Source organism: Falco peregrinus, chromosome 4, assembly GCF_023634155.1.
Source record: "Falco peregrinus isolate bFalPer1 chromosome 4, bFalPer1.pri, whole genome shotgun sequence".
NCBI classification, from domain to species: domain Eukaryota; kingdom Metazoa; phylum Chordata; class Aves; order Falconiformes; family Falconidae; genus Falco; species Falco peregrinus.
The window spans coordinates 61,641,064-61,785,242 of NC_073724.1; positions in this window are offsets into that span (position 1 = coordinate 61,641,064).

Genomic DNA, 144,179 nt, shown 5'->3' on the forward strand with positions numbered 1-144,179 from the left:
AATTCAGGGTGTGGGGGGATGAATCCAGGTGACAATCCTAGTACAACAATCACCTACTTGTACAAAAATGGAAAAGTGAAGTTCACTACTGAGTTTTTGTAGTTTATACCAGAAAATGTAAAATCAGTTGCAAGTATCAGATTTTGAAACTTCTTTTAATAATATATTTTTGGTCATACATTAAAAAGCTGAAAGTCTTGTAATATTGAGGGTTAAAACAATGCATAATAGTCATGCAGTCTAGATAATCAGTGGTCTGCTGTTCTGTTGACAGATTCAGTAAAGATTCATATAGGTAGAACTAATCCTGAAAGTCTTGCCACTATTAATATATATTATTTCTTATTCATTATTTCCCCCTGCTTCCTGTACTTTAAAAATAATAATTGTGTGCCTTCAGCTGGGAATAGAAAATGGAGAAGTTAGTTGACCAGCTATGTAACGTAAGTAACTGGTGTCTGGAATTGAATAACAAATGAATGATTGAATAAAATTGTTTGAATAAAATTAAGTATTTATTATAATTATATCATGAATGTTGGAGAACAGGAAAGACTTTTACAGAAAGAAGGACTGGCTCACAAATGAAATGCTGTGGTAAACTTGAAAAAATTATAACAGTAGGATCAAATAGCTCTGTAAGTAATGGTAGTAAATATAGGTAAGTGAAAGCAGTAAATAGCTGCACAATGAGTAACCTCCTATATCCCAAATATACACAACAAAACTAGCTTCCCAGCTGTATCTGATGTGAGTAAAGTATACATTTGCAAGCCTGGTTGAGGCAAGAACAAACGTAGCTTAAAGGTTGCCAATGTTTAAATTAACTCTTTGGGAAAAGGAATATATTTCCTTTGGATGTGTACAATGTCTAGGTAAATGGCACCCTAATCCCTAACGAGGGCTTATCTACACTGCCAGGACACAAAATGTGAGAGGAGGAATAAAAAGCCCCCAACCCACAGCATAAAACTTCTTTACTCTGTATTTTCTGTGTTCACAGCTGCAAAGCTTGCAGCCAGTAGGAGCAGCTCTCCAGATCCTGTAATTTACAGCAGTGCCAAGTGAAGAGTGTTGTAACAAATCTATTCTCCTCCTCAAGCATGTCCTGGCCCACATCCCTTTCCCTATTGCGCAAACAACACAGACGGTGATAGTCTACTCATACAACAAATACAGCTCTAAGAAGTGTGACTATTTGAACTTTATGCTTTCATTCCCCCGTTGATTTGCAGTTCTTAATCCCTGAATACAGAGGAAGTCCTCTGAGAATGTATAAATAAATCTGGTAATTATTATGTGTTAAAATTAATTTAAATTATTTTAAAAGAAATTTAACACTTAGTATCAGACACTGACATTTCTGTCCCAAGTGGTCTTATCAACACACTAGTGCTGCAATTTCCTATTTACTTAAAACTGACTGAATTGTTATGCAAATTACCACTTCAGATTTTTTAAGGATGCAAGGAAGTTTCTCGTTGTGTGGAGATTGGAGAGAAAAAAGCAAAACCAGAAGAACAATGCTTGGGAAAATGTCAATGAGTTGCCATATTTCACAATGAGTGCTGTCTAAATGCTCTAAATAGTATTGAAGTTTACAATGTCACCAGCAAGGATATTTTCTTGCAACTCATTCCATTTTTCGTTTAGCAACATAAGGTTTCTGCCATTTTCATTTAGAATAAGAGAATGGATTGCTATTTTTCCTGATTTTCTCAGTAAGAGGCAGTAGAGCTAACCCCTAGACATTTTGAGTCTCTTGGTGTTGTGTCTAAGTTTGAAGGCTAGTTTCTTCCTTTACGTTTAAATGAAACATCTTTGTTTTCTCTATGCATTTTTATCAGTAATATCCTAAATCGTCTAAATATATCTGGTTTACCCACTTCTAATTGTGTCAAACCATTTCTCAGAGTTTTCTTTATAAGAGTTCAGACAATTTTTTTATCCCTGTATTTTAGTACAGGCTCCCCCAGACACTGATTCAAGGCACTTGATATCTTGCTCTAAACTGTCCTCAACAGAGGCCCTTTACTTCTGTTATTTGTATACAGAGCCTAAACGACTACCTTCCTGAGGATGAACTCACAATTAGGCACCATAAACCTCCACCTTTGTTCATCAGAACAATTAAAGACAGGAAAAAAGAAAAAAAGACATTTATCATGATTTTTTTTTATTCCAAATGTACTAAGACCTCCAGCACAGAAACCTAGAAACAAGAAAAGCAGGCAAAGAGTGAAGAACTGTAGCACATGCACTAGTTATTTGCAGAATATACCCACTTTGAATGCGAGTACTTTACTGCGGCAAAATGATAGATAATGGGGCATATGCCACACAAATTTTATTTACAAAGAACCAAGGGATGGAAGAAGGTGAGGAAGGAGGCAGACAGGGAACATAATAAAGTCTAACTATAATAAGATAACATTATCTCTGGAATTTTGGGTTAGTTTGGCATTGTAAAATTGTAACAGACTACAAATGAAGAAACATATCCAGTAAAAAAAATTAGTTTGGAGGATTAAAGTAGTAATTTTGAAAGTAATATATAACTGAGATAAACATAAATAGTTTACTCTGGGACCAGGTTTTAAAATTTATCACCTTATGCCCATGACATCCATTTTAAGTTGGCTTGGTGATTTAGGATACAATAATGACACATAATAATATTGGTTTGGGTAGGAAGTTTTGTAGAGTCTTCCTTATGGACTCTTACATATTGTAACACATAACAATAGTATGTGTATGTTAGGTGATCTATTGAAAATATCTGTATCAGAAACAGCACCCCAAGACATTCCAGAGGTATTGTTTAAAGAGGTATTGTCACAATGAAAATTATATGTTAGGCACTGTTATTTTTAAAGTTGTCTGAGAGTTGTACCACTTATTAAGTTAAATTAAACATTTTGTATTTTACTGAAAGGAGATTGAGGTAGGTCTTCATCACCTTCACACATTTATAACTAATGTAAGAAGTGAACACTAATACCTTTTACTAAGATTATCAGTGTGGTTCCTCTGTTCTCATCTTCTTTGCATTTAAGTGCGTCCATTTCAGCTGGGGTAGAGTTAATTTGCTTCTTAGCAGCTGGTGCAGTGCTGTGTTTTGGATTTGGAGTGAGAGCAATGCTGATAGCACACTGATGGTTTTGGTTGTTGCTGGGTGATATTTATACCAAGTCAAGGACTTTTTGGTTTCTCAAGCCCTGCCAGCAAGAGGGCTGGAGGGGCACGGGACATTGGGAGGGGACACAGCCAGGGCAGCTGACCTGAACCAGCCCAAGGGACATTTCATACCATATGACATCATGCTGAGTATACAAACTGGGGGAAGAAGAAGGAAGCGGGGGACATTCAGTGATGACGTTTGTCTTAGCAAGTAACCATTACATGTGATGGAGCCCAGCTTTCCTGGGGATGGCTGAATAGCTGCCTGCCAGTGGGAAGTAGTGAATAAATTCCTTGCTTTGCTTTTGCTTGCATGTGTGGCTTTTGCTTTACCTATGAATTATTTTTTATCTCAACACACCAGTTTTCTAACTTTTACCCTTCCGATTCTGTCCCCCATCCAACTGTGGAGTGAACAAACTACCTTGTGGTGCTTAGTCACCAACTGGGTTAAATTTTGACAGTGGCTGCTTTCTCTCTTCGTGTTTTATTGGGTGATGTCCTTACTGGTATAGGGCTGGCTAGCCAGTGACTGAAAGTATCTAACAGGCTGTGACATTTTACTTCTTATGGGAACTGTATGTAACAAAATTGCTTTATAGAATTCTCAAATCATAAGAGCAATTTTCAGGCACTAGTAGCATCTATTAGCCTAAACAGCCTGCTAACACATTATTTCAAACTTGGTTGTTTACACTTCTGAGTGGTAAAAAAAATAAATGAAGAGGGGTTTGTTGCATAATGCTGCAAGATCAGTTTCCCTTTTTTTTTTTTTTTTTTTTAGTAATTTAATCCTCCTTTCATTTGTATTAGCCAGTCAGCACTAGAGATGCATGACTCCTGTTAACAAGCGGATCAATATCAAGCATCTGGACAATAAGAGAGAAGGGGCATATACTCTGTCGATTCAGACCATCAAATAACATATTGTAATGGCAGTCATCACTGAAAAATCGGTTGAGAGTACATAAGATGTTTTGATATTTTGATAAGCTATAATATGTGTCCTTTTTCTTAATCTGAAATACAGGTTGGAAAATACATTTTCTGCAATGTATGGGGGGAAAATAAAGAAAACAGGCAATAACTCTTCAATTGTAGATCAAAATGCTCAAGGAAAATGAAAAAGCAATGAAGTTTTACAGTTATAAAAATAGAAAATGAAAACAGAAAAATTGTTTTTTCTGGAAATATGGAAAAGTTCAAGTTACATTAATGGGTAGAGGAGTTGAAGCCTATGTTCAGAGGTTGAAACATAATATTCTTATGCAAATAATTATGACAAATCAGAAAAGTGAAATCTACAATCTCAATACAAGAAATTAAAAGGACTAGAGTATAAACCTGCATGTCTGCGCATAGTGTAGTACATAACCAAATGGGATTTCACTGACTAAAGTTATGCTCAGGACAAAGAATTAATTTGGTGTGGTGAATAATACATATCTCTAGCTATCTTCAATAGCAAAAAATAACTTTTCAACAGCATTATTTGAGAAACTCTTAGGAATTATACAACGAATAAGAAACTTCCTAGACCTGAAAGGCTGCTTAATCAATGTTATAGATAATGATCCTGGAGGAAACTATTGACCAACACCTATAGTTCAGGTCTTCAAACAACAAAATACTTAGGTTTTGTGAAAAGCTTCAGCACAAAAGTAGAAAACTGTAATTTCAAAGCTAAAGGTACTAACACGGCTCATCAATCTCCAGGGAATTTTTACCAGCCTCATGAATGTATTTGAACTCCTTTTGACTGGAAACATATCTCCTTGATGAGCACTGAGCAGAGGCTTTCCAAAGAAGGAAAATTTTCACCTACTCTGTCACATGCTTTGAAGACAAATGCAAAACCAAATCTACTTCTTTGAAAAACCAATCCAACACAACCCAAACCCCAAAGCCTCACTTCTTTTAGAAAGTGTTTTTCTGATCACTTTATATGTTTATTACCCCACTCGGTCTCAATATATGTCTAATTTGAATATATATTAAAAAAAGATATGAAAGCGTACCATGACAGGAAAAAGATAATGATATACCTGAAGTCCTAGCAAAGGTCTTTACAACAGTAAAGAATGCAACTTTATATGGAATTGCTTTCAAATGTGCAAGTGATGTAGAAATATATAATTAACAGTCTGTCCAAATTATTGATTTTCAAACTCATTTCCAAAGGGTTATTGCTTTACAGTGATGAGCAGAAACAGACAAATTGTAAATGGCTGGAAGTACCAGAGACCATGGTTCGTACTTCATAAGATAATTAACAATATAGTGTATATTTAATATGCAGGAAAAGGTAGAATGATAAAAATTAAAAAAGGTATAGGTATATATACATGTGTGTATGTATAAATTATATAATATAAATATATACTATACTCGTAAACCTTGTTCCAGGACTTCACTGGCAGCAGCATAAGCAAGTTTAAGGGTTTCTTTAAATAAAAAAAAGCTTGCCAGAAGCCTCAAAATTTATACTCAGCTTTTTGCTGTTCAGTGAGATACTTTACCCTATTCATAAATATAAATCAAATGTCTAACAAATTACATTTGTGTTAAAGACAGAAAATGAAAATTCTAGGATGTTAGATCAATGAGGGAACAGTAACTCATTCTTATAGTATTAGAATAAGAATTTATGATCTTTTTCTCTGAATAGGAAATTCTTGGGCAAAGTGGTTTGCACCTTGAAACAACATAGAGTCTCTCTTCTGCAATAACTCCCAGTCAGAGGTTCCTCTGGGTAGTGAGGCCCAGTATAAGTTGATCTGATCCATCAATTTACCTTTTTTCATTAGCCAAGTCTGCTAATAGTCACATGTTGCTCCCTTGAGCTGCACCTGTAGGCAATGGCTGACCCTGCTGGCAGCTCCTGCAAGTCACACCACATCGTAGGAGGAGTCCCTTGCACATGCTGTGCCGCATGACACAGCTGTTCCCTAGTGCCTGGCTTTGTGTCACCAGCTATTCCTGATTAGTTAGCCTTGTGCCTGTTAGCTAGATCTCACTCTACACCTCACGTTGTCCTTCACTACCCTTAGCCTCATTGCATACATCTTCTACCAGCTGCACCTCATGCCTGCCTTTGCTCCTGTTAGCTGTGCAATCCCACAGCAGCAGCTCGTGCTGTTCCTCATTCCTCTGTGCTCTAGTAAATGGCAGCAGATTGGTTAGTCCTGCTAACCTGTTTAATGATTAGATGTTTAAGGATTAGAATTAAATGCAAGAAAATGTTAAAGCAGTTAGAAAGTTAGAAAATGTTAAAGCAGCTCTTGCTCTCATACATTGTTAGGAAAACCATAAGCATATTCTTAAGGTGGTTTTTTTATAAGTTCCACTCTTCATACCCACACAATGGAAACTATTGCCAAAGCTTAATGTTCCTAAACACCCCATGAACTTGTAGAACGTTAGCCAAGACTTTTGTTCAATTACAAACTTCTCTCTTTTAAACAGAAATAGCCCTCAAACCTAACAACCAATGCAAGAAAAACTTTTTTTTTTTTTTTTTAAATCCATGCCCATTTTTTTCCCTCCATTTATCTCCTTTTAGTTCCATTAGATAACTACAAAGTACAATCCAGAAAAGTCTGGATTGCCTTTGCCTCTGATTTTCTGAAATGTATTAGGGAAATGATGGGGTTTTGCTTCCATTTTGGATCTTAGCCATCAGGCTTACATACACACTCATGTAAACTCACGCATCCATACACAGACACTTGTAGATGTATAAACATACATAGAGGCATGAATATATTATTTAAATATTATCTGCAATTATTAGGCAAAGCAACATTAAACCTGTCAAGGAAGCTTGAATTATTATCCTGGTATAAAAATGTAGAGTTCCTTGATTTTGGTCAGTTTAAATCTTCAGTTAAAGACCAAATAATCTTTTGTCATCTAAAACTGTTCTATATTAGTTTTCATGCTTAAGTATTCAGTACTGAGAGCCAAGTGTCTGGTATTTAGCTGTGCACATCCTTTTATTTTACAGAACATGGTCATGTGATAGTGAGCTCCAGAGGTCTATCTATACTTGTGGTAACTTTTACATCAATAGGATTACTCAAAATTCATAATGCTGGCACCTGAGAATCTCATTTGACCTTTTTGCTCAAAAAAACGCATGGAGAAAACTCACATCAAGGTTCAACTGAGAATACTGTAAAAAACCAGCACCAACATCACATGAAAAATAAGTTGTAAAATAAAGCTGGCATTAATGCCACAGATTATATCCCACAGAGGACATTTGTGATTTAATGTACTACCTGTAGTCTAACAAAAGCATTAATATTTTGACTGTTTTAAACTCTCACCTCATTTTTGGCTTAGAATAAGTGGTATCCTGGTTTCATCTGCGATAGTTAATTTTCTCTTCAGTAGCTGGTAAAATGCTGTGTTTTGTATTTAGTATGAGAATAATGTTGATAATGCACTGATGCTGCTGAGTAATGTTTATACTAAGTCAAGGACTTTTCAGCTTCTCAGGTCCTGCCAGTGACTCCAGAAGGCTGGAGAGCATAAGAAATTGGAAGGGGACACAGTTAGGATAGCTGACCCGAGCTGACCAAAAGGATACTCCATACCATCGAACATCATGTTGAGTATATAAAGTGAGGACAGTTAGCCAGAAAGGAGGGATCGCTGCTCTGGAACTGGCTGGGCATCATTCAGCGAGTGGTGAGCAACTGTATTGTGCATCACTTGTGGATTTATTTGGGGTTTTTTTCCCCTTGATTTTATTTCTCTTTTTCCTTTTGTTATCTCTCATTTCATTACAGTTATTAGTATTAGTATTAGATTTTACTTTATTTCAATTATTAAATTATTCTCATCTCAACCTACCTTTTTCTACCTGTTCTACCTTTTTCTTTTCTTTTCCTGATTCTCCTCCCCATCCCACCAGGGTGTGTGAGAGTGAGCAAGTGGCTGCATGGTACTTAGCTCCTGGCTGGGGTTAAACTGCAACAGTGGTCAAATATTTTTCTTGATATCCACAACAGTTTAATTTCAAATAGATAGGTGATTTCTGTATTATCAATTCATTGAAAGATTTAGGATAATTCATAAAGACAAGTTTGCATTTTTTCTTCCAAGCTTTTTTATGCACAATGCATCTTTCAGTTAGTTTCTAGCAAAAATTAATAAATATAATAAATTAAAAATAGCAACTGTCTTATCACTCTCCTTTTGCTGAGAAGTTGAAATAATGCACTTCTCAACCCTGATATAACTCTAAGAAAATACGCTATTGAACAGAAAGGTTTTTGTTAGTATTTTCAATATGTTAAAGGTAGTGTTAGTAATGTTGACTTCACAGTACCCCAGAGAAACCAAGATACAAAATAAGTATAAGGAAATACAATGTAGACAATATGGGCAGGGAAAATTAATAACAAACTAGAAGTATAATCTGTCTGATTAATAATGCTTTGGCTTTACCTTAAGCGGGACTTTGGTAGCAGTTAAATGAAAGAATGGAGAAAGGAACACAGCTTGCTTTAAATTCCAGCAGGTTTCTTTTCCTGCATATTTATTTATGTTTTTAATTAAATGCCAATAAACTTCTAACCGAAACATTATTTGAAATGTGAATTTGGAGTTCAGTACTTTGTTCTAAATCACTGGAAAATTCATCTGTTTTAATTTTTTACTAAACAAAAAAATCTAGGTAGGTTGTTTGGTTTTTTTTAGTTAGAGAAATTTTCTTAATATTTTCTTAATATTTTTCTTAAAAAAGGAAAATCTGCTTCTATTTAATTATTTGTGTCATCTCTTTAGGAAAAGTGGTAATAGTGAATTCATTCACATTTTCAAAGTTAGGTATCCTGTTTAACCCCTAATAAATGCAACCAATACACAATACAGAAAGTTCACTTAAGCGATTTGGTTCTTATTTAAGATCTTTGGATAGGCAAGACAAGAAATGGCAAATGACACTGTAGCTGGATGCCTTTTAAACTCTCCAAGCTGCTTGCTCCAGCTCATCATGTTTATGAATGTTAGATCATGGCAGAACTTTTCCTGAAAGAAGCTAACAGGTGTCTCAATCATTAGGTTTGCTTCTTCATTCCCCTTAGTGCATAAGGTTATCCATTAGATGTTAAGGTCTGTTAGAACATTTGTAACACTTTTAGAGGAGTTCTGATCATTGGTCTCCTCTGAATGTGAACTCTGGTAATTATTCAATGCATTGTTGTATACAATATTTGCTGAACTTGAATAAAAGATAGGAGAATAACACATTCAGAATTCTTTCCTGCAATTTTTGTTTACCGGTATGTAAATTAGACTGTGAATAGTCATGCTTCTAAGAAAACAAAACTGGTCTTACTCATGAGGCTCAAAGTAAAATCAGTTGTAGAGATGGCTGGAAGGAATAAGTAGTTTGGTTAACGGTTTTGAATATAAACGACTTAAGTTTTTCAAACTATCAAGGAATTCCTATACAGCCTTTTTCTAAAGAAAGTGAAAAATCCAGGTGGTAATCTTGTTACTTTACTGGGTCCTTTGTAAGAGATTTCTCATTCAAAACCACAAAAGATAATAGAAAACAAGGAACAGGTACAAGAAAAAACTGTTTGAGAAGTGAATCAAGATCTCTAAAAAAAATTAAAAAATATCCTTGCAACAAACGAGATAAAAAGAGTAAATGAAAACTGCTGTAAACCAAGCACTCCAACATTCATATTTCCACTAATTTAGTTCTTAAAGGGCTAAGTGAAAGAATCATACATAGCTGCAAAACTTTGAATCTTTAACATATTTGAGGGGTAATTTATGGAATGGAAGCTTGGAGTTTGAAATATATTTAATTTTTTTGGATGCAAAGTGTTTTAATATTTTGTCTTATAAAAATTGTACATGTAAATTACATTAATAAAAAGTATGAAAGTCATCTTAGTTTTTCTTATTAAGTTAATGTTATAATAAATAAATTAACACCAGGATATAGGATTAATCTTTTGTAAAACCTCTCAAGCAACAATTTCTGCTGATCATAGTCATGCCAAATAGCCCTACGCTCCATGCTTATATTCAGTGAATCTGAAATTTATAAAGTAATACTTAGTATATATAAGGATGACAGAAAATAATAGTTGCTTAGTTTGTGGTTTAACAATTGTTATTTTGCCAATTGCAGTTTGTTTCTCAAAGAGCATTTTCTTGCTTTCCTTTTTCCTCCAGCCTTTTCTTTTATCTCTAGTTTCCATAAGCCATAAAAAAAGGAAGAAAAAAACCCCCAAACCCACCACAACCAAACACCTGCACGTTCTAAAGTTAAAAGAAAGCAGTGGTTTTGCACAGTGCAAGTCATGTAGAAATTGCAGTATCTGTCATATATGACAAATGAGTGAAGTAGCAACACCCCGAGAATCTGCTCAGAGGACAAATCTCATCATCACGAAACTGTGAAGAGTGTTTGAGGCATATATGGCATTTAAGAGTTATTCATGGGGGTGATTTCATCCAGACCTCATTTAGACATTTTGAACATGGATTTCTCAGTTTTGCCTTTCCTGTAACCTATAGTTCTTACTGACTACTAGAGCTGCACTTGATGAGTTAAGTCTATGAACTGCAAATACTATTTTGCTTTGATGAGCAAGAAGCCCTACTTAAAAAGGCCAAACTTCCAAAAGCGTATAAATGCCAATCAATGTCTTTCATACTATTAATATTTCATGGCAAACGACCAGACTGAAAATGCCCTACTTCCATTGTATAGTACTAAATCATGACTAATTTTATTGAAACAAGGGAGAATTTTCCTGTGAGTAATCCTTTGCCCACAAGGGCAAGGGAATAAACAAGGGGTTCAAACAGTTGTCCAGAAGTTTTTCTGCCAATTAAATTGCATATGATATTGCATAAGGTTTCAAGGTAATTAAGTGAAAATGAAGATGAATTTCCTTGGTTTAGCTGCTGGACCAATTCTCAAATGCTGTGTCTGTCATTCAAGAGGGAAAACCACTTTCCAGTTGTCTCTCTTCCATTATGAGTTGATGACTTCTAGTTTTAATGTCCTTGTAAATTAACTCTTTGGCATAGTATTTAATAGGAGTACAAAGCTCTCCACTTTCCATTTAGAATGTGACAGGATTCACAGAAAAAGGCAAACAGGTCTAGTTTCCGCTAAAGTGACACAGGTACAGGTTTACTATTTTGACCATGGGCAACTCTGGTGTTACAATGGAGTAATCAGGACACAGGACTGGGTTCTGTGTTTTAATGCAACGTGGTATGGCATGTCTTCTGAAGGCAAAGAGTAACTGTTATTCCATAACATTTTACAGTAGGTTTTCAATCTGACTGCTTTCTTGTGTTTCTTTCTATGCTGTGATTTCCAGAGGACTATAGCTAAAAGATCAAAGCCATCGTACTTTAGAAGTTAGCTGAAAAAACTTGTACTCACTCATTACACAGTGTTTAAAAGTAGGTGTTTTCTTTTATAAGTGTAATGGAGTTTCAGAGCCTGAAGAATCAATTCTACATCAAAGAATCAATGTTTTGATAAAAATATCACATTTTTTGTCTTTTCAAATAAAAATTCATAGAAAAATTTGCAACATATTAAAACATTCATTCATGACAAATGTTTTATTCTGAACTCTCAAAATATTAGACTCGTATCTCACAATATAGTTTTTTATATTTGATACTCATAAAGGGATGAGTCAAGTGAAAACCACATTGTGGCCATCAGCTGGCACCACTTTATCTGATTAACAAAGGAATACAAAACTGCCGAGCGCTACCTTACATAGTTTACAATAATGGAGATTCATCTTAAATATAAATTTTTCTTTAAGAGTGTCAAAATAATCAGCCTTATAAACTCACGACTCAGGTACATAAATGATTCACCACGGTTTGACAAATTAATACACTTCACCCCTGTGATGGTATACTTTGTGTACCTAGGCAAAGCAGTCTAACACAGGAAAACTTTTGCTGCAATCCCCCTGTTCAATTTAATCCACACTTTAGGTCCCATGTAACCTTGCATAAATGTGTATGGCTTTTAGACTCCTGAAGGTAAATTTTCACCAAAGGCATTTTCACTAATATATATCAAATAAGAACACTTATGTATTCTGGTGAGCCAGTTATGTACATAGCATAGTAAAATTCAGGATTTGTTCTATTCACAAAAGCATTATTTATTAGAAACATGTATATCATCTATCTGGGGAAAAATCCAAGTCAACAAAGAGAGTATTTCCTAATTCCTCAGCATAGAATCATAGAACATAGAAGGTTTGGGTTGGAAGAGACCTTAAAGATCCTCTACCAATGTCTCTGCCATGGGCAGGCACACCTTCTACTAGACCAGGTTGCTCAAAGGCCTGTCCAGCCTGGCCTTGAACGCTGCCAAGGATGGGGCATCCACAGCTTCTCTGGGCAACCTGTGCCAGTGCCTCACCACCCTCACAGTGAAGAATTTCTTCCTTGTATCTAATCTAAATCTATCCTCTTTCATCTTAAAACCATTACCCCTTGTCCTATCACTACCTGCCCTTGAAAGAATTCCTCTCCAGCTTTCCTGTAGGCCCCCTTTAGGTACTGGAAGGCTGTTGTAGGGTCTCCCCAGAGCCTCCTCTTCCCCAGGCTGAACAACCCCAACTGTCTCAGCCTGCCTTAACATGAGAGGTGCTCCAGCCCTCTGATCATCTGTCTAGCCCTCCTTTGGACTCACTCCAAAGGTTGATGTCCTTCTTCTGTTGGGGGTCCCAGAGCTGAACTCATTGGTCCAGGTAGGGTCTTATGAGAGCAGAGTAGAGGGGGAGAATCACCTCCTTTGACCTGCTGGCCATGTTTCTTTTGATGTAGCCCAGGATTCCATTGGCTTTCTGGGCTGCAACTGCACATTGCTAGGTCACACTGAGCTTCTCATCCACCAACACCCAACCACAATGCTTGAGATTGTCCCAACTTATGTGCAGGACTCTCAACTTGGCCTTGTTGAACTTCATCAGGTTAGCATTGGCCCACCTCTGAAGCCTGTCAAGGTCCCTCTTGATGGCATCTCTTCCCTCCAGTATGTTGATGATACATTTCAAAGTCTACCTATGCAGACAGTCAGAAAAGTTTCTGTCACAGACTATGAAGAACAATTTTTATGAAAGAATATGATTATTTCTCTTCCTACTCATGTGGGTTTTATGCACATTATTAAACACTAGACCTGAATTACTGAAGGAAATAAAAAATATTGACATTTAGCATATATTGTTTCAGACATCGCACACATTCTGGAAAACATGCAAACTATCAACTGGGATTTGCAATGTGATCCTTACAGTCTTACAACTAGAAAATTATTTCTTTAGAAAAAGAAGGGTATGTTTTTTCCCTTCCCCCTCCCCGCACCTCCTGTGGAAATAAACAGTTTTCAAAGAAAAATACCTGCTGTTTATTCTCTTCTAAATTGGCCCAGTTTGACTCTAAATCTCCTCCTGTGCTGTTCTCAAATGTGTCTGTTCTATCAGTGTCTGATGCTGATTCAAAAATTTATTAGATAAAATACTTACAAGTTCTTTCAGTAAGAAAATTTAAACAGATTTTTGTAACCCTTACTCAGTTTCAGGATGTCACTAGATGAAGGTTACTACCTGGTGAGAGAGCTCTCAATCACTCAGCAGTTGCTTTAATAATTTTTGACAAAAATAGTAGAGTGAAGATGCCATGGAGTATCTGATCAGTGAGAGAGTGTGGGAAAAGACACTAACCACAGGTAAAATCACAAAAATACATCATGATGTGGCATTGTTACTATTTAACTTTGCTGAAAGAAAGTAGTTTAGGGTACAGGAATCAGTGTGAGTGGTATAGTAACTTTCAGACAGTTTACTGCTATCCTCAGCCACCAAAACTGAAGAAACAGCACTCCCTCTTTCCTTAGCCTGCTGAGATCAGAAAAATATTTGCTGTTATTACTATGAATCACAACCAAGTTACTGTCCTAGAAACAGTTTATTTAACCCCTTTTTTCATATCCTTGCTGCCATCTGCATGGGTATATTAGTAACCACTTACATCATGGATACAGAAAATACCTCTTTCCTGTTTTGATTTATATCACAATCTATAATTTGCTATTGCTGATTTATCTTTTTTTATTCTGAAAAAAATAGTTAAAATTTTAAAAGTCTTGAAATTTGTGGTTTGGTTCAAATCTGTGATTTAAAACGCCAATGACTAAAATCTTTTATTTTCCTATAAGGTATGATATAAATAACAATATTTATGTTGACACTGATTATTAATTTCCTCTACAGTTACTATACAAATGCACACATAAGCACACATTTAGACACATGTATACAAGTTATTTGTGTAGTATAAAGTATATACTATATAAGTGTATAGCGTTGTTTATTTTAACATGATAAATTCAGAAGCCATACTGAACTCCGTGGAATGTTCCTAGATTCTGACATGCTTTTTTGTCTCTTTAGCTCCAGAAAATGATATAATTGCTTATTAGCAGTAGCCTAAATTAGTATGGTAGCAGAAGTACAATTGAAATGCTCTTTATATTTCCTGTCACATACTGTAGAAACAGAAGCTTGGTTTTATTACTAAAGTTTTGCATAGGCAAAGGCTTGTGTCCTTGCTTATCCCCATTGACCTCACCGGGGCTCCCCTATACACACAGATCCATCTACTTTTGGTTCAGTAAAGCTTTAAGTAATTTTTAATTGTAAAGTTACAACAAATGCTTACTGGACTTAGTGAAATCCATAGGGTGTGTAGAATAAAGTACTAGTCACCTCATGCCATGTCAGGATGACATAAACTAGCTATATATGCAGCAAGCAGTACAGAAGTTACATGAAGCAGTGGAAAGCTTTAAAAACACTCCCTCACCCCCCAAAAAAACCCCCACAGAATAAACAGACTTTTAAATATATATAAACATATATATAATACTTCTATCTATAAACAGATACTTATATATAAACAGAGATTTAATTATTGATTTAATTTCTTGAATGTTATTTTTTGCTTTTGAGTGAAAAAGAAAAAAAGTCTGACGTTTCTGAAGCATCTTCTTAATTCTTTTTACATTTGATCCTGTACTGTTGACTGACAGATTAATAACTTTTCAATAGTTTAAAATATTGATCTTAATACTTTCTGAACTAACTAGAGAACTTTCTGGCATATTTTAAATGTTAAGGTTACTTTGGTTTAGATTTAAGTAGCACTAACAATAAATATAATAACCTGAAACATTGATTTTTTTGTTTTCTCCATGAAATAGTTGAATTGAATTTCTCAAGCATGATTCTAATAAGGTATTTTCTTACTATCCTGACACAACTATAGATAGCTTAGTTAATGCATTATCTGACAATAATGCTGACACCTTACAAATGCCTCTTTCACAGAACTGGTTTGTTTAGAGATGTCTATGCTCTTAGAAACCTTATCATGTATGAACAGCTAGCCTTTTAGATGGTGAAACTCCCGTTAGCAAGGCTTTAGCAAGTGTGGGATGCAGACTATTTTGTAACAAAAACACTTGATTAATCTGCCTTAACCACGGGTGAGTACTCCATCATCACAAAAAACTGCCATTTTGATGGTAGTCTCTAGATGCTTGTTAAGGTTAAATAGTGATAGAAGGGTGCTAAATGAAGGCTTATCAGGTTACCATACATCAGAACTGTGATAAAGCTCCCTCAGGAAAGTACCAAACGGAACAAGGGTCTATTCAGAAATGTTTGACAGAAGACACACCATTACAGTGGGACCCATCTAATTGATAGCATAGCTTAAGTGTGGAATTTCTGCCACACAGGACCTGGTGACTGCCTTGACTCCTGCAATATGTGTTGAGTTCAGGCTATTTCAGGGTCACTTTTGTGAGTTAACCAAACATAGGGATCTGTATAAGCAGGCAGGACAACAAAAAAACTTCCTTGTCTTTTTTTTCCTAGTTATCAGTCTGCATCAGAAAAAAAATGTGAGGTTCATAAGTGATGAAAATAATGTATTTCTGAACCTCGTAATGTTTTTGTTTGGATGTTATTCACACTAGACTGACTTATCATCACTCTTCCTAAGTTTGAAAAGAGACCTCAGCTCTCTCACAAATCGTCCAGATCACTTAATCTTCAAAGCAATTTGTGGAAGAAGACCCAGTCAGCTGGTCACAGGCAAGAGCCATCTGTTTGAATGAGTTTCGATTTTGGTGCTTTCTGCTTAGCAAGCCCATTTCTGACTGTATATGCCCGTACAGAGCTCTCTTGCCATTGACCAGAATCTTGGGTTTATCAGAAGCTGACAGAGAGGTAATTGGAACAAATTTTAAAATAAATTATATCATTCATTTTGGCTTAGAAGACTTGAGTAAAAGAAGGGTCATTAATATGGAGAATGTCTTATTTCTGCTCTGACACATCCCACTGAAATTCCCATGTAAGGGTAGGCAAGGGGTTACAATGGGCTGGGAAGAGATGCCACAGCACTGCTGCCATCCCAGGGACATTGAGACTGTATCATTTATAGAGAGGACATATTCCCATAAACTGTCCCATAATAATCTTGTATAGGAAAACAACTATTTGAGAATTGCACAGAGCAGGAAAAAAAATACCCTGGAAATAAATAAATGCAGTACTGAAAAATTAAGGCTTTGAGATGTTCAGCTACAAACAAAAAAATGCTGGTCCACTGGTTAATTATTGGGTTTGGATATCCTGACTTCCCATGTGACTTTGTGACCTTCCTTGAAAGATAAATATCAGATGTTTTAGGCATCTAAATATGCAAAGAGTTTGAATGAATCAGAACAGAATATTGCTTATTTTCCTTCCAGGCATGTGTTTACTATTGCAGTAAAAAATTCTATAAAGAGTGTTCAGTAGAGCCTATAACATGCTAGTGCCCCTCTTGAAAACATTTACGAAAAAACCAGCAAAACCTGTTCCATTTAATTAGGTAGTTAACATTAAATCAAGACATTATTTGCTTCAGAGAGTGCAAACTTGCAGTTGAGGAAGATGAACTGAAAGAAAGCATAAGTCACAAAAAAACAATGGGACTTTTTACATGAGGGAAAAAATTGGAGACTGGCAAAAGAATTCCACTTAAGCAATGGTGCTACCTCAAGAGGCAAGCAAGACCTAATAAAAGGAAAAGAATTCTTTCTTACAACAAAATAAAAATCTTTGAAATCTTCTGTACAGGAGAAGATGAACTGAGTAGTTGAAAGGGTGCAGATAATGGGAATGACAAGGTCATTTGTAATGTGATGCATTCTGGAATGGTGACAGCTACCCAGTAAATTGCAAATTGTGAAACAGCTGCAAGAGGAAAATGGAGATGAGGATTTCTGAACTGAGCTAAAAAGTCTCTTAAAAACTTCATCTGGGAAAAGACTGAAAAGATGAGAAGTACACATGTACTACTGCAGAAGTATAGGTGTACAGATAATTTGGCTCAGTATTTGTGCTTAGAATCTTCTTTCCATTACATCATCTGAGATAAGATAAAAACAGATACAGCTATGAAATGGACCTGGTTAGAAACATTTTTACCACAGAAAGGGAAAAAAGGTTTCAAACACCAATCATTTTGTGGGTTTTCTTGAATGTTTTCTCTGTGTTGTAAATATCTTAGTCATGCCAGCTTTCACATACTACTACTTTCTGCTTTACAGTTACTCTTTTAAACATCATTAGAATTAGATATACCTTGACAGAATACCAATGAGAAATTTATTGTTTTGTATTACATATTCTGTGTTTGTTTAAATGCTAATGTTGCTATCAGTACTTTAATTGCATGAAGAAGTAAGAATGATAAGTATATAGTTCATTAGTTACCATAGATAACTCCACTTTCTTCGATATGTAGTTTTATAAAAGGATAAAATGGGATAGTGTTTCATTTTTCATTTAAAAAGTTTTTTCTACATGTGAAGTGGAGTAAATTGCATCTGTTCTTAGGTAAGTGTTGGGAATGTTATGACTCCACTCAAAATTCTGAGTGAGTTTATTTCAGTTTTTGTCTTGAAATACATGCATGTTACAATAGAGTAGCAACTTAAACAAAGGTCAGAAGTTATGTTCAGGTTTTGCTTCAGACAGTGTTCATAACTCTCTTACCTTTATATTCAATCAAAGTGAAACAGACTGGAAAGGCAAAGTACTAAATTGTTGCACAGCCTTGTATGTGTGTTAATGTGTAGCTGTCTTCTTTTATTTAACTGATTATAGTTGCTTACTTGAAATACTGAATTAGCTAATGCTTTATGCTGGTAAAAGAGTAATAGAATATAGCATGAATATGGAATAGAAGTTTTGTATTAAGCAGCAAGATTTGGAAAAATTCTATACTAACATTAGAGTTTACAGTCAGATAATTCTAATTTTTTTCTGATGTTGAGACCCAGGTATTTTTAAAAGCATTGAAATTTTGCTGACCAGTATCTTAAATTGGCTCAATTGATACCAATATCTGTTATGTACAAAGAAAGAAAAATAGGAAGACAATCTAGGATTATTCTGCTAAATTTTCACCCTGAATTTGAGCACTGGGGACATTTTCTGAAAGAAATACAGCTATGTATATTAATGATTTACATTATCCATGTATTAAAAAGAAACAAAAAGATTCTCTTTAATCTGGCATATTAGGCATCAGCACCATTAAAGTAGGAATATCACCTTCAGCAGAGCCCTAGGGGTAAAAAAAGAAGGAAAAATGACACTAGTCTATAAAGCAAATTTGGTTAACACAGAATATTAAAAAAAAATGATGCAAAGATAACTGCAGGAATCTTTAGCAGTTTTGTGATAAACTTAGATTATTTTTGAAAGTTATTATGTTAGGATAACACTGTTATTAATAATAGGAAAGCTTTGCCATTCTAATTTTTTTGTCATACTACCCAAGAAATCTGTGCAACTTCAAGAGAGTTCAAAAAAATTATTGACTCAACTGCTTCAGAGGATTATCTGTTCCCCACTGATGTCAGCTTTTGACACGTGTATATTCTGGAGTCAGAATTGGGTACTTATTAGTTTAAAATCTCAACAGCAAGGGGAGACAGATATCTAGGGATCATTTCAGTGACTGCCAAAGTGCACCCACCTCTTGGGGAAAAGTTAGTCCAACATAAACAATTTTGATGTTGCCAGCTTGCACAATATTTGATAATTTTTCAATGGCCCAGCTGTTCTCTAAGTTTCATATATGCAGATACAGCTTTTATTTGGAAAAGAAAAAGGTTTTTACTGTTGGGGAGGTGGGGTGGGGTGGTGTAAGATGATGCTTGAAGCACTGAAGACTTTTAGTCACAAAACCCACAACCAATAGAAAAAAGACATGTTTTAATTTTTGCACTAATTAGACTTCTAATCTGGTGGAGAGAATGAATCTGTGCAGGGAACTTTGGAAAGCTGTTATATGACTTTTAAGTCCTTATTGCAATTCTAGTTTAACAAAAACATGCAGGGTTTGGGGTTTTTTTTCCTACCAATTTCTAGAGAGCAAGGCCATCTTTCTTTCAAAAATAAGCAGTGGAAATCTCCATTCCACAGCAATAATTCCAAGTTAGATATTTTCTATACTGAAAGAACTTTACTTAACAATTGGCATATAAAGGAGGAATCACCAAAGTTATGTTATGCTGGAATTCTTAACAGATAAGACATCACCCTCAGAACAGCATTACAAAATTTACAGGAGTTGTGTTGCTTTATTGTCTAACAGTTATAAAGTGATATATTACATATACAAAGTTACTTTAGAAAAAGCCCACCGTATTTTCTTAAGTTACTCAAAGGTGGGATTTTCACATCTAAATTTTCTTGCTAATAATTTGAGACAGCATGGGTTTAAATTGAGTTATCACAATATACATAGTTTAACGAAAGTTTTCAGTGGTCACCTCTGAATTCAACTTGGATTTAGCTGAGAAGGTTTTCTCACAACTCTGTGTGCTTCCAAGGAGAGAGGTTAATCCTTAGGAATGCTAGAGAATCACTGGGCAAACTGATAATAGTACATTTTTATGATTCTGTCAAGTATAGCCACAATTAAAAAGTCCCTTTGTGGACTGAATACAAAGGCTTTGCAAGCCTCAAGTGGTCTATGGGCTGTGATACAGAGAATCTTAAGCTGGTGGATATTGACGTAGCCCTATTAAAGTCAATGGCATTAACACCTCTTTTATACCAGCTAACAATCTGGCCTGTGATCTGCCCCCTACCCTCTCCATTATACACTGCGTTAACAGATTGTCAGACGGCCCCTTGAGAGAAAATGTATATCCTGATAGACAAACTAGTTTTACATCTACACACGATTTCCAAACAAAAAGTCTGATCTGAAGTCCAGTAAAATAAAGAACAACTCCTGGAAAAAGTATTTACTTTCTAATTTTTTTTCTGTCTTTCTTTTTATTTTTTTAAAGGAAAAAGATAAGAACAGTACAGCAAGGAAGGCAAAAGTAGACTCAATAGAGCTATTATTTTCCCTCCTGCACAGGTGGTAGGCTCAGCTTTTCCCCTCCCAGTGTTACAGCCAGTACAGCTGTATCAGAGCATGTATAATTAATTAATCATACATGCCTTAGTATATAATTAAGTGTAGGGGTAGTGTAGGGGGGTACATCAATGATTTTATAGAAGGAGAGAAATAGGAGGCATATTGTAACTCTGGTTCATAGTTTATAGGTTTCTCCACCCCCTGGGGCAATGCAACTGCCCTCTGTAATTGAACCCTCAGCTTGTACTCTACTTTTTTTTTTTTTCTTTAAGCAGCAGAACAAAAATGTCAATGAATGAAGAGACTGTGATCTAGAGTTCAACAACAGCCAAATCACAAGGACAGGGAACTAAGATCTTAAAGGTAAAAAACCTGGAGGTAGTGACTGCTGAATCAGTGTGGAGTGCAGAGACAGATGGTGCCGTTGTGATTAGAAGTGCACCAAGGAAGCTCAGCATGGGCATAGACATCTAGTTGCAGCATTGGATCATATGTCTGTGGTATTTTCCTGCCAAGTGATTGATAACTGAACTTACCCTTACTAGAATTGTAAAGCCTGTAAAAAAGAGCAATCATCCTGGAGGAGATACTCATGTCCTTTTTGTGTGTGGTTATGTTGATGTCTGATATGACTGCAAACTTTTATTTAGATGACAAACTGTAGTTCACATGCTTTAGTTTTCATAGAGTGTATTTGAGAAGATAAAGGTAACATCAGTCTCTACCTCCTCTCTCACATGGACCTCCTGAATATCTCCTCACTGTCATTATCCTGCAAGAGAAACTGAATGGGATGATTTTTCTTCTCTCTATTGCCAGAAGGCTAATGAATGTCTTCAGTGTTTTGCATTTTTGTATCCGTTGTGCTGGAAAAAATGTCAGCAAATATTCAGCTAAAGGTTTCCCTTACCATGTAAAAGGGAAGAAAAAAATATAAAAATGGTAGGAGTCCAATCTTCACTTAAAAACGTGAATAATGAGAAGTAAACTAAGAGCTGAAGTCAAACGACTGTGCCAGTTTTGGTGGATAATACTTGGCCTTGGTTTTAATACCAGCTGTCAGCTATCCAGCTTTATATTTATCTTTGCTTTTCTATCATTGGAAGTGTAAAGACACCTTTGGTGATTGCTCATATGAGAAAATATGTCTGTAAAGTCTGTTGTAATTCAGGTGTGGCAGTCTTCCGTGTATCAACAAGATTGCTGAAAGATCTTGCAGACTATAATTTTTGAAATAAACTACTTGGCTACACAAAGATTTTGTTAAAATTTCAGGAGGAGGTGGCATGGCTGGGGGTTGTTTGTTCTGTCTTGGAAATGGTGTGAATGTGGATGGGTCCATCCTCTTAAGACACACTTTATTTCAACAAGTTATTTATGGTTTATGCAATTTCCTAAATGGGTGTATTTTATAAAGACATGGAATATCAATAGCACAAATGCTACTTCCTACATTATTTCAGTAACTGTGTGATTTAAAGCCACCTACACACATGCACACTTTTTTTCCTCCAAGATCGTTAAAATATGGTAAGATTTCTGATATTTTCATGGGGAAAATGCACTGCTACGCAGGGTCAGATGGTGAGTTTCTATCGGAAAGCTGTTACAAACTAATTTGCCAACAAATAGGTGTTGTGGTGGGTTTGTTTTCCCTCCTTAAACCACACTCTGTCTAATGAAAGTTACATTTGTATTTTCCACTTTTTTTTTTTCCCTTTCAATTTTTTTTTTTTTAATAGTAATAGAAGCAGCTAGTGGTTTAAGCTATGTAAACATCAAGGTAAAGCCTTGCTGGCTATGGCAAGCCTGTTTTCTTCTGTGTATTAGCAGTGCAGATGCCTCTTTTGCTCCCGCTATTTGCCCAGTGGCTGAGCAGCGCAGGAAGTGAGGTGCTGCCCAGGAGCCCCAGGCAGAGTTTGCACCAACACAGTTCTTGACCATTCTCCAGTGTCATTAACCTTGGCCTTGCTCAAATGATAATGAAACTGGCCTCTGGTGCATCTTTCCATACTGTGTTACCATCCCACAGTAAATAATGTAAGACCAATATGATGATCTTATGCTGAGGTATTCTTTAATATTCTGTTTGTTGTCTCACTGGTCTTGCTTGTTTTGCACAAAAAGCCTGGGAGAACTGCATCCAAACCGTACAGCTGACTTAAAACTGCAGGGCCTTATCACATATTCACAATATTAAAATATCTGCCTATCAGAATTTAAGGCTTTATTTTACCAAAACAAATAGGAATTAAGAACAGTTTTATCACTTCCCTGTCAACATGGAAAACTACTAAAGTTCTTTTCCCTCTTTTTTTCTCTCCATTAACACCTGGTATGTGGGTTTTTTTTTTCACAGTGAAGGCAGCACTATTCATATCAGCAATTATTTTTTCTTGAGAACCTCTGAATCTACCTCTGATGAGAGGCTGACCATTTATCATAAAAAGATAATTATGACAGGAGATTGATTTTTTTTTTAGTATGTTATTTTATACTTTACAACCAAATTCAGAATCCAAAGTCTGTGACTCAAAGCATCATGGATTTTAAAATATTATTCTCCATTTCAATTTGCTCTTCTGCATCTGTTAGTCTACAAAAGGTTTTCTCCAGTCCTGAACTATCCTCTCTCTCATTAATTGTACATTGTGGCATGTCCCCATCCAGTTAGTATAACTTGTTCCCAAGTTCTGGAAAGGATTACCAGTATATCAGTGACTTTTAAGAGCTTCTTAAGGGAGCCAGCTGATTTGAATTGTTGCAATTCTGTTAAAGTACTTGGGGTTATGACAATTCATATCAGCAAAGGACTGTGTGTTTGCATTGTGCCTAAGGGATGAATATGTATTTGATAGCATTCCCCTACAGTCTTGTGTTAAGCTTTATTGCATTTGCCCAGAAGCAATGCCAATTTTTTCTTCACCCTTACTACTAATAACAGCAGTAGTCCATCTCTCCTCCATTTTCTGCTGGTTCAGTAGACCTTTATTTCATAGCTTGATCTCAGCAGCTGATGCCATTCATCCATTCATGCATTCATAAACAACTTCAGAAGGTAGCAATGAGTAGTAATAAATAAATATTTCTTCTTCTTCCTCCTACCATAGATCTTGAAGGTTTCTTTTTCTAGAAGGCATTCCAGGCTTACAATAGCAACAAGAAATATCATCAAAGACAGGTATCCTAAGAGTAATGGAACAAAACTGGATTATTTTCTGGGTTTGAGGAAGGGTGGGGCAAAGCAGCAAATAAAAATGAAATAAAAAAAAAATCCACCACTACCACCTCCCCCCCCCCCAAAAAAAAAAAAAAAAAGAAAAAAGGAAAGAAAAACCCACAAAATACACCACCAAAAAAACCTACAAACTACCCACAAGACTGGACAGAAACTTGAGAGCTAGACCCAATGGGAAGAAAGACTGATGATGTGATTATGAAAGGTAAATTTCATATTATTATGTATTAAATTTTAATTTCTAAAAGTATAGTCTCACAGACAGTGCAAACAATTCCCCTTTCCTAAACTGTATGTGCATCCCAGATCTGTTCAAACAGCTCTAATAGCTTTCATTTATGTCTTACATGTAATGTATTTAGTAATGTCATGTCACAGTCAAACAAAAATATGAAAAAGTTTGAAGGATACTTTTTTAAAATTTATTTACTGTTTCCTTAGGTCATCTGATGAACTTGTATAGTCTTCATGTTCTTTATCCAAAGAGGAAGACTGGACAATAGCTAAAAGGTTCTGTGAGCACATGACAACAGTTGAGAAAAAGCATGCCTCATATAGGAAGCTAGTTAATCAAACAGAAAATACCATTTATGATACACAGATTACTGTCTTAAATATTCCTTTGATAGGGATCTTCAGCACTAGATGGTACACATTATTTCAGTGTGCATTCTTTGTGAAATGCCATTAAACATTCATCTTTCATTACTAGCAATCCAGAAATTCTCTAACTATATAAGATGCTGGGAGCTGTAAACATGAGGTAAAGGACTGGGTCATACCTAAAAATGTAAAGTTCTTTACCTATTCACTGGCATCAAACCAAATCAATCTGACTTTTTCCCAGGGACAGCTGGAAATCTTCTGGGATTTGGGGGTGTGGGGGTGGGGAAGTCTCATTTCTTTGGCTTCCTCCATCCCTTTGGTTCTCCATTGGTGCATTTGTGTTTGGTTTGGTTTAGAATCTCAAGAAAGTCTGCTTGTAGAGGGGAAAAAGTAATACACTATTCCCTCATAGCAGTGGTTCTGAAAAATAGCTAAGATATTTGTTCTATGGGGATTTTGCTTTATTTTTTTTTTTTAGAAAAAAGTTTAGAAGTATGTCAAGTGCTCATTCATGTATCAACAAGACAGAGCTCATTCATATATCAAACTGCAATGTCTCTTGACTATTCAAGGCCCAAATCTTCTTGATCTGTCCATGCAAGTCATGTTAACTTCACTGACATTACAGGGACATAACTGGGACCATGATTTGGCCTGCTGTGTATAGAGGTTACAACAGGAGGCAATTAACTACAATCTATACTGGTATACATTGTCCCATAATGTGTTTTTCATTGGTATTTTAATCAATGGAGGTTTTATGACAGATTTCTGTATAGTATTTTTCAACAGTCCTAGGGAGTAAATTATTGGTAATTGCCATTGATTATTCTTATTTACAGAAGGTACACTTACTGCTTCAGGGAAAGAGGATGGTTGTCAGGAGCTTTATTTTTTAAAGAGTTGTAGTTATTGATTGTGTTGATTAACTCCATGCTTGGTATCTTTTTCCAAAGACTAGAGAAAACTTCTTAGCAGAACCATGACAAAAATCATCTCTGCATTCTTTTGCTGCTAATGATGCACTGACATACTAATCTAAATTTACTGATTATAGTTCAACAAATAATTTCCATGCAGAAAAAATGTTTGTTGTGCCAAAAGTGTCGGACAATCCATACCAGAATTACTGCAAAGTTGTCTTTTCTATTTCTTTTTTGGATCTTACAACTCTTAGCTGTCTAGTGAACACCTGATTTCATTGTAATGAGTTATGGCTTGATTTTAGGAAATTTTCAGGTTTTATTCATGTTGCATGCATTGGAAGTGATGTTAGCATCACTAGATTCAAAATATGCTTTGATAAGAGAACAAGGTTAACTGGAATTTTCCATTGACTTTGGTCAGTTCTTGATTATTTGATTAATGTATGCTTCATGGAATTTTAGTTTTGAGTGTTTCCTTCTACCTCTAGAATTCATGTTTTCTCGAATGTGATGAATGCAAGTAAAACAAGGATAACTTATATTACAAAAGCCTTTCATCATTATTTCTCTCTTTATTCATCAAAGATCTCAGTAAAGCACATAACTATACAACAAGGTTTCTCTGCAGATCCTTCAGCAGATGAATGCACAGCATTTTAACCAAAACAGTGATGTTAGTTTCATTGCATCTGTAGAATTTTGGTTCCTTTACAGGCTTCTTCTCAAGGAATTAAATACATATATAATACTGAATTAATGTGACTAATTAATACTGTATCTCCAGTGACTTATAAAATAAATCATCTACCCTCTCCAGCTCTTGTTGAGCACATGAAATCAGATTTCTGATTTTAAAATAATATTTCAACATAAACTGAATATTATTTTATTGGCTTGAATATAGTTTTTAACTGAATAAAATGCTCAAAAAGTCTGGAAAAACCTATTAGGTTTTAGTAGTGGTTTGGGGGGGCACCATGTTTGGAGGTTTTTTTGTTAGACTATCTAAGTATAATCAAGTAAGCCACTGGCACTTTTTTTTTTAATTGCTTAATTGCATTCATGTTTTGGAATGTGTGCTTGTTGGGGTAGAACCCACTTCTCCTTGGAAGGCAGACTATTTTTGGAACTGTTGCAGTTTAAACAAGTAATAGTTGCTTGGACACTCTTTAATAAAGATCATTTAATTGTGGAAGGATAACTGGTGTATGAGTTGTACATCCACCTATCAGATGGATATGTTAAACTGACTGAAAACCCAAGCTCTTCAGGTTTAAGGATGTGATTTCTTCTCTGAATTGTGTAAGGATACCCTCTTAAAACCAAACAAAAAAGCTCAACTCTGTGCAGTTGTAAACTCTGTTTTGTAAAGAGTGTATTTTCTTGTGTAGATCTGTGGTAATTTTAGCATCCATTTATGTATCCATCCCTCTGTGTAAAAATTACTTGATTTTAATGGTTTTGAAAATTATGTGTCTGACACTTAGGCTTTACTTTGATTCTTCATTGGTGCTGTTTAATGAATCACAGTTGGCCAAAAAATGAATAAACATCATTTTAATATATCTATTTATGTTCATTGCAGTATATATTAGGTTTGAGTAACCATGTTTAGAGTACCGAATACGTAAGTAGGTTCACTTTGTGTACACATTGTAACTCCATATGACATCTTCATACTAGCTAGAAGTAGCTGTGAATGTCGTTGTTTCCTGCAATACTTGCTATGACATGTTAGCTATTCAGTCCAGACTACTCAAGGAAAGTGAGCTGGGAAAAAGAGTGGATAAAAACCTATAGTTTTGTTGTGTATTAATGTGCAAATTCAACAACACCTGAAATGAGCAGATACTCCTTTGGGTGAAAATGTTTCGACCTTTCTTTACAAAGCAGTTGTGTTTTACAAGGTATTGAAAAGTACTGATTACTTTCACAGTTTTCCTTATGGAACAAACTGTTGAAATTAAGGATAATTATAGCTTAAAAGATTATAGGACAGAGCATCCTGTGTGTTTATTGCTCAATGACTGTTTTTATAACACTTGACCTGAGAAAAGCTTGTAAAATGGTTTTAGTTACTAGAATTCACATCTTCAGTGGTGCAGTAGACAAAAGAATCATTTGTATCTCACAGTTAACGAAGTAGCTTATTTCATAGCAGTTATACCTTCAATATCTTCTCCTGGGGAGAATGAAAATAAAATACTGAAAACTGTTTTCATTGTCAAATGAAAACCTGTTATAAATTAGTTTCAGGAACTGTGTATTGATAAAGCTATAAATACATAGACTTACCAAAGAATATGGAAGATCCAGTAGCACCACATATAGTTAAATCTATGTGGTGCATGTGCTCTCATTTTCTTAGACACATTTTTTTCTATGTAGGATGCAGTATTTTATACTGGTTGTCTATGTCCTTATGCTAACCTCTTCATGGCAGCATCACTAAAAACATATTATTTTCAAAATAGGTGGAGCATACTCTCAGCACATTTGCAAATGATGAGAAGTTGGAGAAAAGCATCTGATACTCTGAAGAGTCGGCCTATTATGCAGCAGGACCTCCACAGGTTGGAGAAATGGACTGAAAGGAGCATCTGGAAGTTCAACCAAGAAAAAAAGGAAAGTACACACCTGGGATGGAATAACCCCATGCAGAATCTCAAAGGGAGAATGGGTTGACTGGCTGGAAAGCAGCTTGGGAGAAGAAAGGTGGGTGAGAGGGTCTGACGATAAAAAAAATACCAACAAAAGAAACCAAAGAAAAGCAGTGGTCTTGGAGGACAGGTTGCACGAGTCAACAGTGTGCACTTGCAGGGAAAAAAACCAGTTATGTTCTGTTATATTGTGTCTGTACTAGCAAGAGTGGAGCTAGTTCAGTGAGTCCAGTGAACGGCCACCAAAGTGATTAATAGGGCTGAAGCATATGACATAAAAGGAGGTGTTGGGTAAATTTCTTTGGCCTTTGCAAGGGAAGGTTAGAGAACACTGTACTACTCTCCTCAACTTCCTATAGTAGAGTATGAAGAAAATGGAGCCTGACTCCCTTTGATGGTCCTCCATCCAGTGACATAAACAGAGGCAATGGGCACAAGCTGCAATGTGGGAAGAGATCTCTCTTTCTTTCATCACATTCTGTGTATTATTTCTAAGTGGAAAAATGCAAATACGTACTAAAGTGAATGCCCCATAAAAACCTCAGAAACATCTCTACAATAAATACTGATAACTACCTGTCCTCTTCCCAGCCTTCCAAGTTGAACAAGGGACTCGATCTCTACAATTGTAATGAACACATTGTCAGTGCTCAGTATATTAAGAACAAAATAAAAAATTAGTTTACTTATGTTAAATGTATACAATTTATTGCTACCAGGTGTTCAGACCATGGTCTGAAGTCTGCTGGAAGTAATGGCAATATTTCCATCAGAGCATTTAGCAAAGTAGGGCCACTTGGAAATGCCTAAATTAGTGAATTCTGAACAAGCTGACTCAAATACTGGAGCCAATTTAACAGTCTCTTAACATAACCTGGGAGGAGCACTGCAGCTGCATTGCTGCTGGTATACCAGATAGCTCCATGAGAGCCAGTTTGGGTATCATTACAAAATGAGGGCTGTGGAGACATAATTTTAGGCTCTGTGAAGAAATACTGTGTCAGTACAGATTATTTAGACTAGCGGAAATCTGGTTAGTTTCAGCAAATGCATGAATGTAGTGTTAAGGCAGGAAACTGCTTCGCCTACGTCGCACAATCAGAGCATATTTATTTTGTTAATGTTATGTTTCCATAAAATAATAAGGGAAATTAAATCACAATTTAATTGTTCATCATGTTGCAGAACACATTGTATCTCAAGCTGTCATGGAAAATAGTTATCATTTCTTTGATCCTTAAATCATACACACAAAAATCATTGAGGAAAGAGAAAGGGATCACAATATTTGTATGAGAAAGATTAATGAGCTGTCTAAGCTGATTGCTTTTGCAGTAACTCATATTTCATGATATTGTATGAATGCATAAATGAGAAATTTTTTCTAAGTTCAAATGGAAAAAAAAAAAATTCTGTTTATTTATACAGATCTAATGCTATGCATACCAAGTCATGAGTTTTACTTTCTATTTATAACAATTTTGTTTAGTGGTAAAATATGCAATGTATCCTAACTATTTCAAAAGTGTATCTGTTGATGATTTGATTCCATAGCATTTTTTCCTAGACACTTGTCATATGATTACATTTTACAGTATAATATGAATGTATTCATGGAGAATTCATTTGGTTCTATTTATAGTACACCCTACACAACATAAAGGATTAAACTCTCTCTAGTTACTGCAAAAAATATTTATCAGTTATAAAATATTTCAGTGTCTTTATTGGTCATTCAGGTCAATGAAGTCTCCCAACATTCATGTAATAATGTCAGTGTATGATTTAGCTACACGTAAAACTTGCCTCATATATATATATATATATATATATATACACATCCAGTTAGATTTTTCAGAATATTTCCTCATGTTCTTGATTAAAGTGGTGAAGAAGACAAAAAACCCCAGAATTTCAAAGCATTTGGTTTAGATTTATTTTTTCTACTTTGATATACTATATGCTAAGAAAACCAATATTAAAATTTTTTTAATGTGATAATTTTTATCATGATAATAGTACAAGCTTATTTTCTAATCCTTGTTCATATGGGGACAAATAAAAACATAATCATAAAAATTCACATACAATTAGAATGTGAACCCTCACTTTTCTTCCCACCTTTCTCTGTGTAAACTAATGATGGAATACTTGTATTATTTCTTTATCATATTCATAAGCAATCCCGGTAAATATTTCAGTTCATATTGCTAGTTATGAGTAGGACTCATTAATTTATTGAAAAAGCAAAGTAAACTATATTTTGAAATATGTAAGTATAGTGATATGAAAATATTTATTGATGTAATTATTATTTTTTCCTCTGAGCTGGCTCAAAGAAAATTATTTCACTTTGTGGTTCTTTAGGTTTTTAATGTCTACATTTCAGAGATGTTATCCAGTAAGACTAACACAGGTATGATATTCTGCTTGTGATGTTAAATGAGCTAGTTGAGCTAAGCAATTCACCAAGTCCTAGCCAACTTTTATTTCATCTGTCATCACAAAAAGGGAGTTTAGATATTTGAGAACATTATAAATCTTTAATGTATGTTATTATTTTTTTTTTCTAAAACTTACAATTCAGTTTAGTCTCATTTGCCTAGGGCGGCAGGACAAGGGCAGTGATTGTCACCCTGTACTCAGCACTGGTGAGGCTGCACCCTGTGTTCAGGGTTTGGACCCTCACTTCAACAGGCATGTAGAGGTGCTGGAGCGTGTCTAGAGGAGGGCAACAAAGCTGGTGAAGGACCTGGGGCACAAGTCTTCTGAGGAGCAGCTGAGGGAACTGGAGTTGTTTGGGGAAAAGAAGACTCCAAGGAGATCTTACTGCTCTCTACAACTACCTGAAAGGAGGTTGTAGTGCGGTAGGGGTTGGTCTCTTTTCCCAGATAGCAAGCAACAGGACAAGAGGAAATGGCCTCAAGTTGTACCAGGGTGTTATAGTTCAAATTGAAATAGCTAGAGTCCGAAATAAATTCACTAAGTAATTATTAAGGCAGGAAAGCAAAAACAGCGCTGGGCGGCCTGGGAGTCACAGCTCCATCCAGGCTCACAAATTCAGAGAAGTAACACAGCCCTTTTATTCTCAACTTCAACTTCTGAAAGTCTCATTGAAACATTCTCAAATCTGTTACAGCAAGATCATTCCTTTTGTTAAAAACCCCTTTGATCAGCAAATTACCTTTAGTTACTTATTGCAAGGGGAGGTTTAGGTTGGACATTAGGAACAATTTCTTCACTGAAAGGGTGCTCAAGTATTTGAACAGGCTGCCCAGGAATGTGGTGGAATAACCATCCCTGGAGATGTTTAAAAAAACACATAGATGCGGTGCTTAGTGACATGGTTTAGTGGTGGACTTGGCTTTCCTGGTTTAATGGTTGGACTTGATGATCTGAAATGTCTTTTCCCACCTAAATGATTCTCTGATTCTATGATAAAATCCAAATGTAGTTAATTAAACCTTTGCTGCTTCTGTAGATTAGTATAAGAAGAAAAGTCTGTAGTCTCCAGAATTTGAATTGGTATTTCAGATATCAGAAGTGATTTTCCTGTCCCCTCTTTATCTTCTAGGAAAACTTGATCAAGTTTTTGCCTTAAAATTCTATGACAAAAAAAAAAAAAAATATTACCATCTTCTTCAACTGGGTAATATTATCTGCTCTTAAGAATGAAGGCAAGCATTCTAAATTGAGACTAATAAAGGAATAATTAAAGGTTCTTATGCAAAGACTGTAGAAAACAGTAAGTGATGAAAAGATTCATGTATTCCTATCACATAATGGTAATCTTTGCTGCTGTAAATAAATTAAACTGTATTGCTGGCTTGTCTATAAATTAAGGAAGTGAGTGTGTTGATATTTTAACAATAAAACTTTGTTGCCTGTTAACGTAATCTGATATTGTGGAAGGGTAATTGATAGAAGGGAACGAAGAAATAACTTTTCACATAGGGATCTGTAATAGCACACACTTTGCTCAAAACATAGTGAAGCATATTTTTGCTACTCTTTCTGAAACCACATTTGCAGTTTCACCCACTTTACCTTCATATACGACAACTGCTGCTGTTATATTCCTGAGATATTTGAGAAAAATCAGTCTAGCCCTACTTCTAACTAGCAACTAGGTCTTCTTTCTTTCTCACCAATCCCTTCCACCAAAGTTTGCCATTTCCAGAAGTCAGAAGAGGGGCAGATAGAGTGTCTTTTGTTTCTTTGTTGCCTCATCATAAGTGCTGGTCAAAAGACATTTAGCTACTTGCATTAAGTGAATTTATAGGCAGTTCTTTCCCAATGTAATCAACCGACTGGATCCTGCCTAGTCTCTCACTCTACACTGTTTAGACCACTCCACAACAATAATGCCTGACAACCAAGAGACCAGGATATGTGTGTGTGTGTGTGTGTGTATTTTGGGTATTTTGGGTTTGGTTTTTTTTTTTTTTTTCCTTTTTTTTCCTTTGGTTTTTTTTTATTGTTTTATTGATTTTTTAAATTTTTTGGGGTAGAGTTTCTTGTGGGTTTTTTTAAATGTTTTCTGTAATTTTGCCTTATTTATAGGAAGAGGGGTACTGAGAGAATTAAATAAAAATACAAAGCGTGTATTATCACTCAAGAAAATGAAGTAAAATATGGCTAATTAAAAATTAGGAAATTAAATATTCAGCAGGGATGTAATAATGCTCTGCTTTTTGAAGCTTTGGGCTGATCAGGATGCCCCCTCACTTCTGAAAGTCAAAAATCAATGACGTAAGTGAACACAGCTTCATTTTTCTATGGGTACTTTGACCCAGTCAAGTCAGTCTGCCTCTCTTGTGCTCCACTTTAATGGGGCAATGGGTCTTTAGATGTTTTGATGCCTGTTTGTGTCGGAGTTGTTAAGCCTTACCTCTGAGACACTGAAGTGGTTTTGAATCAGTATTTTCTTGAATCCTGCTGTGTTGGAACACAGTTTTCTTGAATCTGCCTCTTCACTACTGTATAGGGTATGTTCTACGTAATTTTAAGCTATGCTTTCAATTCAGCGAAGTGCAATGATACTTTTTACCCTTTTAAGGTAAAACTTAAAGTCTTATATTGTACAGAAAATGTAAAAAAAACCAAGGACTTGGCAGAACTTCTCATTCAAATATAAAAAAAAAACAAACACTGAAAATACATTGTGTGAATAAGCAGTTTCCTACTTTATAAAAGAGAGTCATTTAGAGTCAGAATTTTCTGTTCATAGCTTAGATAAACATGAATGTACTATCATATATGGATTTACTAATATAATCAGATGATTACAAATATCAGCTCTTCTAATGAAGTTCAGTGTTTTTTTAATCTACACTACACCCATGTTAAAGTCCAGTTTATTGTTGACACATCAGTGAATGTAAACTAATCTGTCAGGATCCTACTTTAAAAAATGACGTTCCTACTACAACCCCTAGGGAGGTCCTGAAGGAGGCTATCCTTACATGAAAAAGTGAAACAAAGTAGGTAATATAGCAAAACTCACATCACTAAAAAGCTATAATCACTAACACTAAATAATATAATATATAATATAAGCTATAATAATAAGGAGAACCATTTGAAAACATAGAATATCATGCTTATTGCCACATGTAAATTTTCTGTTAACTCTAAACTGATAATGGGTTTTCCATGCCATAGAAATCTTGTCTTGACTAAGAAATACATTGGATGTAACATTATCATCTTTTGCTTAATTCGATAGTGACAAAACAGGTCTAAACTTTGTGAAAGATCATGTTTGAAATGTGATCATGTTTAAAAAAATCATAGGACCAACCTCTAGAATACCAAGTGGGCATATGCATCATCATCCATGCTTCCCTAATCCACCCTTCACATACCACATGCATCCCTAGTTAGCATAAAAACCATCCACAGTTTGTGTTGACTAGTAGCGCAATCCCTCAAACCGGTGGCATGATGATACTGGGCACTCATGTCCTCTGATGCTTTGCTGATTTTTCTTTCAAAGGCTTAATTCCCTGTGTCTTGAAACATTTAATCTACTCTTAGAGTTAAAGTGAAATTAAGGAACTGGAAGTGCTTTTATTTGTTAACAAAATTATCATTATTTTTCTTGAAGTTTATTTATACTGCCAGCAATATGGATCCTTTGGTCTCCATGAATTTTCTGTGCTTCTCACAGTTATACCTGGGAGCTGTAAGGAACAGTCAGTGCATATCATGAATTATGATACATTAGCTGAATGTCATGAAAAAACCACAAACATTTGGAACAGTTTTTAGCAAATTTCTCCAAGAAAACAAAGAGATATGCGACTACCCTGTAATCTTTCTGTCTTCCCTAGCTATTCCTTTTAATAGGTGGACTCTGGCTGATTTCAACCAAATTTGACAAGAGGGTCTGAAGTCTCAAAAGTATGAAGTTCCTACAAGTTTTTGTGAAAAACAATGCCAAACTAAATGAAAATAAATCTTATCAATTCCCTTGATAAGCAGAGAAAATGAGGTTGTTACTACTCTCCATTTTACTTGACATTGTGCAGCTAACAAGTTGGTTGTGTACATAGCCCTGGATCACCCACAGAACAGTCTGCCTCTTGCCCTTCTAGAAGTCACACAGGTGATATGGCTGAAGTATGGAGGGGAATTGGAAGTAGAATGTACAGCATGAAGCATATGAAGAAAAGCTCAGATAATTCAACAGAGACTAGAGAGTCTGGGAAACTAATTGTAGTGGTAGAGCAACTGGGTAATAAGACGGTTCAGGATCATATACTGACACAACAGAATAGTGTATTATACTTTTCCATATGCATTTTTTTTAATGGGAATGAATCTCTGTGTATGGTGAGATTATGCTATTGCTGTTCTCAGTCAGAGCCACTGGATAGGCTAGTCATTTCTTGGTAATGATTTACTAAATGGCTAATTGGTAATGGCTAGATAAAAAGGGGTATCTGAATAGGAGAGAGCATTCTGTGGAGATCTAGCCGGGTACCTGTATGTAGCAGAAAAATGAGACTGTCTTTTTAAAATGCTGAAGATCTGAAGTCAGTAGAATCAGCTTTCTTGCACTGAAAACAAAGGTACCTTGTTGCCATCAAAAAATGAAATGTATTCATGTCCTGGATTCTTCAAAATTGAGATTGAACCATTATCCTGGTTGAGAACAGTAGGATAAATAGAAAACCAGACATTGACACTGCTTGATATTGTGTCACTCTGGGGAAAAAAAAAAAAAAAAAAAAAAGGCTCTTTTCCCTTTGGCTCACATGATGAAAGCAGAGGAGAGACTGCTAATGGGGCAGGAGGGGTCAATTTCTCTGTTTCTTGAAGCAATCCATCTTGATGTCTGCTAGGAAGTGGCTGGCAAGATGCTGATGACATCAAGCTTGGAACGGGCAATGACACAGTGACTTGAGGATGCTTGATCATTCTGTCCTGGCCATCCTCCTTCTAGCCAGGAAAAACGCCCCACTTCCTCTTACCCCTTCTCCTCATTATGGAAACAGGTTCAACAGGTGGCATGGTCAGAATAATAAGTTTTATTTATTTTTCTGCTTCAGCTGCAATGATCAAGCAGAGGGCTGTGCAGCAGGTGTCTCCACACAGTCCCAATCATGTTAACTCCATACTTTATTTGTCCTCTGTCCTATTTCCTTATGCCCCTTATCATTGCCCTTATACTTCCCTTTCTTTGTCCAAATCTCCCACATAAACAACTTGCCCCATCTACATTTTCTCAGATTTGCTAAATCCATACCAAAATATATTTATCTAGCCAATTTTGGCTTTGCATATTATTAATGGCAGTAACTGTTATGCTGATAATAACTGGCTACAGCCAGTTATAATAAATCTGCTCCCCACGCCCCCACCCCCTCACAGCTATCTCTAAAGCCATTTCTAAAGTAACTTCCCCTTACCCAGCTATGACATCCAGCTTTTCACCATGACGCTATTACTAACCTCTGTTGTGTCAGTATGGTTGTGCTCCATGTCCACCACCATTTTCTCATGGCAAGTCTCCAGTAGTTCCTCACTTTCTGCTTCACAGCATGACCCCAAGCCAGAGATAAATTGGCAAGCTAGTCATCTCCCTATAGACCTAACAATGTTATTTCAGAGATTTAAACTTTTGGGGGCTTTTTAATGTCCTTCACATTTTTTGTCTTTGTACAGTCAATGATAGCAATCTGCATGAGGCAGGTAAGATATTTTACTGTGCGATCCATGAAATTCTAGAGCCATGAAATTTCCAGTGTTCCTCTATTCTGAACTAAGAAAAGACAGGGTATTTTTTGAAATACAACATACAAAGATCAACTCCAGAATATTACATAGTTCAGCACATTCACTTGAAATACCCTGATGCAGTTTCCATTTCTTGCTTAATTACTTGATTAACTAGTGATGAATACTTCCAATAGGAAGACTCATCATATGTGTCCTCGTTTCAGCTGTGATAGAGTTAATTTTCTTTTCAGTAGCTGGTAAAATGCTGTGTTTTGGATTTAGTACAAGAATAAAGTTGATAACACGCTGATGTTTTCAGCTGTTGCTAAGTTGTGTTTGTACCAAGTCAAGGACTTTTCAGCTTCTTAGGCCCTGCCAGTGAGAGGGCTGGAGGGGCACAAGAAACTGGGAGGGCACACAGCCAGGACAGCTGACCTGAGCTGACCAAAAGGATATTTCATACCATAGAATGTCATACTGGGTTTATAAACTGGTGCCCAGGGTTTGGCCAGGGCCTGCAGGTTGCTGCTCAGGGACTAGCTGGTTATCCACTAGTGGGTGGAGAGCAACTGTATTGTGCATCACTTGTGGGTTTTTTCCCTTTTGGATTTTATTCCTCTCGCTTCTTTTCATTACAATTATTATTATTACTGTTATTATTGCTGCTGTTGTTACTTCATTTTATCTCAATTATGAAATTATTCTTAGCTCATGAGTTTTACCTTTTTCCTGATTCTCCTCCCCATCTCACTGCAGGGGTTGTGTGGAGTGAACAAGCAGCTGCGTGTTGCTTAGTTGCCAGCTGGGGTAAGCCCGCAACATATGAGAAATATGAGGTTTAAATCCTGAATTCAAAACAGTCTAAAAATGATCTGAAAATGGAGTCTATTATTTGCTGCATGGCAAACAGAAATTTTTCCTCCCCTATTTTGACCAGGGATACTATCACAGATGTCAGAAACAGTTTTACTTCCAAGATCCATTAAATACTTCTGGTTTTATAACCAAATAAAAAAATTCTCTAGAAAAAAACCCAAATTTTTACAAATTCATGGCTATCTCTGCTCAGCCATGATGATATGTGAAAGAATCTATGTGTATTTATTTTATATGTACTTTGAGGAATATAGCTGCAAAATCATAGAAGCAAAAATAATTAAATGTTATTTCTTGGTGGTGTTCACAGTTGTATCATTTTTTAATGAGTAATTGTAATTATATGGGGTTTTTAATATGGAATCTTGAATATGAATCCACAAGACAAATATGCGTACTATAATTAAAATCTGGGTAGAAATCACAGATTGTTATTCTCATTTTAGACTTACTTCTTCTAGTTTGTTATGCTGTCTGTCACAGCCATGGACACTGAATGGCATGAATTAGACCTCCTTTACGCTGACATGGATTTCAACAAGTAAACTTTTAAAGTTTCTGGGGGGCATATGTTTTTGTGGTATGCATACAAAGCGGCCTCTAACATTCTTCTACTTGTAGGTGAATTTTTGCTCTGAGTTTGTGACCCCAAAACTGCAGCAAATGCAGTAGCCAAACGCTACTGTCATTGCAGACATTTTTAGAATAAGAGGGCTAAAATAAACAAGGCAGAAATACCACATATCATATGAATTCCAAGTGCATCTTTCTTGGCATAAAATCTTCTAAACTACTACAGATATTCAGCTAAAATCTGTTGTTGTTGTCCTAAATATATTCCTTTGTTAAAATTATACTTCTAACCCTTTTGGGTATTGACAGCCTATTATTTTTCATATGTGCCATCTTTATCCAGGAAACTGAAAGAACAACTAATTATATCCTTTGCAAATGAGTGTAGCAGAATAGCTTTTGTTCACCAAAATTCTTAAGTCTATTCATCATGAATGGAAAATTCACTACGATTTTTTTGTTGTTGTTTTTAATGTACAGCTACTTCAGTGGCATGTGAAGTTTGGCATTTGAAGCTAATTGTATACTTTGCTTTGGAGGCTGTAAATTCAGCCAGTCTGCCTAGCTACATTGCACTTGTACTTAGGTCTTAATTGATCATTCCGCAGAAGGTTTTTGTGTGTTGTTTTTGGGTGATTGACATTAGCACTATTCTTTTTAAAGGTTGCCCATGCAATTTTAGTAAAGGCTATGGTGTTAAGCAATTAAAATGAAGGTCAGTAAAATAAATCTATTAACAAAAGCAAACTGTTTGGGGGGAATGTGCTATACTTAAGAATTTACAATGATTTTACAAAAATAACCGCATATAAAAACTTCTGTAACTCATCTGTGTTACTGAGAAATCAAAAGTTATGCAGAAAAGCAGACATTTGAGCTGGAAGTGGAATATAGGTGTGGGTGGTATAAAAAACTAAGGGAACACACACCTTAAAAACACTGTATTTTGCCAACAAGCCGAGGCCTACTATCTGTCTGTTTTGGTATCTTGGCCCTGATAATTAAGATTAGTAGATCTTTCAGACTTTTTAGAGAGGGGTATACAAACCTCTGCAGAAGATTTACTCTAAGTATACATATCACAAGGTAGTTTTACTTTCATTGACAATATTTAAAAGATACTTTCTTTTCAGAAAACAGATTTTTTTCTCTTTTACACTTTACAGTCACACATACTAATGTATGTATTTTAAATTGGCAGGTGTCAGTAAAGTTCTTTTGAAAAATTTAAGATTCAATATCATTATTAATGATCTGGATGATGGAGCGTCTTGTACTCTCAGCAATTTTGTTGATGCTACAAAACTGAGAGGAATGGCAGATATGCCAGAGTAGTGCTGCTATTCAGACAGACCTCAACGGTCTGCAGAAAAGAGCTGACAGGAACCTCATGAAGTTCAACAAGGGGAAATTCAAAGTCTTACACATGTGCCTGTGCATCCCATGGTGCATGAATAACCCCACGTACCAGTACATGTAGGGGGTTACTGGCTGGTTCCCGACGGACAACAAGTTGTGGAATCTCCATCCTTAGAGGTATTTAAAAAATAATAATCTAGAAACAGTCCTGGGCAACTGGCTCTGGGTGGTCTTTGTTGAGCAGGACAAGGTGGCCTCCAGAGGTCCCTTCCAGCCTCAAACATTCTGTGATTCTAAGATAATACTATGTAGTCTATCTGTTACTTCTTGTATGCTCTCCTGAGTGCTACAGATTTCTTCCTTCTCCCTAAAGCATTCAGAAGAAATGAGTATAGTTTTCTGGTCATCTTTACAACATAATCAATGGGACTCTAAAATTAGTTTTGTCTTCAGTGAGCAACTTCAAGTGGCTCTTTTCTTTTTTGTCAGCAAGAGGTCGCCATTGCTGAAAGTCTATCTGTGCACTTAGTTGGGACACTGCCAAAAAAGGTGGTCTCATGGACCATGATTTGTGAACTCATGCTAAGGAGGTACAGGTTTTCCACCTTATTTAAGCCAGAAAAAGATATCTTACAATTTGTAACAATATTCTACAACTGCAAAATATAAGGTATAATTACTGTTTCTTTTGTCATTTTTTAATGTTATTTTTTTCTGTTTAAAAGTGTTTTTCATTGGCTTTCATATCATCAATCTGCACTAAGCTCTGCACTGAAAGAAAGAGAGAGAGAGAGAAAGAAAGAAAAAACCTGGATGAGGAGGGACTAGGAGAAGGCAGCAGAGGGACTGGCATGAAGAGTATGTTGGTATGTGATGGTAAAAGACCTTGTTGCAGCTGGATAGTTTGGAGAGTGCTGCGACAATCAATGACTTTATTATAGGTCTTGGACAATACCGTACGCTGACATTTTGACAGATTTCTTGCATACAAATGACTGAAATATTTCTAGTATTCTTTGTGGGTTTATGTGCTCCCTGCTTTATTTTCTTCCAATAGTACTGATACATACTCGACTGCTTGATGTGAAAACCTGTGAAAAGGGAGTACATGAAGTCATTTGTCCTGTGCTGTTATTTCAAGCACTGTAAATCAAACTGTTTATCATCCCTAAAGGCATCGGGTCAAAACATGTCAAAATCTGTGCTGAAACTGCGGTCAACAGTGTGCTGAAGATGAGCTTTTAAATAAAAGAGAGAAAAATCTGTTTTCTGAAAAGAAACTATCTTTTAAATATTGCTGATGAAAGTAAAACTACCTTGTGATATGTATACTTAGAGTAAATCTTCTGCAGAGGTTTGTATACCCCTCTCTAAAAAGTCTGAAAGATCTACTAATCTTAATTATCAGGGCCAAGATACCAAAACAGACAGATAGTAGGCCTCGGCTTGTTGGCAAAATACAGTGTTTTTAAGGTGTGTTAGCTGCACTGTACTATTCTAGTCCGTGAGAAAGAGAACCCATGGTGTCATACTTAGCAAGTGGAAGATTTTTATCTGCTGAGCCAGCTGGTTTAATGAAAGAAAAGACAAGTTATAGGTAAAACCAAAACAACTTCTGAGAAAGTCCTTTCGATTTATCTTTGTCACATATGTATTTTAGAAAACGTATTATTTCCTTTGCACATGTCTTACAGGTCTTAATTCATCTGACCTGCTTTAGATGAACCACATCCAAATATATACTTAGACTTTCCATGGAGTAAAAGAAAAGAATTTAATAACTTACTCATGTACAGAGATTTGTGTGGTGGCTTTACCATTTCAGTATATGTATTTCACACTGATCTCTCAATACTATATACAGGCTCACATGTTCTAATCCACAAGTGAAGTCAGTCTAGCAAGTAAATAAATTCTTGTTGAGGTTCAGCTACCATAAGTAGCAGAGAATATATACAGAGGGTACACAGAGGCATTGTAAATTTTTTTTAATATTGCAGGACATAGCTTTTTAATAGAAGGGTTTTAAAATTGTAAAGACCATACAGAGTATAAATGTTTAAATAAAAAAGAAAACCAGTATCTAGAAAGAAAAAGGATAGGACATCCAATTTAATTCATAATGTCGTTCAAAAAATAGACAAAGTAGACGTGGTTTACTTTCTCTATTTTTGAATAAAAATACATTTTAAAGAAATGTATCTTCTTGCATCTTTGGCACTAGGTATCACTGGTGATAATACACACTGATGAGCTCAGAAAGACAGAGAGGTAATTAAACCATTTTTTTTTTATCAGCTGAAGAGGTGGCAATTGTTTAGAAAGTGAAAGTGGTGAGAAGATAGTGCTGACTGGTGCACTAAGAAAAATTATAAGAAAACATTTGCAATTGTAGGCAACTAAGGTAGGAGTTATTCTAATCACATTTACCAGAAAGAGAAGCTCAGCTGGGGCTTGACTACAGCAAAATTCCATGAGTTGGTTCAAAAATAGGTGGTAGTGTGAAATTCATCACATTGTGATGTTGGAAGTAACTCAGCTTAAGGGGCTGTGCACAAGAAGCAAATAAAATTTAAGACACAGAGAAGTTATGCCAGGTTTAAACATTTACTATGTGCTGCCATCCCACTAAATTTTCACTGAAGGCAGATACGGAAAATATTTGTGATGTGATATGTGCGTGAAAGAGAAGGGAATTCATTAAACAAAGGAGGCAAAATAGAAAGAAGGTAGCAAAGATATGGTTAAGGAAGTAAAAACAGACTTGCCAAATCTCTTTCAGATGTATGTTGTGACATACGAGTTTCTGATAGGACTTTTATGATCATATGACTGACTAATCTGGAAGGCATTAACAACTTGACACTATCCTTCTGCCAAATGTTCCACTTAGCATTTGCTCTTCTATGGCCTCTTTTTCCCAACTTATGACATAAAGTCTAAATACTACTGAAGAATTTGAACAAAATAGTTAATATAGAAGTAAAACTGCAGATTAAGGAATAAGTGAAATTATTTATCACCACATGCAGTTAACATTCATGGATAAAAAAAAGCCAATGAGAATCTTTTAATGATTGAATTTGATAACTTTTGTATATTTTAAAACTAGTTTTAGCATCAGTTAAGCAGTTTAAATTTGGTATTTTTCCTCTTTATGAAAGTAGATGTGCTTTCAATTTATATTTTTAGAAAATAATAAATTTTGGTAGAAAGCAAATTTTAAGAAAAAAAATATTAGTTTCAGTTTTAACTTTGTTGTTAGAATAATAATAATAATAATAATAAAATAATAATTACTGCTATTAATAATAATTTATTTTAATTAAAATGGACAATTTCTATTCCATTACTTTAACAGTCTCTGCCAAGTGTTCTTTAGTTGAACAATAGAAAAATAGCTTGTCTTTTTAATGAGCAGAAACTCTTCAAAGGGGATTGAGATTATCAACCAAGGCAGTATCATGGTGACTACACTTTCCACCTCACATTTTGTGGAGGATGTAGATCTGCCTTCTGTGGATCCTCTGAATAACACATGAAATATATCACAGAAGAGAGAATCAAACTTCTATACCTGAATGTTTTCAAAACACAGGAATATCGTTCCACTCCATCACTCCAAATCTGGACATGAAATTAGACAAAAAGCCCACCAGAATGCCCAATATTATGAGTTATTAACACAACTATGGCATTAAGTTAGAGTTTCAATATAAAAGGAATCACTGTACAGGGAGAGAATTGGAAGGTAAATCTTAAAAAGATTGTTAAAACAATCTGTTTTCTTCTGGTTTAAGATTTTTCTCCTCTGAATGGGAGCTACATTTGACTATAAATAAGCACAAATCACCACTACTAAGCATCCAGAGCTGTGTTTGCTGAGTGGTTGAGGGATCACTAGTAAATCAGCTGCAATACCTGCATAAATATCTAGACACTAAATGTGGAAATGTGAACAATGTTTAACTTCATGTTAGCACAACCTTAGAAAACAGAGTGGACTGTTTGAACAGTACATGGCCCAACCCAGAGATATTAGTGAACTCCTGACAAGTCTGTTACGAAAGTACACAGGTCTGGAAATATGTTTTACTACTGGACACCCCTAAGGTTGTCCTGTAAGAGGTAAGCACACATGGCCTGTTTTGGCAAAGACATGTTTCAATTTGACATTTTGTTGAACTGTTGCATTTGTTTCCACAAACAAGAAAGGAAAAGAAGCAACAGTACCAAAATTGCAAAGGATATCTTCAGGTAGAAGTCTAAATGCACATAGATATTTTAAGTGAAATGGAGTGCACTGTTAAAATATCAAAGAAACTGATAGAACTTTTGTTCTGGTATGTGTCTGAATGAAACATATTTCCACTTTTCCCCAAAACACTCTTTAACTTTCTATGTACATTTATTATGCATGATAATAAGTGCATGCTTGTAGTCTTCTCTCCTTTTTTTCCAGCTTCTTCCCCCCTCTCCCTCCCTCCCTCTCTCTCTGTCTATTTATCTTCACACATATTCCTGCCTGTAAGAAAGAAAAAAAAAAAAAAAAAAAAAAAAAGTCTGGTAATAGACAGTACTTTGGGCTCTTTTAAGACTGTACCGCTTCTCATCTAAGAAATGTACAGTTTTATTTCAAGTAAAAATAACCCCAAATTCTTTTTTATATTTATTGTGTTTGGTTTCAAAACCAGCAAAAGTAGTTATTTATTTATGTCCCTCAATGATTATTATGAAAAAGACATGTTAGGGATTGAATTACTTATTGATGAAAAAAACTCAGGGTTTTTTTCAGTGTTTGAAATACATTTAATTCCTGTTGATTGAAGGAGGATTTTTTTTTTTTTTTAAATGCTTATAAATCTGATGGAAAAGAACCTATCTGTAAGAATTGTGTCAGATGGTTAGTCTGCTGAAGGGTAAAGGGTGATGAACAGTGCCTTGCAGAGTACAATGGCAGCGTTGGTATGGGCAGCAATAGGTATTACCTGTTAAGGAAGGACAAGAACAGGGAATAAAAAACAGAATGGGTTCCTGATTCTTTCCCTCAAAAGGGAGAAATTGATCTCCTTTGTAAGAGGAATTAGTACTGCTCTACCCTTTTTCCTTTTCCTACTCCTTGCGGTGTCAACTCTTTCAGCATTCCAAGGACCTGCACTGTTTTCACCATTGGTGGACTGCTGTCATGAAAGAACTTTCTTGATACTTTTTCAATGTCATTCCATATGATGACTAACAAGAGGAGGACCTTAATTTTACTCATAGGTTGGAGATACCAGGACCTGAATTTTCTTCCTTTCCATACTTTTTTTTTTTTCCAGCTGAGTCTTCTCACCTTTGCATTGCTGTTGTTGAAATGCTGAATAAGAGGTGTTTCACACAGCAGCTCAAATCCAGATGTTATAGATTTTTGTAAAGGAAATATTTTGAAATAGCTGTCTGTAAAAGTGTGTCTTGATAAATTTTAGGTTAACATGGGAGAAACACAAGACTTACAACTGAGGCAATTCAAGAGCCTTACAAGCATTGTTCATTTTTTGAAATATTTCTTATTACCAAATTAAGTTTTTTCTGGGGTCTCTATCTAACTTGTGGAAGGGAAGATGTTTTTATGATAGTTGATTGAGAACATCTGTATTAATTTCTTGCCTGAACTTGCTGTATACAAGGAACTCTTTCTGTTGACAAGAACTGATGTAACTTTGACACCTAACACAGATGGTATTAATGTTCTGCACAGTGTCAAGCAAATCCTTAATTTTGGGACTGCTAGACTTAATCAGGTCATGTTCAGTCACAGGCCTGTTCTTAATTCAAATACATATACTTTTCACTGGGTGAAAAAATATACATACTCCACTGAGTAAAATGTCTGGATGGCCAAGCCCAGAGTGGTGCTGAGTGGAGTTCAATCCAGTTGGCTGCCTGTCACAAGTGGTATTCCCCGGGGCTACGTATTGGGACCAGTTCTGTTTAATAACTTTATCATTGATTTGGACAAGAGGATTGAGTGCAACCTCAGTAAGTTTGCAGATACAACCAAGCTGGTGGAGAGTGTTGATCTGCTTGAGTGTGGTGTATGAAGGCATGGACCCCAAGTGAGATCCTTTATTACAAACGTAAGTGCTAGTTATGTACAATCGCTTATCCACCCAAGTTCTGCCCCAGAATGTGCCTATGTGTAGCAAAGCACATTTGTAGCCAATTCACACTCCACCAAGCTTACTTCCTCCATGCTCATCTGGGGATATCCCTTCTTCCCAGATCAGGATTTAAGATGTGGGAGGCTTTGGGCATGCCCCTCATTGCAGACAGGTGTGCACAGAATTAATTTGCAGTTGAGTTCACAAAGCCAGATTTAGTGCTAGTTGCTTCCTCACTACATTTTAAGGCATAATCACTCTGCGTCCTGGCACCCAGACAACCAAGAAAGCCTTTTCTTTCACCTCCACATCGAGGGCTCAGGAGCAAGTGGGAAAAGCCTGCACAGACTTCAGAAAGAGCAGTTACCCTTGAGGGTAGGAAGGCTGTCCAGAGGGATCTGGACAGGATGGATTGATGGGCCAAGGCCAGCTGTATGAGGTTCAACAAGGCTCAGTGCTGGGTCCTGCACTTGGGTCACAGCAACCCCACGCAGTGCTACAGGCTGGGGGAAGAGTGGCTGGGAAGCTGCCTGGTGGGAAAGGACCTGGGGGTGCTGGTTGATGGCCGGCTGAACATGAGCCAGAAGTGTGCTCAGGTGGCCAAGGTGGCCAACAGCATCCTGGCTTTTGTCTGAAATCTCAGGGTCAGAAGGACAAGGGCAGTGATTGTCACCCTGTACTCAGCACTGGTGAGGCTGCACCTTGAATCCTGTGTTCAGGTTTGGACCCTCACTTCAACAGGCATGTAGAGGTGCTGGAGCGTGTCTAGAGGAGGGCAACAAAGCTGGTGAAGGACCTGGGGCACAAGTCTTCTGAGGAGCGGCTGAAGGAACTGGTTTGAGAAAAGGAGGCTGAGGGGAGAGCTTATCGCTCTCTACAACTACCTGAAAGGAGGTTGTAGCGAGGTGGATGTCAGTCTCTTCTCTCAGGTAGCAAGTGATAGGACAGGAGGAAATGGCCTTCAGGTTATGCTGGGAGAGGTTTAGATTGGATATTAGGAAAAATGTCTTCACCAAAAGGGTTGTCAAGCATGGGAACAGGCTGCCCATGGAAGTGGATGAGTCCCCATCACTGGAGGTATTTAAAAGATGTGTAGACATGTTGCTTAAGGAAATGGCTTAGTGTTGTACTTGGCAGTCCTGGCTTTACAGTTGGACTTGGTGATCTTAAAGGTCTTTTCAGTCACAAACAATTCTATGATTCTGTGATTCTATACCACAGGCCCAGATCTGAGCCTAGTTTCTTTCCATAATACCTATCAAAGAACAAAGCAGAGTCGTAAGCGTAGACTTAGACATATGAATGATTCAGCGAGGATTGGAGAGACAGGTGAATCAATTGTGATATAAACATAAAAGAGATTTCTGTAGCAGCAGCAATGTATTTAGTTACTTCACTGTCACTTTCATTATTGTCATGAAGTAGATATCTGATTGAAGAGTACAAAGCATACATTGATAAAATGGATAAATCTTTTGAACGCATATCTATTTTGGATTGGATACATGTTTTCTGTGCTTGGCTCTCTGTAATGAAAAAAATCAAGTGGGAATTCTAGCTTGGTGTGGAAGTGTATGCTCCCACACCCCTACCAGAGTGAAAGGGATAAAACACTGCATGAAACTTCCGTTCCTAGGGCCCTGCACTGGTCCCTCTTGTGTGCAGTCAAGCACTGAACCCCACAAAAGTGAGCTGTGAGCCAGCTATCTATCACCTTTGATTTCCTCAGCCCTTTTTGAACAGAGCTGCAGAGTAATGGTGGTTCCAACTCATAGCAGGCCTTTGCCCACACGGAGAGTGGAGTTGGATTTTCCCTCTGGTGTGCATAGTGTTCTTGAACTTGATCCTGATTTTTTGAATAGCACATCAATTCCTATAGAAAGCGTGTTCATACATGTTAGTGTTTCCTATGGGGCTTTATTCATTTTGTCACTATTAATCTGAGACAGATGTTTTAGGTAGGTGACATAAACTGATACTTTTCTTTCTAAAACCACTTGTGAGAAAACAGATGTAAGAATATATAAAAATTTAAGAGAAGTGCTGGAGCAATATTTAGAAACCAGTCAGCTAGTGCACTCTGAAATTTCAGTTGACATTGAAATTAATGTTTTATAAAAATAGGGTATTGATTGTCAGAAGTAAGTTTCTGTTATGAAAGCACATTACTGTAAAGAATTCACCAGAAATATGCTAGGCTTGGAAGATTGTCTGCATATGTACACTTTCTTAAAGACAAGGAAGAGGAATTCATATAGATATAGATATAGATATAGATATAGATATAGATATAAATATAGATATAGGTATTGATATAGATATAGATATAGATATATAATCTTTCTCACCTCTTTTAATGATGCTTTTAACTTGTTGTATGTGTAATAAGGTTTTAATTATCCCTATTCCTTTATATTTCACAGGTCTCAACAATTTTCCTTTGCAAAGAATAAAGAACTTTAACTTTGTGTGAATCCTACCATTTAAAATTTTAACCAAATTTAGTTTTAAACTTTACTATAGATCATAATAAGAAAAACATCAATTTTTTTCATGGAAGAATGGACACATTTTTCAAACAATTCTACTTGATGGCAAGATAACAGATACAATGAACAGCAAAGAATGAAAGAGAAGCTTGTGATTTAAAGCAGTATAATTAAGTAAATTATCAACTGAGATATACATATAGCCTACTCTTTCATTTGAGGTTGTTTCATTTTTTATTGTATGCATAAAAATGACAAATTATTTTAAAATACTCATTATAAGAAGTTCATCGGAAATCAGTTGGAAGAAACCTTTGTATGAATTTACTGGCATATGGATCTGTCCCTTCTCACAGCTAATCAAGGAGAAATTGAGTTGTCCTGCAACCTGAGGAATTTAAACAAGAAGACATCAGCTTGCTGCCAAGAGTTTAGAGTATATCATGAAAAAAAAAAAAAAAAAAAAAGCACTGAAAGGAAAGACCTGAAGGCACCACTGAGATAAATGGCATTTAAGGTTGACATGACTGGTAAAAGAGAAGGAACAGGGAACAAGACAGTGTAATTTAGGAAACATAACTAGGATGCTGTACTTTATTTTCCACTACTTTTTCTGTTTCTTCAGTTCTGAGACAGAGAGGGGTTTTCTACTCAGCACTGTAAAACACAGCAACTCCAGACTGAAAGATGCTTTGGGGAGCATCATGGGAGTATACAAAACATGGGAATAGAAAAGCACTCTCAAGATAGTACTGCATGAAATTATTGTCACCTGAGATATGACAGGAAAGAGAAGGAAATGTTGCCGACATGAGAGGAAAGGCCATAATATGGACAAGAAGCTGGTGTGCTAAGCAGGACTGCTGCAGTTCCGACCAAGTCAGCTGAAGACCAACTTTGTCTTTCAGTTCCTAGATCATACTTAGGATTCTGTAGTATAACATTTACACGAAAGATCTGCTTATGCACTTTGGTGAATTTCCCAATCATCTCAATCATTTTAAAGTTTCAGCACCCCTTGTTATGAGGCCAGTTTTTATTTTTGAGACATGAAAAAACAATTGGATTTCAGATAATGGAATTACAATGTGCACAGTTGGCCTGTGTTCTGTGGTACTTCAGGGTTGCAGTTCAGACAGAATTAATTTCCCCTAGTTTTAACTTTCTAAAAGATTGTAATCTAACTTTCCTTATGGTATTTCCCAAATTTTCCAGGAAAATAAAGCTTTCTTACTCTTAGTTTATAGCTCAGCCATGACACAAACAATTCCATTTATAAGCAGTCATATTCACTTAACCTAAATAATAAAAAAATCAGTTGTCTAGTTTTCTGTAGTTAACAGGCAGTAGTATGTATTTCCAGAGGATAATTCAGACAATTCTAGAATAACTGGGATAATTTACTCTCAAGCAGGGAAGGAGCTTACAAGATTTTTAGACTGTTAGATGTAATGAATTTTACCATTTTGGGTTAATCTCAGAAACATTCAATGTTGTAATATTTATATAAAAATATGACATAACTGGTGTGTGTGTACTGTTCTTTAGCTATAAAGATAAATGCTTTATAAATATATGCTTTTGTTGGAATGGGAAGATACAGTGAGGTACAGAGAATATATCTCATAATTTTGTATTTGCATTGACTTCTGTCTAAAGCTTTGAACCCTCTAATTTTCATGATGCTTGCTATGAAACTGTTTTGCAATTGGAGAAGAACAAGAAAGAAAGAAAAGCAAAATCATATTTTATGTTAAAACTCTAAAAGTAAAAATTCAGAAAACATTCCAGTCTTGCAAAGAATGGGAGTCAGTTCTCAATAAAATACTAGCCCATTTTGAGGGTTGGGGTTGAAGCCCACATAAAGTAAAAAACTTGGCCATCTTTTGAAAAGGAAAAATAAAATACATTGAATAAATTATTTATTTCAAATATTGGGTTTTTCAAAGAGGAAATTCTAGTGAAAACTCAAAACCTTCCAGTAAATATCAAAAGAAAGATGCTAAGTGGATGTTTCAAAATACTATTGAGTCTCGAAGTCACAATACTCTGGTTTACTTTTTTTGTACAATTTCCAACATTACTTAGAACTCTGCAGTATTAATTACTGACCTCAGTTCACGGGATTTTGATACCTGTAACACTTGCTTTCCAGTTGGATAATGCCTTGGTATTGCTTAATGAAACAAGAATTTTGGCTACCAAGTGAAGATGGAAAAAATGTGACCAGTCCAGGCCACACAGCACTCTCTGTCTCTATAGGGATTCTCAATAACCTGCTGACCAGATTTTGAATACTCTGCCTGAGTACCTATAGGAAGAAACATTAATATTTGGAGGAAAAAAAGATTTTTTGGGGCTATGCAACTAAAAATAATTTCCAGCACAGTTTTACTGAAAGATAGAAATAGTATATCTTAGGGGTGCTGTTGTTGTAAACTATGTCATGTGATGAGTTTAAAATTGTACCAAATAAGAGATCCTTTTTCTCTATCAACTTTATGGCTGGATCTACCCATGCTTCCTGCATCACTTCAATAAAATTAAACACAGCTTGGTAAGTTCTTTGGTTTTGTTACAGGAAGTAAAAAAAATAAACAACCCTATGTCTCTTGTCCTTTCCAGTAGCTCTATCAGACAGTCTGAAGCTCTCAAATGTTAACTGTACTTCATTAAAAACATCCAGCCTTATGGTAAAGTTTAGATGCTGTAGACTTTTCCATATGGCATGGTAACTGTGTAGATATTTAATGTATTTGCACACCCACACATGAATAAAAAATGTAAATAAATACATAACTGCTTTTAGTAGAGAAAACAGTAAAACTATAATTTATATTTTCAGATTTTTTTCCAAAATGTGCTATAAAAAAATCTTATGTACTCCCTTGAAATAGATAAATAACAAAATATGTTCTGTTTGTTTTGCTCCCAAATCTCAAATTTCTGTGGGACATTTGATGCAAAAAATCCCGTAACTGATAAGTCATTTATAAAGCAATAACCTGAATAAGTGTTTTGATAAATTTTGAACTAGATGATGAGAAATAAAATATTCTGCTTTCATATTTAATGCAAGTACTGCCATTATGTTCAGCATTGTTAGTTTACTGGGGCAGGGACAATACAAGAAACACTGATTTTGTTAAATGTCAGCAGAAACATGTAAGCAGTCCAATGCCGTTTGTTTTCTTCTGATATCTGTACTTCACTGCAGATGTTAGTGTCAAGCTCACTGAAATTATTGTAGAATTTCTTCAACAGCAGACAGACACAGAGATAGTAGAAAGACCTTTTAAATGCAGAATATTGTTTTACTCTCAAAATTATTTCAGGACTAGAAATACTTCATAAGCTAGAAGTGATAAATATTCATGTGCATTAAATATATTCATTTAGTAGAATTATTCATAGTGAGGGAAATTATGTAGTCAGTTTCTTTTGGAATCAGTGATAGTTTTAAGTGAACAAAGATTGTATGACTTGGCCTGTGTATTTAGCAAGATAAATAGCCTGTGCTCAGCACAATGTCACTTTTTAGTGCTTCAGTGATTCCACTTCTCTTTCACACACACACAAAAAAATTTGTTTCTTCCACTGAGGTCAGCTTACTCCTATGCTTTTCTTACCAAGAAAGAAACAAGATTTTAAGGGTCTACACTTGTCTCACAACTGCTCCAGCAGGAGTAAGTTTGGGCCAAAAATCACTGACCTCTTCTGAGAGCTTAATTGAATTATGACGGAGTCAGAAATTGCCTATTGCTTGCAATGGTTTTGACTGGAACTGATAAAAGAATCAGGATCATTTTCAGCAAAAGTTGACTATGGCAGTCATGCTTAACTAGGTGTACATGAAGAAAATGTGTGGAAGCATAAAATAGGAAACATCTTATAGATACATGCAGCCTCTGATTTCTTTTCTCTGAAACCATATTCACAAAGTCAGAAAAACGGCTGCAGGCTTCCAGATACTACATTATAAAAGAGTCTAATTCTTGGCTTTTTTTTTGTGATCCAAAACTGCTTTTATGTTGAAAAAAATGCTAATATAAAATCCTTTCCCTGTGTAATAAGCATGTTGCAAGTAGTGCAGAGTCATCAAACACAGCATTTGTCAGGATTTTAACATTAGAGATTGAAAGAACTGTAGCACATATTGAGTTCTAAGCCAAGCAAAATTAGTTTTCAAATTCCCAAGCATGCACTATTGTGAGAGACAGGCAGCAGAAGTACACTCTACACGGTCTATATATTTGCCCATTGCTGCATATTAGGGCTGTGGAACATGCATTTCTTTTGAGGCACAGCTATCTAAAGTCTGTAGAAAATTTAAATTAGCTGCTACTTATTCAGGGGGAAATTGGCAGATCATAACTATAAAAAAACATAATTAATGTTCCCAAAAGAGTTTTAAATTATCTGTTTTCTAGTCTTTAGTAATCTCGTTAGTCCTTTGAAAATAATATGTGATAAATTTAATGCTGTCTGCTTGCACAATCAAAATTTCTTGATTCTATTTTTAAAGACTGATGCAACACCTAATATTTGAGATTTCATATTCACAATCCTGAAAGGTTCATTTCAAACAAAAAGAATCATCATGGAATTAGGTATTATATATTTTTATTGTTTCTTTGTCCTGCTTAGTGTATCTTCTAAAGAATAATAATATAACATTTCTTAAAAACACACTGAGATTGTTTGGGTTGTTGGTTTTTTTTGGAACGACCCTTGACACTTTTCCTCTGAATGCTTGTGAGATTTCCTACTGTTAACAGCAAGGAACAAGCCAGGGAGAACTCCACAATGGCAAGCATCAGCACCAGAATCAAAAAGTGCCAGAGGGCCTGTCTAGGGGTCCAATCTGTTCAGAGAAAAGACAGCTAACTGCTGTTGCCAATTTACATACCTTTGCTTTGCTGAGAGGCACAGGGTGCAGCACTGTGTCTAGTGAGAGCTGCATCATATGCATATTTATCTCAATGTATTAAGTATAAGGTCTTAAACAAAGCAAAACAAAACACACAAAAAATATCCACCCTAGCAACATCATCAAGATCAGAAACACAAAAGACCTTTCCACAGAACAATTGACGAAAGCCCTGTAGTGTAAGCTGACCTTCTGATGGAGAAGCTAAGACTAGTCAGCCTGGATGCTAAGGCACAGATTGAAAGCTTACATGCTTTGTGCATGCTTTTGTTATTGTTGTTGTTTTGTTGAAGCAGCTGTGGAAGCGCCTTGTATAAATGATGATAGAATAAAGACAGGGAACTATCTGCCAACCATATCAAAGGGCAAGATGATCCCAAGTATTTTTTTAAAATAGAAAGTAATTGAACAATAATGTTCTAAAGGCCCTGGAGCCTCAAGCTTATCCCTCTGTACAAAGGCAAGAGACTTTCTTTTACAATTCTGTTGTTGCTGTTTTAAATCAGGAAAACGGAGGAGTGAGGAAATCCTATTCAGAATATGCTTTTATCTGTGCCTGCTGGTCACTGACAATACTGCTCCACCTGAAAAGAAATTATGGACAATTCTGATAATGTTGTAAGATGAAATTTGAGAATAGAAAAACCTTTTAACATAAAAATATGACAATTATAAAAGACTCTGTTGTGTGAACTCCAAGGTAGCCTTTGGATTGGTTAAATAAGGAAGCCTCAATATTCAAACAAGTTATACTTTTTGCATTTTGGCTTCTAATTTCCCATTGGTTTTAAAAGATATCTCTTTAACACAACTTTACAAGATTAAATGACTGATTGGTTATGAATCTTAGTCTGTAATGTTTTAAATATTCTAATTAAAAATAATTAAAAAAAAAAGACCTATAATAGTATCTGGCATAGAGAATGTATTTTTAAAAAACAGAAGACTTGGCAAGATCTTGTGTTACAGTGAAGCATCAAACTGAAAAGCATGATCTAACCCAATATGATGTGTTTGGCAGCTGGATCCAGTACACTCCTCAGGAACTTCCGTGAGTACACAGGAGGGATTTTTTTCCTGTGTGGAAGTTGCTAATGCTTACAAACGTCACCTTTGCTATAGCTTGTTTCCTACTTTTTTCTGGAATGAAATACTTATTGGTATTTTTCCCTTTAAATGTATACATTAAAGAGAATAAAAAGCGTAATTCAAAAAATATCCTTATGCCTGATTAGCTATGCACAGAGACAACACATTTTTAAGACCTTCTTTATTCAGAATACAAATAGAGATCATGTAGTGATACTGAAAGGTCTGAAGAAAATTGATTGTCTTGTTTCTTTATCTAACCACTGGAGAAACCATAGTAACCCAGAGGTTTTTGTTTTTTCCTTTGGAAGTTGACAAGTCCACGGTGACCTGTGACCATTGGATAGTATAGTTACTAAAACTGGTTTTATAGTGTTACTGTAGGTCAAAACTCTTCAGTTTAGGATTTCCCATGCCCCGGCCCCTGGCCCCCAACAGTTCACAAGCATTCTGTTGTAAGTTTTAATAACATTTATGAAGCTTTTGAGAAATAGTGTATGGTATTAATATGTATAATAGCACAGTACGACACATTACTATTTTATGCCTATTAATTCCATTCTATCAAGCCTAGTGGCCATTGTGAGGACAGTAAACTATATCATATTGTTAGAATACCATATATATCAAGTAACCATGTTAAAGACACTATTGGTTATACACTCACAAAGTATGTTTGATATCTATTACCTTTTAAGAGTGATGTCTGCAGTAGACCCAAGCTGAGGACTCAAATGCAACTGGACTATACTATAACCTTTGAATAAAAGAATGGTTTGAATCTTTGCAGAGTGGGTTTCTGCTTGCCACTACAATTTCTTCTCCTCACAGGAATCGATGAACCCTTCGAGGAGACTGATACACTAAGCTGTGTTCAGCTGAAAGTATATGGTGACACCAGCCAAGTTTAAATCCTTGCATGTCAGGCCACTAGGTCAAATTAGGCTTATTAAAATAGCCTAGCTTAATATAAAATATTTATTATTAATTTGTTCCTTTCTCCTGTGAATCCTAATAAACACCCACAGTCATCAGCACAAGGGTCCTATGTAAAACCCCTGAATTTTAACTGGAAATAACACCAAGTCTCAGAACACAGTGTTTAAGCCCTTAAGAGTTCTTCTTACCCAGTGTTTCTTTTACTCTTGCATTTGTCTTGTTTTTTTCATTATTGATTTTGATCTTCAGCAGTTGCTTGGGTTCTCTTACTACCTTTAGGGTTTTTGTGTTCTTCTAGGAAAAAAATGTGCAGATTCTGCCAGATAGTCTAGAAAAGCTGTGTTAACTCTAGGCAAACCGAACAGGGAAAAGTCTGTAGTGAATTTTGAAAAATTGTCTTTCCATGCAAAGAGCACTAAACAAATGAACAGTAACACATTCATTAAATAAAGAAACACAAAGAAAATAGATTCTTTGCTTTTCCCTGGGATTCTGATTTTGATTTATAATAAATACACATGCTGATATAAAAATCACGTATCCAGACAGTATCAAGAGATTGTGAAATGTTAATTGGTGATATGGTTATTAAATTAAATTATAATATTAATCTTCTTACAAAACATAAAACTCAATAAGAATTTATGTAGATGACAGGATTTCAAGGTTTTTGCCTCACCTCAGAGCTAACAAATTTTCATTTGTAAATTTCTTAAAGTGAAATGACAGACTCTCTTTTCAAGAGTTTGAGCAGCTAGGAGCAACTCAGTATGGCTCTAATTTTTCATGAAACAGAGCATGCCAGGTATCCAACAATCAAATTAACTTTAAAGTACTTATTGTATAAATTGCTCAATAATGGTGGAAAGAAGAGTTATTCTCTATCATTTTTAGAACCCATTCCAGCAGCTTGTCTCTTGAGTTGAATAGAGCTGTCTTGATCATTTTTACATATAGACTTCCTTGAACAGTAAAAAGAATTATAATCACCTGATTATAAATTCACTGTTAATATAGCCTTAGAGCTGAGAACATTTCACTCCAGTAGTTAATTTAGTCTGTGGTAAATTCTCACTGTTATTTAATGTCATTTATCACCTGCTGTTTTGTCTTACTGTGAACATCCTGCCTGCCCTGTACTGTCTACAGTACATGGACCTTCTGTGACTTTAATGTACTCAGAACAAAGGCTCCAAAGTGCTTCTATCAGGAGGATTTGGCAACTTGCCGTGGATATATTCAAGCCATTTTGCTGCCTGTCACTCAGTGCTTTACAAATTGAACTCTGAGGAGAGGTAAAAAGGGTCTATGAGGCTTTTTTTTTCTGGGAAGAATATGCTAATAAAGCACCATCAGCAGGAAGCAGGTTGTGCCTGAAAGAGTTTTGTCAACTCTGAATTAATTTTGTGTGTTAAGAAACACGGGGGTGCTTCTAGAGCCGGTCTGTGGTAATTAATCCTTCCTGTTTCTGGAAGAGCAGAACTGTAATAAATGCAGCCCAGATTTAACAGATGTGTGCACACAATGTCTGCTTTATGAGGAGTAAAACAAAATGATGGGTATAGAACAAAAAATGTTGATTTTAAAAAATTAAAACAGTATGGAAAGTACTAAGACTGGAATTCCCAGTGTTTATGCAAATACTGTATTCCTTTAAATGTTAGCAGACAGTATGCTTTTGGAAACATCTGTCAGAGCGGTTGGATGCTGTGAAGAGACTGAAAAGGACAGATGTTACTTGTGCTTGTAAAAAAACACCCTACCAAAACCAGAGAGATGCATAAGATCTGAGCCACAATCAGCTTAATCTAGGTGGCTATGGAAGCTGGCCTAACAAGACAGAGAATGGTAATGAACTATCCTAAGAATCTTTTTAAGCATTTCACAACATACTTTAAAAAATATTTAAAATTGTTATTGCGATAAAATAGTATGATTTGAATACCTCTATCTTGTGTGGGATCCAGATCGGGCCAGGGTAAGGGGAAAATATATTTGATGCTGTATAGAGTTTTAGAAAGCATATGTAGTATCTTACTAAAATATCTTAATTACTTAAATTATCATACTTTCCCATAAAATATGAAATCAATGAAGTGTGTGACTGTTCATAACAAACTTCATATTTCAATGAAGTCCATTACAAGTGTCTTGTTTATTTCTGTGGGGGAAGATTGCACATTAGATCCCATGGACAAACGTCACCTCTGACGAACATCACAATCACATAGCTGACTCCTGAATTTAATGTCCAGAACATATGTAAGAACTTTTCTTCCAGACCTAATCTGATTTTGCTTATGGAACTATTTTGTTTGTGCTTTTAACTAAAAAAACAAAAAACCAAAAAAAACCAAAACCAAAATCAAACAAAAACAAAAGAAATATACAAACAAAAAAAAATTAAACCACAAATTATTTTCTCTATGATCTTTTGCCATATTCATAGTGTGTCCTTCATTTACATATGTCTCTATGCTGACTCATTTTAACTGCTATCCATTCGAATGCATGGCTTAATTTAAATACTTTTAGCAGGCAACATAACTTTGAAGCTTATTACTGACTTCAGTCCTCACACAAGAAGCATAATACCCAAGCACACTTCATTTAAAGTTTAACACAATTACCACTTGCTAGAGAGCTTGAAGGTTGTTTTAATTTTCTACTTCAGCTACTACTGTAACTCATAGGTAAATATACACCTCTTGACAATTTTCAATACTATGTCTTTAAAAATAAAACCTGTTGAATTGGAGTAAATACAGCACTAACAGTATACTCTTTATTAATACCTTAAAATTAGTTACTTCTATAAAAATCTCAAAGAGAAGTGAATCTAAGGAGGCTGAATTAAATTTTGAAATATAATTTAAAATACTAGACTCTACAACCTGTGATTCATGCAAAATCAAACTTTTTCAGTTAATCCTTTCAGCTAATAAAGCTCTAGTCATAGGTCTATTTCAATTACTGTTCAGTAAGAAATGTGACACCTAAAAGATTTTTCCATTGCTTAATTTAGTAAGATTACGGGGATGTGTTAAACTAAACCTCAAAAACATGTATGATTGCCAGATTCTGAGTCAAACTTCAGTGCCATCTGCATTAAAAATTCCAGATTTCTGGGTTGCAATTCAATGATCTTCAGCTTAGGCTTAGAAAATTTATGAGGTTTCTCTCGGCACAAACATGTCATTAGTAACTTTATGGAATTTTGTTTGTCAATGAAATCATTCCTTTGATGAATATTTGAATTGTTGCCCATGGCAAGCGGTGGCAACATATAAACATTTAGATATAGACTGAATACAAGAGATGATTTTGATTTAAACCTTTCAGCAGAGGTATGGTTTTGGGTAGATATGAGTACTTTATACATCTCTTTAAAACACAACTCTCTTGGACAGCACTATTAGGATTTTGGTCATGTGAATTTGCATATTAAAATGATGTATTAGGAAAAAGGATATATGTGAAAGGTAGGAAAAGGGAAATTATTCACAGTGACAAATTTTGGCCTTTTTGACTTCAATATTCTTGAATATTCTCTGGAAACACTTTTATTTTTTTAAATCTATTGACTATCAACTGCTAACTACAGATCTGCTGGCTTGTACCAATGTTAGATGCCTAAAATAGCCCCAAACAGAAAGTATGAAATCCTATTCAGTAGCCAAAGTCACACATGGTGTATATCCATTAAAGCCAGAAGGCCACCATAGATTTACTCTGGCTAAATCAGGCTTGGAGCATTCTCACATTTCAGCAAATCTATAGCACATGTCCTTTGCAGTTTAAGAGGAGACTTGTGAAAGGTTGTTATTATTCTTAAACAGATGCTCAAGGAAGAGGTTAAGTCACAGGTTCCTTCCCCTTCACCTTTACAAATGATTTCCCCAGCTACCTTACTTGGTCTACTGGGACTTTCTGTAGTATAAAGGTCTAAGAAATTGCCATTCTGGCATCCCCTGCATCTCACATCTGCTCTTGTGTCACTGATTATTTAGTGAAGTTCTTCAAGCAGTTGCGGTTTGTTTTTTGGTTTTTTTTTTCCCCTTTACAAATTAGGAAATTAAAATCTGTGCCTCCTGATTCAGGAGAAGAACTATTTACTTATTTTTCAATTAGCAGTGAGAACCAATTGTTTTGAGAAAATTCTGTTCCATATTTTTAGGTTTCAGTCCTTGTTCCTCCTGGTATTTTGAATTGTTAAGAAAATACTGACTCCTTTCTTGAAAAAGGCTTTCATTTTTAATTTAGAAAATAATTGGTTGCTTTAAAGGAAACTTGTTTATTTTCTGCTGATCTCTTAACATGGTAGAGTGGCTCATATCTAGTCACCCATTTCTGGTAAAGGTTGTGCAACAAGCTGCAATGAGACAATCTGATTTCCTTTCTCAACTGGTGTTTTGTCCTGCTTTGGCAGACACTGCTCTGGTCTACACATGGTTGACTATCTTCACTTCAAAATGAATCATGACCTATTTTTTTGTTATCAACCTTATATTTGTTCCAGATAATTACAAAATGTAATTAGAACTGCTTTTATTCACCCAGAATTATTTCCCGAGGAGACCCCGACAAGCACACTCTCACATGAAATCCAGCACTTGCTATTGGTACCTGACCTTTTTCTATTTGAGATAAGATAGTGCAGTATGTTTTCAATGACCAGGATTATACAAGCTTGGAGTCAACACTGAAAAATCTATGGCAATCTTCTTGATGAATAAAAGACAGTCTCATTAGCAACGTGCAACACATTCATCTTGGGTTGTGGTGAATGGGGCTACATCTGACTGGTGACCAGTGGAGTTCCTCGGGGCTCAATTCTAGGGCAGGTCCTGTTCAATATATTTATCAATGATCTGGGTGCAGGACTTGAATGCAGTAGTAATAAGTTTGCTGATGATACCCAACTGGGACGTGCTGTTGGCTCTTGAGGGACAGGAGGTATTGCAGAGGCATCTAGGTGGATTGAAGCATTCAGCTATGATTAGTGGGATGAAATTTAACAAACTCAAATACCATATTCTGCACTTAGGATGGAATAATGCTGGACACAAGTATAAACTGGGAGAGGAGTAGCTGGAGACCAGCCCTACAGAAAAGGACCTACAGGGCTGGCAGCAGGCTCAGGATGAGACAGCAGTCTGCCCTGGAAACCAAGAGGGCAAACTGCATCCTGGGGTACATCAAACACAGTATAATCAGCTGGTCCAAAGAGGTGATTATCCTGCTGTATTCAATGTTGGTGTGGCCTCACCATAAGTACTGTGTGCAGCTCTCGGCCTCATGATTTAAGAAGGATGTGAAGGTCCTCGAATGTGTCCAGAGGAGGGCAACAAAGCTGGCATCAGGGCTGGAAGGAATGTCCTATGAGGAGTAGCTGAGGATACTGTGTTTCTCTAGTCTGGAGAAAAGGAGGTTCAGGGGTGACTTCATTGCTCTCTGCAGTTTCCTGAGGAGGGGAAGTGGAGAGAGAGGTGTTGGTCTCCTCTCTGTGGTATCCAGTGATAGGATGTGTGGCAGTGGTTCAAAGCTGCACCAGGGGATGTTTAGACTGGGCATTAGGAAGCATTTCTTTACTGGAAGTATGGTCAAACACTGGAACAGGCTTCCTAGAGAGGTGGTCAATGCCCCAAGCCTGTCAGAGCTTAGGAGGAATTTGGACATTGCCCTTAACAACATGCTGTGACTTTTGATCAGCCCTGTAGTGGTCAGGCAGTTGAACTAGATGATTATTGTAGGTCCCTTCCAACTGCAAATATCCTATCCTATCCTATCCTATCCTATCCTATCCTATCCTATCCTGTCCTGTCCTATCCTATCCTGTCCTGTCCTATCCTATCCTGTCCTGTCCCGTCCTATCCTGTCCTGTCCCGTCCTATCCTGTCCTGTCCCGTCCTATCTTGACTTGCAGTAGTTGCCTATTAATTTTGGCTGGATGTTTGCTGGCATAGATTAATCTTGTTTGAAAGATTTCTTGGAGTTCTGCCGCAGAGTCATTTTATGGAGGTGATTTAATTTCTCTGGGTTTCAAGACAATTTAATCATGAACATGGGACTAGAGGCTGCTGTTTCAAAACTGTTAAAAAACATTACAGAATAACAAAAATAGATGGAGATAGGGTATACAAAATATTTGGATATAGGTAAAATGGAGATGTATTGATTTGGATCATATTTGTCTTATTTAGGTTTGAGTATTTGAGAAGAGTATGCTGCTGTTTTGAATGCATACAGATTTTTGCACTGCAGTTGCACGGTTAAAGCACGGGATAGGTGCCTTTAAATCTAAGTAAATAAATGTGACAATCAAATTGACTTTGCACACGGCCTATACAGAAAGTTGACATTCCCTTTGAAACAGCTTGCATCAAGCAATTTCTGAAACATTGCAAACTTCCTCCATCTACAAGTAATGCTGATAAACAATGCCATATGAACTACCTCTGAATGTTTAAAGGAGGAGACAAGGTGACCACTGCAAATTGTTATCGACAAAAGCAATAACAATATTGCTATTAAAAGCACAGTGCATCAGATAATAAATCTCAAATGTTTAGTAGAACCATCAAACATACATTATTCTGGACTTCTACCCAGAAATATTTTCAGATCCTACCTTGACACTGCTATGTGTAACATCCCTGGGGCTATTTCATAGGGCCACATTGGAGATGAAGTATGCAGAACTGTGCTTTTCTCTTTTCACCAACCACAATGTAGCTGAGATGACATTTAACAAAAGAGAGATTCTTTGGAGAAAATTAAAACCAACAGAATTACACCAGATTTATACTGCCTTTGCTTAAAGGAAAAAAACCCAAACCAACCAAATTCCTAATATCACTCCACTGGGAAAGGCATTCACTTTCTTTCCCCTTCCATGACTCAACTTCAATATGCGGCAATTTGTCAAAGCAATTGAGCACCTATGAAGTGTTGCATTAGTGATAATTAAGGATTATAACTGCAGCTGGTTTGGGGGGGTGGTGTTATGTTTTTGTTTGGTTTGGTTTCTTTTTTAGTCTTGGCTTTTAACCTTATGTGAGTTGTGAAGTCTACCCTTAAAACATCTGGGCTTCTTACTGAAACAATGGCATAGTTTCTGCAGTAATCTTGTATAATTTCTGATGAATGGTAGGGTACATTTAAGCAGTTCTAATGGGGTGAGCAATATTATTTTAAAGGGCTTTGATCATTACTTATCTTACAGCTGATTATAGGAATCTTGTTGGAAGCTTTCAAAGGATTTTTAATTTTGAATCTCTTTATGTCTTCAGCTTAGTGATGACATTAATTTCCCCTATTGCTTGTGAAAGGAAGCATAGTTTTGTTTCAGACGTTTTTTGTTCCGTGTGTCATGTCTTTTGTGCATGCAGATGGGACTGATTAATTCTGAGGCCCTACTTTTAGAAAAAAATAAAATAAAATACAATATCAGGGATGGTAAGTGTAACTACTTCTGCTAAAATCTATCAATAATAGAAATGTGGTTTTTGCCTCAGAAAGAAAACAGTTAACATGGCTCTGTATATGAGCTCTGAGTTGATTATTTTTTCTCAGTTCACGGAGTACTCAAGACCTTTTGTAACAGCTGAGCTTTTGCTAAAGGGAAATTCATTTTATGTAGTGATATGGCACAGGCCGCTTCAGCTCTTGAATCCTACTTAAATCTTCAAAATAAGGTTTAAGTGGCATATAAATAAGGCATTAGCTTCCACTGTAGGGTGAATTTAAACCTTTCTGTATTAGCAGTTTTCTTTCCATTTGACAATGACTGAAGAGCACCTGAGCTTAAAAATTAACAGTAAAAGAAGGATCATGCATAAATGATGGTGTTAAGAATTACTATTCACATTACTCTATATTTAAATAGAGAAAGGCTAACAACTTATTTATATTACTTTCATTTATTAGGAATTCTGAAATAAGCATAGTGCTGAATATATGCGTTTCAATTCTGGAGTAATTTCTTGCATGCAATAACATAAAATTGATATTGTACAGTTTTATCTACATATTTTTTATCTTTTTTGATAAATATTAATGAATAGTTTACTGAAACCAGTAAACAAATACAATTAAGGCAGTCCCTTTTTCATTCTGCCCTTGTTGACATAGACCCTGAATCTTAATTTCATTCCCTATATTGCACTGAAAAGCATCCCCTGTGCTGATAAAAAATCACTTCTGCACACAATAAGATCAGAGAGAAAATGTTAAAATTTTCTGAATGCTGTATTAAAGTTTTTCCTTAGTGAAAAAAGTAAACAGGCGAAAAAAAGTGCTCTGATTCAGAATGTATGTAATTGGCATGGTGTAACTTCAGTTTTCACAAATCACTTTGCTAGAAAGTGTAAACATAAAAACAACAACAAAACGAAACCAAAAAAATCCCTAACGTAGAGCAAAAAACCCCACCCCCAAAACAAATACTTATTTTTGTACATGTACAGGAATAACAAACTCATATATCAGTTTTTAAAAAAAAGATAATAAAAATTAATAATAATTAAACCTCTGAGCTTGTAAGCTGACAAAGAAGGAAAAAATACCTTCACTATATAACATATTTATAATAAATAGTTTTACTGACTCAAGCTTTCCATACTCTTTTTAGCCATGGATGAAGCACTTCAACTTTCACTTTGTATTAAGTAAGGCAAATCATGAACAGTTTCATGCCTTCATTTCTGATTTTTTTATTTTTCAATTTTTTTTTACAGTGAAAGAAATGAAGTTAAAAACTGCCTGGCCACAGGGTAAAAAAGTACTAGAATAAATGGCTGAACAAATACTTTCTATTTTCAAAGACGAGGAAAATCTTCCTGTCTGGTCAAGGCAGTTAAATTTCCTATTTTTTAATAATAAAGGTAAGGTGGGGATGTTTCATGCATTCAAATTAGTTTCATGATTAAAAATAGGTCACAAGTTGCCCAGGTGCATTAGAAACAAGGAGTGGGCTGAAAAACACAATACATAGCATTTTAAAAGCAGTGGAGAAGGTGTAGAGGAAATTTCATAAAAAATGTACTTTATTGTCTTTGTTATCTGTCTGTGGCTTTGGATATTGCACTAAGAATAATAAAATAATCTGTGTTCATTGGGAGGCTTTGAGTTGATGTATCAAGTAAAATGGTAATTTTAAAATGGCATGTTTATGGAAGTGATTATTTAAAAAAATAACGAATGAAGAATCTAACATTGCATATAATTTTCAATAACAAATTTTCAGGCTTTGTAAACTGACTGTTTGAATAAATGAAGCACAAACTACTTAAATAATTACAAAATACCTCTAATTCATGGCATTAATTGTGTGCTTCTGCTTCAGCCTGTATTGTAAGTATCTGAAAAGGAAGATTTAGGATGGACTGCAGCTTGTCAGCTCTCACTATTCATATTTTAAATAATCTGTTTCTAGAGTTCAGCCATGAAACTACACAATAGATTAAGGTAGAAAATATATTGAAACTTCGGGGTGTTGAATGTGGAAAAGTAATGGAAGCAGCCTATTGTGGAAATATTCGGACATAGCATTGAAGAGCTATAAAGGTAGTTTTGCTGGAGTCTGTGTAATTGTCTTCAGATGTTAGAAGCCACTTAAACTTTGTGCTACAACATTTACATTTGCTGCTTTTTACCATGTTTGCTGTCTTCTGTAAGAAAAACATGTTACGTATGTTAAGTTCTTGTTTATAGGCTTCCATAGCTGCAGATTGGGATGTCATGGATTCTTCCTGCACTACAACCCACAGGGCTTCATTTTTCTCCCAAACACATTTGAAGTAACTCATTTTGCTATTTCTACAGAACTAACACTTTTTCTCATTAGACCAAACCATGAAGCCTTTATGGTTACAAACTGGTGATTTATATCTCTGACATACATTGGTTCTCTGCTTTTATCAGCTTTTAAATAGCTTCTTTACTTCATCAATTCTGAGAGCTTTTTCAGTGCCTTTGTGCTTCTCAGGTTCTCTGACAATGACTATGAATAAAAATATGCCCTTGGACAGACTCTTAGCCATTCTTAAAGCTAAGCAATAGTGAAAGAAGGAAAGGAATATGATAGTATCAGCAAATGCAGCACCAAAATACTTTTTGCATAAGTTAAACTCAATTGAATGTCAACCTTGTAAAAATGTATGAGTTCACCCAAGTTGACCTACTGTCAATATCATTCAAAAAAGACAAATAGACTTCTTGACTATATATGTTTCCTTGAAGGTCCTCAGCATTTTCATGTTACCTGTCTATTTTTCTTGTCCTTTTTGTGCTTTAGTGATCAATCCTTGAAAGTAATACTAGGTAATTTCTTTCACCTGTGTTCCTCAATGTACCACAGCGTCAAATATAAGTTCTAAGTTCAAGGAGAAATCACTGGAAATACTTCTTATCCCTACATAAATTAGAATTCAAGTGTTTAGAATCCAGTAGGATAAATATTTTAGGCATCACAACTGTCAAATAATATATATCCATCCATTGCATAGCGGTAGTGATTGCAAGCCACAGCAGAAGCAACGAATGTTAGATACTATGTCTATATGTGGTCTCATTCCAAAGGGATCATAAGTAAAATAAGAAAGACAAGAGAGAAAGGAATGTTATTAAACAGCTAATGCTCTTATAGAATCAGCAAATCAAACTATAAAGCTCTTTTTTTTTTTTTTTTTTTTTTTTGCCTTAAACTACAATAGGTTTAAGCAGAGATTGTATTATAGGATTTATAGTAAAATTATGTATGTATTAGTTTGGTATTGTTATAAGTGAAATGCATTAGGTAACTAAGTGTGATATCAAAAGTCATAATATTGAGTCAATGTTTTCCACTGTCTCTGAGTCTCTCTGAATCACAAAAAGGACAGTGACTACTTCATGTTCCCAAAGGCCAGCTACGGTGGTACGAACTGTGCTTCAGCAGGTAAATTCTCTTACCCCCAGCCACAGGGCATTCATTTGGAATTGTGTGATCTTGAACTGTGCCTGGATATTGTTTCTGAACATGCTGCTTGGCTAAGTCAGACTAGGTCAGGAACCATGCCAACTGTTTAACAGTGCAGAGTATTGCATGCCAGTGCTTGCGAAAGTAATCAATCTCTGTCTGCTGAACAAAAAAGAAATGCAAGGGAAATAATAACTGAAGTTCAGCATTTCAGTGTAGCCATCTAAAATTAGAAAGGTTGAACTGTGAGTAATTAGTTGCACATAATATATATTGACACTAATCTTTTTCTTTTGTATTTGTGCATGTGAGTGCAGATATGTGTCTGTGCCAAATATCATTGTACAATACAGTAACTGAATTGATTCACATGATGGTAAAATTGTTATTTCATCTGAGCATGGTCTTTGACTTATAAGACTACAGTGCATTCAAAATATAACACTCTATGAATAAACCCATGATCTTTATTCCTCATTAAGTGTCAAAATGTGAGATTTTATTTCTGCTCACCAGCAGCTACCAGAAACTACTCAGCTACGCATTTGTAAGAAGTGTTTACGTTGCACCTTTTTATAGTAATTTACTTTTTACAGTAAATATCTCTTTGTGAAACTATATAAAAAAAAAAAAAAGTCAAGGTCATAAGAGATGTAGCATATTTAATGTTCTAAATTCTGCTTATCATTATGTTCCTGATTGTCATTCTTTTTACCTTATGATTGATTTTCCCTTTTGTCTGTATTTAATACTACTAGTCTTCTATTGTGTGAAGTTTTACACTATATGTTGATCTGCTATAGCTACTTGGAAATAAGTACCAAATAAACCTTCATCATAAATTCATTAAAAAAGTAGATATGTGCTCATATGAGATACTCTAAGATTTGTAAGTTTAGAATCAAAGACCCTATCGATGCCTCCACATGTTCTATATCTGCATGATAAACTTAGATATTGAACTATTCTGTTGGAGGTAAAAAAAAAGAACGAAAGAAACACGCTTCCCAACTGATTTGTCATGTTTCCTTTACACATTCTATCCAAACAACCTCTGCTCCTGTTGTAATAACTTAAGTATATGAAATGTTTGCAATAAAGCTAGTTAATTAAGAGTAATTATACATTTTTATACTTTGGTTGGAAGACATGCTTTATTCTGCCAAGTTCTGGGTATTATTATTTTATTTGAATGGAGCAATAAATACATTAGCTGTGTCCAATGTTATGTTCAGAGTACATATATGCATAGAAGAGGAAGAACTCACTAAGCCATATTACTTCAAGATATTTTATTGTACCAGTGCTTCCCATGACAGGCTGTCATATGAACTGGATTTAAATTAAGAGCAACTGGATTTAAATTAATAGCTCTAACTGTATCTGCAAAGTAGTTATGATTGCATAAGAGTCAACAAATAATTTTAATTCAGTAGCACAAAAAATTTTTAATATTTTTTCCACTTTTTAGGTTTTAATTAACAATGACAATGAGGATTATTTTTTACAGTTATTCCACCTCTGCTTTGAGACCACTCACTTTGAACTATCTCAGAGCAGTCAGATACAGTGTTCAACATATGTTAAGAATACTAGCACAGACAAATTAATGGGAAATTAATCCGGTGAAAATTTCTTATGAATTCTTTCCTAATCCAGGGGGAAAAATGCTCATTTATTTCTTTATGTATATTTAAAACAGCTGTTGAAATTATATTAGTTCTCTGTGTATTAGATCTATATTTTTTTGAAGCTTCTTGGATCCAAGTCAGATTATGTTGTGCTGTAGGTAAACTCATGTTTCATTGTGGGACTACTTTCTCATTTGAGTGTTAATAAATTTTATTTGAATGGTCTTTGACTCTCACATGCTACATTTTACCTCCTTTACAGACAATGAAACAGGCTAAATATGGGTCCAAACTTTAACAGAAAAAAAAGAAAAAGAAGTAATTGCTATGATACTTAAAGTTTCTCATAAGCCCATGTTTTTTCTCATGTATACCTGCTAACTTTAAATGTATGGACAGTACAGAAAATAAATAAATATTTATATTAAAAAAAGATGCTAATAAATTGTAAAATGTTGTCTGGTGATACAAGAACAGAGAGCCACCAAAAATGAAAGGCTGCTTATAGAGATGAAGAAAAGTCTGCAACTGTTCAGTCAGTGCTCCTCTGAGATACATTTCACTTTTTTGTTTGTTATTTTTTGTGTTTAGATATAAGATTAACCCTAGGACTATACCTCTTTAAGTGATGTATATGAAATACATCTACCGATATTCTCAAACATAATGCTAACAATTTTTGCTGGCTATAGGAACACTTGAATTTTGCCATTTTCTAAAACAGTAACAATAATACTGAGTTTGTCCTGAATAAATGAGGTAAGTTAACATGGTATGAAGGGATGAAAAAGAGTTTTTATATCTGTGTAATATCTGCCACTACTTTGTATGATAACATGACAATACATGGTGTGGACTAGTTCTGGGTCATACGGAGCAGAATGACATTGCAAAGGGCTAGGAGCAGGGTCTCCTCAGCGCTGATTCCTACAGCACAGGAACCAACTACACTACTTCCCAAAGGCATGTTTATGTTGAGAACATACACATTCAGGTTACTCCATGAAACACTATGAGGGTAAGAGGGCATTAAAGGGAAATCTGTCTCATTCTCTCTGTTCTTGCTACAGGAAACACTGAAAAGAGTTAGTGTTCATTATAGAAAGCTGAGGAATTCATCTTACATAAATTTATTTGAAATTTAGATTAGGTGTCTTGTCTTTACTCAGATTAGTGCAGAACTCACTGGGATGTGCTGTGGCATGTCCCAAAGTCTCAGCGTCTGTGCTGCCTGCACTGGTACTCTGGTGGGGCATACCATGGGTCTAAATTTACTCATACATGAGGTTTCTTTGTAATGAAAACTGGGGTATATTCATTGAGGAGAAGCAAAAGGGAAGCACTTATATGCCCTTGGGAGTTAGTCTGAATGTGAGCACAACCAAGCATGCACCCAGCCCTGTGAACCTGGAAATGTTTACAGGTGTAACATGACAACCATAGCTTCTCATACTTGTTTTAGCTTTATTTTAGGATCAGAACTAGATAACCAGAACATATATGCAACAGAGGTTCCCACCTTCTATAAAGCAATGCAAAGTAACCTTGAAGAGAAGCCAGTTTGGGGGTTGGTTTTGTGGTGGTTTTTTTTCTCGCAAAGTTTATGCAGCATAACAACAGGAAATTCTGGATTTCAGAATGAGTAAAAGAAGGATCAGTTCACAAAACTTTCTGCTAGAATTCACCCAATATTAAAATCTTTCAGGATTGGTGGAGAGTAAAATGACCTCACACTTCTTTCATCTACTACATATGTTCAGATGTCATCTAGTGGTTTCAGGACCATGAAAGTCATGGTTACAGTCCCTTTCACATTGTTGTTCCTTTATTTTTACTAAGTGTGGGTTTTGGACAGTCCTAAATTGCGATATGCATTTAAAGGAAGAAAACCTGTCATTCCTGTCATTTTTTATGTAGTTCAGGTTTGATTTGCAGCACAGAATTCCTCAGAAATGGGGAAAAAAAGAGGTTTCATTTGATCCCTTAGACTGTATTTAGCAATTGCAAATTTACAAGAAGTTTAGTTCAGATAGTCACAGGACTAATTTCATTGATCTTTCTGATTAACTGAAAAGTAAACTTCAAGGATGCTTTCTTTGAAAAGTTTCATCTAAAAATTAATATATATATATATACAATTTTCATTGTAAGAGCTAAGGATAAATGTGATGTATTTGTTATGCCTTTCCTTTTTTTTTTTTTTTTTTTTTAAAGAAGTTCTTTCCTCTAGGTTCATTTTATCAATTAAAATTGTTATCTTATTAACACTTAAAAGAGATTTTCCTGAAATGTAATGAAAGTATTCTTGCTAATGCTCACAGATGTTCTGTTAAAAGTAATGCACTCTTGCTCACTGTTAATGGAGTTCTATGCAGTTATTACATTGCTGCCATTTGAATGAGATGTTACAGTAACACCAATTTTATCTAGTTATTAATGTTTACCTAATTACTTCTAACATAACCAGAGACTGACTTTGGTGTTCAGGGCATATATTTAGTTTCTTCAGTGGCAAAAATATATTTTTTTTAACTTCTGCATCAGCTCACTGATCTAATTCATGACACACTCCAGATGGAAGAATTTGTATAAGTATATATTATTTTATCACTTTTAATATCTTTTTTTTCCTTTTTGTGCATTTTGAATTACATAATTATTTAGTTACCAGATAGCTCATGGAGACAGACTGTTGTCTCATCGCATGAGACACAAAGGCACTGTTTTATAAAAATCGTTATGTTGAGTTCCTTTACCAGAAGAGAAGCTGTATTCATGTCCTTGATTAATAATGAAATAATAATTAATTTTTCAGTCTACCATCTGATACCCAGCAATTGTTGAAAAGCATATTCGTTATTCAAGTGGAAGTGTCAGATTGCCCATAGCTTGTCATGTTTCAGCCTCAGGTACATTGAAAACACTGCAATTTCAGTGCTGTTTTCTTTCCACTGCTTTGCATGGTGTAAAAGAATAGCATGTCTGATGCAATGGAAGAAAATTGAAAGCCTAGAACTTGAAGGAAATATGTGCCTACTGTCATCTTCCCACTCTACATGTGAAGCCTAATCTCAGAGCCTGGCAGAAGACCCTGTCTACAATATTCTAAACTACTGAAGTGCCATGAAAGCTAGGACCTTTAAGAAGCTATGAGCTGATGTTATACACTGACTTGTTATGCTCATCAGCCTGGTCAATACTCTGGAATATCAGAGAACATCAGTATGGGGCTGAAAATCTTGCACATGTGAGAGGCAATTTTGAGAACTTTATAAATGTGTATGTCTTGGTCTATTGGCATTAGTTGTACAGTAATACAGTATATGCAGGTGACGTGAAGGTAGAATGAATTGCAGACCTGACTAATCCTAGTTGTACATTTTTTGTCAGCTAACAGTAGGGAAATTAATTAATTTGTAAAAGACCATATTCTGCAACTTTATTGCATGTGTCTGGAAAGAAAATATCTTGACATTCAGGTAGTTGTTTTATACATTAACAGCAAGCCTGAAGAGCATGATGATATGACACCTAGTGAAACGTCCTGAACATAAAAAAAAAAAAAAAAAAAAAAAAGCGCACAACTATATTAACATAATTTATTTGATATCTATACCTATATTCATGTGATGCATAAACTAAATATTTCTTATTAGGAAAGGCAATAATGTTCCTAACCATCTGATCATTTAAAAAACCCCAACAAAACAAGAAAAAAACAAAACCCAAACTTGATTCACATTTCATTTTCTCTTTTCAGAGAAGCACATGCTATGAAAGAGTCCTCTAAATTAATGCATTAATCCAGTAAATTAACACTGGACAATGAGATCTTTTGTGTGGAAGGTAACCAACCACCTTGAAGCTGACATCCTCAACTGCATACCTGAATATTGGAACTGACGGAAAAAGATAGAACTGATGGGAAAAGAGTAGCAATGACCTTCTCTGCCTTTGTCAATCTGGCTGTGGGAAAAAAAAAAAGAAAAAAAAGAAAAAAAAAGAAAAAGTATTTTCTGTCCCAATTGATCCAGCTACCAGAAAGAGTAACTGGAAAAATACCTGGAATCTGTAAAAATCTACAGTCTTTCACTAAATCTAAAAGCTATTAATCTGAGCATGAGCACTAGTCTGGAAGGGTATTTTACTGTTTATCTTCAGGGGTACTCCAAGCTACCAGTCATCAGAGGGCAATGGAGAGTAGCTAGAGCTAATGGGAGCATCTGACCATGCACCTACTGTAAATGGAAGGCTGACCATGACCTAGTAATTATTATGCCTTAGATCAATCCCAGAGGGCTAAAGTGTGGATTTTATGCTAGTCTTAGTTAAATGGAAAATATGTGAAGAAGATATGATAAGCATATCTAAACCACTATGTCATATTTTTAATTATGAAATAATTGTAACTAAAAGGCAAATGGAATTCATATCCTGTTATTTCATGGGTCACATGGTTATGATAAAAATATTAATTTCTTTGTGTGAAAAAGTCTTGATTGGTGTGACATAACCTTTCCTCATTTGCTTCTCATATTGGAAATGTACCAGTTTGAACATCTGAGTACTTGGCCCAATGTTTATGGAAATGTAGATTTTGTGACACACAATTTGCTCCAGTGATACCTTATAAATTTCAATAAATTACTTTGTTCCAAAGCCTTCAGCAACGTGAATAAGTATTACATATATATATACTTACATATATATAAGGATTAAAGTATTACAGCAACTGAATATACTACAATATGTCAGTTGAAGGTCTTCCCCCTTTATTTCTTCTGACAAATATAACGGTGTTGCTCTTCCTTTACCATGTCCTTCCTGCCCCTCCCCACTTTGGGTTGGATTGTGGCCATGCAAAGTGAATAACAACAGATAAGCACATTGTTTATTTAAATAGATCTGTGTAGTTAAGTACATGACCTGTGATCTAGAGCTGAGAAAAAGAGACTTAAATTCTGATTTCTAAGTGTTCTGTGAGATAAATCAGCCATCACTCCAGGACCCAGCCAACACAGATACTTCTATTTGTACTTACCACTTCAGTTTGTTTGAGTATTGTGTTAATAGTTTATATTAGTTTTTGATGTCTGTGTATGGATAGCATTTTCACAAAATGAGAAATTACGAAGTTATGCACTCTTTGTTATGAGGTTAGTTTTCACTTAAAGCAATGAAGTGCTACTTACCGTGAGGTGAGACATACACATTAAGGATCTGATTTTCCCTTCACTTACAACAGGTAAATTCCCTCCCTTCAGAAGGTTTCTTGATAGTTTATATTACTAGTACAATTCAGTCCCCCTGGTGCTTCTGAACATGACTATGTTTACAAAAACACATTCTCACATATCTCATCAGGTCTACCTTTATGTGTAAAGATACTCAATATCAAAAATCTTTTGCCAAATCAGTCTTTGAGAAGCAAGTAGCATTCACTTTTTGGTTTGGTTTTGGGTTTTGGGTTTTTTTTACATGATTTTTTTTAATGACAGTGTGTTCAGGAGCTGGAAATGTGCTATATACTTGATTATAACACGTTTTGTTTTTCCTGTAGACATTTAGCTCACAGCTGCTTGAGTTCTTCATGATTTTCGATCTTTTATTTGTAACTTCATAATTATTTAACCACTATTTGTCTTTTAGAGTATTTTCATATGGAAATGCAGACATAAAAGGTAAACTGAGGTAAAGTAGGAAATTGTTTCAAAGTTTATGTTGCATATAGCACATATTGTCTTCTGTCATTTCAGTAAGTGAACTGTTGTGATAAAAATAATTTAAGACTTATCAGCATGCTGAAGTACTGAATTTAAATTTCATAATTTTTTATAAATTTTAAATAAATGTAATTAGAAAAATATTTCAGAAGTTTCAGATAAGGTTTCTTTTTATTGGATATCTTACAAGTTAAGATATAAAGGTAGACATCACCTTTTAAAATAAAGTTGTTTGTAGGACTCTGCAAATAGCTTACTAATTCAAAACTATAGTTGTAATTATTTTTGTTATTATTTATTTAATAGTTTGGTGGCTGTTTTGGTTTTTTGTTTCCTTTGCTATCTGTATTTAAGTCTGTAAAAGCAACAGCTCTAAGCTTGAGAGGAAAACTTTCATTTTCAGAAGCTAATGTAAAACTATATAATCTTGTTTATTTTAGCAAACTCTTGTTCTAATTTTATAGTCTGTATTTCTTCATTTAACTCAGTGGTACCTGTTTGGTGGGATGTGGCTAACATTAGTGCTTATGTATTGCTCCTAATAGCTTGACTATGGTAAAGCACTGACTGAAGTCTTGGAGTTGATGAGCTCCTAAAGTCCTTTCCAACCTATGTAATGCTGATTCTGCAACGCACTCTCCTGCTCCTTGCCCTGAGAACTAGTGGAACAGCACATGTGATTTAACTCTCTCCTCTCTTCTGTAAAATATGTCTGACCCATACAGCCTAACAGGTCTTTGACTCATACTATAGCCCATACTGTGCCTGAACATTATGTGGGAGACAGTTACTTTCTGAAGGCTGAAACCTTGCCTAACCATGTACTAATATATAAGCAAGTACGGAGTGTTGCGTGTCCAGGCCAGTGTAGGAGACTTTACCTTACCCCTCCTGATTTTTCTGTTAGAGATGCCACCTCTGCTGCCAAGGCCATATAACCACAGATAGCAAAATGTGAGGAATGGGGTACAAGACCACTTGGAAAGTAAAAATGTGACACCTGAAATATCAAATATGTGAAGAACAGGCAAATACAGGAACATGGGAGAAACAATGGCACTGTGAAGTCGATAAAGAAATTAATGGACATAGAAGAATCTAAAAGAAATCACAGCTTGGTGGAAGTGGACTCAATCAGTGGATATATAGTGGATTGTAATCAGTTAAGATCCTGAGTACCATAGTTATTGAGTGTATCTTGATAGAGAGAAAAAGAACAGCTATTCACTCATCCTTGGAAATAATAATTTTTTTAAAAAGTATATTAAGATTCTGTACGGTATTTAAACTGGAATTTCAAGTCTAGACTAATGACATTGAAAATGGTCATCTTACTCTAAATAAGAACCAGTAACACTGAACACATACAAGTAAGTATAAAACCTTGCATATTGAACCGTTTTCATTTTTAAAAAATAAATATAGCCATTTAATTTTAAAATCTGAGGATGAAGTGTGTCCCTCATACATGTGTGAAGACCAGCAAAACAGAACATTAAGACTTAAAAATATAAGAGTTAAGCTAATATTCAAATGTTAGAAGTATTTTTTCTTCTTTTATTAAATACTAAAAATAATACCTTATGTACTTTGGTTCCAGCAATCAGAGGGGGGCTTTCACCATCAAATACTTCAAGAGCTTTACTTTCGCAGATCTAATTAATTTCATTTTTGAATCCCTGACTATCCACTACAAAATTACAATAAATGTCCCTGAAACAGAAGGTGTCAGAAAGCAATGGAGAAGACCTGAATATCAACAGTTCCCATTACCCAAACAATTCTTATTCTGTTTCCATGAGTGCTTGAATTGTATCTGAGTCATTAGGCATGTGTTTTCCTTTTTTTGTACTTTTTTTTGTGTTTATACTTATTATATAGATACACAGGTACCTTCAAGGAAGAAAGCTGGAAAACCTTAGACACTAAGAAATAGCTCTTTTACAGTTGCATACATATATTTGTTTAATTTCCATTTCTTGCCACTAGAGATGAAAGCTATTCAGCAGTAGCACAATAACTGGAGAGAAAAACAGACCTGACCTTTAAAGAGCAATGCACGACTTCTTTGGAAATCTAATTAAACACTGGCAAACCCATGTTGATGTTAACTGTCTAGCTGGGAAAAACTCTAACTGTGGTCTGCAGAACCCTTGCTGTTGTCCTGTCCTGAGGAGGGTTAGATGCAGTTGCATGGTCTGGGATGGCTTCTGTAAACACATTGCTAAATCATATCAAAATCCATAGATAAATTAAGGAGTTGCCAAGCATTTGGACTCCTGTCGCAAGTTGCTTTAGCTGTTATGGAGGCGTGACGTGCTTGTAACCAAAACGGAGTGAGGTATATTGTCGCTAAAAGCTGGGAAGAAACAATTCTTTGTGCCAATGACTCCATAAAGATTCAGTACATATTAGGATAAAGATTTCTTACCTCATCCATAGTAGCATATATGTACACAAAATATCAGATGCTGACAAACTGATAAAAGAAAGATTGATTTCTATACTAGGTGTCTGATTTTGGGGATGATTATACAATCATTGGCCATTCTGCCAAATACATGTGCATAATATATATATATATATATATATGCCAAGCGGGTTACACTTTCTCTGGTTATAATTTTTAAAAGTTATTTTAAAATATATTAAAGTTACACTTAAATGCTACTATTTTATTAAGTGAGGCACTGGATCTGCTATTGTAACACTGCAGTTTTAGGAATCACAAGTACAACAACAAAACCCTGAGAAAACAACTTAAAGGTGTTTTGACTTTAAGTGTTCCAAGATGAAATTGTGGATCTTTGCAGTTTTTATTTAAACATTGCATCCTGAGCTCTTCCAAGTGTTTTGCTTTAGAAATTATTCCTACCTTCCTGGTCATTTGTATTTTCTAATCCATCAAGAGTTATTCAAGCTGCTGCATCCATATGCATGCCCATTTGATACAGTTTCAGCATTTAGAAAGTGATTGCAACACAGTGTATTGCTTCTAAGCTGTTATCAACACGTTTATAAGGCGTGTTTTATGGAAAGCTTATCTGACTAGCACTGGTGTTTGGACAATTTTTTCACTGGAGAGGCTGGTTAGCCCATGCCAATTTGTCTGCTATAGCTTCAGTTTGTCTGCAAGGAAACTCTTCTTCATTGGCTAAAGATGCTCTTGGACAAATAAAATCCTTACCACTTAGCAGCTACCTAGAACTTCCTGTCACCAAAAAATGAATATTTTGGAATCAAAAGGAGGATAACTTCTGCCACAGGACCCTTCAGCCATGGAGCACCTGTGGCTAAGTTTCTGACTGGATATTTTGGATTCCGCAAAAAACAGTGATATCCTGTGCTAGTATACTTCCACGTTAATTTCAAGAATTTGGCCCTGAGGTAAGGTCACATAGATGAGCACCATCTGATGTTGAAATAAAATTTGGTGGATCACAAATAGGTTGAATAAGTAGTGGTGGTTTTGGGGGTTTGGTTGTTATGCTGCTGCTGGCTTTTATGGGTTTCTTTGCTTTTGCTTCAAGAAATACGCAAATTCTTGTGCATTTTTTTAAAAAAATCCTATAATCTATTTACAAAAGAAGCTTTTTTAGGGTTTTTTTTTTTTTCTGTCTTTTTTTTTTTAATTTAGTTAGTAGGGATGAATCATGACACTCGGCTTTAACCATCTGAGGTGTCAGACATCTAAATGTGCAACAATATAGTTGTAAACTTGTCTATAACTCTCTTTAACTGGCCACAATATACTTGTAATTCATATATTTGCAGTGCCAGAGTATTTTCATAAAGTGCACCAAAAGTTTTAGTCTAGGATAATTCTTCTGTCTTGACTGATTGGATAGAATAAATAACATGAAACTAGATAACATTAGCTAGTATATTTATTGTTTAGTAGTATTAGTGTATTTCCATTTAATTTTCTCTCATTGTACCTAAACCCAAAATAAATTACAATAAGGTACCTGTAAGATTTATGTGGGTTTGTTTTATAGCCCTCCATTTCCTTACTAACATGAATCCTACTGAAATAGTCTGACATTTGGCAGCATCAAAGTAAGCTCAGAAATAAAAGTTCAAGTCATAGGAAGGGAAAGACGAGATGTCAAAAAAATTCCAAACTGAACTTTTTTTTGAAAAATGTCTCTGTAATCACGTAAATATTTTTAAGCAAAAAAAAATCTAGAAATTATTAAGGTTATTTTGGAATGTCAATTTTTTTATTCCAATACAAGATGAAAGGTCATTTCAGAGATATTCAAATTTTCAATGGAAAGGAAATTCCAGGACATTTTGTACAGATCTGGAATAAAATAAACCAGCATTGTGGTTTAACCCCAGCTGGCACCGAAGTACCAAGCAGCCACTTGCTCATTCCCTCCCCCTGGTGGGATGGGGAGGAGAACCAGAAAAAGGTAAAACCTGTTGGTTGCAATAAGAACAGTTTAATAGTTGAAATACAGTAGTAGTAGTAGTAGTAGTAGTAATAATAATAACAACAACAACAAAACAACAACAACGTTGGTAATATAACTACAAAACCAATAATAATAATAATAATAATGAAGAGGAGAGGGAGAGAGAGAGATAAAACCCAAGGGGAAAAAAATGATGCACAGTACAATTACTCACCACCTGCTGATGCCAAGCCAGTCTCCAAGCAGTAATTGGCAGCCCCCAGCCAACTCCCCCCAGTTTATAGTACTGAGCATGAAGTTCTATGGTATGGAATACCCCTTTGGCTAGTTCAGGTCAGCTGTTCTGGCTGTGTCCCCTCCCAACTTCTTGTACACCTGCTCTTGTGCACTGGCAGAGCATGGAAAATTTGAATAATCCTTGATATAGATAGAGTAAGCACTACTTAGCAATGACTAAAACATCAGTGTGTTGTCAACATTATTCTCAAACTAAATCCCAAACACAGCACTGTACCAGCTACTAAGAAGAAAAATAGCTCTATCCCAGCTGAAACCAAGACAACAGGTTTTAATTTAATTTTAGTCTCTAAACATACAATGCCTACTCATGCTATGAATCTAATCTCTTTATTTAATTTTCACATTTTTTACTGATTTACTTCTTCCATTACTACTCATTATTTCAAATATGAGAAGCATTGCTCTGCATTCTGCTACTATTCTTGCTCTACAGGTTACTTTCTTGCAGAGAAGTAATTACTAATATTGAGTCTCCTGTAACTTTTATGTACATATATATAAATTAGCAGTAGAAGTGAGATGCAGACAAATGTTATTACTTATGAACAGCATTTCAGACCAGAAGTTTGCATCTTCAAATAAAATGTTGCTACAGTAACACTCCCTTGTTTAAATAAACAAAGATTTGCTTAGTGATATTCAAAATTGGTGTGGCAAGGTGATCAGCAGCTATAGCAGATGTGTGTGACTCAGTGCACACACAAGCATCTGAAATTGGATGTGGAAGACTTATCCTAATGAACACTGAAGACACTTGTCCAGATTTCTAGATGTGTGTTATTTATGGTCCACGTTATGTCAGAGCCTAGGATTCTATGCCATGGTTGGGATGTTAGTCTCTAAAATACACTTGTAAAGTTTCTGGCCAATGTGATTTAAAATGGTTTTTACGCTATATAAAGTGCAGAAAATTGGATTCATAATGAAACCATACAGAAATTCTCTGCTATTTGGAGATGCCAGACATGTTTATAGGTAATGAAGTGCAGGTGACAGTACAATAATGTATTATTTAGGGTGAAAGGCAACAGAAACTTCTCAAAAGCATAGACAAATGCTGATGGGACTTCAGGCTTCACCTTCATTACTTCATATTATTAGATTCACTCTTAATAAAAGATATCATTCTTATAACCTGAGGTCTGTGATTTCACAGTGGAGACCAAAAGGATATCACTTTCACAGTCTCAGTCCGTACCTCATGGTTAGTTAGTGGCAGCTAATTCTATTATTTCCATAGTGTACGCCTCCACTGGAATTCTTGAGACATTTCTCTGCATTCATGAAAATATCATCACTTTTCTACCAATAAACAAAACATATTATACAATTTCTTCTTACATACCTGCAGTCTTTTGCACAGATCTTCTTTCCATATATAATTAAAATATCACATATCTAAAGGTTTCCTCTTCATTGCCATGTCATTGTCTTCCAACAATACTGGACAAAGGTTAAGATGCATGAAATAAGAAGTAGGATTTTCCTTGGTTTTCTCTTCCTGTTTCTCCTGAGAATTTTTTCTGTTTTAATTAATTCCACATGCATATTATTTATGTTCATTTTTCCTTTACTTCAGATTTCATGAACTATTAATCTGATGAGCAATTTTTCTTTTAGAAAAAAACCTCCCACAAACATTTTTAAAGAAATAGCCAGTTTTAAGCTTTCTTGGATGCAGTCTTGATACACATTTACTTAAACAATTCTGCATTTTATGGTAGTTGGTAGAGAACCCATCAAAATAAAATAAAATTACTGACCAAAACCTCCTGGAATAACTACTCACTCTGAAACATTGCCTGCATCTTCTTTTAAATATAGTTTATTTGAATTTGAGTTTTCTTTATTATTTTTAAATGCAGATATCACTTGCTGGACTCTGAACGTTAGCTTTCATTGATTTATTTAGGCACATCATGGCATGTGCAAGTCTAACAAGGTGTTTGCTGGTTTTCTAAAATGTTACATGGCTTTTTTACTTTAGCACAAAAAACTGTTTATATAAGAAAATCATATGCGTGATATCTATCACAAAGATAGTGGTGCTTCCAGAAATAGTTATTTTCCTAAATCATTACTGTATATTTTTGTGTTATAGAGGATAATATGAAAAAACAGCTATTTGGACTGAGGTAAAGGATTCACTTGCTATAGTGTCTGTGTCTTATATGTCCACTGGTACACTAATAAAGAATTTAAGAGGAGGACAAATAGGGAAAATTCCTAAGCAGAGTTTTGCCACTTTCAGAAATCCACAATAAAGGTTTCCTGAGAGCGAGGATTGTATTCACAATGAACTACTTATGCATTCATATTTTTTTTGTCATCCAGAGTCTGTGAGTTCCACAACTGCAGATGGTATGAAAACAGATATTATTATGCCTGTAGTAAACATAGTGTTCAAATATTGTATTTAATTTCCTTTTTGGTCCTTTGTTGTCAGAAGTTGTGAGCAAATGTCCCTTATTCACCCTTTTGAATCTTTAATGATTTTATGTTCATCTTTCACATCCCATCTTTAATAGTCCTTGTCATGATTCTCCAACTTTTTTTTCTAAGATACCCTGTTAGAAAGAAGGTTATCAGAACTACAAATAGTGTTCAAGACAGAAACAAATTATAGAATAGATAGCAGCAGCTTGCTGATATTTTTGGTTTATTTCCAATATCTGTCCTAACCATTTCTAACATCTCTTTCCCCTTTTGATGGATTTAAGTGTGTATCTGACATACCTAGAGACTCCGCAATAGTTCCAATATCTTTTTCCTGAGCAGCGACAAGTAATTTAGAGCTCCCTAATTCTTTTCCTGATTTAGCCCTGATTTCAAATGCTAAATTCAGGGTTTCTTTCCCTTCCTATATTTTCTCTAAATTAAGCTAAGGAATGCATTGACACTTAAATTTATGCAGTATCATAGAGCGTCACATCTCTTTGTTGGCTCAATCCATTCGGTAAATGTCTTCTGTTAACTTTTAGTAATATTTTAATTGAATTTGTTTAACTTTTTATGGGTCTTAAATCAAAGTATGGGGTTTTTTGCATAATAAACTACAATATCATAAATATTTCTATCTTTTTTTCTCCATGTTTTCATACCTATACACATCAAGCTAAATCTTAAGGGTAGAGCAACTGTGAGATATGTTAAATGCATAATAAAACAAGGGCAGAACTCTTACTGTATTAGAATTTTAAAGTGAAAAATATATAAAAATTTGTGTGCATACATATATGTGTATATATATACCTATAAAAATACAATGGCTTCAGCAGAGGCTGCCTTTTCTGTCCTGAGCCATGCCTGGGTATTTCCTAACAGTATTACTGCATTGTAGTCTACAATTCTGCAAGGGATCAAGCTGGTGTTTGAAATAGCATGGATGTTATGCTATTGATTAATACAATTTGTTGGTGTAGGCTTAGCTGCAACATCCTCATCAGGTGTCAGTATACCAGAGTTACAGATGAAAATATCAGCTGCCAGGAAAGGTAAAAAAAATCATGTCTTCCTGAAAATCCTGGTGGTTTTCTGTGGGTTCCACTTTGGCCAGAATTTGCCCTAAACATAGATTACGATGTACTAATTTTACATATATTTTATGTCTGCATATATATTTTTATATAGATACAATATATTTTCCCCCAGATATTTCATCTGGGGAAAACAGTAGATAGAGGGGATTCATATCTTTGTCAAAATCCCCAGAAGTGTTCAAGGCCAGGCTGGATGGGGCTTTGAGCACCCTGGTCTAGTGGAAGGTGTCCCTGCCCATGGCAGGGAGGTGGAACTAGATGACCATTAAGGTCCCTTCCAACCCAAACCCTTCTATGATTCTGTGATTCTATGTGCACACTCTCAACTCCTCTCCACTCTGTGTGCACAAGTCTCAAACCCCTTTTTGAGGAGCATGACAGTGTGGCCAGTTTGCAAAATATAAATACTTTGCAAACATCTGCTCAAAAATTGAGAGAAATTACAAGGCCACACAACAGGGGAGGTAACCAGTGTAGCACCTTGCACTTCGTTTCCACAAAATGTACCTCAAAGTACATAAATACATGTAACTATAAAAGTATTAAACATCTAGGAATCTTATTTAGAGAGATTACTGGTTTCTTATTATGACTCAGAAAAGAAGAATAAAGCATTTGCTCATACTTAAGCAAGTGTTTAATTTAAGTCCATACCAAATGCTTATTAACACTGAGGAATCCATGATTCTGCTTTCTGTTATGCTCCTGGGCAAAAGTAATCATTTAGAAATATTCTTCAGCACCTTTCAATTTAAAAATACTTGATAAAAGGGAAGTGGAGTAATTTGAGCTGGGACATTGATGTTATGGTGAGTTTGAATTGCAGACAGAAGTCATGAATTAGTTGAAAATTCCCTCTACCTGTCACCCTTGATGGTAGGTATGAGAGGCTTGGTTTAACCCGAGATCACCTTGCAGCTCTTACATAGGATGCATTGTGTAGCTTCACAGCCAGACGACGCCAAAGCCACACACTCTGACATGCTGATAACAGTCTTTGAAATAGCCACACACACACACAAAAAAGGATTAAAAGCCTCTCCTCCTCTCTGCTCTGACACAGACTCATTTTGCTAAAAAACGTCCCTGAATGGCAGTAACTTTGGTCGATGACTTTAACACGAAGAAGTAAGAATATAAAAAAGTTGTGACGGAAGTACCCTATGCAGTGGTACAGGATTAACTAGATAACACACATTTTAATTGGTTTAGATTTTTTTCCCTCTTTCCATTAATAATTCCTGATAGATACTAAAGTGGAAGCTGAGTCATGTTAAAATTACTTGCATTGCTTAAGCCTTCCATTATTGCAGTGTTGTGTCTCCAGGATTTCTGATTGCTTTCACAAACTGATAACAATTGATTGCTGCCTGAAGGTCTTGATGTATTTTGGTTGTAGCACAAAGGCAGGTATAATGTTGCCAGAATCCCTGCTACACATCACTGGTAAAGAATGCGGGAGTGAATTTCTCACAACAACGAAGTCCAAGGGAAGAAAATTGAGATAAAAGACAGGGAGGAATTTTGACGGTGTGCTCCACTGAAAACCCTAGATTTTTTTTCTATGTAACCAGTGAGGACAACATACAGAACCACAGAAGAAATCAGAAACCAACTTTTGGAACCGTTTTGGCAGTGCCAATCTCACAGTATATATAGCCACAGAAAGGTACAAAGGCCTTCCCTGCGCTGCACAAGGGATCAGGCCACTAGCCATACACGCTGCTTGCGAGTGGGAGGTAATGCAGGAAGTGAAGCGTTCAGCGCCAAATCCGCTCTGCCACTTCTGTTTTGTTTTACTCCAGGTGAGCTCTGCCTAGCCCTTCATCCACCCAGGAATCTTTTATTGATGGTCCAACATCAGCCAAATCCCAAGTGCGGGATCAGATTACTTGCCTGTGGCAACTTGCAGCTGTGGGCACCAGTCTGCTCACAGGAGTCTTTAAAAGCAAAAAGTCTTTGCCATTTGCCTTTTCAGGTTACCTTGACAGATGTTTCTTTTGAGACAAATTAGGCAGTCACCTTATGGGTTGGATCCAGACAGCATATTGCCAGTTGGACTCGCTGAACTTTTGCTTGCATAAAGTAAAGGAAATATTAAATGAGTAACTATTCCCACGTTGAATGTTTTCCACGTGCCATTGAAATCCATGTAGAATACTAGGAAAAAATGAACTACTCGGTTTGGGGTGAGAGGAATAAAATCTAATTTTTCAATCTTAATATTAACATACCTGTGTACATTTGGAACTTAAAGGACCACATTCACAAAATGTCTAGATTACATAGCTGTTACCATATTAGTAGTAATATAAACATTTAACAGATGGTATAATTGAAAACATATTTAGTTGTTGTTTAGACATAAAATAAGTGGAGATAAAAAATATATAATATAAACATGTATTTGATACAAATATAAATGATTTATGACAAAAAGTTGTCATACTTCTGCATGATATTGTCTCATTGCCTGTTCTATAGTGAGATCAAGTTCCAGAAAACATGTGAATGCTGTGTAAAAAAAAGTAATTTTTTGTGATGTTTCAGAAGAAAATAAAATTTAATTAGCAGTTTAATTTAAGATCATGAGCACTCCTCTGTCTCAGCCATCTGGAATGCTGTTCACCCTCATGGTATCTGCAGGATTTACTATATTACCTGAAATTTTATGTTTTCTGGTTTAAATTATTGTATTGAGCTATACTGTAGAACAAGAATCTAAAATGGTAAGCGTGACTTTGGTACATGCTTCTTCACGTTTTACTTCTTAGGCTTGTGTCCTCACCATTTCTTTCTCCTCTCTACTCAACTGCAATCTTCTATAATGACTTTTTATTCCTGCTAAAAATGCTTCTGACATTATTTCATTTCAGAGTGGGCATTATCTAAGCAGTGGAGTATGGGCAGTGAGAATTTGATTCCTGTTGTGTATGCCTTCATTGATCTGTGCAGTTCTGTGGAGATACCTGAGCTACTGTGACACAACCCAAGCAATGTAACAATGTCAACGTGTCATTGTGCCAAGGCTAATTAACTTCACTTCTTGTAAAGATCAGGTACAACAGCTGTGTAGTGTATGCAATTTCTTTTAATACATGGAAATTGATACCACCCTTTTTGGAGGCTAGAACTTCATTCAAAATATCATATTCTGTAGTGATTTTTCAAGAATGAACATTGCTGTCTCACAAAATGTAGTGTTTATTTGTGTGGCTCTTCTCTTACAAGATTAGGGAACAGGGGACAAATTTAGCCAAGATAAAGTGATATTCAGACTAATATCACCACATGACCCTGAATTTTTCAGTACACCTATAACCAGCAACCCAGGACTAGCCTGGATATCACTAACACAGAATGAGGTTTCACAGTATAACACACCCTGAAAGACTCTCTGTTAACACCCAAGAAGAGAAAATGGATGTGTCTTCCCAGAGTGGGTAGCAAGTTCACATCCGAGCTGGGAGAGCCTGGCTCCTGAACTGACACTCTGATTCTGTGTCTCAGATGAAATGCACGACACATTTTCAAAACATTTAGAACCAAAATAAACAGCTGTTCAAAATTACTGATTATACTCTTTTTAACCAGATGGCTAAAGTATCCCCTTCTCCCTTCTGCTGTAAGTGGCACTCAGATTAACAAGATATTTATTAAGAAACAAATTTTCTTTCCTGGAAAATCATTACAGAAGATGTGTAACAGCATTTTGAATTAATTCTGTATCAGCAAATGATTTTCTATGTAGTAAAAGAAAAAGTGCTAGTTTTACTCTTTTTCCTTTAAATACATTCATTTACTTACCATTCTGTTACCTGTTTTGTTGTTTGTTCTTTTCATTGTGTTTCTTTGCTATTTGAGAATAGGGGAATGATCTTGTTTTCCTCAATGCTAAGTTTAGAATTCATAATAATGTATAGTGTTATAGAGCATATTTTACAGGAACGTCAGAATGAATCATCATCAATTATTGTGAAAAGTGACTTTGGAACAGGTATTTGATTTTAAATGCATAAAGTATTAATATTTACTTCTCGTTATCAAGCTACGTGGAAAGATAGCTTTATATTAAAGCAACCATTAAATACCCCCAGAAAGAGACCAGTAATACCCCAGTTTAAAAATACCATTATAGGTCATTGATTTTTGTGACTCTTGCACATGTTTAGCAGTTTTCGTACTCAGCTAGTATTCCTCCATAAATTGCACACTTTTATACCCTTTAAAGGACATGAATTTCATATTTGTTTTGCCTCAAAATCAAAAATCTAACTGAACAGTGCATCTGAATATTACAGCTTTGTTGCCCTTGGTCTGTGACCATGGATAGGTCGGAATGGCATTTTTTTTCTTGAACCACCTAGTTTCATCTCATAACATTTGGTAGGTGGAGTAAATATAGGGAAAATAGAGGAGGACAAGAAATAGAGAAAGTAAAAACAAAAGTAAATATTTGTTTAGGATAGATAGTGTACCATGGTAAATAAATTAGCAATCAGCTTTGATGCCTGACATATGTGAGATGTGGGTAAGCCTTATTTTGCCCAGTTCAGAAGCAGAAAAAATCTGGTTAGTGCATTTGTCCAGTCTCTCCATGCACTTGCTCCTGTTTATGCATGAGTATATAAATGGGAGTAGCAGCCTTTTTGTGACTATTTTTTCCCTCAGCACTTTCATTAGCTACACAGAGAAATAAAGTACTGTCGCTGTCTTTTCTTTCTAGACAGTAGAAATAAAATGCAAACGAGTCCAAATAGAAGCACCGAATGCTAAGATTATATCAGTTTCCTATTTCTTCACCAAATACCATAGTTTATGTGCTATTAGACAAGAGACTGGTTTACGTGTGCTCCTCATTGCATGCAGAAATTATTTTTTGCCACTTAAATTATGTAAAAAGACCATACTATGAATTTATGCAGAAGCCTATACAAGTCATACCAAAAATGCACCCTTAGAAGTATCTGTAGAAATCTTTGTGTGGTTATGAGTCATACTTTTTCTTCATCCCACTACTTTCTTTAAAGGAAATGCCACAATATTTTTTCATTGTGTGTGTTATAGCTAATGACAATTTATTATCAGCAGATAGTTAAAATGGGGAAATCTATAACAAAGATTCAGTCATTCATCCATGTCTGGGTGTAAATATATAATATAAAGTTAGAAAATACTGAATCACCTCAGTTGATATCATCCATAGATGCACCACATAGATTCATATAGATGTATCATCCACAGAAGATATATTTTATCAGTTCATACTTGCTTTTCTAGTAGGTTTTCCAAGAAGTTATCTAATTTAGGTTCTTTATTTTTCTAATGTGTAAATCTGTCTTAGATTATGCTAAATAGATCCTATAAAAAATTACTCAAATTATTCTTTACTGTCATTAGTCTGTGCTTGTAGGCACATTGACTTTTCTGTTAGAAGTACAAATGTAACTTGACCTAGCATATTTAGGATTACTGGCACTACAGGCTTTTCCCTAATACTTGTCCATTGATTTCTTTTTCCCTATTACAGACTTCTAAATTAGTCTACTCATTGAATTCTTATAAATCAGTTTTTAAAAGATTTTTTTTTAATAAATATACTGTATATGATGTAGGGGAATTTATTCTTAAAGCAAGGAATAATCAGACAGCCAGCATACAGACCTGTCACTTCATTCATTTAAAATAAGGATGTTAAGGCACATATTTCTTGTGTTCAGGACTTGGATCTTACAATATTTTAACATAAGACCTTTTTCTGCTCTTATGGAAACCACTTGGAGAGGAAGAGGAGGGGTGGAAAACATGCCAAGTTGTTTAGGAAAATTAAATGCCTTGGGAGCTACAAGCAAATGTTATGCCAACACCTTCACTATAGTTCTTAGATCTAGAGGCATGTAGAGGGAGCATCAAACATGAAAAATACTTTGGCACCAGGTAACTGAGTCATTTTTGAAAGCATTCTGGGGTAGAGATGGGTTCTTTAACTGCTCAGAGACAATTGAGATGATCCACATTTTTCTCCTCTCTTGGTGCAAACAGGTTATGAACTTCATCACACTGGTCTCACTTCTCCCCCTATTATCTTCACTGATTCCAGCAGTGTTTAAAGGTAACCTGTGAATGCAAACATGATGGTACAGTAGGATTAACCTGGTCCCCAGTTAAGAAGTTTTGAGGGCCACGAGCACAAACAATAAGGGTATTCGTCTATACTCTCCCCAATTTTCCAGAGAGAGAAAGGAAAAAAGAAGAAGACTAGACTCCTCCAGATCTTAACGTGAAGTAATGTCAAATACTAAGGCCTGGTTAAATGCAAAGAATTAAATGTAAAGTTAAATGTAAAGAAATCATCGTAAAGCATTTTGTTACTGCTGGTACTTCATACCAGTATTTGGATCAGAGGTGTTGGAAAGCCAGGATGAATCAGGATATAACTTCAGAGAAACTACAGTCTACCCAAAGTATCTAGGGCCACAAGACTAGAAAAATCATAAATTGTTGTGTCTTCAGAAGGAAGATATCATTTGTTTCAAAGGAAGGAGAGACCAAATGTGTGTAAAAACGCAAAAGCAAAACTGTAAAGAAAAGTGACCATAAACAAAAAAACCCCACAAAAACAAAACCAAAAGATAATGTGGAATGAGAATGGAGGGCTGGGAATATGCAAGAAAATATTTTCGCTAAATACATTCTTCAGGCAGCTTATTAAAATGTTTTAGATGCAATAAATATCTACATCAATACAATGGGACAGGCTGTATTCTCTGACCCTGAAGACAGGTGACATAACACAGCCCATATCCATATAGCTATACCCTTTTTTGTTCCAGAAAAAGAAGGGATTATTCATACTGCTGTTAATTACAGCTCTTGGTCTATATGTGCCCTCCACCAAACTCTGTGTGAGTTTGCATAGGAGACTGCTTCTTTCTATAATAAAAAATATGTGTTAAGAGGCATTCAAGCACCTAAGCAGTCTGGCGCTGCATGTGAACTGGTTTCCAGATCTGCTTAGTTTATTAGTATAAATGTAGCCAAAAGTACCATTACCATCTTTCAACTAACTATAACAAACCATGTTTTAACATTTTTCCCCAGAAGTGTACAGCTTCTGTATTAAGGCTTCCATAGTACAAAAACAATCTAGAAGTTTTATTAGGTATCCAGTCAAAGTAGAGTATATCAATGTATCAAACTTTTTCCTGGTATGGAAAATTTACGAGTCCACAAAAGTCCATTACAGTTCTAACATTATTTGAAATTGTGCTTGTCTGAAATAGATCTAACTAGTGGGAGTCGAAAAAAAAACTTTTTGAAGCCAGAATCTTTCCTCTGGTGAAAATTTAAAAATAAAAAAAAAGGAAAAAAAAAAAAAAAAAAGAAGAAAAAGAAAGGGGAAGGGGGGAGAGGGATAAAAGAACAGACAAGTGGATTGTGATTGCAAGTACCGATTTTAAAAGTATGTCAGTAGCATAATTAAACTAGATTTTTTCCCCTTTGCTACTTGGCTTCTGATAGTGTTCTACATGCTTATATCAAGTGGAAATTCATGTAGATATATCTGAAGGACTGGTCTGACTGGCTTAGTGTTTGGGAAGAGCAGCCCAATGACACCTGAACAAGACAAAAATGTCAAAGAAAACACAACAAAAGTATTCACATCTTTACAATACTATTTTAAATGTGATAGTCTAACCTTGTAATTTTCAGGGAATATGGTAACAAGAGAAGCTGGAATATGCTATTCCAAAGGAAAACAAAACAAAGCAAAGCAAAAAAACCCCAACCAAGCAAACAAAAAAAATCCCCCCAAAAGCAAGCCCTTGTCTTCAAAGCTATATGTAAAAGAAAAGGAAGTTTCTGTCAGTGTATGCTAGACAATGTTAAGCCTCCCAGAGCGTTCATAATGTTTGAGTATTTAACATCATCTTGACGAGAATAAGTCTTACATTTATGTGTTTATTTAATTTATCCTTATTTTCAGTGATAACTGTGGAATAATACTGGAATTCAGCTATAACAGAAATAAATATCTAAGGGGGCAGTAAAATTTTTTTGTAGTATAGAAATATATAAATATCTTCTATCATAATTAACTTTATTTTAAATAAATTCTTTTCATATAATGCTTAGGTTTCTAAGTGTGCTGTTTCATGCTGTTAACATCTGTGGACTATAAAGACAAGCTGTGTCTTTTTCTGTACTTAGACAAAAGGGCATTGCAAAGATGGAAAATGAGTTTTGATTAATTGTTTTTCAGTACTGTCCTAGCTACACAGGTCAGAGGACATTTTCAGTCTTTTACAAAGATAAAGGAAAGAATTCATGTCTTGTGGAGTTTATCATCAAAATGCTAAACCGTGACTCTTCTATACAGCCAAGATCAAGGAATGGTGTTAATATATTTCTCCAGAGGAAACACACAATATCATACCTCCCCAAAGGTGAAGAAACTTCTTCAAGATGCAGAATTCTGTGACTGCAGTGTGAACCTAGTATTTCAGCTGACAGAAATAAAAGCATCATCTTCTGCAGGTTCCATGTGAACACTACTTCTGGCACATAGGCATATAGAATTCCTTGCCAGAACACAGAAGTTATAGCCTGTTTCAGCTTTTGTACATGTATGCATTTGTAAGTATGTAGTATCAATGTAAGATGCATGAGAATTTTTCCTAGAGCAAGATAACACACCTTAAAAGAAATCATTTTTCACTGAATAACAATGTAGTCACCAAAAACCACAATCTGGGGTTTTGTGGTTTGGTTTTGTTTTTTACATACTTCATTATAAAATATAAATAATGAAAAAAACACCTAAACTGTCTAAAATGGGGAAAATTCTGCATTGGAGCACCCCTCTCCCACAGCCAACTTATTCCTCAAATCATAATTTAAATGTTTATTAAAACTTTATTTGAAGTCAAGGCATAGTGGCTCTCTCATAGGTACATGAATTACACTATCCTGATTTATCCTACCCAATCCAACTTTGTTTATAGCATCTCTTGTAATATAATACTATGAGTAAAGATTAATCCTCCATAAAAATATTTTATCTTTGCTCTCTCCCGCTCCCCCCCCCCCCCTCCCCCCTCCAATACTTCTCCTGAATGCAGGACTGAATTTTATATGGGTAATGTTTTCAAGGCCTGTGTTTCTAGAATGTCTCCTAGAAATCTGAGTAAGAAGGCAACTGCAGTCCAAAAGAAACAGCTGCTTAGAACATCTGCAGATACCTCTTCTTGCAGGTGTTCATCTGATGATCTCCTTTTCTTACTGTTGAAAATCAGCTTGCTCTTGCAAATAAATTATGATCAAAAATTGGTTCTAAAGAAGGATTTGAACTGACTCAAAACATGTTCTGAGTCTACTTGTATTAAAAAACAACAAACAAAATTACAATATTTCTAAAGGTAACTGATATTCTTACTGTTAAGAGTTCTGACATTACCTCTTAAACACTTGCTAAAATATACAATTTTAACATGACATTCCCATTCATTGAAACCTTAAGACCTCACTGAACATTTATGAATTGTAAATTTGTCTTTTAACCTTTGTGAAAACGAATTCTCAAGAATAGTTCCTCCAATGTTAAAAAAAAATAATAAAAAATTTCAAGGAATGTTATAAATGAAAGATTATATAGAGTTTATTTTTGAGAGCATACTATTTGTGAATATTTGAATAGTGACTGAATATATTGAAAGAGCCTTGAATCTTAAAAGTGTCCTGTTATTTCAGTGAATTGTCATGCACACGTAACAGTATTTCTGATATGTTATTTCTTGGGCATTGATCATACTTTTTCTGCTTAAAAATCTTTGTCATCATTTAAGGGATTGGTGATACTTATTTAAAAAATTAATTATGAGAAATATATAAGTATGCTGAATCAAAGATCTCATAGACATTTTTTTCAATTGCGTTATAATTTACAAAATTTTAATGAACTCATTGAAATTAGAATTAGTCTATGAACACCAAACACACAAAAAAGGTTGATGAATATTTCAATATGCTGTAGAAACAGAAATTTCCATTTATCTAGACCATGGTGTGAACTCTTATTAATCAAAGAAACCCTTCTCAATCTAGACTGCACACTTCATATTGCCTTTAAAACACACACTTTGTATGAACAAAAAGGGGGAAAAAAGACTTTAGGATACTGTTTTACTACCTTCCAAGAAGCCTGTAACTGTATTTATTAAATAAATGTTGACTGAAACTTTTTGATACTAGCATGATCAACAAAACCAGATTGTTCTTGTTAATAATAGTAAAGTTGATTTAAATAATGCTATGCAGAAAATAAATTTAATTTTATTGTCTAAGCATAAAGATAAAACAATTTTTTATGCAACCACAATGAAAGAATGCAGCACTAAGGCAGCTATACGGGTGTATTATGGAATATAATTTGAACAATGCAACTGCCCTGTGTCTATTCTCTTAGCACATGGTAAATACATAGTTAAACAGTCTATATTTTAAGAAAAGTTAAGGATAATTTGAATTTGAAATGGATTAAGAGTGTGCACACAGCTACTAAGTTCCTCAGAAACATGAAAGTAGTAGTAATTTGATATATTTTTTAATGAGACTGTGTATTATAAAAATGTTCTTTAATAATGGTAGCTTCACTACAGCTGTTCTTTATCTATTCCAATAATTCTTCTTCAACCATCCCTAGAGATACATAAAGGTAATGGCTTCATTAAGGAGCTTTAAATTAATCAATTTATTTTACTTGGTGATGACGACTAAGATGAGAATATTTAACTGTTATGTGTTAACGTACCTTGACTGTTAGCAGAAAGAGAGTAAAAAATCCACCAAATAAATATGACTGAAACCTCCTAATTCTTCAGTGGTTGACCACTGAAAATGGAAAATACAGCTAAACAAATATATTTAATAACATTCTTTACCATATTCATTAAATGTCTCCATGAATTCTAATCTTGATTCTGTTACTGGTTTCTGCATGACATTCTTGTAACTCGTTTAGGCTTCATGTCTGCATTCTTTAATAGTATTCATATCCAGCTGCCATTATATTGCAGTTCCAAAGTGGCACCTGACTTTAAGACTTATTTGAATATTAAATTCATACTGATGAGTCAGAAGAAAATCCCACTGAACTGTGATTGCACTCCCCCACAGAGGAAGAGCTTTCTATGCCTTCTGAGAGATTTGTTTCTGGCCTTGGCTTAGCTGTGGACAATGTAGAGGTGGATTTCGGCTATTGGGTGAAGCTCCTACCCCAACTGTTTAGCGCATTCACAGGTTACAAATTCTATCATCTATCACATGGAAAATTACTTTGGTCCTATGGTTTTGGTCCTATGGTTTAGCATTTTGATGATAAACTCCACAGTTAGCTGCAAGGGTATCAAACACTTGAGTTCCAAAGATTCTTCTGAAAAAAATATTGAATTTTTCCTTTTAAACTTTACAGATATGCCTTATATATGCCAGAACTCGGTCATTTTAAAAACTAAATTATGTAGATGATTTAGCAAAACAAGCGCATTGTTGATCACATGCCCATATTTTGGGCAAGACTGTGTTCCCATTGTTATACATGTTACTCTATGAAGACAAAACTGGTACTGTCCAGAGGAAAGGCTTACTAAATAGGCAAGATATAATGTAGAAGGAGCAAATGGTACTGAGCAAAAACAGGAACAATGGGGACATATGTATCTGCTGCATGAAATCATAGTAACATTCGATGACTTAAGATTTTTCAAATTTCCTTATTATTTTTTCTTGCGAACTTCTTGTCAAGTATTTCAAGGCACATCTATAATCCTGGGCATTAAAACAGCTCTGTATGGAAGTCAAATATAAAGGTGAGATAGTGTCTGCAGAACATAGTGTAGGAGGGACAGGCTCTGCTTTATTGTCATCTTCTAATAGGTTTCTACATGTCAGTGTACTGACATTTGGATATCTGAATTGTTACAAAAATAAACCTTAAACATGTTGAATCCTTAATAAGTAAACTACAACTGAATTGTAGACCTGCCCCATAGAATGAATCTCCATGTCAAGATCACCAGCTTCTTTTCTAGGGAGCCACTGCAATTTTTCAGCATGGGACAAAGGTTTTTTTCTGTTCATAATATAAACTTTATATTTCAGATTTTATTTGCATAAAAATGAATCCTCATCCTTTTTGTTCACTACAAATCACTTTTTTGTTTATGACTTTCTCTTCAGTTGGAAGAGGTATCGATTCATTATTTGTGAAATAGTAATTGCTCAAAAAAAAAAAAAAAAAGAAAAGAAAAAAGAAACCAAACTATGTTGTGTCTTTAATTTAAAAACTGCTTGAGGGCCCTACGGGGTATATTAAATCTGTCTCATTGCCATATATCTTAGTGTACATTTTGCTTGAAACCAGGTGTTTTGTATATTGAACTTTTTAACACTGCAGGGAGGTAAGTATTCACAGCTGGAGTTTTATGCTTCACACATTTTCATGTTTCAGAACAAGGAGCAACCCCTAGGAAAAACTCCTCTAGCATGAAAAGAGGCAGAACAAAGCGCTTCTGTATCTGGTGGCAGGACATGGATATGATGAAGTCACAGATCTAGGCCTTGCATATAAAATAGATGCTGGTGTAACTGAGACAAAAAGTTGCAAGCCATCAAAGTGTATAGATCTGCAGATCAATTGCAATCTATGAGGTTGTCACTGTGGGAAAGGGATGTAAAACAAATTCAAAGAAGGATGGACAGTTTTTGTAACAGAGAAAAGTTAACAACACTTGTAATTTTAAATAACATTTGAAAGCTGTCATGTTTACTATGAGTCACCAGTTTAACTTTTACAGCTTGTATGTTATTACTTCATATGTCATTAATGGGTACAGAAAAATTCCAAAATAATCTATCTTTCTACAATGAGAATAGTATTTTGAAAATATTCTTTCACACATAAAATATTACAAAATGAGTAAGCTACTCTTCTAAATAGCAATTTGAGAGACTAGCATTTTTTCTCTAATGCAGACAAGTAAGCAAATTAATTGTGTCAGTTCTCCAACTAATTTAGATTTATTATAAAAGAGGAAATCTCAAATTTATGGGATTTTCTGTTATTTCTGTGAAATTCAGTTTAGCAAAACAAAACTGGACTGTCAAAAGAAAATAAGTTCTATTCGCCATCAACATGCAAGTTTGAAGCTGTTCATTTGATAACTGGATTCCAGTTTTTAGTGGGATGGAGAATAATTTCAAAAGACCCAGAAACTAGCTTGTCAACATAAGAAAGAAGCAGGTTTTGAGGGTTAGACAGAGCATATGTCTTCTATCCCACAAATTAAGGCATTTCCATACCTGTATTTTTATCACTTAAGAAGCTTATAGTCTTTTTTACCCCATCAGCAAAGACTCATTAATTTCCTGAAAAGATTAAGAAGGTAAATATTTTTTCTGTGTAATTTCTAATAACAAAAACTTCTGGCAACATGAAAATCAATCTTGAGCCATAGGCTAGCATTGCACTGGTTAACTAGGAGATCATCATCCCTGGAATGATGAGCAGACCCACAGAAATGATATTGTGTGAATATGTAGAAGAGCTGAACAACACACACTAGCTGTTTTAACAGTAAATACTACCTGATCTGGTAGAAAATGAAATTAATGAACTCTTCAAAAATCCAAAAGGCACAAAATAGTAAGTGTGTATTGATTATTAAAATCATTGAAATAATGGTGTGCCTGCCTGATTATTTGGCCTCTTGCGGTGGCCAGGAATGTTCACATTTATTGCAACACTACATTTTAGAGCATTTGTTTTGATGATTCTGTGCTTTCACCTTTTCTTCAGGTCTAAACCAAAGACTGCTGAAGTCCATAAGAGTTATGCCAGGTCTTTCCTATCAAGACAGACTAGCATTTTGTCACTAGTATTTATCACACTATATCTCTGCCAGTTCTACCGTGGAAGTTCCTCTGTGACAGTGATGCATAGCTTTTCTGCTGTCCTTGGATACTGAAGGTATAGCGGGAAGTTTATGTAGGGCAGGAAGAGAGCGAGCACAATGGTAAGCACAATGATAAATAGTTACGTGTGGTCAATATTATTACTATTTCTGCCATGAGTGATTTATTTAATATATTTTTTAATACAAATGTCACTTTTTAAAAAAGAAGGGGAGAGTGGATATTAAACAAAATTATATTCCTCTGCAACAATAGAAAGGCAAACAAGGTATAAAATTAATCTTGACTCATTGGTGTTATGCTGGAGATAAATTTTCGTCAAGGCAGAAGGAAGCTCCATTGCATTTGAAGTACCTTGCTGTATGCTTAGAGTAAACTAAAAATAGTAAAGTGATGAATTAGATGACATCTTTGAATAACACTTTAAAAATAATAAAGATAAATGAAAGAACTTCCTCAGTGTTTTAATTGTTTGAAGCTTTTTTTATGATGCATGCTTTGTATAAGCTTTTCTTCCATTTTTCCTATGACAGGATTTTATACTATGCTTACAACAAATGTAAAATGTTAATAACATTCACACAACTGCTAGATTTTCTGTTTTACTTAGAGTAAGTGTCTCTCTCTATCTTACAGGGGGTCCTAAGGCCTTGGCTGCTAACACAGGGTTGTGGACACTATTGTAATTCATGGGCACAAATCTCACCACTGCTTCTTTGCCTCTCTCTTGGTTTAGTAAATGACAATTTTACTATCCAGCCTCAGCGGTTCTCCTTGAACAAAGTCTGTGTCCTTAGGTTTTTTTACAAAAGTACATATATGTATATGTGTGTATGTGTACCTGTGTTTGTGCATGTGCATTGGGGACTGTCAGAGGAAATGAATTTCAACTAGAATTAAGTTATTTGTGTTATAACCATCTATAGTTCTCTCCCCAAGCAAAGACTTCTATATACTTACCTGAACATATATTTGTCTGAACAAAGAATGCACAACCAAACCCTGGTTAATTTATCGAGAGGACTGAGCTACCATGTGATTTCAGATATATGGATTTAAATCCAGAATAATTGCATTGGTTTCAGAAGACTTATTCTTGATTGACACTACTGTGAGGGCAGCATCTAGTCTGAAAACTTCTGACAGCAGTTTATTATTTGAAAGTGACATATCTTACAGTGATGGTCCTTTTAAAATACCTGTAGTCTGATTCATCACCCTTTTAAAACTGTTCTTAGGATCTAAATTCCCAATGCAGGTTTCAGTAGGTTGTGAGGAAGTATTAATAATCAACTGAAGTATATCTGAAACTGCAGTGGATTGTATTTGACTGATTTGTGTAAACTAGTCTTTTGGAGCAAAAAATGCACACTGATGGATATTTAACAAAATTCATAGCAGTAAATAAAACTGCTTCTTTTTGAGACAGGTTTAGCTCATTAAATCTGCAGTGGTCATGTTTCTGTGGCAGAAGTGATATTCTATGTAACAATTACCAATTACTTTGGTAAATATAGTGGGTATGTACAAAAGGACAGCCTCATCTACATAAGGCAATGAAACGTTTCCCCAGCATCTGACCCAGAGTGCTCTGCATGTGGCTTTCCAAACAAATAAATGGCTGAACTGTGTGAGGAGCACCATGTACTAGACATCGCACATTCTCTGTTAAAATCTTCAAACATAAGAGCTGCTGTCAATCACCTTCCACTGAGTAAGAACTTACCCAGATAAAATGTCTAGAGTGCTAAAATCTTTTTCAACTATTTTTGCACATGTAAAGATGACTCCAAATCTGCCTGTATGAATTTTGGATGGTTGCCATACTTATGTAGCTACTTTAACTGCCAACATTTAATTTTCCTTCAGCTTTATAAAGAAAGATAAAGAAGAAGGGTGAGGGTCTGTGGAGAATGAGAGATCTGAATATCTTTAACGGATAAATATATTTTAAAATTCAAAGATGGTGCTAATTATAAAGAATTATAATTATAATCCATTTTGGGAGCAGCATGCTTGTTCCTTTAACCATTTTTGTCACCTTAGTTGGAGATAATTTGAATTTTAGCTGCAGTCTCTTTGTTTAACTGGATTTTTTATGCCTACTTCAGTTTCTGGGAAATAAGTGACATGCATAGTTTAGAGGGAGAGCCTGACCCTTTTGTATCATTGTGTTCCTGGAATTTAGGATTTCCATTTCTGAATAAGGCATATTTCACCCCTGGCGAAATCACTATAGCTGAATGGCAGGCATTGCCTGATAAAGGCCAGAAAGACAGAATTTTAATAAGCACCGAACTGCAGCTCTAAAATAAGTTTGTGTGAAGTTTTACATATGTTTACAATGTTCATTACCCTACATACAAATTTCAAAACAAGACAGACTGTTTATAATGTATGTAAGCAGCTTGGTGTCTTGTAGCTGCAGTACTCCAAGGAATGAAACAATGAAAGCACCCAGAAGGGCCCTTCAACTTAATCTGTTAACTACAGTTTGTACCAGACCTTGGTAGGAATGGGAGGCCTCTACCTAATCTTTTGACTTCACTAAGTGGTTCTAGGCACAGAGTTCACAATAAAATAATCAGAGCTCAAGGAGCCCTTCAAAACAGCATATATTCAGTACTGAACCTCCTTATTAGAGAGCGGAGGTCAACATTACATTTTAATGTTATCCTGTTTGCATACAATGATTTATTCTTTTCATAATTGGTCAGTGAGACAATGAAGATGATTATTTCACTGTTTTCTAAAAATGGCATTTAGTAGGTATGTACTGATACTGTACCTGTAAATATTATAGTGAAATTTTACTCTGAAAAAGCCTTCAGATTAGGTGTATTTTTGGAACTCCATATGTATGAATAGGTCTTAATTGATTAAGATTTCTGCACTTTTTCCTTGTAATCCTGATGTTGACTATATTTTTAACGTTGCTTTATCTCATAATGGTTTGAAATATAAAATCCCAATTTTAAATAGGTGATAGTCCACTGAGTTTTATTATAGATACTCCATTTGTTGCAAAATATTATAAAAGAATGCTCAAAATGTAATTTATGTCAGATGAGCTCTTTAGTCTGTGGCAGACTTAATAACAAAGACAGATTTATAAACCCCAGAGGATCACTACATATAAAACCTTTCACTATGGTTGGGTAATGTTATGTATATGTAGCAGTCACACAGATATTAGTGCTACACTATTTCATAAACCTATTTAATCAATAATTTGGATTACCTTAGCTTTATGTTGGAGAAATTTGGATTACCTTAGCTTTATGTTGGAGAACATAGAATCCTTGTCTTAATTTCTGAGGGCAAAATTTGAAGTTATCAGGTGTGGTAATATGACAGCTTATGCTAATTCAACAAATAAGGTATTTGGTTACAATCTGCACTCAGATAGCTGAAATGATTTATATGCGCCTTTCCAGCCTGGGAAAAAAAAACCAACCACACAAATCACAACAACAAAAAAAACACCACAAAAAACAAATCCCACATGTGTTTTTAAAGTAATGTTGAAAATGCCTTCCATATACCCCTTCTTTCTTATAATCACAAAATTATAGGCCAAAATTTCTGCTTGTGAAAATCAGCCTACATAAACGGGTGTCAATGGGATTCTACTGATTTATACTGGCTGGTGATCTGTGCCAGTGTCTGTTATAACCATAGTTACAATATGCTTTGCTGTAATCATAATAGTCAGTATTTGTTCAATTAAGCCAACATCTGGTGCAATGCAATGACTAGGAGTGGTAATTAAGCCTTTAAGCCGCCTTCTTTTTTTTTTTTTTTTTTCCTTAGTCTGTGTTAGACTGCTTTGTGTCTTAAAAATACAGTGACAGGGATGATTATGCTATAAATGTAACACACTTGTTTTTCACAGATTGTGGTTGAAAATGTAACTGTTCTCTATATTTGCTTGCTTTGCCTTGCAAAATGCATCATAATGCACCATTGCCTTCAGCTGCCTTTGACAGGGAACTTTGATATTTCTCTTGTGAGACTTCATGGAAGGAAGGTCTAGAGTAACATTAAGGTCATTATATTCAATAAGTTTAGGGTAAGTCAGTCCTTCCCAGAAAATAACTGGAACACTCTTGAGAGGGAACATTTACCCAAAGATGTGATCTATATCCCACTCTTCAAGTAGCTGAGCTGCCAAGCTCCTGGGTGAGCCTAAAGCCAAATAATCTTTTGCAAGAGGAATGCGATTCCAATTAGTAAATGTTGATGCCTTAAAATGGGGGGAGAGGGGGAGTGTGTAGTTTTTCTCTGCTCCAGTGAAACTGCATCAAGAGTGGGAAAATAAATAAAAGAACCACAAAAATACCCAAATCACAATGTTTCTGCAATAAGGGCATTACTTGATGGCCAAGATATTATTTGGTTTTATGATAGCTAGAAATAGCTGTAAGAAGCTCATTTTGTCATGAAATGGCTGCATTGTATAGCCCATAGATTTAAGAAATATGAAGGAAACAGTAATGAGAAACAATTTATTACTGGAAGAATTAACATTGACTTTAAAAGCATTCCATGTGGAATACAGATTAATATGTAGAATATGTTGTGCAAACTTTGTGATCAAACCTTCTAGAAAGTAACATTTTATTTATTTTTTAATTTTAGAACTGAATGAAAATAAGGGATTAAAGTGCATGATTTAGAAGCTGTCAATTTCTTTCACTTACTCTATTGTTATACATGACACATAGTCAATTTAAGAAATGGTGATCTTCAAGAGTTAAGGAATTGGAGTAGGGAGTAATAATTCCTTTTCTTCCCAAACCCTCAGCTACCAAAGTTGGTCAATATCACAAGTGATTAGTCCAAATGTATCTGTTCCATGGTCATGCTTTAGTGACTTATTTTCATGTAAAGATAGCTAAGGAAAGCAAAGGTTTGCCTTTTTATAAGACATCAATTTTGCTATATATGGAACAGAGATGTCTACTTATTTTTCAGCAGTCTGTTCCCATATATTATCAGCTGCTTCAGTAAAAGTGAGACAATTTTCCATTTATTGCTTAATTATAAGTTATGGTTTATGAATTTCTGTTTAGGTGCATAGGTTTCAGAAGCTGAGAAACAGTCATTCTCACAGAGGCACTGATGCTATTAACTGTGATTTGCATGAAATCATCTTTATTGGTGTGATTACTTTATCAAGAAAGCATTCCAGAGCACCATTTTCTCATTAGGGCATTTTCTTGTCATTGAAGGACCTCAGCATGAAATAAACCTACAATGCTTAGAAGTTTCCATATGCATATCTAAATTATACCCTCTTAGATTTTCACCAAAGTAAGTGGAGGGTCAGCCTTACCAATAGCATTGACATAGGTTGTAAAATGCGTGTAAAGAAAGATAGTGGAGTTTGAACAATCCAAAAGTAGACAAGGTAGGTGATTCCAAGATGACTTGGGCAAAACATACATACTGTAGGATTGTATTATCTCTTTCAGGCCTCCTATACTTGCAGCTGTTGCACTAAAAAGCTGATGTCAGTAAGACTTTAATTACCTTTCAGATACCCTGTATCTTTTCTTACAGAAAGGAAATCACTTTCCACTTCATTAAGGTATAGTTTACATTGCTTTAATGAAAAAATAACTTAAGCACAAACTGTAGCTGCCACATGCTCTTCCTTTCAGAACAAAGAAGGAAGAAGAAACCCTACTAAAATAAGGCATACCGTAGTCTAAAATTTAGAGCATTTGGTCATACTTAAAGGCCTTTAAAAGGGCCTTTTAAATTACTGTTCTTGAACCATTACACAAAATTGAAAGATAATTTTGAATAGCCCTTCTGAGCATGTTACATCCAGGAGAAAGTGTAATTTTGAATTCCAAATACAGCTTTTTCTACATTAGACTAATTTTTTGTCTCCCTTGGCATTCCTTCTATTACATTTTGCCATCCTATCTTCTTAATGTTTTTCCTCTAGTTTTCTTTCCTCTCTTCCAGACATATTCCATGGTATTCCCTTCATATTTCCATCTCAACTTCACAGGAATCTGTGTCCCTCTGAAGTCCTTTGAGTTTTGAAGGATTGTTGTTTTCCTCTCATATTGCTCCTAATTAACTTCTGAATATCCTTGTTGGCTCTTCCTTCCAACTTCAGTGATTATGTTCATTAGTGAAGCAAACATCAACAATATAACAGCAGACATACTTAATATAGATTACTTAGATGACTATATATAATATACAAGTGAAGTTAATTAGATTTCAGAAGGAGCCAAACCATTCCAAAAGAAACAGACAAATCAGTCCTGGAGTAGAGGGACCCAACAATCTGCAAAATTATTGAGGACAGACCAAACCAAGAAGGTAATAGCATATCACCTCAAAAATGATCTGCTTCATCACAGTCTGGAGTCAGCCAGGCATCCCAGCCAGGAAGTTCTCAGGAAGAGAAGTTCTATCTTTGAAAAAAAATAAGTCCTTTTTATAACAGGGACATAAGAGGGTGTCGAACATCCTACTTTCAGCAACAAATAGATACTATTAATTTATATTTTTCACCTGTTACAGACAATAAACGATGATGTTTCTGCTCTTTCTGAGCAATTCTATTGATCCAGACTGCTTTCCAGCTTCTCAGATGATAAGTATACATTACAGTCCCTTGTGTTTTGTGATAATTGGTGGCATCTCAGAAAGTCTCTAGTTTCTAGGTACCCTGGCTGCACTTCAAAGGGGCCAGCCGCACTTTTCAAGGATGTTTCTGGTTCACAGGCCTAGTTCTCAGTTCCAGGCTGGCAGGCCTTTCTCTGTCATTATTTTTCAGCAGACAATTTTTTCTGTTCAGTCATTTTCCCTTTCTAACCAGGCTGCCTTTATGGCTGCTCACATCACCGTAGCTGACTTCTTATTTCCTGGCAGAGTACATTTCAGAGGCACCTAGAGCTCCAGTAGTCCACTTCATCCTGGAAAAAAATCACTGATTTTGCTTCAATATTAGCCTTGCTGTAATTCAAAAAAAGGAATTACCTGAAAATCTTATTTAAACAGAAGAATGTTTACATGGTTGACTGCAGTTAAAAGTGTGCTGAAGCTTTTTTACCTAATTATTTCATCTGGTGCTATCCAAACTTTTGTTGTATCTCTAGTCTTTCCCATACTGCATAATTCAGTAAACATTAGTAACTTCTGTTCTTGAGATGTACATTTGCTTTCACTGGTAGAAACACAGGAGAAAGAATGATGAGGATGATGGAATGGCCTGAAGTCCTTTTGTCTGCCATAGCATCTCACAAGGCGTTCACAGAAAATACAGCATCAGTTAGCGAATGAGAAAAGCTGAGAAGCCTAGTTTCAAACAAAAAAAATAAAAATAAAAATAAAAAAAATTAAGCAGTGCTCTTTTTGGGGATACATGTTTGAGACAAAATTCAGACCAAGGATCATAAAGCACTCCCCATGTAAAATAATTTCAATGAAAATCAGGTATTCTTTTAACGTTTCTTTTTGGAGGAGTCCTTAGTGTGGCTCTTGAACCCTTCAAGAGCTCAAAAGGGGATGAGATCAAGTTTCTTGAATGCTTCCCTTTCTACAGAGAAATGTACATTAAGGAAATAAAACTGTAAATTTTTCTCACATTTGTCACATCTCTTTCCCAAGAAGGGGTTCTACTTTGTGGAGGCCGTGGGCTACACCTGTCATATACTAGGAAAACCAGTATTTTATATCCACAAGCATGAATATCTGGGGAGAGGAGGTGAGGAAAGCTTGAGAAAAATGGTATTAACAGGAGTCCCACAAAAAGTAGTGTGCCTACCTTAGGAATGGCAAATGTTTAGGCAAAAGTGCCATTTAGTCAAAATACTCATGCTTTCATGCCTTAATTCCTCAAAATCCATCAAAATTAAAACTATTTGTTCTTTAGATGAGTCAGTCATCTATAACGCCAATGAACTTGCTGGTTCACTGTTCTCGACACCTAGACTAAATAATATATAGTTTTTAATCTGGACTGACTAGATGGCAGGCTATATTCTGTGGCTTTGGTTCATCCGTTTTGCAGGTTAGACATGACCCAAATTTGGTTAGTTTCTCTCTGACACCTTCTGATGTAACACAACCCTCAAAGTCCAAGTTCAGTTCACATTTTTCCTGCATTCTCCTTGTACCTACAGAATAAAGTAACTTTTAAAAGGAAGCTCTTCTCTTTTCAGTGCAGACTAATAGTTTTGATGGCTAGTTAAGGTAGCAAGACAGTAGAGAAAAGTGGGCATATAAAGCATTCCACAAAAAGTAGATCATAGCATTTCTGAGAATTAACTGTAACAAACTGTAAATTAACACGTTTTGTAATGAATATCAGGAGTCTCTACACAGAAGCAAAACCATGGAAGCCTCCATGAGCAACCGTTGATAAATCTTTGATGCAAATGCTGTGTAAAAATGGATCATGTCAGACTGATGTTAATATTGATGAACGAGGGAAAGCAGTACAGTTTCTCAGAAAATTTCCAGTGCTAGTGAAATTCAGTTATCTTTTAGGGATAATGTTTTTTCTTTGGATGCATTCCACAGATAGATATTCTGCTGCTTCACTTACCCCACAAGACAAACAGAAGGACAGAAAACACTTTTTACAGGTTTACTAAAGTATTTTGAACTCCATAGAGTGCTTCAGATTTTCATTTAGGCCTGGATGGCAGAAGAAACTACTGAAGGAAATAAATTATATACTTAGGGCTATATAATATAATTTAGTCTGTAACTGATTATTGGTCACTTATATATTGTAAATTATCAATACGATAATTATGTTTATACAAATATTATCACTGGTTCTTCAGAACTGTCATCTCATTTCTGTATTACTATGCATTGCAAGATCAAAATGCCATCAAGTCACCAGATAATAGGTCATATAGCCATGATTCAGCGCAGGCATATCTTTATTGATCTCCTGTCCTGTTGTTGTATTATGGGTTGATTGTTTTATAGGGTGGTCCAAATATATTGTGATTCTTATAGTTGGTAGATAGATTTTTTCTGAACAAAAATAGTTGTAAAAAAATTTATTACTTCCAATTTTACAACCCTGTAATCACTTCAATGAAAATGCAAGTTGCTGTGCAAGTGTTATTTCCTTTAGATACTGAAAATAAGAACTATTTTCTGATCATCCACTAGTATCTTAAAAAAGATAGTTGGCCGTCAGGTTCCAGTGTGAACTTTATTGATCAGTTCAAGTTCTTTAAAGCAAGTTGACATTTTTTAAGTGCCGTACTGTCAAAGTACATGTGTGACATCAATTTATCTTAAGCCTAATTTTAGAATTAAGCAGATAAAACCAGAACTATCTCTCTAAAACAATAAAAACTCAGAGTTACTTAATGGCATTTGGGTAACAGTAATAGAAGTTTACATCCCAGACAGGGAGCAAAGAGCAGAAAAGGCAAGCAAAAACTATTTTTAGATAGCAAGTTGCTGTATTTATAATTCTGAGTCACTTTTTTTTTCATTATAATATTTTCATTAGTTCTTGTATTTAGAAACAACATTGATTGTTTGCTTTTTATTTGTCATCTGCCAAAAGTACATGTTTATTTGACCTTGTTCATTATTCCTTCTGGTGAAGGAAGGATGGTATATCCAGAAAGATATAACCCAGCTGTTCCAACCTGAATGAGAATTTTATAGAAGAATTTTTGTTAGCTGTGCAACAATTCAGAAAAAAACCTTGATTATTTTCTAAATGGAAATATGTCTATAAAGAAATAAGCCATACTACTCAGCTTCTTCAAGAAAACAGTACCTTTGGAATGCAAAATAACAAGAACACAAGAATTTATTAATATTAATATAAACTAAAATTGGTTTCAAAAATATTTGTTTCTCTAGCAAACTTTCTTAGAAAATTTTGAACAGAATATATCTATTCGAACTATTTATTGAACAGTGTTGTGAAGTTAGGGTTCAAAGTGATAAACAGATTGCTACAAACAGAACTTATTGATTTTAAAATAACAGTTAAAGTATGCACATGCATATTTTTACTTCTGGATTTAAGAATTTATTCAAGTGGCAACTCTGCTGAAAGCTTTTTAACCCCTTACATATCTATTGATTTCAATGAAATTATTGGTAGGAAAGAGCATGCAGGGTGCCTTGAGGTCATGGATTTAAAAAGAAAAAAAAATCAAAAAAGCTCCCTTTAGAAATGTAAAATATTTGAAATAAATTTTTAAAACAATAAAATTGGGTACATTAAAATATTAATTTATTCATGAATGAGTCAAGTGAGCTACTCCTCAGGGCATAATTTGTGATGTCATTTTAATTCCAAAAAGCATGGCAGTGAAAAGCTCACGAAATTATGCACAGTGTAATAGAAAACAAAGAATTCATTCAAAGAGCAGTTAATGTTATGGAATGAAATTCATTCCAGAAGAAAGGGTTAGGACCCTGATTGAGCAAGGAATGCTCTCAATACACACCAATGTTCTGTACACAAAAATAAGAAGCTTCATTCCAGGGTTCTTGGGAAATACAGCTTAAAAATACACATATAAATAAATACATAAGTAAATAAATAATAATAAATAATAGAAGTAAAAATACATAAATAAATACACACAAAAAGGCAGGCATAAAACTTGTAACTATTAAAACTGTTTATCACCTTTTCTTCTGTCTTACCTGTTTTATTTTTGCATTCATTTTTCTGAACATTTTAACCTCTTTTTGACTGCAGCCATTGTTGTTGCTCCCAGTTTCACTATTTCTACTCTTAGAGGGCTCTCATACAAGAATGTTCTATGCTGTCTTCAGCCTTCCTTTCTCCCATGGTGAATCTCTTTTCTCGCTATAAGTATTTGCCTAAAAGTGCTACTTCCAATAAGAATGATTTAATGTAAAAAGGTTAATTAGATTAGTGATGGATATCACTATCATTAGTCCTCTATCGTCCTTACAGTTCTTGACTTCCTTAGCCTTTTCTGATCACAGTCTTTCTTCAGTCATACCACCTCCCACATAAGTAATTTCCTGGATTTAACAGTAAGTGCCTCATGCTTTATTGCCCTTCATATTATTATGCAGCTCCACTGTTTTCTCAAAAAAAACCCCATTCCATTAAAAAATTAAGCTGGTATTCTTTTCTGAGCTTTCCTCTTCCTTTAAAGTCCTCCAGGTGGTGACTTAAAGACCTGTCTTGTCTACTGCTTCCCCTCATTAAAACTAAAATTACTTCCTGATTACAAATGCCCTCCTGTGGTTCCTTTTCCTTATGTATTCCCACACAGCCAAATTTCCAGCTTGTTTCAAATGTACTTGAAGAACCCTTTCTTCACTGGATATATTTTTTTCTCCCCACAGTATATATTCCTCCAAATTGTTATTCCACTTCTATGTATAGATTTTAATTCACTTCGGTTTTTTCCCTTTCTAAATTTCAGAGGAATAATCCTTGAAGTTTCTACTCAAGATAAAATTTTGCAACACATTTTTTAAGCTGCTGAGTCTCTGGGTCCTTTTGAATGTAACAAGACATGATTTCTCAAACAAGTCTGAAAGGACTGTTAATATTCTGAAAGAAGTAAGACTGTGACAGCTATTTGCAGCTGTCACATACATTGAATTGTTCTAACACTAAGAACTAGGGTACTTAAATACTCCCCAGTGACAATGTCTTGCTTAAAGAATTTATTTTTTGTTCCATTTCTGTATTCTTTCTCAGTTAGAGTTGTATATGTATGTATGTATAAGTATGGCAGGCTGTTTTTTTCATAAAGTTCATATCAATCTTTATTGATGTATAGTACTTCATTCCAACTTATTTATTTTTTTTTATAAACATTATATATGCCAGTGGTAATGCAATAATATTGGGAGCAATTTTTCAGCCCATCTACATGGTATAACTGAATGATAAACCTCAAAAAAAAAAAAAAAAAAAGGTTTGAGATTTTTTTAAAATACATCTGATTTTTAAGATACTATGTACACTGAAAGCATTGTCAAGCATTGGCACAGGCTGCCCAGGGAAGTGGTTGAGTCACCATCCTTGGAGGTATTTAGAAGATGCGTAGATGTGGCACTTAGGGACATGGTTTAGTGGTGGAGTCCCCAGTGCTACATTTACTGTGGGACCTGATGATCTTAAAGCTCTTTTCTGACCTAAATGATTCTGTGATTCTATGGTCATGTACAGGCTACTAAAGGATGTCATGTTTATTTTATTAAATGAAATTCCAAGAGGTTTCTGCTTTGGGAAACCTGACTATCAGGTTATGTACTTGCACATTTCAATTTGATATTTGGAATTTGCTTAATACTTCATAGTGTTTTCTGTGTTACAGTATATTCTGAAATCTATAATAGCTGTTAGCTAGTCTAACTATGATAGAGTATTTAATGCAAAGGTTTATATACAGTAAATGCATTCTAATAGTAAGCTTTAACTGTAAGAAGTTCAAGTCCCACTTTCAAAGGAGTCTTAGCCAACTGGAAAGAGGTTTCCTATGAAAGCAAAAATAACATTATGAGTGTAAAGACTAGAAATTAATTATTTATCTCATGAGACCCTCCATGCAGTAGATATTGCATAGTAAGTGCTTAATGTGAGGATCCAAAGCAAAGACCAAAGTGGGTAGTGGTCCACCTAGATTGCTTGGATGGGAAGAAAACCCTCTGCATCTTGTATGGAGTTTTTTCAATGTGTTGAAACTACACAGTACAGAACATTGTTCTGACTGTAAGGGGGTTTAAAGACTTGGGTTTTGTTTGTTGTTGTTTTTTGTTGTTGTTTTTTTTTTTAATTGTGTCTTTTTTTTTCCTTTTTGTAAAGCACAAATTTTCTCCCTTACTAGTCCAGCACTTAAAGCACTTGGGATCCATGTGTTCTCCTGATTCATATACAAGGTAGAACATGTGAATCATCAATATGAAGGAGCTTGAAACAAACAGAATTTAGTGTTGTTTGATAATTATCCAATATATGGATGATATTTATATATTTCTTAATCCTATTACCCCCTCTGACAAATATGCTATTATCCACAGGATATATTTAATTACACAGTTGATATGAGCAGCAAGAAAGGCAACCTGGTTAGAAGGGAAATTTACTAAATAAAAAGAAATGTCTGCTGAAATATTGACAGAGAAAATGCCTGACAGCTTGAGAAACATTAGCCTGGGAACTAGGCCTGTGAACCAGAAGCATCCTTGAGAAGTGCAGCTGCTACCTTTGAAGTACCTCTGGGTATCTAGAAACTGGAGACAACGTGAAATACCATCAATAAACACAAAATCAAGGTGAAAAAATGGTTGCGAAAAGGAGAAAACATCCCAAGAAAGTAAGAATCAGTAACTGTTGTTGGCTGTTCTAATTGCCAGAACAGCAGAACAGTCTAGAAAAAAAAATAATTCGTCCGGAAGAACAGAAAACATCATCACCTATTGGCTATTACAGGTGAAAAATAGAAATTAAGAGCATCTATCAGCTGCTTGAAGTGGTTGTGTCCTATGTCCTTTTATGTCTTTATAAAATGATTAATTTTTATCCAAAATGGAGCTTCTCTTTCTGAAAAATTCCTGTGCTGCACACCTTTCCCTTTCCTAAACAGGTCTGCATGAACTTTCTGCAAGATCTTGGACCCTCACCGGGGACACCTTGCTGACTCCAAACTCCATTACGTGGATCACCTTCAAAGTGCGACTGCCTGCTGTACTATTGGTCGTCTTCTGAGTCCACTTCTGGGCTCAGTAGTGTTTGGTCTCCCACTTCTGTGATGGTTAGGTTCCCTTATGGAATCAGATTGTCCTTCCCTCTTAGACAGTCCCTTCTCAGATCTGTCTAAGGTGCTTGGTGCAACACATATATGTAAATAAGCTATCATATCTGCTGCTATATTATTAATAAATTTGCCTCACTAGTGATAAGTTTGTAGCAACCTGTAATATTATATATTTACTTGATTACTGCTATTGGGTTCTGCTATAGTTGGTTATTGCTATGATATTAATTGCTGATAATAATTTGTAGTAACTTGAGAGATACTTATATATAGATAGATGCACTTTATTCTCACAGGTATATTTGCTAGTGGTGATTTTTGTAGTGTTGGTGGTAATCTGTAACAAAGTAGAGAAATACAAGTAGTGTAACAAAGTAGAGGATAAAGTCTCCATGTCCTTGTGTATTATGGAATCCTATGAACCCACAGTTGCGATCTCTATACAACCACAGACTGAGTAATCCTTTAGGTCATTACAACAGGCAACACAAATTAAACTTAAGCTTAAGAGGGTTAAAACTGCACAAAGAAGAAATGAAACACACACATGATTGTGTGAATTAACTGAAATGAATTGAAATATCAAGCTCAGTCCCCACTACTTCAGGCAGGTTAATTTACACCATCTGACTCAAAACTTGATAAAAATCTATTTTGAAAGTAGTTGGAGTATTGGAGGAAGGACCATTTCACCTGTACTACTTTAATGAAAGACAATTCTGCACGTTTGTTGAATAAATACCTTACACTTTCAATTAAATTATTCTCACTGTCACTTTACAACATCGATTATCAAGCCAGAATTGTTTCTTAGTTTAAAATTGTTCTGGTCCTCTTTTGCTATTTATACTGTTGATGTGTTTATACAGAAAATAATGTTTCTACTTGACTTTCATTTTCCTAGACCAAATAAGTAATTTAGAATATGTCTGAAGAGGCAAGTGCAAGTAAGTGGAAGAATGTCATCTTAGTATTGCAGAGTCACACAATTGGGATAAATGGTTTCCATATTGGAGCTGGGTCATTTCTTATCAGTTTGAAGTAAATGTAAACCAATCATCTGTATCCTTCTAGGTAGGTGCATCTTTAGCTTCCCTTGCTGTCCCAGGATCCTAGTAGGGCTTCTCTGTCTTGTTCCCATCTCATATAACCATTCTGGAACATCAGTAACTGACTTGTCCATAGAGTTCCAAGTGAAGTGCAACCAGTGGGATGGAGTAAAAAATTCTTACCTGTCTCTTTGAGAAAAAACAGTACAAAGATTACCTTTCCTATGACTGCGCCATACTGAGGGGCTCAGTCATCGCCCCATCATACTTTTTCTTCAAGTCACATTGTCTGTAAAGGATCTCAAGAAGGCATCTAGTCCATCTGCTGCCTTCAACAAAGAGCAGCTATGTTATTAGGTATTTTCCCCACCTCTTCTTCAAAATTCCACAGCCTCTGTAGGCAATCTATTCTGGCATATCACTATTTAAACCATTAGAAATTGTTTCACAGCTCAAGCCTGAATTTTCTGTTTTTCAATGCAGGTTCATCACTACCTCCTGTCTTTCGTGGACTCAAAGGAACAACTATTTCCTTTTGCCTTTGAGAAATATTTTATTTATTTGAAGCCTGTGTGAGATCTTATCTTAGTCTTCTATTTTTTAGGTTAGACAACTTTAGTTTGCTTTCTGCATTATTTGTTTTGCTTTCCTCTAGACCATCTCCAGTTTGACAATTGTTATACAGCACCCCAGCCCTTGATGTAACATGGCACCCAAAATTCCATCTCCAGGCTTAACTGTGCTAATCTGTGACTTGCTTTTTGCAATAATATGCTGGTCCCGGTGTTTTCATTTCACCTCAATCTCATTTTTTCAACTGACCTGTCCTACACACCTGTCTTAGGATAAGATGATGTCCAAACATCCTTTATGTCTTTAATTATCATGGAACACAGATGGATTACCTCAGATTTTAATGTCTAAGTTTAAGATATGTAAATTAGACTGTGTGCATTCTATTTCATATGATGAAAATTGCATTTTTACCCCAGGTTATCTGCAATCAGAGGAATACCAGCAAAGGCTGCACAGGACTAAAGCAAACTTTCATCTGGTCTGTGTCAACAGCCAGAGAAATGTTCTTAATATCTCCTCCATTTCCTTTTGAGCTAACAACACTTCAATTAAAACAACTTATAGTTAAAACAGACAAACTCTTAGATATGCAAATATTTCTACAAACTTAGAAAGACAAAGCAACAACCTTCAATCTAAATACAGGATAAGAATATTGTGCTACATTTAACTTAGATTTTTTTATTTTTCTCAGTACTTGAGTGGACATTTGACAACCGGTGATGTGACAGATTGGTATTTATAAGGTTGAAAACTAGGTCCTTGGCAGGGTGACAGAAAAAACTCTTAACAAAAGAAAGGTGTTAAGAACCTAAAAGTTGAGTATTTGAAATAAACTAGTGGTAGGATTGTATGTTCAAGTAACTTTAGATTACAGACTTGACTTTAAATAGATTTCAGGAAGAAGATGAACTATATGCATTATAAATATATTCAAAGCTACTCAGTTCTTTCCTTCTAGTCTCTGTCCCGTGATTATTATTTTTTTAAAAATCTTTTTTATATGTGTCAGCATTCTCTTGCTAAATCTAGAAAGCTGTTTGGGGCTGGTTGCACATGGTTCTATCTACTGACTAACTATTCAAAATTTTCATCAGTCATGGGAAGAATGGAATAGTAATTATGGTTATTGAGAATATTGTTAATAACGTTTTTACTATGAGCCAACTGTAATGAACCAGCTCTTCCACATTTCCTTCTGCTAGGAAAATATTTAAGACCATACAGTAAAGATGGTAGCCTAACATCAGGTATTTTGGCAAATTCATGTCACAACATTCAATTTCCTTTCCTGTCTTTATTATGTACTTCAACAATTTATCTAAAACCTTACACATAACTCATATCAGGTTAATGAACCTGCAGTTTACTCAGTCACATCTCCATTAAGTAAATACTGATACTACATTTGCTATTACTTCATGATAAAGATGGGTCCATTTAAAAAAATATATTTCTGCATCTATGACTTCATATGCCAGCTTTTTTAGTTTTTCTGAAGTGATTACCATACAATCACCTTGACTTTAAGATCTTGAAATTTTGCTTTTACCTAAGACGTAATTATATTTTTATTTTCACATACTCACTTCATGAATTAACCTGACTTTTCCTTCATGTGCCACACATTTATTCTTATGGAAAAGTGAGCCAGATATTACTTTGAGTTTTAGATAGTACACTGATTATTTTTAATTCCTACTATATCCTGGCTGAATAGGGACCGCCACCTTCTTCTGTATTTGTTCTCTTTTTATTTATATAGCAAAGAGCTTTTATTATTTCTATTAATTTCCTTTTCAGGGCTGACTATTTAGTAATATGCATTTTATCCCTATACTTCCTGATACATATGACTATAATTTTATTTTCTAGTCATTGTTAGTTTCTATTCCACGTAGGCTTTCTACTTGTTTTCAATACCCTGATTATGTGGTGGATTGACCATGGCTGGACACCAGGTGCCCACCAAAGCTGCTCTATCACACCCCGCCTCAGCAGGGCAGGGGAGAGAAAATATAAGGCAAGGCTCATGGGTCAGGATAAGGACAGGGAGAGATGGCTCAGCAATTACCGTCCCAACGTGGAGCAAATCCATTTAATTTATCACCAATCAAATCACAGTAGGATAATGAGAACAAGAACTAAATCTTTATAAACACCTTCCCCTCACCCCTCCCTTCTTCCTGGGCTTCACAACTTCGCTCCCTGTTTCTCTCCCTCCTCCCTGCCACCGGCGCGGGGGCCTGGGATGAGGCTGGGGTCAGTCCCTCGCACCGTCCCTGCCGCTCCTGCCCCTCAGGGGAGGCTGCCCACGCTCTGCCCTGCTCCAGCCCGGGGTCCCTCCCACGGGAGCGGCTCCTCCGCGACCTTCCCCCGCGGGAGCCCTTCCCCCGGGCTGCAGCTCTTCACGCACCGCCCCGGCCGGGCCCCCCCGCGGTGCCGCCCTTCAGGCCCAGCCGGCTCCAGCCCGGGCCCCCCGCGGGGTCACAGGCCCCGAACCTGCCCCGGCCCGGGCTCCCCCCCGCGGGGCCACAGGCCCTGCCAGGAGCTGCTCCGGCCGGGCTGCCCGCGGGTCGCAGCCTCCCTCGGGCACCCCCTGCCCCAGCGGGGGCTTCACCAGGGGCTGCAGGGGAGCCTCTGCTCCAGCACTTGGAGCCCCCCTGCCGCTCCGGCCCCGGCCTGGGGAGCTGCAGGGCTGCTGCTCTCACATATTCTTACTACACTCTCAGGCTGCAGTTGCTGTTGCACAGTAACTTTTTCTCCCGTCTTAAACGTGTTATCACAGAGGCGCTACCAGTGGGACTGGTGGGCTCAGCCTTGGCCATCAGCAAGTCCGTCTTGGAGATGACTGGCATTGGCATTATCAGACGTAGGGGAAGATTCTAGCAGCTTCTCTCAGAAGCCCCCCCCCCCCCCCCCAAAAAAAAAACAAACCAAAAAACCACCCACAACCCACATCTTGCTATGCAAACCAAATACAGAGTGGTTATAATTGGCTTGATTCTCTGGTAACACTAGCTTTAAACTATTTTAATTCTACTTACTTAATTTCTTTTTTCACTAAAATATTGACGAGAAGATCAAGATCAACTATGTTTAAACATAAAGGCTTCTTATGGCTCAGGATGTTGACGCCTAATACTGAGGCAATGCAGATTTGGTGTAAAGTTCTAAGTTCATAGTTTCTTGTCCTTGTTTTGTACAACCATCAATTACAAGAGCAAAACACTGAAACTTCTGGCTATATGACCTTAGTTTACATTGCTGCATATCCAAGTCTTCTATTACCTATAATTTGTGTTGAACCTGTGATCTTACAGAAAGGTAAGTAGAAAAAACTAGCTCATGAATATGGGGTTTCTATGGTATGTACTTGATCCATTTAAGTTGTTGTTCCATAGAGACAGGAAAATAAATATAGGCTGTAGTCTACACGGATGAAAAGTTCATTACTCTCTTACACTGAAATAGTTCCAGCAAAATGAAACTGATAACAACCAAACATAGACTTGGGAAGGACAGTGAGTTACCCGTTTGCTCCCAGAAGATGTGGCTTTTTCAGTATCATATTATGGGCATACTGGTTAGAAATTGGATGAAATATAGGCTGTTGTTGTCTGTTAAATTTTCTTTGTAATGGTGGTGTTTCATGTGCTCAGCAGCTCCTTCACAGCCATTATTCACTGTTATGAGAAAGAAAAGAGAACATCTTCTTCCTCCCTTGTGTCTCCCTCAGTTAGTGATATCACCTCCCACATCCCACAGTCAATAAATTTCATTGGAAAGAACATCCTTCATAAGAACACAAGAAACGTTCATCTTGCGTTAACTTGGTCTGGCCGATTACCTGGCTCAGTTGTCACAATGAACGTATAACAATGTCCTAGAACAATCATTTCTGGAGTTGCCTATAACTGCACTTTTAACTGCAGTCATTAATACGGGTTATTTCACAATTAATCCTAATTACAAGAAGATAAAGATTATGGATAAAGACTGGAGCAGTAATTGCTATCTGAGTATAACAATATAATTTTTTATTGGTTTTTTTTGGCATTCTAGGAGAGGTAGTTTTATTGGAAGTAGGGAAAGGAGACACAGATCTCATCCAAAATACTGAAAGTGAGTATTCTTGTGTTCTGGGTTCACGTGGGCATCTTAATTGTTTCTTGTCTATTGGTATGAAACTTGATCGACTTTGTTTACGTATTACACACACACACACACACAAATACACACATTTCTCAATGCTAAAGGAACTTTAGGTGTATAGTAAGGGACAAAGCTGGGAAAATGTCTAGTCTTGATGAAAAAGCCTGTGGAGTGTAACTTTCCTCAGAGCTGAGACAAGGCCAAGCACCACAACTCTACATGCTGGAACACAGGGACAAGTAAAACTAAAATTTCACAACTGACGATTCTTAAATTTAGGTGCTTGACTCAAGGCAATGATTAAATCAGATTGGGGGGGGGGGGGTTGAGTGTTTGGAAAAACTTGATATTCTATTACAAAGTTTTTCCCTAATTTTTAATGTTTTTTTAATTTTACTCTGAAATTAATATTCACCTGGTATATTCTGTGTGAGAGCGCACACACTGTAGTAATGTTAATAGCTTGTAAGAAATAAAGGTTTCAATAACAATTACTGGAAATAACCACAAGACACAGCTACATACTTTACATATAAATTAACTGACATTTTCTTTAAAAATATTGGGAGTTTTATTTATCAATATGCTCTCAATATCTCAGTATTCTAAAATATACAAGTTTCTTTAAAGAAATATCAAACTAAAATATTTGGTCATTGGGAACATGTTTGTAGACTGACAAAAATCACTCTTAATTTACACAGTTTTGCATGCATGTTTTAACATGACTTTTGTTGATGAAACTATTAGTGATGGTACAGAAATAAATGGATGTTTCCCCATATCCTTCTTCAAAAAAGCAGATAACTCCTTTAGTTTTCTTTTTTTCTCATTTAATTCTGAGCCATTATTGTTCTCCCATTAATCTCTAGTAACTAAAACTGTGGATTTTTTTCTCCTTTATTCATGAGGTAATATAGTTTGAAGGGATAATGAAATATAACGTTGCACCCCAGGGAAGATGATAAACAAAATAGAAGAGCTCAATTAGTTTGTCTCAGTCATTTTTCTTTAGGTGCTAATTTGCCAAAGTATTTCTAAATTACTTCGTATACTTTGAGTATTGTATTCTGGTATTGGTTAAGCTTTTATGAAGAGCTTTAAAAATAGCACTAGTAAATGTTTACTCAGTGTTTCATGTTTGATCTTTTTTGTACAATCCTTATACCAAAGCTGGAATTTATTTTCAATGACTACATATAAATGCAGCACACGCTCTGCATCCTAACAGATGCCATCTGTAAAAGCATTTACTTTAAATTAGTGGAATAAGTAATCAAAAGGGCTTTGTACTTAATGCAGAACTTTTGGTGACTATTAAATACTCATTAGAGGGTGTTTTTGCTGTATGACTGTCAAAATCAGCAGGACGTTTACGTTAGATTTCCTGAGTGGGTCAAGATTGAATATAATTTTACAACTTAAATAACATAAATGAATGCAGGTTATTTCAGAATCTCCAGATGTTCCTTAAACTCCCTGCCCTTAAGTGAAACTTAGAGCCAATTTAAATTTTGCAGCAATATTACAGTGCAGATTTTTGCTTCAAACATTTAACGACTCTTACTGCATTCCACTCATTTGTGCCTTAACCATCACAAATGAAAAAGATGAACAGTATTATATCGGATGTCTCTTTCTTTAAAACATGTATTAATAGATGGTTCAGATCAGTCTATCATAAAAAAGGCTTTTGGTGGGACAAAATCCTCACAGAAGTGCCTTACAAAGTCAGGGTGTCTGTCCATATTTTAGGTACATATTTTAGAACTTGATTTAATTTAAGAACCAGGTAACTACTGAAAACAGGTTCTAAAGGTAAATAGCAGCTTGAAAGTTACCTGCACAGGTATATGAATTTTCTATATCTTAATAAAGATTTCTTCATTCTTGTATACAAGTTATGATAATAATTCCTTTGTCAATAGGAAGTATATCTACTTGTATCTTGTTGGTTGGGCTTTTTTACATTGCACATACTTATGCTAATTCCAACCTTTGAAGATAGCAACATCTGTTAGGTAGAAGGCAATAAAGGTAGATTTAGAATTTAGTAAAAACTGTTTAAAAGTGGCCTTTAAGTGAGTCACTTTTCTAGATAAAATTTCATTAGACAACAATCACTCTAGGGTTTTGCAACGATATAGATAAAATGGCCTGTTAGTAATCATACTTGAATACCCAAACTCCAGCATAAAAAAAAAACAAACCAAACCACCAAAAAAAACCAAAACAAAAAAAACCCACAACCAAAACCATTAGCACTTTCTACGATATACAGTACTTTTGCGTAGTTTAACTCCAAGACAAGATGAAGAATTCATGGTACCAAAAAGAAAAGAAGCAAGAGAGAGGATACCTCAGACCATTAACACTATCTCTTATTTCAGCTGCAGGTTTTGGGTCCCACAGGACTGGTAGGAATGGCTTGTACAATTTTCATTAAAGAATTACTGTTTAAGATATGTAAGGAGTATTACAAGTAGAAATTCAAGAGATTCAATCATCATTTGAATTAGGGTTCCTTTTGACCATAAGAATACAATGAATAATTAAAACTCTATGGAAATTATAAAGACAACTCAGTTCAATCTAAGATCTATCTACATATTCTAGGATAGTCACTGTCCATATTTGTATTCTTTTCATTAGGAACATAGGATAATTCAGGTTGGAACCAACATCGTGCTAACAGCATGGTCAGACCAGATCTTGAGAGCTTTATTCAGCTGGGTTCTTGAAAACATTCAAGGACAGAGCCAGTATGACCTCTCCAGGCAATGTGTCTCTGGCTTGACTCTCCCTGTGAGAAAATTTATTTATTGTATCCAGATTGAACCTCTCATTTCCAATTTATGTCTGTTGTCCCTCATCCTGTCACAATGAACCATTGTGGAGAGTGCAGCTGTATCCTCACAGTCCTGCACCGGTCTGTACAAGCCCCACTCTCTCTGCCTTTCCTCATGGCACAGCTACTCCAGCCTGGTCATTTCGGTGCTTTTCCACTGAGCTTACTATGGCATGTTGATGTCTTTCCTGTATGTGGGGCCCCAGACTGAATGTAGTATGTGTGGATGCTGGGTAGATGGGGCAAACATTTGCTTTGATCCCCTGGTGGCACTCCTATTGAGGCAGCCCCAGATGCTGCTATCTTTCCTGCCAGGGCTTGCTGCTGGCTCCTGCCAAGCTCACTTCCCCCAGGGCCCATTCCCCACAGCTGCTCTTCATTCCATTCAACCCCTTTTTAAAGCTCTCTGAGTTCTGATTTAAACAAAAAAAAATCCCAGTCTCCCCAAAATATCCCCAAACCAGAAAGAACTAATGCTACAGACCTAACTGTTGGGTATATATGCCATAGACTGATACACGCTTCCATTCCAGAAAACCCCCTTTTTATCACTAACCAGGTTATCCAGCTGACTAGAAATAAAGAACAAACAGCACTAATTTTTAAGCCACTCAGTTTGATCCCTAAATTTGTAAATAAAATCCTGCAGGCACTGGATTATTTTTAGTTCCATATCCAGCTTGTAGCTGAAGACGACTGAGGTAGAAAACTAACATTATGTTTATGTTTCCAGGACAGTTATTAATAAAAGATGTTAACTGTGTAGCTAAGTCTTTATGTTCAGAAGGCAATGATGAAATTTATGAGAAGTAAAATAAGAAGTTTGTCCCAGGGTTATAAATAAACAACACTCAGTGCATGCCTCTCAAACTTGGACCACCCAAGTTCCTTACACCTGTTCTAGCTACTCCAAGAAGTTATTCAACAGTTCAGCTGTGTAGTAGTGCTGCGCACATATCTGCTGCTGAATAAAAGCATCAACAACAAAGCAAACAAACATAGCCGATGAAACCAAAGTTAGTAATATTTTTAATATTTTCATTTTTAAAATGTTTTGTCTGTGGCATTTGTGACAAAAGCAAATTAAGCATAGGGTTAATTTCAAAGTGATTTAGATTGGTTTTACTCAGTGACTTTATTAATTAGTTTCAGTTGTAGAAGATTTTACATCTGTTCCTAAACAAGGAGTTTTTCTGTATTCTAAGAGTGTGCTCTATCATGGTATGAGATGCTATGAGGAAAACACTTCTCCACCCTATTGAGTCTGGCTGGTTAATTGAAACAAGTTGTGGAAGACCATAATTTTTTATTCCCTGTGAAAGAGATACTTGCACTGGACAGTAGAGTCAGTTATTTTTGTTCCTATATCTTCTTCCATGATTCCTCCAACAGTCTTTTCTTGCCTCTCAGTATTTGTTTTATACAAAATGAAAGACATCAAGAAGAAATCACTTCCTGAAAAATAATGAATACTTACGCTATGTATTAGGCCATGTATGAGGCTATTTCAGCTCAAGTTAAAGGTTATGCTTTCTGTTACTCATGAGGCTGTTGGATATTATGGGCTTTATTTCCTTATTATCTTCCATTTTCTATTAATGCTAGTTTCACTTTGAAACAAAAATTACATGAACACTGAACAAAAGCAATAGCAAATGAATGACTTTTAAGTTGCTGGTGAGCACACAGACAGGTCAGAACTTTTCTCAGTGAACTAGCCTTTGCAAAATGGGAAAAACATCACTAGAAATAAGGACAAGATCTCTCTTAGGAATATCCTATAGTCAGATGTAAAAGCGTCTTTTATGAAAGGTGGGAGGTTTAATCCCTTTAGATTCAGCTGGGACTCAAACTTGATTAGCCCCAATTAGAATTAAAGCTCAAAACATACAACATAAATAGTTACCAGCAGTATGTAAAACCTAGGGTGTTTGGCTGTGACTTCTTTTGCCCACCCTCCACCCCCCTTTTTTTTTTCCATGACAGCAAAAATTATTTGGGGAATTCAACCTAGTTTTTTACAGTCAATATAGTAACTGTTCTAAAACCAGATTTCCTTTAATTCTTTTTCATGGACTCTACTGCTAAGTAGACAGTTTAAGGTTCCCCATTCCAGGATATATGTAGTTTCCTCTTCAAATCAAATGGAGGAGCACTTCCGTGTCCTGGTAAGTGTATACAAAAGTTGATCACCCAAGAATTGGAATTTCTTGTCTTGCTGAACTGTTTTTAGTCTTGTACTAATTAAAATCAAGCTTTCTGTGCACTAACTTGTATCTGTTTACCTGAAGTTTTCAACTTTGTTTTTTTAAATTCCTACAGCTATTTGTATATGGATGTTTATTTCAATTTAAAAGTGATTTATTAAAATGAATTTTATTTGAACTCCTGTAAGAAAAAGATCATAAGAAATTGAAATAAATAACTTTTTAGATAGAAGAAACCTTTCTTTACAGATTTTAGCACTGAGTTACATAGAATGACATGGGTTTTTTTGTGTGTATAACACATTTCAAAATGGCATAATGCCAATATTTTACACTAAGTATGTATTGTTTAATTTGAGGATGGAACAAACATACCGACTAATACTCATTTAATCCAAATCCCTTATGAACAAATTTTCAGAGGAAGGTTAGACAGGAGATATCAGGCCATAGACAAGTCATCATTATAAGGACATTAATTCCTTCTTAAGTTGTCTGCCAGAATATATTCTGGGATACAGTAAGCTGTGTTTTTATTGTTTCTATTGGCATGTCTCTGTAATAAGATTCATTGTAGTCTTTTTTTTTCCACTTTATATAGTCTCCAGATCCTCACATATCACCATGACACAAGTCTGATGAAAGGTAATAATGTTATTCAAATAATTTGGTTTGAATAATTGATTTATGAAAGTCTCTGAACAGAGGTTCAGTAGCCTCCTGTATCAGTAAGTCAGCTTGATAAAACAAGGACACATACACACACACTTTACTTTTATTTTCCTGAAAGGCAAAGGATTTCCTGGGCTGTTCTTAGTCTGTTGAATCCAATAAAATTGTTCAGTGAAATCCAAGAGGAATTTTTAATTATGGGAAATTAATTTATTAGTTGATTAATTGCTCTTTGACATGCCCTTCATTTAAGGACACACTTTTTAGAGTTTAGTGGATAAGTAGGTAAAGAAAAAGATGGTAACTGTTCATTGTATCAGCTCTTGGTTAATGTATTTATTTGGGGCGTTACAGACATTTTAACTTTCTGTGAAATGGACACTATCTGTGTCATCCTCTGCAAGATCTAAGGACAGGCTATGAAGTTTTTCAATATGCCCCAGAATATTGACATATTAGAATATTGATAATGTGTGTATTTATATACCATTATTTATACTCCTAAGAAATATGGTTTATAAGTGCTTACAAACCTTTGTATTTATACCTAACAAACTTAATCAATGAACTTTTATAATTAAAGTGAAGTTAAGATACATTTTAGTTAATAAATAGGATTTATTTTAGTTCTTCTGTTTTTATCTTTTTTCTTAAACTTTTTTAAGGGTGAGACAACACAGAGGTCAAAAGTAAATAATTTTTTTAATTATATCATGATAGAAAGGAAGAATAATAGAATCATTTAGGTTGGAAAAGACCTTTGAGATCATTGAGTACAACTGTTAACCAAGCACTGCCAAGTCCACCACTAAACCATGTCCTTAAGTACCACCTCTACACATCTTTTGAATACCTCCAGGAATGGGGACTCAACCACTTCCCTGGACAGCCTGTTTCCATGCTTGACAACCATTTTGGTGAGTAAATTTTTCCTAATATCCAATCTAAACCTCCCGTGGAGCAACCTGATGCAGTTTCCTCTTGCTCTACTGCTTATTACTTGGGAGAAGAGGCCAACACTGACCTCACTACAACTTCCTTACAAGTAGATGAGTACTATAAGGTCTGCCCTGAGCCTCCTTTTCTCCAGGCTAAACAACCCCAGTTCCCTCAGCTGCTCCTCAGAAAACTTGTTCTTGGTCACTTGGGAAGACAAACATCATAGCTCCAAATGTCTCCCCTTTCACCTCCTTCCACCAGCTTTTATTGCTGAACTCAATGTCATATGGTATGGGATATCCCTTTGGTCAGTTGGGGTCAGCTGTCCCAGCTGTGTCTCCTCCCAATTTTTCACACACCCCCAGCCTGCTCACTGGTGGAGTACGGTGAGAAGCAGAAAAAGCTTTGACTGTGCAAGCACTGCTCAGCAATAGCTAAACCATCCCTGTTTTATCAACACTGTTTTCATCACAAATCCAAGACATGGCAACATACAAGTTATTATGAAGAAAATTACCTCTATCCCAGCTAAACCCAGTACACTTGGTCTTATACCATTTTGCTAGTCTTCAGGGAAATAAACGTAACATATCTAACAAATGTATGTTATACTACAAATGTTGCACTACAAATGCATTTTAGAAGATATCCACATGTTTGTATGGTGTATTGGACTGGGGGAAGGTCTTCAGATTTTCAGAATAATTTCTCTACCCTGGTGATAGCTGTACTGAATTTATAAGCAACACAGTATCCTTTTCAATTATTTTTCTGGTTAATAAAACTTTTAAATTCCAGTGTAGCAATTCATACTTGATAGTTTTACATCACTTTCTACAAGTGCTTGCTAATATTTGCCAAAATTTAATGCCTTTTTAAAACATTTATGTAAATTAGTTTGTTCATTATGCTTTTCCTGGAGAGTAAGAACAAATGGATATCAATAAAAAAGGCAATCAAATCTTTTGTAATTAAGATTAAAATTCAAAAAGATTCCATTGTTGAACTCCTCACTCTAGGTTCTAAATTTTTCCCTAAGGCTCAGAAAAATTAATAGTCTTAAGTCACAGAACAAGTAGTCTTGCCATGAAGACAAAAAAAGTGTTTAACTTTATGTATTCCTCTATATTTTATTTGAAGACTTTTTCAGTCTGATGTTATTGATGAGATATAATTTTGCTCCTTTAAAAGAATCTATATGGATGCAACAACTGTTCACCTATAATCTTATGTTCCGCCTCATTATTTGTAGATTTAATTCAGTGTCTGTTTTGAATCACATTTATTCCAAATTACTTAGATTATATTACCAGATCCGGATACTTGAAGTCAATAGTAAAGTTTCAGTGCAAAAATGACAGACATCACAGAAAAATAAATATCACTTATAAATATATTTGTTTAAAAAGAATAATGAAGGGACTGTACTTAAAACTTCAGGTCCAAAACTGAAGACTAAATAAACAATTGACCTAATTGGTTAATCCTCAGTAGAATGTTGAATGGCTCTAATGTATATGAAATATCATTATTACTTTCAATTTTTTTATGAAGGGAACAAGATACAGTCCTTCTCATTGTAAATTATACTTTTGCACAATAAACCAATCAGTGGAGCTATGAAACTGTTTCTGATATGCTTCAAGCAGCATATAATTTTCTTTCTTTATTCACATTTATTCAATTCAGGAAAGAATGGGTTATCACTTTTTTTAGTCATGAGTATAACATCAATAAATCATTAATAGAGTAATAACTGATCTGTCATCAGAAGGGTTAACCTTCTAAAGGTAAAGTATGGTGAAAGAGATGTGTAGAATCCGCAAAAAAAACCCCAAAACAATTATTTTTTTTTTTTAAATAAACTGTCTGAATGTGTTACTGGTGCCTAACCCAGGTGCAGATTTTAAAATTCAGTGACAAAGAAGAAAGCAAACAACCTTGACTATCATATAATTGCATTATCTTATATTCTTTTAGCTGTTGAAGCATTTCTTAAAGGAAACAACTGAAAGATTCCTTCCAATTGACCATGCAGCACATTTAGTCTTCAAAGGCTGTAGCTTCATTTAGAATTTCTTTCTAAGCAAAGATTTCTAAGTATGTGTTTCAGCAGCTGTCTTGTCAGGTTTCTGAAAGAGAAAAATTAAAGCTCTACTATATTTATTCCAAGTCTTCTCAGTGACTGATCTAGTATGAGAGTTAATTTTATTTTCTGTTTATCAGGAATAGGGCTTTTCATAGACACTGTATGTAAGTAATTATGAGAAGCTATCACCCAGATGGTGGATAATAACGTGTAGTTGGGGAGGATAATTTCTTCCTTTTGACAAGCAAAGAGAAATGACATTTGACTTCTCCTCAGAAACTATAAGACTCAGTGCTTGACAGAGATATAGTCTGCTTCTGTTTTCCTTAAGGAAAGGAGACCTAATGTTGATAAGCAACTTGTCTTTCAGAAAGCTATTCATTGCCCTTCTTCACTTTAACAGTTTATTAGCTTTCAAATTCCTAAGTGGTTAGCTCTACCTTTGGGATGAGTATTTGTGGAGCTGAGCCTCACAGGGAGGAAATGGGCACTGACCTGTGTTTCCATTGTTTGCATTGAGGGGAGCTAGAGAAGACAGGTAAATTTATCTTTACTACTGTTCAGATGCCTTTCTTACATACAGTCCATTCTGGAATATCTGTACAACTGCAGGTCTTTGGGCTGTTTGAGCATGTTGTTATTTCCTGGACTTTACTGCTGTTGACTGCTGAAAAGTGAAATTGCAGTCAGCATGTATGACCAGGTGTTTAAAGTAATCTGTCTGATGGAGGGGTTGTGTCTAGTGATAGTGACTCTGGAAGGGCATTAATCTCTCCCATGGTGAAGGCTGAGACAAATCTTTTAATGACTGTTTTACTCTCACTGACTTGAAGGAGCCTGCTCTTGCCTAACCAAAACCAAATCCTGAAACTCAACATGCAGGTTTTAAGCAGGACAGGAATTTTCTGTAAGTTTTAATGTGAAACAGAAAAGACACTTTACAGGACAGAGTTTCAGGGTGTTTTGGTACCTGGAACTTTTTATCTAAGATTTTTAACATTACTGCTATTCTGAGTCTATGCTTGACTTTGTGTTCCTGGTGAACAGGTGGTGCTGGTTTTGAAATAGATCTGCAGATTGTAATGATGAATTAATTTTCAGTGTTTGTTTTCACTTAAATAAGCTATGCAGACTTTCCATATATTCATATATTACATTTACTTTCAAAATTCAGCATGACTTTGATACCTAGGGATGATTTTGCAAAATCCTTATGACTCCCATTTTGACTCTACAAGGTCTAAACGGTTCACTCAAATCACTAAACCTTCAGTATAATTTTATTATTTTTTCATAGTTTCATTTTGCAATACAGACATTAGCATATATGTTGTCATACTTGTGGTTTAAAAGAAAATAGACCTATGGGGAAGGCAAATGCAGAGAGATAGCACAGGAAAGGAAACAAAAGGCAGGCATACTGGCCATCCAGGTCCAATAAAAGCCCAAAGAAATGATAAGAATACAAAACCTCCAGAACATTTACACTACTTCTCTCTGCTCAGTCAATAGTACCAGTGATCAAGGCACTCGCATTGGATTCCTGAGACCTCTTCAAATTCTGTTTTGCTAAATTCCCAAGCAAGTTCCATCCTCCTGCTTCTGAAGGTATTAGTGTTCAGAAGGAAGAGAGATATCTGGTGAAGGTAAAGCAAGCTGAATTGTTGCAACTCACTGAATCTGTGTTTATATTTTATTGTATCTTGATCAGTTCTGTTAAAGTGATTGAGAGAAAAATATTATAAAGAGAGAATTATAACATTTGCAAAATGTTATTAAAAAAACCGATCCAACCAACCAACCTGTAATAAGTTTTCACAAATCAGCTTTGTTCCTGTGGTGAATGCTCATTTAACCAAAGGCAGTAAATGAAACACAAAAGCAGAAGAGAGAGTTTAAAACAAGCACTGTGTGTAGTCCTGTACATTACCTGTAAGTTCACTAGCAAGCAGAAATTAGTACTAGAAATAGGAGTACTAGTAGAAGGGAAAAATTAGATACAGTGGATGGTGAATATTACACATTTAAATGTCAGCCTTGGCTTCAGTGAAGCTTTGGTACTCAGTGAGAGGGATAACAAATCCCTCAGGTTTACTGCTACAAACACTGGGTAAGATGTCACCAGAGAGAAATAGCCAGTTAGTTGTCTTGCCATGAACTTAGAAGGGGAACATTACACGTTAAAGAAAAGGAACAGACAGCCTTTCTACATAATCTTGTTTTTATTTGTGTTGTCTATTTACTTTCTCTCACCAAGAAATTCATATTTTGCTAGGCCACTTCATTAATCTTTTGAGAGTAAGGATAGAAAGCTCATAGAGCACGTGCTGCAGTTCAGTATTTTCTCAGGTGTCTTGGTAAGAGCTCAAGGTGGTGTTTATTAGTATTCTCCAAAACCTGATGCAGTCCTTGCAGCTGCCAACAAAGGAGTTATGGAAGGACTTCATAATTTACAATATACAGTAACATGAATTAACTTGTAGCATTCTGTGGATAGACACTATCATATGTGGATGCGCTTTATGGCAATCAGACTCTGACCTTCCATAAATTGCCATAGTGTAATTAATAAGCAGAATATCCTAGGAGCTATATATATAAAATCAGATATTCCTAGATCTGATCTAAGTTCAAGCATCCTGATATGTACCACAGCAGCAAATAGTACATAGAAGTATTTCTGGAAATGTGTTAATGGCCAACTTTCGCTGAGCCACGCAGTTTAATACAATAATCCCATAACCAGTTATTAGAAAATGGAAAACACCAGAGGAAATTTGTCAATAAAAGAAAGTGTTCCCAAGGAATAATAGGTAATGGATGTGGATCTGGACTCCACAGAAAGGTTAAGGGATTTTTCTTCTATTTTCTTCCTAATCACAAAATCTTGCAGTAAATGTGAAAAACAAGTGAAGACAATGTTACAAAGGGACATAACAAAACATGGAGAAAACCTCTAAAGACAAAACTTTGGTAACACTGTCAGAGGTCTTCTTAATAATATAAATAGAGGAAGTTAATCAATTACAGTCAAAAGAACTATCTTACCATATCTCTCACTGAGACTAGCTAGGTGTCTCCAGAAAAAGAGCCAAGTGGGTCCTTTGTGTGTATTGTTGTCCAGGCAGATACAGGACTAAAATCTCACCTATAACCCTTGAGAACAGGTTTAAATAAATGGGTGAATTTCTGTCTTCCAAGGGAAAAATTATTCATAAAATAAGTAAACTGCCAGAACAGAAATTAACAGACTAGCAATGAATTGTAGGGGTAACTATGCATGTAAATTAAAGAAGAGTTTCATTGGTTTTCCAACACAAATAAAACTGCTGAACGTGAGGTGTGTTACTTGCTATTCAGAGCTGAATGAATAATTAAGAGAAAAAAAAGCAATGAATAATTTATTCAATGAATTTAGCTGTTGGGTTTTTTCCTTTTTTTTTTTTTTTTTTTTTTTGATACAGCCTAGTGATCACAACTTTCTTAAATGTATTCATTATGCAAATTCATTCAACTAATATTCATTTACATTCTTAAAAGATTGGATTTAATTATCCAAAGGGTATGTTGCTTATAATATTTGTGACTGGTCAAAAGAAGTCAGACAGAATTGCTTATATCACCTGATTGGATAAATAGATAACCAATGTTAGTGAAAATATACAGCAGTATAATTGTCATGTATAACCCAGTACAAGTTTTGAAATACACCTTTTAAATACTTAGGCTGGGGTGTCAACCCTCAGACATTTGCTTTGAGGAAACAGACCCAAATGGAATTAATCTAAAACCTGACATGAAATGCAGTCCTCTAGCTCTAACTGTTTCTATGTACTTTCTGCTGAAATAATTTTCCAAGGAAATTAAACTTGTACATGTACCCGGTCAATTTACTAAGGAGCTGTTGCTGTCCACTCTTAGAAACATAAGTCTCAGGTAGAGGGACCATAGATATGACCCAGGACAGCCTTTTCAATGTTTTAGTTACTCAAATCCCAATAAAATATGACCTTTAAGCCTGTTGCATACGACAAAAAGTACGTAACAGTTATAGTAGTGCATGGAAAGGGCTGACAGAGAATATTTCTTGGAAATATTCTAACTTATCTGCCCGTGGTTTGCCTTCACAGCTGCCTCTGCTTATGTTTTCATCCGCGTGCCTCTCTCAAGCACAAATATGTTGCTATTTATGACTGACAATAACCAGCCTAAGTGACTACCCTATAAAGGTCTACTACATCCATTTGCTGGAATTTCCAGTTTGAGTAACATATCATTAACGAAATTTGTGCTCACATTTTGCTCATCTATTCCATATTTCTTTATCCTCTACCATGTTATTTGGATGCTGCAGGCACTTCTCTGCTTTAATTTATGACAAAAAGTTGAGTAACACTGCTGATAATATTTCTTTTTGCTCCTTTGCAACTACACAGGATCAAGACACAGTACTATTAGTAACACTACATTTCAGATCTTTCCATGTAATTGAACCATGTTAGATAAAGAAACTAAAAAGACATTTCAGAGGGAACACAATATCCTGCTACGAACTCTTCTTCATACGGGCATTTCCACCTGTCTTTCATAATTAAGAGTTTACAATTTAATTATTTTATCTTTTCAGATGAGTACATTTGAAAACAATGGAAAATATCCAAAACTCACATACAGACAGAGCACAATTCTAGAAGCATTTGCTGTAAACATTACATTTTTAAAATGTCACATCAACAAAAGGCTTGAAGGAATCTAGAAAAGATGCTAGTGATGATTTTTCAACCACTTGTCTGCACATTCACCCCACGTTATAGGCACTGTAACTTAGCTTATTAATAAGAATGATTTTGCTTGGAGTGCGTAATTCAAAATTTAGTTAAGATCTAATTTTTATATATATGCATATGTATGTAAGTATGCTTTGATGTCTATACATCTATATGCGCATTTTAAACCTTGAGCTCTCTTGTTAATCAGGGTTTTCTCTTAACTAATAAATTATGAGTATAGAAATGTTTCTTTGGAAACTTTTTATCCAAGATTTCTGCTCAGAGAACTGTTTCTGTCACAGGCAATGACAAAAATCTAAATAATTTTTTATCATGCAAGGTCCAAATTCTTATAGTAAACATATGATTTAGAAACCTGAGTTGTAGCTCTTATAAAAGGTTTCTTTTTTAGTGTCACAGTTCCCTGTGACAATTAACTCTATTACCTTTGGAAAATCCTATCAGAACATAACCCAAATATTCAAAATCCAATCCTAACTTCAAACCCAAGATATTCTAACAGGTATGAAATAAGGCAAAGCGGTTGACGTGTCTATCTCTGCATTGTGCAAAACTTCCACAGCAGGAAATGCACATAAATTAATTTTGTACTTCAAGATGTTCTAATAATCGAGTAATTGATATTTATTTTTTGTTAGGATCTGCTAGCTTTTATATTTCTTCCTTAGAAAAAAGCATTATTTGTTTGTGGTATTGTCATAGTTTTTAGTTTAAAAATTTAACATTTTTAAAGCATAAAGAAGCACAAATTTTTTTAGGTTTCATAAAAACTAGTAATAGATCCTTTCATAATTCAAAACTCATACTAGTCTGCAATCTGGCCAAATCTCAAAAAACAAGTAACAACGTAATAAATTAAAACAAACAAACAAACAAACAGAATACCCCCAAAAAACAAAAATCAAAAACTGAAATACAAATCCACGGAAAAAAGTTACTGTAACTAATAAAACCTGCCAGATGATGAAGTGAGAAGCAAAATGTAGTTGATTTCCTGCAATATAGAGCATCGAGTTTTCTTGAATTTCAGTGGTCTAGGGAATTCGGAATTCTTAGCGCTGCATGTCATTTGCAGCTAAAAGGTGTTGTGAAGAAAGGCAAAGAATGCCACAGCTGAAAACTTCAGCTCATTTGAGCTGTTAAAGTCTCCTGATTTAAAGGCAAAAATGTAAATCTGAAGCAATATACTTTTCTACTTTTCATAGATTCTTGCTTTGTCTGGGTTAACAAGTACGTTACCTGTTTAGTAACAACAGTTATGTTGTTACTATGTACTTATGTAGCTTTGTATGACATATCTACAGAGTTTTCTAAACTCTTTTCAGGAATCTGAGGTCAAATTGCCTATACATTTCTAGGAAAGGACCTGAAGGCAACATATCTGCCCAATATTAGCTGTGTGTCATAGATTCAATGGCTGGTAAAATCCACAGTATAAGAAAGCAGACACATGAGCCTGTCATTCAGATAGCTGAAGAACTTGTGTTAAATCCCAAATCTTCCCCATTAGTGTGCCCCATAGATTTGCTTTAGTACAATGCGTGTGAACTTGAAAATATGTATATGTCACTCGTGGGGTCAACGTTGCTCTATTCATCTCTGCCAAATCAATAACTGTGACAAGCTGGCTTGTAAGTTCTCTGTTTAATTACTATCTATTTAGTTGTATATGATTTCCTATGTACAAACTTATCATAAATGCATAAGCTTGTTACTTAAAACCAGAAAAATACTGAGTTTTGAGTAAATAATGACACCAAAATCCTAGAACAGGACCTAACGCTGACCTTAAAAATTCAATGAGCCCAGAAGATTTTGCATGCCTGTTTGCCACAGACAGTACAAGATGAAAGAAATGGATTTAAAGCACATTAAAGTGCAAGGTTTTATGCTTTTCAGTTTTGATGATATTTTTAAATGATGCAGAGCAATAGAAGAATCAATAACATATGGGCTTACCTGAAAGACCCCTTGGCAAACATCCCCTTGTTTTTAGAGAAGTTTTTATGGAAATAAATGAGGATATGTTACAAATGTGCAGTTTACTATTTTAATACACAGTTTATGAGATTTATTATTTTGGTTTCCAGAAGCAGTTTGTAGGACATAAGGCATCATTACTTATTCAAAATGCATACCATTATTCACAATAAATTCAATAAAAGTAATAAAATACATAGTCTACTTTTTACACTTCAACAGCCTTTTCTGTCCTAAAAATAAATAGTTTAACAAGTAAGAAAGAATAATTTTGACTACACCAAAGTACTTCTGAAACAGGCCAGTTTAGGTTGTCTAAAGTTATAGTGAAAAACACATTAACTTCCAACAATACAATAATGTAACCTCATACTAATAGAGGAAATTTCATCCTAAAAGATATTATCAAGACTTAATAAGTATGTAATGTTGCTTGATTGAGAATTAACTCGACATCTCATGGAAAACACTGTCATTCAGTGAATGGGTCAGCAGGAAGCCAGAAAACTTCAGTTCTGTTGTGAGTTTTGCCAACAGCCACCTGCATGATTTTTAGCAAGTTACACTATTTCCTGTGGTTATTCCCTAATCCTTTGCATTTCTTATCTCCTTATAAGTTTCTTACTGCAGAGACTGGATATTGGGATGCTGCATACAGCAAGCAGTCAAATAGATGTGATTCAGCTTAGGCAGATCCACACACACCCTCCCCACAAAAAAAATCCCAAGTGTTGTGAAAAGCCAAGTAAGTTAACTTTTGTTGATTGTTTTGTTTTGTTTTCAAAATGTGTGATCAGTTTTTACTTTAGCTAGAGTTTCTCCACATTGCTACTGCTGTCTATAGGATGGAATCGACCTATTCTAAAAGCAAGTTTCTTATCTAAGAAGTTTAAAACCTAATAAAGGTTTAAAAATACTAGCTCGTGTAGCTCAGAAAAATATATTTCAACAGGTTATTTATATTATCGGCAATAAAATACTTTTTAATGTTATACTTTTGCAAAAAGGGCAAAATTCATAAGATCATTGACTCCTGAGAGAAAAATACTATCTGGATATCCCTCTGAAGGAATTCTCCGAGGAGCAGGGCTTTTCTCTTTTAGGCATTCAAAACCAAGTATAAGGTGGTACAAATGTTTTGAATACATTCAAGGCACTTGACCATGAATGCCTCCCAGCTTATGAGGTTTTCAGGAGCTAAAGAAGTTTTTCACTAAAATTGTTATTACTTTGTGTTCTGTGTACCAGACAATTTCTTGGCAGTTTAAGAGCTGTATTTGACATGTAAGAAGAAAGGATAATGTATCTTGTGTCAGAAACAGTGTGGCCAGCAGGAAAAGGGAAGTGATTGTCCCACTGTACTCGGCACTGGTGAGGCCGCACCTCAAATCCTGTGTTCAGTTTTGGGCCACTTACTTCAAGAGGGACATAGAGGTTCTATAGTGTGTCGAGAAGGGCAATGAAGCTGGGGAAGGGTCTAGAGCACAAGTCTTCTGGGAAGCAGATGAGGAATTAGTCTGGAGAAGAGGAGACTCTGGGCAGATCTTATAACTCTCTACACCTACCAGAAAGGAGGTTGTAGGCAGGTAGGTGTCGGTCTCTTCTCCCAGATAGCTAGCACCAGGACAAGAAGAAACAGCCTCAAGTTATGCCAGGGGAGGTTTAGATTGGATGTTAGGAACAATTTTTTCACTAAAATGGTGGTCAAGTATTGGAACAGGCTGCAGAAAGAGGTGATGTAATCACCGTCCCTAGAGGTGTTGAAAAAACACATAGATGTGATGCTTAGGGACATGTTTTAGTGACGGACTTGGCAGCCCTGGTTTAATGGTTAGACTTAATGATCTCAAAGATCTTTTTCAACCTAAATGATTCTATGATACTATGACTCTGTGATCTTTAGAGTAACACATATAATTTATACTCAATATAACTGTGTATTATGATCTTTTAACGAATATGTAACAGGCCAAATAGGGACAGTATGATGTGGTTGCCTGATACTCCAAAAATGTCTTCAGACTTGAAAGCTGTAAGGATGGTGTGCATCTATGTATCTTGGCTCTGCTTTTCCCCAAAAATTATTCTATACCACAGGAAAGTCTGGCTTGCTTCAAACGCATTGCTGCTGCCAGGGCCTGAGACATTCCATTTCTTAGTTTGAATGGCTACCTGAGATGTAAAATGTTTTTTTGAACTACAGAGGAAGAACTGCAAGGTAACTTCTAGCTCTTAAAAAACTACAGTATATGGAAAACAAGCTAAAATGAATGAAAATCCCAGAGTACGCACCGTAAAGAGGAGGAGAATGCTGCTGTTCTACCTGGATTATTATCAAAGTATTTAGTGGAGTGGGCAGATGACCCAACCAAACCAAAAGAAACCAACATAAAGCCAGCAACAATCAGAAACAGCTATTAGGTTCAGAAGAAGTAACCAGGTAGATGAAAGACAACAAAGATAGGAAGACTTCTCTTTTATCTAGTAATTATATCTTTTTTAGGTTTTGGCTTTTTACGGTTAGAAATTTTAGCTACAATACCATCTTTTGAGAAGAATTAAGAATTTTATTATCCAAATATTAGTCCAAAATTAATTCAGAAATTTGTATTAGAGTAATACTTTTAATTATTCCAATTAATGTAATCAATTCATTTAATGAATTCATTTGCTTATGTTCTGTAGGCAATATGGTATTTTCAGATTGAATTGGCATATATAGTGTATTTGCATTTATGTATAAGATCAGAGGAAAATGTTTTGGTTTTTTTCTGGGGATAAATGTTTAATTAATGTGTTTTAGAGATCAGTATATGAAGTGTAATCACCAGGACATTCATTGAATGTAAAAAGAAATTATGAAAGAGACAGAAACTTGAAGAGGAGAAGTTGCAACAGGAATGCCTAGAGCTCTGCCTAGGGATGAGTTACTAGCTGACTGAGATCAGGTTTTGTAGGTTGACCAATATGTGTGACACTGTTGTAATTTTCTGATCATGAAGAAGTGATGACACCTTCTTCAAATAACTAGAAGAAACCTCACTTTCGCAGGCCTGGGTCTTCATGGGGGATGGCAGCCACCCCAATATCTGCAGAAGGGACAACACAGTAGGGCACAAGCATCCAGGAGATTTCTGGAGTACGCTGTTGGCAACTTCTTAACACAAGTGATTGAGGGGCCAGCTAGTAGAGGTGCTCTTCTGGACCTCATATTTACAAAGCAAGGAATGACTCATTAGCAATATGAAGGTCAAGGGTAGCTTTGGTTGCAGTGACCATGTGATGGTCCTGTTCAGGATCCTGCAAGGAGAGAGCAAGGTTAATGAAGGACCACCACCCTGGTCTTCAGAAGAGCAGGCTTTGGCCTGTTTCAGATCTGCTTGAAGAATCACATGATATATGGCCCTGGACAGAAGAGGGGTTCAAGAGAACAGTTTGATATTCAAACTCAGGAGTGATCCATCTTGATGAACTCAAAATCAAACAAAAGCATAAGGAAGCCTGAATGGATGAACAAGGAGCTCCTGATAAATCTCAGACGTAAAAAGGAGGTATACAAGAAATTGAAGCAGGACAGTTCAGCTGGTATGAATGTAGAGATGCTACCTAAGCATGCAGAGATTGCATTAGGAAAGACAAAGCCCACCTGCAGCTGAATCAAACAAGCCATGTGAAGGGCATTTACACATACATTGGCAGCAAAAAGCAAACTTGGGGAAAACATGGGCCCAGTCCCAAATGGGGCACACAACCTGGAAACAAAAGGCATGGAAAAGGCTAAGGTACTTCAAGACTTCTTCACTTTGGCTTTACCGATAAGATTTGCTTATTTGTAAGGTTGACCATGAGCCATCAAAGTGTCCTGGAAAAAAGGACAATTACAACATCCTGGGCTGCATTAGGAATACTGTCAGCAGGTCAAGGGAGGTGATACCCTCTATTCACCCCAGTTCTGGGCTTCTCAGTACAGAAGAGATATTGATACAGGGTCCAACAAAGGGCCACACAGATGGCTAAGGTACTGGTGTACATTGTAGCTGGAGTCCAAATCAGTTAGCCTCATACAGGGCACCAATTGCCACAGCACAAGCAAGATAGCAAGCTGCAACAAGGCTTTTACCATCCATGAGATTCTACTGTCCATGCTGTTTCTCCTTCCTCCAGAGGCCAGACTACACTACACCTCCTCCACCCAACCTCTTCTCTTACACTCCTCAGAGCTATTTAACTACTTAACAGAAACATGCTACAGCTGCACATCATCCATGTCAATCAGCCCACTGCCTTCATTCCTCTACAGGTGCACTTCACATAGGAAGAAAGGCTGGGAGAGATGGGGATGCTCAGTGTGGAGAAGAGATGGCTCTGGGGGGGTCTTATTAATGTGTATAAATACTAGATGTGAGTAGTAAAGAAGACATAACTAGGCTTTTCTCAGGGATGCCCACTGACTGTACAAAAGGCTATGGGCACAAACTGAGATTCCCTCTGAGAAACACTTTTTTTACTGTGGTGGCATCCAAACACTGGAAAAGATTTCCCAGGGAAGTTGTGAGGTCTCCCTCCTTGGAGATATTTAAAACCCATGTGGGGATAGTCCTGAGCAACCTGCTGTAGCTAAATCTGCTCGAGCCGGGTGTTTGGACTAAATGATGTGTAGAGGTGTCTTCCAACCTCAATCATCCTGTGATTCTGTGATATACATTGAAAACACATGAAATAACTAAACTTTAGGATGTTTTATGGACATCCTTAGTTATTAGAAAGGTGGATATAAGTAGTCCATAGAAAATAGCTATATCAATAAAACTTGAAAATAAAATAAAACATAAATTACTACATAAAATAAGAAACTGTTCTAGGAATCCATTTGGTATTTCAAGTTAAATAAGTGACAGAAAAGAACTTTTGATTAAGCATTGCTCCTTATCCTATCAGGCAACAAATTACCATTTTAATAATAAAGTACAGTATCAAAGTGTGGCATGATGTAATATAGTAAAACAGGGTGGTGATTTACATTATATTCTCTTTCTACCTCTTCCCTGATGATAGATTAAGCCAAAAATTTGCATTACTTGAGCAACAGGTAACATCTGGACAACACCTGCAAAATGCTGGTATGGATATATAGCACAACTTCCCAAATACAGTGAGCTTTTCCGTAATAAATAAATTAACAAGTCATTTACAACTTGGAAAATAACATTATTGTAAATAAAATTTATTGGTTATTTTAAAGACAGACATTCTGCATTTTTTATTTCCTACCAGATTTGAATTTTATGCATAAATTTTAAAAGGTTGGGATCATAGATTGGAAATGTACCACCTGCTAATACCTTTTGGCAAATAATGTCAAAAGGAAACAATTACCTTCCTTTTCTAACAGAAACCACATTTATAAACAAAGAAATATGAAATAATTTCTTAAAAATTGGACTCTGTTACGATATTGCACAAATGTCTGGTTAGTTATGCAATATACTTAAGTTTGTTCAGGATATGTTTTAGTACTCAGTGCTCCTATTAAACTTCCTAGTCTCTTTGGCAGTAGTCTTTCTCATTTATTTTTTGTACTGCAGTAGCTTCTACATCTCTCATACACTCTTCTTTAAGCTGTCAGCTATACCTATGATGGACAGTTTAGTCTAGTGGATAGGACATGGGAATGTGCCTAAAACTTCTGGTCTGGGTTTTTGGCAGCTAAATATGGGTTTATGGGTCTGTGTGCAAAAGGGAGTGGAGGGGTACATTCCCAAGGAATTTTCTATTAATTGATCAAGCTGAGTTCATCGTGATTGCTAAACTTCTGTGGCTACATAGCTGTAGGGCACCTCATGTAGTAACAAACTATAATAATAGTATAACAGGCCTTGCATAACCAGTGATAAGGTATCCTCTAATGGATCTGTGATTAAGGGTTGGGCAATGATGTCCAATGTATGTTGCAAGCTGTATACAGTCTTAAAGAGAAAAAAATTGACAGACACAAGCCCTGTAAAAGGGTGTGGTTTATATTTATTAAAGATGAAAACATGGATGGTGGGGGGAGGGCGAAGGTTGAGTATTTTAAGTTTTCCATTGAAACTAGGGAGTGAACAACCCCTTAGAAAATAAGTTTGCTTATAGAAATTCTGTAAGGACTTGAGAATCTAAACTTAATACTTATTTCTTTCAAATTAAATATATGCCTTGGCAAATTCCTTCAGGAAAGTAGAACTACTAATCAAGGAGAACTAGAAAGGGCCTTATCCTGACTGCAGTCGACGGGATGCACTATATATTCCTGTGACCACCCAACCCACTGGTCACAGAAATAAAGCCTTGTCAAGATCTTGTAGTGTCAGCTGAAGGTGTTACCATCACCCAGACACATTCCTCTGGAAAAATAGTGTTTGAGTGCTTTGTAGTTTGCTTTAGGTAAAATCAGACATGTTGCCTCAGGTTATAAGTTGAACTTGTCAAGCTGCCTCAGCAGACTGAGTGACATTCAAACAGTTCTCACACCAGTTTTTACCATACCATCCATTTTCCTCGCAGTATCACCCTCAGCAGTTTTACCAGGCTTATTAGAAAGCAAAAGGTCCTTGATCTTTGAAGTTACAATTTTTACCTCTCTTTGCTTCTTTCCTTCAGGTTGAACTTGAGGAAATGCCTTCTCTGGGACAGAAGCTTAATTTTCACATAACTTAATGCCAACATTGAGTAAGCAGTTGGCAACACCACTTAGTAACAGCTAACAGCTTTACAAATTCTGGATTGGGTAGAAATGGAATAAGTACCTGATAATACTTCTATTTGGAATATGCTTATAATGACAAATGATGTTGGAGCTACCCAGAACTACAGGGCAGACAGCCTGTGAGATTTCTTTTCAAAACACCAACACAAATTGACAGCAGTGCTCCTGATTGATACGGCTTTCACAAGGATACCTGACCCAGGTGTTCCTCATCCGTGTCATGTACAAAATAGCAATGGTCTGACTGACTGGGTAATACAGTACAAGAAAAGGATGAAAACATATTTCAGGGAGTATTAAAGAACTCCTAACTTATTTGTCTCCAAAGCAATAGTATTATCCTTAATATTGATCCTCCTTTCCCTATGGGAAACTGTAATTTCTTTCCCCGACCATTTTCTTTCCGTTGCAAAGTTAATGTCCTTTGGGGGAGGCAACTTGACAAGGCAATCAAATACAGAATATAGATACTAAGCATTATTATTATAGGTTGTTTTATAGTATATGCATATCTCTTTTCTATAAAACACCTGTCTGCATGGAATAGTTGTAATACGAATCAGTAGATGGCTGTTGATATGGAGTTGGTATGAGACTGAGCAAGAAAGGAGTATTTAAACCAGGTATAGGTGTAAGAAGATACCAGTGAATTACACAGTAGTTTTCAGGTTTTGGTTGTGTGCTATGAATAAGTTTGGCAACATAAAAGACATTAATTTACTTAACTTTTTACTGAATAAGACTTTCAGTCTGATACAGAGCTGATTTCAAATCGGGTTCATACATATATTTAGTAGAAGCACTATGTAGCTTTTCTGTATATTTCTATACATTCTATATATTCCTACTCTACAATACTTTTCAGGAGCTAGTGATGTCAACAGAAGTATTTCCATTGCCATCATTAGAGTTAGCTTCCAAATTGCATGTGCAGTTCTAAAGACATAAACAGATATAATCCTTTTCAGAATGGAGAAAGAATAGAAATGTTAAGTAAAATGAAATTTATAAGCATTTACTTTCCCATATCTGGTAAAATAATTTTTTTATATATATTTGTATTTGTATACTTTCAATGCAATTAACTTTTTACAAGATCAAACATGATTACACAGAAGATATTAATAAATCTTATTGCTATCTTAAAACATTCCATTAAACTAGTAATTTTTACTGAAAGCAACAGATTTTGTCAGAGCACTGACATTCAAAGGATCTCATTATTATTGTGCCTTTCTAACTATCAGAAAAGGATTTTCCTGTGATCAAAAGAAAATTCATAATTTTCTGTATACTATAAGATTTGCCTGTTACCTTATCTTAAATCTTACATCTGAAGGTTGATTCACATATCTTACTTATTTCTTTTCTTCTATTAGTATTTTTCTCCTAAATATAAATAACAAAGTAATGGATTCTAGAATATATAATCCATGCACTTTAAAATTCCATACCAAAGTACAGGCATTCCAGACCATCTTGAAGTTATATGTCTGGCTTTGAACCTATCTGTAAAAGAAAACAAAAACATACAAGAAAGTGAATAGGTATTTTTTTCCTTATTTCAAAAGAAAATTAATGTGGTGGTCTCTGTCTATTTAAGACTGCCCTACTCAGACCTTATAGCAAAACCAAACAACAAAAAAAAAACCCAAAAAAAAAGCCCCAAACACTATTTTTGGCTTTGGCTTGTACCTCTGTTTTCTCAACTTCATGAATACAAATGTGTTCACACAATCAAATTAGGAAAGTTAAAAACCGTGCAAATGCACAAACCCTGCCTTTCTTTCCTAATATGAATGGGTTTGTTTTGTTTTATTTTCCTAGGATTTACTATTGGCAGTTGACATTTTTAAATTGCATGTAAATATTGACTTTGATATTAATGGTTCTGTTTAAGTGTGTTTGTACTATTTTCTTTAGTACTTTGTCCCCAGTATATAACTAGTTAACATACTCACAAAGAATAAATAATTCAACAGTTGAAGTAGCTTAGACAGATGTCAGCTAGGTTTGTAATCTGGGTAAGGTAAACCCAGCTTTGAGGCATGTAAAACCAGAGTCTGAAATGTTGTTATTTTACTAAAAAATATTTATTTCATGAAGGTTTTCCAGCAGTCGCTAAAATACAACAAAAGCTAAGAGGAAAAGGTCTCATTCATACAGTACTCCCAGTATGATTCTGTCAACATTCAGAAGTTACACAGGTGTTCCTGCAGACTTCAGATCCATGAATGGTTTATGCACAATATCTAATTTGTGTGCTTTGTGTCCTCTGACCTGGTGTAAATTCCCACCCAAGCCAGTAAAACTGAATATAAACCACATGATTTTAAATAACGTGATTTACCCACACCTCTTTTGCTTCTATGTGTACAGGAGGCATTTCTACCCAAGATGGATGTTCCAATCCATGAGTTATTCTCAAAGTTAGACTCTTCGTAATGTTACAAAGATATTGTTGAATTTTTCCTTATGGATATCTTTTTAACAAAATCTTTCTTCCTCTGAGCCACATTTCTTTTATTCTTGTGTGATGGGTATCTCCTATTTTACATAAAAACAGAGGACTCAGCTATTAATCTGACTTCTTTCAGAACATGACACTTGTAGGAGGAAAGAGAAAGACAAGAAGAGAAAGAAAATGGAGGAGAGAGAAAGGAAGAGAGATGGTGGGGGTGGGAGAGGACCTCATCGCCAGTTGGTGTCCAGTTCTCATCTAAATGAGAAAGCCATGTGGCAGCAGGCACCCTTCTCTATAAACCTCTAACGAGAACTAACTCAGCAGGGGCACAGCCAGCACGTTGAGAATACACCAGCAAGATAGTTCTAACAAAATGCAGTGCTGGCTACTGTTCTTAGGAATTATTGGAACGGATGAGACTGTGGCTTGCCTTTATACACTAACTTTGTCATCAGAAAGTGGCAAACCCACAGTTCCTTTGGCAAAAGGAAGTTAAAACACAACTCTTCATCTTCCAAGGTAGATGCTATGTTCCCTAAAGCATTCTCTAGAACTAGCCAAAATTTCTGGTGGTTGGTTCACTATCACAGGTCTTGTGACTTTGAACCTCAGCAGACAGGGAAGGAACCACCCTCATTTTTCCCCACTCACTGGATGAGTTATCTAACTACTTTCTTTGACACTGAGCATGTACCTTTGTACTGGATATTTGCACACTTCCAGTCAATATCAGAATTAAATCTTTTGTAATTTTATTAAAATGGGCTTTTTTACATCAAATATGTTCTGCTGTACATGCCTTCCTCCTCCTTCCTTCCTTCCTTCCTTCCTTCCTTCCTTCCTTCCTTCCTTCCTTCCTTCCTTCCTTCTTTCCTTCCTTCCTTCCTTCCTTCCTTCTTTCCCTTCACATGCACCCCCAAAAAAAGCCACTCAAACAAAATAAACCCCAACCCTGCTCAGAATACCTTCTACAACTTGCTTAAATAAGCATTTAGTTGTTGATACAACCAGCTAGTTGATGATTGACACTCTAAGTCTACGCTGTTAACAGTCTGTTATCGTATGCATTGTAACCAATTAGTGTCAAGCCCTGTTTGCCCTAGATTAATTTTCCAATATCTGGAGTTCAGAATCAGTTTTTCCTGAAATTAATAAGACCACTCTGAGTACTATAAACATGTTATAGCTTTGAAACTAAAAGCTCTTGCAAGTAAATTATGTTTATTTTTTTCCTTTTTTTTTCATGATTTAAGTATGAATTAAGTAACACCTGACTTAGTTTGTATGAGCTAAAATTTGAAAAACTAGTTCAAGGGTCAAGGTGAAGATGAGAAATCATAATATAATATCTTAAAGTGAGTAATTAATTAAAACCCTATATGAATGTCACTTCTTATTTTAAATTTCAATTAAAAAGATATAGGAAAATCCTGGCTTAAAACATAGCATTTTTCTACAGATATCAACTTATTTGCTAGAAAAGTTTTTCAAACTTTTATTACTTTGGAATTTTGAGGATAAAAACATTGTCAGCAGTTCATAAATGAAAAGTATATGATGAAAGTCAGTAATGGTTATGTCCACCCTCATTATTCTAACTACTTTGAAATCAGTGATTTTATAATTAGTTTCAGATAAGCAGTTTAAGTGATGATTAGACACCATTAATGAATGCCCAGTTCTTAAATGTAGAAAAATCTCTATATTGCAACAACTATGAATTTTTAAGAACACATTTTTTGTTTGGTTGGTTCATTTTTAATTGAAAAAGCTCATTTATCAAACCAAACAAATTTGGTTTTGGAGAAAAAAAATGTAGGGAAAATGTGTGTTTCAGCCTTTGGGAATGCTTTTTGGGTGTTTCACCCCTTTGAGGACAGTTTGGAACAGCCTAGACGAATGAAATTCAAATTCTTTTTTCCATCATGTGCAAAAGAGGCATTTGAATCTGTTTTTCTATTATGCCACATAAGAAAAGGAAACTAATGATTATTGCAGGATAAGGATGTATTTGACCATTTATGACTATAGTCATAAATGAAGAGAACATATTAAATAGTTAGATAGGTAAGTGTAATGTGTTTGTGTGTGTGTGCATATATATTATATATATTTATACATCTACATATCTTTATAATGTATATACATAGAAAATAAAATTAGGGCTTGGTTTCAATACAAAGGAAATAAAATGCTAGCTTTTTTAAAAACACCACCACCCCATCCCCCGACCCCCACCCTGCCAAATGCAATTGTTGCTTCTGGCCAGCTGTACATTGCAATTGTTTTCTAAAGATAGAATGGTCACCATAGTGTCATGCCTAAGGATGCTACTGATTGTAATACCCATGGCTATTATTTTAACATCATTACATCATCATTATTATTTTAAGATTAGCATAACATTATTATATAGCACAGTATGTATTAATAACAATGGAACATAATGGTTTGTAATTCTATATGCATGGTTCGGGTCTGGCCTCAGCCAATCTTAGTCAACAAAGAGTGTGAAGAATTTGAACAGGTAACAGGAGAGATAACGATTTTGTGAAAGACAGACAGGAAAAGAGAAGAATAGTTGAGGATCAAGCTGGATGCCTACATGTGATTGAAGATGTGTCACTGAGTACCACTCCAAGCCTTTCTCATTGATGAACCAGAACTACATTTTAAAAAGGGCCTGGTGTGTATTTGAACTGTTGAACATATTTCATATTGCTATACCTTAGGCATGTCCCCTCCTCCCAGGAAAAAAAAAATAAAAAAAGAAATAAAGAAACATAGGAGTCAGGTAAGTTCATCAGTGGAGTTTGATGAGATTTAGCCATCATGAGATTTTCATATGTCTTCAGATATCATTTTTATGCTTACAGTCCTGTAATCAAAACATTTTCAAAATTCAGTGAAGTACATTTCAAATGTAGCATGCTTGAGAGTATCTAGCAGCAGCTACTGGATCATAAGTATATAGGTAAACCTGTGACATATTATAGTCACTATATATTTAGTCTTTATACAGAGGCATTATCAAATAACCCAATAACAAATAAAATTATTAAAATAATTATAAAATTATCTACCTACTGTTCAGGCACCATGTCAGCACAAAGTGTGCATATAACATATCTACTTTAAGTTAAAATCAAGTCACCTTTACTATATTCCAGATATATTTAAAAATATTTTCACATTTTGTATGCTAACTTAGTTTAATTTTCTCTACTTAAATTGATACTTAATTATCCAATTCTGTGTTAAAAGCTTGAACTAAAAATAAATGAAAATACTATAGTCTTCCAGATGGAAGATGAGTAAGAAATTATTTCCACAACCTTTAAGAACAGTTAATTCCCACATTCCTGTTAGCTTTGTGTGGCATTAACATTTCATGGGTTTAACTTTCCAACACAAACATTTTCGATCAGATAATTTGTATCAGCAACAACACTTGTAAGCAGCAGTGTAACTGAAAAAAAAAATGTTAAAAAAAAATCTTTTAAAATGTTGAATAATTTTAGGCTTTTTTTTGGGGGGGGGTGGAGTTTAAGGATTTACTCAATGCTGACACTGATCCAATTCTCATTTGTAAATGTCGTTGCCATGATTAATTGATAGTCATAACCTACAGCAGGGAAGCATATAATTTTAAATGGAAGTGTCTTAGATAGAGACCAATTAGTACCATGGCAAATGGTGAGCAATTTCAACATCAAATGTCATTCGGGGTCTTGTTATGCTGCTGCCTTTTTTTCTTTTTCTTTTTCTTCCCTCCAACCACACCCTGCCCCAATTCATATCATTTAGTTGTACAAACCAGCATGATTTCAATGACTTCTATATCATCAGAAAAACACTAAAAAATTAAATCCTTTAAGTACATGAAATAACACCAAAGATGAACAAGAAGCAGCCCTCTAAGGGAGTCATCAAGACTCTAAGTCAGCAGACCTCTAAGGTCTGCAGGGCTGGCTGTGGATGTAGCCACACAAATGTGGGTGCAAACACATGCAATACTCAGCAAGTGACCCCTGGGGCCAGCGCCATGCTGACCGTGTAGCAGTGGGCACACAAGGGTGACAGCAGGCAAAGAGCTTGTGCTCCACATAGACCCAGCCTGCAGTTTCTCAGCTTTTGCTCTCAGGGTTTTGGATGCAGCATGCCAGGCAATGGGGTGTGTGGTAGGTCTCAAGGAAAAACACACACACCCCAAGCAAAAACTGTCCCAGATATTTTTTTGTTTCCTTTGGGCTGTCGTGAGCTCTTCTGTGTTTTCTATGCTGTCCCACTGGGGACAGTGTAGTACAGAATCCATCAGTGTGGTTCCACTTGCAGGATTAGTGCCCTACCTTATAAATGTAAATTGGTAATGGTTATTTACTTACAAATAGGCATTTAACTGACATTACGGCAAACACTATGCAAGTGTTTATTAAAAATAAATTAATTAAAATAGATTGTATGATGTATAAAATAAATACATTTTAGATTGTATTTAATGGCTGATTTAATAAAGTACATATTTCTGCTTACTCTGTTCAACATATATTACCTGTCTAAATACAGGATTTACTAGACTGACCGAGGATAG